Source organism: Triticum urartu, chromosome 5, assembly GCF_003073215.2.
Source record: "Triticum urartu cultivar G1812 chromosome 5, Tu2.1, whole genome shotgun sequence".
Taxonomy (NCBI): Eukaryota; Viridiplantae; Streptophyta; class Magnoliopsida; order Poales; family Poaceae; genus Triticum; species Triticum urartu.
The window spans coordinates 519,771,116-519,915,294 of record NC_053026.1 but is presented as its reverse complement, the minus strand read 5'-3'; positions in this window follow the sequence as shown (position 1 = coordinate 519,915,294).

Genomic DNA, 144,179 nt, shown 5'->3' with positions numbered 1-144,179 from the left:
TTGCTTCTGCTTTTTCAGACTCCTCGCAGTGGCAACAAGCCTTTGATGGGCATTCTGTTGCTCCGGGCGCCTGTCCGGTGTGATATCGTCCGGACTATTATCTTCGACGGAGTCGGGTTGTTCGGTTTGATTCTCCGTGTTGCCCTGGTCCGGTGATGGTTCACCCTGCTCTATCGCTGGGTCTATATGACCATTGTTTCTGGTGAGGCGGGATTTGGAGCGGCGCTTACGTCGTCGCTTTGACTGCTTCTCGAGGGAACAACCCTTTGTTGCGTCCTTCCATTCCTTGTCGTTGTTTTCTTTGGGTGTGTCCACCATGTATACACAATATGATGAGGTGGGCGTCCAATGCCCTGTGGGCGGTGGTTCCTGTTCGTTTCCTGCATCGTCGTCCATACCGTCGATGTCTTTGAAGTCGAGGTCGAGCATGTCGGTCAAATCGTCGACAGTGGCTACTAAGTGGGTGGTGGGTGGGCGGCGAATTTCTTCGTCATCTGTACCCCAATCTTGTCGGACATAGTTCGGCCAAGACTCTCCTGACAAGGAGAGAGACCTTAATGAGTTCAGTATGTTGCCGAAGGGCGAGTGCTGAAAGATATCCGTGGAGGTAAACTCCATGATCGGCGCCCAATCGGATTCGATAGGCACGGGCGCCGGCGGTTCGGAGTCCATGGCCGGGGAAGAATCCGGTAGTTCGGCATCACGGCTCTCGTGAAGGGTAAGGTCAATATTCAGCTCGATCGCCGCTGAGGACATGGCCTCCATGGCGAGGTCTATCCACCCACCCATGGATGGCGCAGCTGGCTCTGAATTGAGGGTCGGAGCGGTTGCCGGCGCGATCTCCTAGACACTGCCCGATGGCAGAGCTAAATCACGCCTGTCGGGTGTCAAAACCGGCGGATCTCGGGTAGGGGGTCCCGAACTGTGCGTCTAAGGCGGATGGTAATAGGAGGCAGGGGACACGATGTTTTTCCCAGGTTCGGGCCCTCTTGATGGAGGTAAAACCCTACATCCTGCTTGATTTATTCTTGATGATATGAGTATAACAAGAGTTGATCTACCACGAGATCGGAGAGGCTAAACCCAAAAAGCAAGCCCATGGTATGATTGTATGTTGTCCTACAGACTAAAACCCTCCGGTTTATATAGACACTGGAAAGGGCTAGGGTTACACAAGGTCAGTTACAAAGGAGGAGATATACATATCCGTATTGCCTAGCTTGCCTTCCACGCCAAGTAGAGTCCCATCTGGACACGAGACGAAGTCTTCAATCTTATATCTTCATAGTCTAACAGTCCGGCCAAAGGATATAGTCCGGCTGTCCAGAGACCCCCTAATCCAGGACTCCCTCAGTAGCCCCTGAACTAGGCTTCAATGACGATGAGTCCGGCGCGCAGTGTTGTCTTCGGCATTGCAAGGCGGGTTCCTCCTCCGAATAAGCCACGGAAGAATTTGAATACAAGGATAGTGTCCAACCCTGCAAAATAAGTTCCACATACCACTGTAGAGAGAATAATATTTCCACAAATCTAATTTGCTGACTTGTTTTGGCAATACGACATTATGCCATGGCCCGGTGATTATTTGAACCGTTTCCGTTAACTAGCCCCGCACATAACGCGAGGCAGTTTTTTGACACATCTTGTCAAAGCAGAGATCGTGTCCCCCTTATTACGGGATTCTCATCAATATGGGCGTGGGTAACCCAACTGCGCCATCGATTACGGCGCTTGGGGGATAAGCGAGTTTTACTAGGCTGGTGGGGACGCATAGTTTCGTCCGCCCATATAAAAGGACAAGGATTCACCTTTTCATCCACGCCTTCTTCCCCCTTTGCTCATCCATTTTCGCACACTCAAGCTCCAGCGCCCAAGTCTGCATTTCCCACCTCAACCTTCTCCAACCATGTCCGGAGCGGGAGGCAGGTGGATGGTCTCCTCCGTCACGGAGGGACACATCAAGAAGCTGAGGAGAGCTAGATACCTGCCCGACGACATCGCGCACCGGCTCCCAGATGAGGGGCAGCTCATCCCCATCCCCAGGCCCCACGAGAGGGTAGTGTTCCTTACCCATTTCCTCTGCGGACAGGGATTCCCTCTCCACCCATTCATCCGGGGGCTCATGTTCTACTACGGCCTGGATTTCCACAATCTGGCCCCGAACTTCATCCTCAACATCTCGGTGTTTATCATCGTGTGCGAGGCCTTCCTCCGCATCAAGCCGCACTTTGGCTTATGGCTGAAGACCTTCAATGTCAAGCCGAAGGTAGTGAGCGGCCGCCAGGCGGAGTGCGGAGGCGCCATGGTGGGCAAGATGCCCAACATCACATGGCTCGAGGGCTCCTTCATGGAGACCATAAAGGGGTGGCAATCAGGGTGGTTCTACATCACCGAGCCTCGTGACCCTGCATGGGCAGTGGCCCCTGAGTTCCGATCTGGCATCCCCACGCGGCTCACCTCCTGGCAAGAGAAGGGCCTATCCTGGGGTAGTTCGGGAGAGCTGACCGGACTCCAAACATGTATCCAAAACATGGTGAGCAAGAAGCTCAAACTCGTCAACGTAGTCCAGGTCATGCTCATCCGCCGGATCCTCCCGTGTCAACAACAGGCTTTCAACTTGTGGGAGTTCGACCCGTCCTAGCACCAAACTCTAAACAGGCTCTTCGACACAACACACGAGGATGCCTGGAAGGTGTTATTCAAGGGCGCCGAGGTTCCCCCTTCCACTACCGAGGATCGCGGATTCTGCGCGAAGCGCCAAGCCAGCGTGGTAAGTTGTTTCACCTCTTACAGGATACTTGTTTTTCATAGTTTGACTCTATGCGGGATCTAAGCTCCCGTACCTTTGACAGGACTGGCAGGAGACGGCCGGACAGATCGACTGTCCGGCTCCTTTGCCCGAAGGCCCAGTAGACGCTCTTCTGACGGAGATGCTGACTCCGACTCCTTACAAGGTGTCGGAGAAGACCAAGAAGGCCAAGGGAACCCGAAAGAGTTCCCGACGCCAGGTGATATCGGACTCATCGTCCGAGGACTCCTCGGCGCACTCCTCCCATGAAGACGAGGAGGAAGATGAAGACGCTCCCCCTCCAGTCGGGGGAGACAAGAAAAGGAAGGCCGCCCCAACTGGGGGGCTGAAGGGTCCAAGAAGGGAAGGACTCTCCTTTCGGACAGTTCCACCACCGCCGCCGAAGGCGAAGACGAGTGGCTGCCCAGGGCCAAGCCCTTGGCGAAGTCGTAAGTATTCGGATACCAGAGTAACTCATAGCATTCCTTTGTCGCACTGCTTCTCCTAATGCCGAATCGTGATTATGCAGACCGTCCCGAGCCCATATCGACGTATCCTCATCGGACGGCTCCCTGGACTCGTCGGATATGGATAGCGATCCACTTCCGACCGACACCTCCCCTTGCCCTACGGACAACGCCGAGGTGTTGTCTCAAGAGGCACCGGGTCGAGGGGAGACAGTCCCGGAGGAGCCTCAAGGCGACCTTCCGGACTCCGGGAGCAGAGGGAACAAGGCCCCCAAGGGCTTCGAGTTCGGCCCTCAGCCGAACACCGTGCCGGAACCTCCAGTGGTTCCGGACTCGGGCAGGCGGCCTCCTTCCAAGAGGGGCAAGACGCCTGTGCCAGTGACCTCTGTCCATCCAGAGGCACCGGACAATCTGCTGGGAGCGCTTCGCAACGCTTCCATCGACGAGGAGCACCGCACTATTATGAGTGCGGTGGTCCAGAAGGTTCAGTCCGCCAAGAGCGGACTGACTGAAGCCTGTGCCAGCCTTCTAATAGGCTTTGAGCTAAGTTTTTGAAATATGGGGAAAAAATTACCGCATAGACAATAGCCCCCGATGCTCTGTTCGGTGTTCACAAAGAAAAGCCGAATAGAGGATCAAACAATATCGCATGAGTCTAATATAAGCATGTCAATATGCGTATGCAGGCTTCGCTGCTGGCATCTGCCACACTGACTACGGAGGTCGCCGCACTGAAGCAGGACCTCAAGGGGTCCAAGAAAGAGCTCGGCCTTGCGAAGAGGCAGCTTGAGGAGAACAAGGGTAAGTAATACCCTGTCTATAGATATGTATATATATAAAAGAAGACGAGATTGCAAAATGACAGGATCATCGTAAATTTGCCAGGGGCCACGACCAAGGTGGCGACCCTGAAGCAAGCGCTATCCGAGGTCGAAGACAGAGCGGCCAAGGAGCGCACCGAGCGGGAAAGTCAGGAGGCACGGGTGGGCGAGGTGCAGCAAGAGCTCCAAGCTCTCGTGTCGAAGCATGAGGCGTTGGAGTGTGACTCAAAGACGCGAGAGTCCGAGCTTGCCGCGACCCTCGAAAGCGTGAAAAATGCCAAGGCTGAAGCCCAAAGAGCCCTCCAGGAGATTGAGGCGGTGAATAAAATAGCGGCGGGTAAGGCATTCCTTATGCAGAGCAAGCATGTGAAAGTAAATTACTTATTACTTACCCTAATCCGGAGCTCTCCAGGAGCGTTTGCAGATTTGCCCCGCAGCGTGTCGGATGCCGCACAGTTTTACCAGGCCGAAGAGGGAAGCTCAACGGAGAAGTTGTTCTGGTCTCAGTATACTGGGGCCGAACACCCGGTGCCCATGAGTGACCAGCTAAAGCAGCTGGTCGAGCTACAGAAGGCGGCCGAACAGGCCATGAAGGGCTTTATAGTCCGGATGTGGCCTGGCGACGCCCTTCCCAATAGCTACTTCGTCCTGGTGAGGCGGCTTGTGGATGCCTGCCCACGGCTGGAAGTCATCAAGTGGTCCGTCTGCATTGAAGGTGCATGCCGGGCTTTCGCCCGTGTGAAGGTGCAATGAGCCAAGCTGGATGCCGTGAAGCTGATTAAGGAAGGGCCGCCGGCGGGCAAGGAGCATCGCCACCCCAAGATGTACTATGAGGCTGTCCTGAAGGGTGACCGTCTCATAGCAGATGAGTGTACAAAAGATGTAATATTTGAGTAAACTCGCTCGTGTAATCATGTATCTATGAAAACTTGTTCATATGCGCTATGCAACGCTTGTTTGAATTTAAAATATTACCTTCTGTTCGGCTGTTTATCAAATCTGAGAGATGGCTAGTCGTCGGCTTCTGCCCCCATGCCACGAGTGCTGGGGTGTTCGGGATAAACCTAAGCACTCTTGTTCCCATTTTTGGGTCCTTCGAGGGAGGTGCTCAGCACAACGAACAAGCCAATCGAACTATAATGCGTTATCACTCTCACTTAGCCATAGAATTCTATAATTTTAAATTTCGGCGAAGCCCCTAGTATTTGGAAGGTCGAATCTGGGGCGCGATACACGCCTTAAGCTGGACAGGGCCGACTCCTCGCTCTAAGCGGCATAAGTCTTTAAGGACTCAAAAACCTCTCAAATAGCGACCAGTCTCTCACCTTATCATGACAGTTAGTTTTAGCTTTCTCTACTGAGGTGCTTAGCCCAGCAAAACCGGGGCACAATCGCAGTAGTTCCCCCAGTTCTACCTTAGCCGATATAGCGGAACGTAAGATACCAAAACATGGGAGCCGGGCAAACCCAACTATTGACCAAAGACATGATTCGAAGCTGATGCATATAATGCTATAAGTTCGGGGTGCCGCACTTGTGAAAGTGTTCGGACTTCTCACACCATATTGTGGGGTACTTAAGCCCCTGGTGTTTTGGCCGTACCAAAGTGTACGGTTGCAAGTTGTCATTAATGAACACACACATATATATATAAAGAAGAATGCAATAAAAGCCTTAATGCAATGCATTGTTTATTAAAAAACGTGCGTTAGAGCAGAATGATACAGGTAGTGCGATAAGAAAAAAGTAGGACTGTGTCCCCTCCAAGGGCAAGCTGAGGAATAATATTAAAGCAAGTATTTCACTCGTTATCGTAATCCACCTAGGAGTTCCGTGGTGTGATGTAGCTTTCTGCCTCCTTGGATGCTGCATCATTTGTTCGGCAATCATGCTGCTAGACAGGGTTTCCAGAGATTAATATCCTGAAAGAGAGAAAAATAACAAAGCGGGAAGCCCCTAGTGCGGTTTAAGCCGCGTCTTGGGGCGTGCCGTAGTCGTGCCCCCTCCCTACCTGTGCCCATGATATTTTTAATGTGTAATTATGTACGCATGGCACGAGTTTCGCCGTTTGGCTTGGGCCGGGGTGGGGGCCGCATTGCTATGCGAGCTCGGAACGTGCCAGGCGGTCCTGTTGCTGATTACTCCGGGCGCGCTTGAAGGTGTTCGGGTCCTTAAACGCCGAACTAGTGGATTGCCTTAAGAGGCTGCTTTGCGCTTCCACTGCGAGGGCCGTGATATGTCTCCAATGTATCTATAATTTTTGACTGCTCCATGCTATATTATCTACTGTTTTGGACTATATTGGGCTTTATTTTCCACTTTTATATTATTTTTGGGACTAACCTATTAACCGAAGGCCCAACCCAGAATTGCTGTTTTTTTGCCTATTTCAATGTTTCGAAGAAACGGAATATCAAACGGAGTCCAAACGGAATGAAACCTTCGGGAATGTGATTTTCTCACCGAACGTGATCCAGGAGACTTGGACCCTACGCCAAGGCATCAAAGAGGCGGTCACGAGGGTGGAGGGCGCGCCCCCTGCCTCGTGGGCTCCTCGATGCTCCACCGACGTACTCCTTCCTCCTATATATACCTATGTACCCCCAAACGAACAGATATGGAGCCAAAAACCTAATTCCACTGCCGCAACTTTCTGTATCCACGAGATCCCATCTTGGGGCCTGTTCCGGAGCTCCGCCGGAGAGGGCCGTCATCATGGAGGGCTTCTACATCATCATAGCCTCTCCGATGAAGTGTGAGTATTTTACCTCAGACCTTCGGGTCCATAGTTAGTAGCTAGATGGCTTCTTCTCTCTTTTTGGATCTCAATACAAAGTTCTCCCCCTTTCTTGAGGAGATCTATTCGATGTAATCTTCTTTTTGTGGTGTGTTTGTTGAGATCCATGAATTGTGGGTTTATGATCAAGTTTATCTATGAATAATATTTGAATCTGCTCTGAATTCTTTTATGTATGATTGGTTATCTTTGCAAGTCTCTTCGAATTATCCGTTTGGTTTGGCCAACTAGATTGGTAGTTCTTGCCATGGGAGAAGTGCTTAGCTTTGGGTTCGATCTTGCGGTGTCCTTTCCCAGTGACAGAAGGGGCAGCAAGGCACATATTGCATCGTTGCCATCGAGGATAAGAAGATGGGGTTTATTTCATATTGCATGAATTTATCTCTCTACATCATGTCATCTTGCTTAAAGCGTTACTCTGTTTTTAACTTAATACTCTAGATGCATGCTGGATAGCGGTCGATGAGTGGAGTAATAGTAGTAGATGTAGAATCGTTTCGGTCTACTTGTCACGGACGTGATTCCTATATACATGATCATGCCTAGATATTCTCATAACTATGCTCAATTCTATCAATTGCCCAACAGTAATTTTTTCACCCACCGTAGAATACTTATGCTCTTGAGAGAAGCCACTAGTGAAACCTATGGCCCCCGGGTCCATTCTCATTATATCAATCTCCATCACTTTAATCTTGTTTTGCTTTTTTACTTTGCCTTTACTTTTTACTTTGCATCTTTATACTAAAAATACCAAAAATATTATATCTATCAGATCTCACTCTCGTAAGTGACTGTGAAGGGATTGACAACCCCTAATCGCGTTGGTTGCGAGTAGCTATCGTTTTGTGCAGGTACGAGGGACTTGAGCGTGGCCTCCTACTGGATTGATACCTTGGTTCTCAAAAACTGAGGGAAATACTTACGCTACTTTGCTGCATCATCCCTTCCTCTTCGGGGAAAACCAACGCAAGCTCAAGAGGTAGCAAGGAGGATTTCTGGCGCCGTTGCCGGGGAGTCTACGCAAAAAGTCAACATACCAAGTACCCATCACAATCCCTATCTCTCGCATTACATTATTTGCCATTTGCCTCTCATTTTCCTCTCCCCCACTTCACCCTTGCCGTTTTATTCACCCTCTCTCTCTCTATCCTCCCTCTCCATTTGCCTCTTTTGCCCGCCTGCCTTTTTGTTTGCTCGTGTGTTAGATTGCTTGTTTGTCGCGATGGCTCAAGATAATACTAAATTGTGTGACTTCACCAATACCAACAACAATGATTTCCTTAGCACTCCGATTGCTCCTCTTACCGATGCTGAATCTTGTGAAATTAATACTGCTTTGTTGAATCTTGTTATGAAAGATCAATTCGCCGGCCTTCCTAGTGAAGATGCCGCTACTCATCTGAATAGCTTCGTTGATTTATGTGATATGCAAAATAAAAAAGATGTCGATAATGATGTCATTAAATTGAAGCTATTTCCTTTTTCGCTTCGAGATCGTGCTAAAGCTTGGTTTTCGTCTTTGCCTAAAAATAGTATTGATTCTTGGAACAAGTGCAAAGATGCTTTTATCTCTAAGTATTTCCCTCCTGCTAAGATCATCTCTCTTAGAAACAATATTATGAACTTTAATAAACTTGATCATGAACATGTTGCACAAGCTTGGGAGAGAATGAAATTAATGATACGTAATTGCCCTACTCATGGTTTGAATTTGTGGATGATTATACAAAATTTTTATGCCGGATTGAATTTTGCTTCTAGAAATCTTTTAGATTCGGCCGCGGGAGGCACTTTTATGGAAATCACTTTAGGAGATGCTACTAAACTCCTAGATAATATTATGGTTAATTACTCTCAATGGCATACTGAAAGATCTTCTAATAAAAAAGTGCATGTGATAGAAGAAATCAATGTTTTGAGTGGAAAGATGGATGAACTTATGAAATTATTTGCTACTAAGAGTATTTCTTCTGATCCTAAAGATATGCCTTTGTCTACTTTGATTGAGAATAACAATGAATCTATGGATGTGAATTTTGTTGGTAGGAATAATTTTGGTAACAACGCTTATAGAGGGAATTTTAACCTTAGGCCATATCCTAGTAATCCTTCTAATAATTATGGGAATTCCTACAAAAACTCTTATGGAAATTATAATAAGTTTCCCTCTGAATTTGAGAATAGTGTTAAAGAGTTTATGAATTCACAAAAGAATTTTAATGCTTTGCTTGAAGAGAAATTGCTTAAAGTTGATGATTTGGCTAGAAACGTTGATAGAGTTTCTCTTGAGATTGATTCTTTAAAGATTAGATCTATTCCTCCTAAGCATGGTATCAATGAGTCTCTCAAAGCCATGAGAGTTTCCATTGATGGGTGCAAGGAAAGAACAGCTAGGATGCGTGCTTCTAAAGATGCCTTTATTAAAGCGTGTTCTTCCAATTCCTATGAAAATCAAGATGAAGATCTAAAATTTATTGATGTGTCCCCTATTAAATCTTTTTTTGCAATATGAATCTTGATGAAACTTAATATGATCTTCCTTTACCTAGAAGGCGTTCTAAAAATTCGGAGTATTTAGATCTTTATGATGAAATTGATGAAAGTGGGATTGAAAGAAATAAAAATCTAGATGTTGCTAAACCCACTATATTGGATTTCAAGGAATTTAATTATGAAAGTTGCTCTTTAATTGATTGGATTTTCTTGTTGCAATCCGTGCTAAATTCTCCACATGCTTATAGTCAACATAAAGCCTTCACCGAACATATTGTTGATGCCTTGATGCAATCTTATGAAGAAAAACTTGAGTTGAAAGTTTCTATCCCTAGAAAACTCTATGATGAGTGGGAACCAACTATTAAAATTAAATTAAAGATCATGAGTTTTATGCTTTGTGTGATTTGGATGCTAGTGTCTCCACTATCCCCAAAACTTTGTGTGATTTACTAGATTTCTGCAATTTTGATGATTGCTCTCTAAACTTGCATCTTGCGGATTCTACTATTAAGAAACCTATGGGAAGGATTAATGATGTTCTTATTGTTGCAAATATAAATTATGTGCCCGTAGATTTCATTGTTCTTGATATAGATTGCAATCCTTCTTGCCCTATTATTCTTGGTAGACCTTTCCTTAGAACGGTTGGTGCGATTATTGATATGAAGGAAGGGAATATTAGATTTCAATTTACATTAAAAAAGGGCATGGAACACTTTCCAAGAAAGAAAATAAAATTACCATATGAAACTATCATGAGAGCCACTTATGGATTGGCTACCAAAGACGGCAATACCTAGATCTATCCTCGCTTTTATGCCTAGCTAGGGCGTTAAACGATAGCGCTTGTTGGGAGGAAACCCAATTTTATTTTTATTCCTTGCTTTTTGCCCCTGATTAGTAATAAATAAATTATTTAGCCTCTGTTTTGGTTGTGTTTTTTGTGTTTAATTAGTGTTTGTGCCAAGTAGAACCGTTGGGAAGACTTGGGGAAAGTCTTGTTGAACTTGCTGTAAAAAACAGAAACTTTAGCGCTCACGAGAACTTCTGTCATTTTTATTTGAAGAGTGATATTTATTTAATTCTTTTTAAGATGATTAATAGATAAATTCCTCACGTCCAGCAATTTATTTTTGAATTTTTGGGGTTCCAGATCTTGCGCTAGCTACAGATTACTACAGACTGTTCTGTTTTTGACAGATTCTGTTTTTTGTGTGTTGTTTGCTTATTATGATGAATCTATGGTTAGTAAAATAGTTTATAATCCATAGAGAAGTTGGAATACAGTAGGTTTAACACCAATATAAATAAAGAATGATTTCATTACAGTACCTTGAAGTGGTCTTTTGTTTTCTTTCGCTAACGGAGCTCACGAGTTTTCTACTTTAAGTTTTGTGTTGTGAAGTTTTCAAGTTTTGGGTGAATTCTTTTGATGGATTATGGAACAAGTAGTGGCAAGAGACTAAGCTTGGGGATGCCCATGGCACCCCCAAAATAATCCAAGGACACCAAAAAGTCAAAGCTTGGGGATGCCCCGGAAGGCATCCTCTCTTTCGTCCACTTCCATCGGTAATTTACTTGGAGCTATATTTTTATTCACCAACATGATATGTGTTTTGCTTGGAGCGTCTTGTATTATTTGTGTCTTTGTGTTTTAGTATGCCACAATCATCCTTGCTGTACACACCTTTTGAGAGAGCCATACATGAATTAAAATTTGATAGAATACTCTATGTGCTTCACTTATATCTTTTGAGCTAAGTAGTTTTGCTCTATGTGCTTCACTTATATCTTTTGAGCTAAGTAGTTTTGCTCTATGTGCTGCATTTAGATCTTTTAGAGCACGGTGGTGGATTTGTTTTAAAGAAACTATTAATCTCTCATGCTTCACTTAAATTATTTTGAGAGTCCCTTAATAGCATGGTAATTTGCTTAATAATAATATGCTTGGTATTCAAGATTTGTGAAACTTTCTTTTGAGTGTGTTGAATACTAAGAAAAGATTGAAGCATGATAATTTTTTTGAGATATGGAGGTGATAATATTAAAGTCATGCTAGTTGAGTAGTTGTGAATTTAAAGAGTACTTGTGTTAAAGTTTGTGATTCACGTAGCATGCACGTATGGTGAACTGTTATGTGATGAAGTCGGAGCATGATTTATTTATTGATTGTCTTCCTTATGAGTGGTGGTCGGGGATGAGCGATGGTCTTTTCCTACCAATCTATCCCCCTAGGAGCATGCGCATAATACTTTGCTTTGATAACTTCTAGATTTTTGCAATAAGTATATGAGTTCTTTATGACTAATGTTGAGTCCATGGATTATACGCACTCTCACCCTTCCAACTTTGCTAGCCTCTCTAATACCACGCACCTTTCGCTGGTATCATACACCTACCATATACCTTCCTCAAAACAGCCACCATACCTAGCTATTGTGGCATTTCCATAGCCATTACGAGATATATTGCCATGCAACTTTCCACCATCTAGTTCATCATGACACATTCATAATTGTCATATTGCTTAGCATGATCATGTAGTTGACATAGTATTTGTGGCAAAGCCACCGTTCAAAATTTCTTCATACTTGTCACTCTTGATTCATTGTATATCCCGGTACACCGCCGGAGGCATCCATATAGAATCATACTTTGTTTTAGAATCGAGTTGTAATCATTGAGTTGTAAATAAATAAAAGTGTGATGATCATCATTCAATAGAGCATTGTCCCAATAAAAAAGAGAGAGAGAAAGGCCAAAGAAAAAAAGAAGTCCCAAAAAAGGGGCAATGCTACTATCCTTTTTCCACACTTGTGCTTCAAAGTAGCACCATGATATAGCAAGTCTCATATATTGTGCTTCAAAGTAGCACCATGTTCTTCATATAGAGAGTCTCATATGTTGTCACTTCCATATACTAGTGGGAATTTTACATTATATAACTTGGTTTGTATATTCCAATGATGGGATTCCTCAAAAAATTGCCCTAGGTCTTCGTGAGCAAGCAAGTTGGATGCACACCCACTAGTTTCTTTTGTTGAGCTTTCATACATTTATAGCTCTAGTGCATCCGTTGCATTGGCAATCCCTACTCACTCACATTGATATCTATTGATGGGCATCTCCATAGCCCGTAGATACGCCTAGTTGATGTGAGACTATCTTCCCCTCCTTTTTGTCTTCTCCACAACCACCATTCTATTCCACCTATAGTGCTATATCCATGGCTCACGCTCATGTATTGCGTGAAGATTGAAAAAGTTTTGAAAAGGTTAGAGTATGAAACAATTGCTTGGCTTGTCATCGGGGTTGTGCATGATTTAAATACTTTGTGTGGTGAAGATGGAGCATAGCCAGACTATATGATTTTGTAGGGAAAACTTTCTTTGGCCATGTTATTTTGAGAAGACATAATTGCTTTGTTAGTATGCTTGAAGTATTATTATTTTTTATATCAATATAAACTTTTTTCTTGAATCTTTCTAATCTGAATATTCATACCACAATTAAGAAGATTTGCATTGAAATTATGCCAAGTAGCACTCCGCATCAAAAATTCTCTTTTTATCATTTACCTACTCGAGGACGAGCAGGAATTAAGCTTGGGGATACATGATACGTCTCCAACGTATCTATAATTTTTGATTGCTCTGTGCTATATTATCTACTGATTTGGACTATATTGGGCTTTATTTTCCACTTTCATATTATTTTGGGACTAACCTATCAACCGGAGGCCCAACCCAGAATTGCTGTTTTTGCCTATTTCAGTGTTTTGAAGAAACGGAATATCAAACGGAATGAAACCTTCGGGAACGTGATTTTCTCACCGAACGTGATCCAGGAGACTTGGACCCTACGCCAAGGCAACAGAGAGGCGGCCACGAGGGTGGGGGGCGCGCACCCCCTAGGGCGTGCCCCTGCCTCGTGGGCCCCTCGATGCTCCACCGACGTACTCCTTCCTCCTATATATACCTACGTACCCCCAAATGAATAGATACGGAGCCAAAAACCTAATTCCACCGCTGTAACTTCCTGTATCCACGAGATCCCATCTTGGGGCCTGTTTCGGAGCTCCGCCGGAGAGGGCCGTCATCATGGAGGGCTTCTACATCATCATAGCCTCTCCGATGAAGTGTGAGTAGTTTACCTCATACCTTCAGGTCCATAGTTAGTAGCTAGAGCTTCTTCTCTCTTTTTGGATCTCAATACAAAGTTCTCCCCCTCTCTTGTGGAGATCTATTCGATGTAATCTTCTTTTTGCGGTGTGTTTGTTGAGACCGATGAATTGTGGGTTTATGATCAAGTCTATCTATGAATAATTATTTGAATCTTCTCTGAATTCTTTTATGTATGATTGGTTATCTTTGCAAGTCTCTTCAAATTATCCGTTTGGTTTGGCCAACTAGATTGGTAGTTCTTGCCATGGGAGAAGTGCTTAGCTTTGGGTTCGATCTTGCGGTGTCCTTTCCCAGTGACAGAAGGGGCAGCAAGGCACGTATTGTATCGTTGCCATCGAGGATAACAAGATGGGGTTTATTTCATATTGCATGAATTTATCTCTCTACATCATGTCATCTTGCTTAAAGCGTTACTCTGTTTTTTACTTAATACTCTAGATGCATGCTGGATAGCGGTCGATGAGTGGAGTAATAGTAGTAATGCAGAATCGTTTCGGTCTACTTGTCACGGACGTGATGCCTATATACATGATCATGCCTAGATATTCTCATAACTATGCTCAATTCTGTCAATTGCTCAACAGTAATTTGTTCACCCACCGTGGAATACTTCTGCTCTTGAGAGAAGCCACTAGTGAAACCTATGGCCCCCGGGTCTATTCTCATCATATCAATCTCCATCACTTTAATCTTGTTTTGCTTTTTTACTTTGCCTTTACTTTTTACTTTGCATCTTTATACTAAAAATACCAAAAATATTATATCTATCAGATCTCACTCTCGTAAGTGACCGTGAAGGGATTGACAACCCCTAATCGCATTGGTTGCGAGTAGCTATCGTTTTGTGCAGGTACGAGGGACTTGAGCGTGGCCTCCTACTGGATTGATACCTTGGTTCTCAAAAACTGAGGGAAATACTTACGCTACTTTGCTGCATCATCACTTCCTCTTCGGGGAAAACCAACGCAAGCTCAAGAGGTAGCAAGCCGTAGTGTGCTCCTCCATTCGGAGAGAGCGCTATGTGTTTCCATTAACTGTAATGACCCCCTGAGGTCCTAGCATCTTGAGCTTGAGGTATGCATAATGCGGTACCGCATTGAATCTCGCAAATGCGGTTCGCCCGAGCAGTGCATGATAACCACTGCGGAACGGGACTATATTGAAGATTAACTCTTCGCTTCGGAAGTTATCCGGGGATCCGAAGACCACTTCCAGTGTGACTGAGCCTGTGCAATGGGCCTCTACACCTGGTATGACGCCTTTAAAGGTCGTTTTTGTGGGTTTGATCCTTGAGGGGTCTATACCCATTTTGCGCACCGTGTCTTGGTAAAGCAGGTTCAGGCTGCTGCCGCCATCCATAAGGACTCGAGTGAGGTGAAATCCGTCAATAATTGGGTCTAAGACCAGTGCGGCGAATCCACCTTGATGGATACTAGTGGGGTGGTCCCTGTGATCGAAGGTGATCGGACAGGAGGACCATGGGTTGAACTTTGGGGCGACTGGCTCCAACGCATATATGTCCCTAAGCGCACGCTTCCGCTCCCTCTTGGGGATGTGGGTTGCGTATATCATGTTCACCGTCCGCACTTGTGAGGGGAACTCCTTCTGTCCTCCGGTATTCGGCTGCCGGGGCTCCTCCTCTTCATCACTATGTGGCCCCTTATCTTTGTTTTCGGCAATTAACTTGCCGGCCTCCTTGAACACCCAACAATCCCTATTGGTGTGGTTGGCTGGCTTGTCGGGGGTGCCGTGTATTTGACACGAGCGATCGAGTATACGGTCCAAATTGGACGGGCCCGGAGTGCTTCTTTTGAATGGCTTTTTCCGCTGACCGGGTTTAGAGCCTTTGAATCCGGCATTGACTGCCGTATCCTCGGTATTGTCGTTGTTAATGCGGTGCTTATGTTTGTTGCGACGTGACCTGCTACTGCCGTCCTTGGTATCCGAAGTACCATGGTTCTTTGATATGTTATTACTGCGAGCCAGCCAGCTGTCTTCTCCCGCACAAAAGCGGGTCATGAGTGTCGTGAGGGCTGCCATAGATTTTGGCTTTTCCTGACCAAGGTTCCGGGCTAGCCACTCGTCGCGGATGTTGTGTTTAAAAGCTGCTAGGGCCTCTGCATCCGGATAGTCGGCGATTTGATTTTTCTTTGTTAGGAACCGTGTCTAGAATTGCCTGGCCAATTCCTTTGGCTGCTGAATTATATGGCTCAGGTCATCGGCGTCCGGTGGTCGCACATAGGTGCCCTGAAAGTTGTCGAGGAATGCGGCTTCCAGATCTTCCCAACAGCCAATGGACTCTGCTGGCAAGTTGTTGAGCCAATGCCGAGCTGGTCCTTTAAGTTTGAGTGAGAGGTATTTGATTGCGTGTAGGTCATCACCGCGGGCCATGTGGATGTGCAGGAGGAAATCCTCGATCCATACCGCAGGATCTGTCGTGCCGTCGTATGATTCTATGTTTACGGGTTTGAAACCCTATTGGATTTGATGATCCATTACTTCATCTATGAAGCATAAGGGGTGTGCGGCACCTTTGTACTGGGCTATATCGCGAGGCAGCTCCAATGAGTCTTGCCCGCTGTGTTCGGCCCGGACGGATTTACTTTTACTGTATCCGGCGTGACGTTTATCATCTCACATAGTGGCGCGCCCTCGTGATCCGTAGATCGATCTTGCATGTTTTTCTTTATCCTCCAATACGTCTCACAGGTCTGGCGTATTTCCCCATGCCTTTTTATTTGAATGGCGTCGGGGTGCAGGCTGAGCTTTTGGCTGGAATGCCTCTCTATCGTGGACACGAGGTGGACGATCAACCGCGTCATACGCTTCTTCCTCCAGTCGGGGTAGCAACCTGCATTTTGGGTAACTCTTGGAGGGGCGTTCAAGTTTATATTCCTCGGCCGCGAGGACTTCAGTCCATCTATCAGCTAGCAGATCTTGATCAGCTTGAAGCTGCTGCTGCTTTTTCTTAAGGCTATTTGCCGTGGCTATAAGCTGGCGCTTGAAGCGCTCTTGTTCGACGGGATCCTCTGGCATGACGAATTCGTCATCATCGAGGCTTGCCTCGTCTTCGGAGGGAGGCATGTAATTATCATCCTCCTCCTTTTCATCTGCCGCTCTCTCAGGAGGGATGGCTTCCCTCTCCTCCTGCCCTAAATCGTGCTGGGGGGATTGTTGCCATCTTCGGCACTATCCGGAGTTCTATTATCTCCTGTGCCGGTATCACCACTTTTGCTTTGACGGGACTTAGAGCGGTGCCGCTAACGTCGGCGCTTGGGTTGCTTCTTGGAGGGGTCATCCTCCTTTGTCTCGTCGCCATTGCCTTCTTTGGGTGTGTCCACCATGTATATATCGTATGATGAGGTGGCTGTCCATTGCCCTCTGGGCAGTGGTTCCTCTACATCTCCCGCATCGTCATCCATACCGTCGATGTCTTCAGAGTCGAAGTCGAGCATGTCGGTTAAGTCGTCGACAGTGGCTACTAAGTGGGTGGTGGGTGGGCAGCGAATTTCTTCGTCATCCGCATCCCAATCCTGCCGGACATAGTTCGGCCAGCATCCTCTTGACAAGGAGAGAGACCTTAATGAGTTCAGTATGTCGCCAAAGGGCGAGTGCTGAAAAAACTCCATGATCGGCGCCCAATTGGATTCGCGAGGAACGGGCGCAGGCGGTTCGGAGTCCGTGGCCGAAGAAGGATCCGACAGTCTGACAACACGGCTCTCGTGCAGGGTAAGGTCGATGTTCGGCTCGATCGCCGCTGAGGGTAAGGCCTCCATGGCGGGGTCCATCCACCCGTCCATGGATGGTGCAACTGGCTCCGAATTGAGGGTCGGAGCGGCTGCCGGTGCGATCTCCTGAACACTGTCTGATGGTAGAGCTAAATCATACTCATCGTGACCGCGTGACGCACAAGGCAGAGGCTCGAATCCGTCGAAGATCAAGTCTCCGCGGATATCGGCCGTGTAGTTTAAGCTTCCAAACCTGACCTGATGGCCAGGGGCGTAGCTTTCAATCTGCTCCAGATGGCCAAGCGAATTGGCTCGCAGTGCAAAGCCGCCGAATACAAAAATCTGTCCGGGGAGAAAAGGCTCGCCCTGGACTGCATCGCTAACGATGATCGTAGGAGCCATCAAGCCTAACGGCAACGACACAGAGGAACTCTCAATGAAAGCACCAATGTCGGTGTCAAAACCGGCGGATCTCGGGTAGGGGGTCCCGAACTGTGCGTCTAAGGCGGATGGTAACAGGAGGCAGGGGACACGATGTTTTACCCAGGTTTGGGCCCTCTTAATGGAGGTAAAACCCTACGTCCTGCTTGATTTATTCTTGATGATATGAGTATTACAAGAGTTGATCTACCACGAGATCGGAGAGCCTAAAGCCTAAAAGCTAGCCTATGGTATGATTGTATGTTGTCCTACGGACTAAAACCCTCCGGTTTATATAGACACCGGAAAGGGCTAGGTTTACACAAGGTCGGTTACAAAGGAGGAGATATACATATCTGTATTGCCTAGCTTGCCTTCCACGCCAAGTAGAGTCCAATCTGGACACGAGATGAAGTTTTCAATCTTGTATCTTCATAGTCTAACAGTCCGGCCAAAGGATATAGTCCGGCTGTCCGGAGACCCCCTAATCCAGGACTCCCTCACCAATGTTATTGAAACCGTAACCCCGGAGGAATACATAAGGGACACTTTCCGGAACGTTTCGGACTCCAAAAAGGAATAGGTATGTGGTACGGTAAGTAAAACGACTCCAAAATAGTTTTTAAGGCAATATTTCTCCGTTTTGGAATATTTAGAAAAATAGAAAAATAAGAAGCAGTCCGGGAAGGACACGAGGCCCCCATGAGGGTGGAGGGCGCGCCCCCTACCTCGTGGGCACCTCGTGCGCTTTCCGGACTCCATTTTCTTACACGTTATGTATTTTGGTCGGTAAATATTCATTATATAATCTCCCGGGGGTTTTGACTCCTGTATCACACAAATATCTCTCATCTTTGTTTCGAGCTGTCCTACTGCAGATTAGAGCAACATGTCGTCCCAGGATTCGGAAGGAGAAATCTATGTGGCTGATTACCTTGCAGATCCTAAGGTCTATGGGGATGTGGAGCATTGTGGTTGGACTACGGAAGAAGAAGAGGACTATGAACCTAAGGGAAAGGAGGAGACGAGCTGGGATGAAGATGAAGTCCCACTACCTCAACTTGGGGACATGTATGTGGAGTTCAAAAAGTGAAGCCTCCTGGATAGAGTAAAAAACCTATGATCGAGTTTATCCCTTTTCGCCTCTTGCAGGAAAACAAGCAGGAACTATGCAAAAAGATACTGAGCCTGGAGCAACAGACCGAGGACCTAAGGGACCAAAATTCTCTCCTCAAGCGCAAATTAAGGAAGAAGCCTACACCATCAACAAAACCATCACCTTCTTCACCAACAAAGGAGACATAATCACACGGGTATGGGCACTCCCCTTGGCAACTGCCAAGCTTGGGGGAGTGCCCCGCTATCGTATCACCATCACTTTTATCTTTACCGCTTTTCTTAGTTCGATCCTTTTGGTAATATCTTGATCTAGTAGAATAAAGTTCTTAGTATGATCTAGTTGTGAGTTTTGCTTTATGATCCTTCTATGAAATCGAGTCCATGAGCTATATAATAAAGATTAGTGTTGAGTCAAGGGCTTGATTATTTTGCCATGATCCTAAGTGAATAAAAGAAAAGAGAAATAAATAAAAGGGGAAACATAGAGATCATATGGATCTTATGGAGATTGATGAGTTTACATAGAAAAAGTATGACGAGTAAAAGTTGTTGGGAGTTGACAAACATAGTTTTGGTCATCATTGCAATTAATAGGAAATGATAAAGAAAGAGAGGTCTTCACATATAAATATACTATCTTGGACATATTTTATGATTGTGAAGCACTTATTAAAATATGACATGCTAAAAAGTTGACGTTGGACAAGGAAGACAACGTAATGGGTTATGTTTTCTTACATCTGAGATAAATTATATTGTCATGGATCATACAACATGGTTGAGCTTGCCTTTCCCCCTCATGCTAGCCAAATTCATCGCACCAAGTAGAGATACTACTTGTGCTTCCAAATACCCTTAAACCAGTTTTGCCATGAGAGTCAACCATACCTACCTATGGATTGAGTAAGATCCTCCAAGTAAGTTGTCATCGGTGCAAGCAATAAAAATTGCTCTCTAAATATGTATGACTTATTAGTGTGGGAGAAAATAAGCTTTATACGATCGTGTGATACGGAAGAAATAAAAGCGACAGACTGCATAATAAAGCTCCATATCACAAGTGGCAATATAAAGTGACATTCTTTCGCATTAAGATTTTGTGCATCTAACCATAAAAGCGCATGACAACCTCTGCTTCCCTCTGCGAAGGGCCTATCTTTTACTTACTTCTTCTACCTTGCATAAGAGTCATGGTGATCTTCACCCTTCCTTTTTACATTTTATCTTTTGGCAAGCACAACATGTTGGAAAGATCCTGGTATATAAGGATAATTGGATTGGAGTCTTCATGAACTATTATTGTTGACATTACCCTTGAGGTAAAATGTTGGGTGGCAAAACTATAAGTCCCTATCTTTCTATGTGTCCGATTAAAACTCCATACCCATAAGTATTGCGTGAGTGTCAGCAATTGTGAAAGACTATATGATAGTTGAGTATGTGGACTTGCTGAAAAGCTCTTATATATTGACTCTTTCCTATGTTATGATAAATTGAAATTGCTCCAATGACCGAGATTATAGTTTGTTAGTTTTCAATGAAGTTTATGATTCAAACTTGAAATTGTGATTGAATTATTACTCTAGCATAAGAAATCATATGACAAGAATTATATAAGTTGTTGTTCTAAGAATGATCATGATGCCCTCATGTCCGTATTTTACTTTTATCAACACCTCTATCTCTAAACATGTGGACATATTTTTTGATTTCGGCTTTCGCTTGAGGACAAGCGAGGTCTAAGCTTGGGGGAGTTGATACGTCCATTTTGCATATGCTTTTATACCGTTATTTATTGCATTATGGGCTGTTATTACATATTATGTCACAATACTTATGCCTATTCTCTCTTATTTTACATGGTTTACATAAAGAGGGAGAATGCCGGCAGCTGGGATTTTGGGCTGGAAAAGGAGCAAATATTAGAGACCTATTCCGCACAGCTCCAAAAGTCCTGAAACTTCACGGAAGACGTTTTCAGAATATATAAAAAATACTGAGCGCAAGAAGTTCACCATGGGGGCTACACCCTGCCCATAAGGGTGGGGGGCGCGCCCCCCTACTTCGTGTGCCCCCTGGTGGCCCTCCGATGGCCATCTTCTGCTATATGAAGTCTTTCGATGAGGAAAAAATCATAAGCCATCTTCTCGGACGAAACTCCGCCGCCACGAGGCGGAACCTTGGCGGAACCAATCTAGGGCTCTGGCGGAGCTGTTTTGCCAGGGAAACTTCCCTTCGGGAGGGGGAAATCATCGCCATCGTCATCACCAACGCTCCTCTCATCGGGAGAGGGAAATCTCCATCAACATATTTACCAGCACCATCTCCTCTCAAAACCCTAGTTCATCTCTTGTATCCAATTCTTGTCTCCAAGTCCGGGATTAGTACTGGTAGGTTGCTAGTAGTGTTAATTACTCCTTGTAGTTGATGCTAGTTGGTTTATTTGGTGGAAGATCATATGTTCAGATCCTATATGCATATTAATACCCTCTGATTATGAACATGACTATGCTTTGTGAGTAGTTACGTTTGTTCCTGAGGACATGGGAGAAGTCTTGCTATTAGTAGTCATGTGAATTTGGTATTCGTTCGATATTTTGATGAGATGTATGTTGTCTATCCTCTAGTGGTGTTATGTGAACGTCGACTACATAACACTTCAGCATTATTTGGGCCTAGAGGAAGGCATTGGGAAGTACTAAGTAGATGATGGGTTTCTAGAGTGGCTGAAGCTTAAACCCTAGTTTATGCATTGCTTCGTAAGGGGCTGATTTGGATCCATATGTTCCATGCTATGGTTAGGTTTACCTTAATACTTTTGTTGTAGTTGCGGATGCTTGCAATAGAGGTTAATCATAAGTGGGATGCTTGTCCAAGTAAGGATAGTACCCAAGCACCGATCCACCCATCACTACAAAAAACACACACATCTGTGACATTTTGGGCCAAACGAAATTTTTTTCTGTCATACATATGACACTTCTATGACGATAATTGTGAAAAAACCAGGTATCATCATAGATGTGGTGGGCTCCTACTTCTATGAAAAGAAATCATGACAAAAAATGGGCTTTTCGTCCTGGGCGGGCCGGAGACGCAACTGCATGACATTCTTTGGGCCGTCCATGATGGAAAAAACCATGGTAGAAGCGAGGGGGAGGAAAATTTCGGGGAGTTCCCGGTTACGGTGGGAGGTCGGGGGCCGAGTGATGCGCGTTTCTCTCGTACACGTATGCGCGCGTGTGTGAGGTGTTGGCTCTAACTGAACCCGAGCGATTGCACTGCAGGCTACGCATTACTGAACCCGAGCGATCGATCGATGGCTGTTAACTGAACCCAATCGAGCGATTCCTTCGCTACTGTTGCTAAATGAAGCCGATCGATGCTGCCTCTAGGATGAACAGTGAGTGTTGCGGGGGTTTTGGATGAACAGTGAGCGGTGGCGTTGCCTCTGGATGAACAGGACCCCGTGGTGTGGAGGGCTGGATGAATAGTAGACGGTGGAGGGGTGCCCGTGGAGGGGTGGTTGAACAGGACCCCGTGGTGTGGAGGGCTGGATGAACAGTAGACGGTGGAGGGGTGGTTGAACAGTAGCCGGTGGAGTAGCGCGCGGTGGAGGCTGGATGAACAGGAGCCAATGGAGGCTGGAGGAGGTCGACGGTAGCCCGTGGAGGCTGGAGGAGGTCGAGGGTGGAGATGAACATTATCCCGTGGAGTCCTGTTTTGCGGTACGCCACACCCCTCCCGATGAACAGGACCCCGTTTCGACCGTAGGAGGTCTGTTTCGTCCGTTTTGCGGTACGGCACCCCCCCCGATCAACAGGACCCCCGTTTCGACCGTAGGAGGTCTGTTTCCTCCGTTTTGCGGTACGCCACACCCCTCCCGATCAACATGACCCCCGTTTCTACCGTAGGAGGTCCGTTTCATCCATTCTGCGGTACGCCAGGCCTCGTTTCCATCACCTGTTCCGTCCAAGCCCTCCCGATGAAAACGACCACGCATTCCGTTCCAACCCAGCCGGCCGCCTCCCGCGCGTTTCGTTCCGTTGCCTCCCGATGAACACGACGCATTCCGTTGCCTCCCCATGAACACGACGCATTCCGTTGCCTCCCCATGAACACGTCGCATTCCGTTGCCTCCCCATGGACATGACGACGACGCTGTTTCTCCGTTCCGACGCAGCCATGTACACGAGCCTTGGCCGTACGTATGCGCGAGTAGGCGTTCGAGACCCTGCCCGTATGTACACATACGTGGCCGTATTTTCTTTCTTGCACCCTGGCCGCTGTACGTACGTGTACATGCTACATGCGCGCCTCTACATCGACCAGTATGTACGTACACGTTCGCGACCAGAATGACAACGCTACATACGCTTCGACCAGGTGGGTCCCGACTGTCAGGCACTTCCTTGCGTGCGAAGATGTAGCTGGTGGGTCCCCGCAGTCAGGGGGGCGAATCGTTTCTTTTTGCCCGGATGCACTTCCTTGCATGCGAAGGTGTAGCTGGTGGGTCCCAGCAGTCAGGGGAAATGTTTTTTTCGCAAAATACGGAGGCCCATCCGGTGGGTCCCCGCTGTCAGGTGGAGGAATAATTATTTTGCACGTAATAAGGAGGCACTTCCTTGCTGCGGCCATGGACCCAACTGTCAGCCTCTCCACATACAGTCCACATCCGATGGAAGCCGTTCCTTGACCACGTTGACCACGCCGCACCGAGAGCACCAGGGCGGTGGACAACGGCGAGGCCTAGGAAGGGGACAACATGGAGCCGGGGAAGACGCGACAGTGGATGCCCACGTGTAGAGGAGTACGAGGGTTCACTGTTTAGCTGCGGTGTGAGGCTGCCGTCGTCGCAGAATAACAGGGGGTGTGGGTGAGTAGAGGGATGTCCTGACGAGCGGTGGGAGTAGTAGGGGGCGGTGAGGCCTCCGCCGCATCGCAGCCGGCCACGGGAGGCAGGAGCACAAGGCACGACCGGCGCTGGTTTGGGCAGCTGGAGCAAGAAGACCAGAGGTTGAAGAAGCACTATGGCCGTTGGATGGACATCGTACGGTCACTGGAGCTAGAATCGTGCATATTGACTAAGTTGATAAAGCCCTCCGTCCCCGTCAACTTAGTAGGCCCGCAAGTCAGCCTGCCAATATACTGGGTCCCAGCTAACAGGGGGAGTATTCATTTTTTTGTGCATAATAATGAGGCACTTCCTTGCGTGCGAAGATATAGCTGGTGGGTCCGAGCTGTCAGCGGTGGTAATGTTTTTTTCGTGAAGTACAGAGGCCCTTTTGGTGGGTCCCTAATGTTAGGTGGAGGAATGATTATTTTGCACGTAAAAAGGAGGCATTTCCTTGCGTGCGGCCGTGGACCCAGCTGTCGGCCTCTCCACGTACAGTCCACTTCAGATGCATGTCGGTCGTTGACCATGTTGACCAGGCCGCGTAGAGAGCACCAGGCGGTGGACGACGGCGAGGCCTAGGAAGGGAACGACACGGAGGCAGGGAAGACTCGGCAGTTGTTTCCCACGCGGAGGGGAGTACGACTGTACGAGGGTTTACTGGTTCGTCTGCCGTCGCCGGAGAATAACAGCAGGTGTGGGTGAGTAGAGGGATGGCTAGGCCAGCGATGGGAGTACGGTGGGCGGTGAGGCCTGCGCGGCAGCAGCCGGCCGCGAGGAGGAGGGAGCAGGCAGTCCCGCCGGTGCTTGTTTGAGCGGCTGGAGCAGGAATAGCAGAGATTGAAGAAGCACGACGGCCGTTGGATGGACATCATACGATCACTGGAGCAAGAATCGTTCATATTGACTAAGTTGACAAAGCCCTCCGTCCCCGTCAACTTAGTAGGCCCACAAGTCAGCCTCCCACCATGGTGGGTCCCAGCTAGCAGGGGGAGTATTTGTTTTCTTTGTGTAATAAGGAGGCACTTCCGATGGGTCCGAGCTGGCAGCGGGGGGAACATTTTTTTTTGCAAAATACGGTTATCCGTCCGGTGGGTCCCAGCAGTCAGGGGCAAACATTTTTTCGCGAAATACAGTGGCCTGTCCGGTGGATCCCAGCAGTCAGGGGGGAAACGTTTTTTCCGCGAAATACTGCTGGCTCGTCCAGTGGGACGTCCCTGCTGTTAGGTGGAGGAATAATTATTTTGCACGTAATAAGGAGGCACTTCCTTGTGGCTGCCATGGACCCAGCTGTTAGCCTCTCCACGTACAGTACTCTTTCGATGGAAGTCGGTCATTGACCACATTGACCACGCCGCACCGAGAAGCACCAGGGCGGTGGACGACGGCGAGGCCTAGGAAGGGGACGACGCGGAGCCGGGGAAGACGCGGCAATGGATGCCCACGCGGAGAGGAGTACGAGGGTTCACTGGTTCGGCTGCGGTGTGAGGCTACCGTCGCTGCAGAATAACATGGGGAGTTGGTGAGTGGAGGGATGGCCTGGCCAGCGGTGGGTGTCGGTGTCAAAACCGGCGGATCTCGGGTAGGGGGTCCCGAACTGTGCATCTAGGCGGATGGTAACAGGAGGCAGGGGACACAATGTTTTACCCAGGTTCGGGCCCTCTTGATGGAGGCAAAACCCTACGTCCTGCTTGATTAATATTGATGATATGGGTAGTACAAGAGTAGATCTACCACGAGATCAAGGAGGCTAAACCCTAGAAGCTAGCCTATGGTATGATTGTTGTTCGTCCTACGGACTAAAACCCTCCGGTTTATATAGACACCGGATAGGGTTAGGGTTACATAGAGTCTGTTACAATGGTAGGAGATCTTGAATATCCGCATCGCCAAGCTTGCCTTCCACGCCAAGGAAAGTCCCTTCGGGACACGGGACGAAGTCTTCAATCTTGTATCTTCATAGTCCAGCAGTCCGGCCGAAGGTATAGTCCGGCTATCCGGACACCCCCTAATCTAGGACTCCCTCAGTAGCCCCTGAACCAGGCTTCAATGACGACGATTCCGGCACGCAGATTGTCTTCGGCATTGCGAGGCGGGTTCCTCCTCCAAGTACTTCATAGAAGATTTTGAACACAAAGGTAGTGTCCGGCTCTACAAAATAAGTTTCCACATATTGCCATAGAGAGAATAATACTTACACAAATCTAATCTGCTGACGTATTCCATAGCGTGACATCACACCACGGCCAAGTCTTTATTCAAATCATTTTACTGTCCCACCTCAGCGCGTTTAGCGAGGCGGTTTCCTTGGCACGTCTTGTCAGAGCAGAGATCGTGTCCCCTTATTCCGGGATTCTCATCAACACGGGCGTGGGTAACCCAACCGCGCCATTGATTACGGCGCTTGGGAGATAAGCGAGTTTTACCAGGCTGGTGGGGACGCATAGTCGTGTCCACCCATATAAGGGGATAAGGATCCACCTTTTCATCCACTCCTTCTTCCTCCTTTTCCTATCCATTTCCACGCACTCGAGCTCCAGCGCCCAAGTCCGCTCACCCCACCTCAACCTTCTCCAGCCATGTCCGGAGCGGGATGCAAGTGGATGGTCTCCTCCGTTACGGAGGGACACATCAAAAAACTGAGGAAGGCCGGATACTTGTCTAACGACATTGCGCAACGGCTTCCCGAAGAGGGGCAGCTCATCCCCACCCCTAGGCCCCATGAGAGGGTGGTGTTCCTCCCCCATTTCCTCCGCGGACTGGGCTTCCCTCTCCACCCATTTGTCCGGGGGCTCATGTTCTACTATGGCCTGGATTTCCACGATCTGGCCCCGAACTTTGTCCTCAACATCTCGGTGTTTATCGTCGTGTGCGAGGCTTTCTTCTGCATCCGCCCCCATTTCGGCCTATGGCTCAAGACTTTTAATGTCAAGCCGAAGGTGGTGCGTGGCACCCAGGCGGAGTGCGGAGGCGTCATGGTGGGCAAGATGCCCAACGTCCTATGGCTTGAGGGCTCCTTCGTGGAGTCCCTAAAGGGGTGGCAATCGGGGTGGTTTTACATCACCGAGCCGCGTGACCCTGAATGGGTCGCAGCCCCCGAGTTCCGATCCGGACCCCCTACGCTGCTCGCCTCCTGGAAAGAGACGGGCCTGTCGTGGGGTAAAAAAGGAGAGCTGACCGGACTCCAAACATGCGTCCAAACCCTGGTGGACAAGAAGCTCAAACTTGTCAACGTAGTCCAGGTTATGCTCATCCGCCGGATCCTCCCGTGTCAACAACGGGCTTTCAACCTGTGGGAGTTCGACCCGGCGCGACACCGAACTCTGAGCAGGCTCTTCGACACGACGTATGAAGATGCCTGGAAGGTGCTTTTCAAGGGAGCCGAGGCCCCCGCATCCACTACCGAGGATCGCGGATTCAGCACGAAGCGTCACGCTCATGCGGTAAGCTGTTTTTACCTTTTACAGGGTATTAGTTTTTCATAGTTTGACTCCATGCGGGATCTAAACTCCCTTACATTTGACAGGATTGGCAGGAGATGTCCGGACAGATCAACTGTCCGGCTCCTTTGCCCGAAGGCCCAGCGGACGCTCGCTTGGCGAAGCTGCTGGTTCCGGCACCCTATGTGGTGCCGGAGAAGAAGGCCAAGAAGAAGGCCACGGGGACTCGAAAGAGTGCCTGATGCCAGGAGGTGTCGGATTCATCATCCGACGACTCCAAGGTGCACTCCTCCCATGAAGACGAGGAGGAGGAAGAAGAGACCTCCCCCCCTCCAGCGGGGGGAAGGAAGAAAAGGAAGGCCGCCCCAACTGGGGAGGCCGAAGGGTCCAAGAAGGGGAAGAACCCTCCTCCGGACTACTCCACCAACGCCGATGACGGCGAAGAGGAGTGGCCGCACAGGGCCAAGCCCCTGGCGAGATCGTAAGTATCTGGATACCAGAGTGATTCATAGTATTCCCCCATTGCACAGCTTTTCCTTACGTCGAACATGTTTATGCAGCCACCCAAAGACCGGCTCGACGTGTCGTCGAGCGGTTCCCTGGATTTGTCGGATGTGAATTCGTTTATGACGGCTACCTCCCTCCAACGGACGACGCCGCGGTGGCGTCCCAACAGGTTCCAAGCCAGGAGGAGGTGGTCCTGGAGGCGCCGCAAGGTGACCTCCCGGACTCTAGGCGTAAAGGGGATAGAACCCCCAAGGGCTCCAAGTCCGGCCTTGAGCCGGACACCGCGCCGGAACCTTCAATGGTTCCCGACTCCCGTAGGCAGCCTCCTACCAAGAGGAGCAAGCCTACTGAGCCGGCGACCTCCGTCCAACTGGAGGCACCGGACAATTTGCTGGAGGTGCTTAACGGCGCCTCCATCGATGAGGAGCACCGCACTATTATGAGTGCGGTGATCCAGAAGGTTCAGTCCGCCAAGAGCTGACTGACTGAAGCATGTGCCAGCCTTCTAACAGGCTTTGAGGTAAGTAAAGAATATGTAAAAATATTACCGCATAGACAGTAGCCCCTGATGCTCTGTTCGGCGTTCGGAAAGAAAAGCCGAATAGAGGATCTAATAACATTCACAGGAGTCGAACATAATCAAGTCAATATGCGTATGCAGGCTTCGCTGCTGGCCTCCGCCGCACTGACTGCGGAGGTGGATACGATGAAGCAAAACCTCGCGCGGTCCGAGAACGAGGTCGGCCATGCCAAGAGGCAACTCGAGGAGAAGGAAGATAAGTAATACCTTGCGCAAGTATATAGAGAAGATGTGGTTGCAAAAAATGATAGGATCAACGTGCTCTTATAGGGGCCACGACCGAGGTGGCAACCCTTAAGAAAGCGCTGTCCGAGGCCAAAAACAGAGCGGCCGCGGAGAGCACAGAGAGAGGGAAGCAGGAGGCGCGGGTGGAGGAGGTGCAGAAAGAGCTCCAGGCTCTCGTGAAAAAACACGAGAGTTTGGAGCTTGACTTGAAGACGCAAGCGTCCGAGCTTGCGGCAGCCCTCGAAAGCGCGAAGTCTGCCAAGGCCGAAGCCCAGAAAGCCCTCCAAGAAATTGGAGATATGAAGAAGATAGCGCCGGGTAAGGCATTCATTATGCAAAGCAAGCACGTGAAAGTGAATTACTTGTTACTTACCCGAGTCCAGAGCTCTCCAGGAGCATTCGCAGATTTTCCCCGTAGTGCGTCTGATGCCGCCGCCTACTACCGAGCCGAGGAGGGGAGCTCGACGAAGAAGGTGTTCTGGTCTCAGTATGCTGAGGTTGGACACCCGGTGCCTTTGAGCGACCAGCTGAAGCAAATGGTCGAGCTCCACAAGGTGGTCGAACAGGCCATAAAGGGCCTCATAGTTCGGCTTTGGCCTGGAGAGGCTCTGCCTGGGAGCTACTTCGGGCTGGTGAGGCGGCTAGTGGATGTCTGTCCACGGCTTGAAGTAAGCAAGCGCTCCGTCTGCATCGAAGGTGCCCGTAGGGCGCTTGCCCGTGCTAAAGTGCACTGGGGAAAGATGGATGCGGAGAAGCTGGTGAAGGACGGGCCACCGCCGGGCAAGGAGCATCGCGTCCCGGAAGCGTATTATGAGGGCGTCCTGAAGGGTGCCCGCCTTATAGCGGATGAATGCTCTAAAGATGTAATATTTGAGTAAACTTGCATTTGTGATCCTGTACGCTGAAAACTTGTTCATATGCGCTAAGCAACGCTTTTGAATTTAAAATATTACCTTATGTGCGGCCGTTTATCAAATTTGAGAAATGGCGAGTTGTCGGCCTTCTGCCCCCATGCCACGAGTGCTGGGGTGTTCGGGATAAACATGAGCGCTCTTTTTCCCATTCTTGGGTCCTTCGAGGGAGGTGCTCAACACAACGAACAAGGCAATCGGACTATAATGCTTGAACACTCTCACTTAGCCATAGAATTCTATAATTTTAAATTTCGGCGAAGCCCCTAGTATTCGAAAGACCGAGTTCGGGGCACTATCCACGCCTAGGCTGGACAAAGGTGACTCCTCGCTCTAAGCGACATAAGTCTTTAGGGACTCGAAAACCTCTCAAACAACGACCAGCTCTCACCTCATCATGATGGTCAGTTTTAGCTTTCTCTACCGAGGTGCTTAGCCCAACTCAACTGGGGCACAATCGCAGTAGTTCTCCTAGTGCTACCTTAGCCGATATAACGGAATGTAAGGTACCAAAACATAGGAGCCGGGCAAACCCAACTATTGACCCAAGACATGATTCGGAGCCGATGCATATAATGCTATAAGTTCGGGGTGCCGCACTTGTGAAAGTGTTCGGACTTCTCACACTGGATTGTGGGGTGCTTAAGCCCCTGGCGTATTGGCCGTACCAAAGTGTACGGGTGCAACATGTCATTAATGAACATATATTCATAAAAAAGAGTAATGCAATAATAAACGGAATCTATGCATTGTTTATTTAAAAAAGCTGCGATCAAAGCATAACGATACAAATACTGCAATAAGCAAAAGATGGGACTATTTAACATGTCCTTTCCAGGGGCAAGCTGCGGAATGTTATGTGAAACAGGTATAATGCTCGTTATAGAGACCACCTTAGAGTTCCATAGTGCGGCGTAGCTTTCTGCTTCCCTGGTTGTATCATTTCTGCGGCAATTGTACTGCCGGACAAGCCTTCCGAAGAATGGAGTCCTGAAAATAAGAGAAAATTAAGAAATCGGCAGCCCCTAGTGCGGTTTAAGCCGCGTTTCGGGCGTGTCGTGATGGTGCCCCTACCCCTGTGCCCATGGAATTTCCAAAGTGTAGTTATGTACGCGCAACACTGGTTTCGCAAGTTCGCGAGGGCTGGGGTTGGGGCCGCATTGCTACGCTTGCTCGGAACGTGCCAGGCGGTCTTGTTGTAGGTTACTCCGGGCGCGCTTGACGGTGTCCAGATGTTCAATGGCCGGACTGGAGAATTGCCTTGAGAGGCTCCTTTGTACTTCCGCTGTGATAGCCGCCGTATGCTCCTCCGTTCGGAGAGAGCGTTCGGTGTTTCCGTTGACCGTGATGACGCCTCGAGGGCCTGGCATCTTGAGCTTGAGGTATGCATAGTGCGGCACCACATTGAACTTGGCAAATGCGGTTCGTCCGAGCAGTGCGTGATAGCCACTGCGGAACAGGACTATGTCTAAGATTAACTCCTCGCTTCGGAAATTATCCGGAGATCCGAAGACCACTTCAAGTGTAACTGAGCCTGTACAGTTGGCCTCTACACCTGGTATGACGCCTTTAAAGGTCGTTTTAGTGGGTTTAATCCTAGAGGGATCGATGCCCATTTTCCGCACTGTATCCTGGTAAAGCAGGTTCAGGCTGCTGCCGCCGTCCATAAGGACTCTAGTGAGGTGAAATCCGTCAATAATTGGGTCTAGAACCAATGCGGCGAATCCACCATGATGGATGCTAGTGGGGTGGTCCCTTCGATCAAAAGTGATCGGGCAGGAAGACCATGGGTTGAACTTTGGGGCGACTGGCTCCATCGCGTATACGTCCCTTAGCACACGCTTCCGTTCCCTCTTGGGGACGTGGGTTGCGTATATCATGTTCACCGTCCGCACTTGTGGGGGAAAACCTTTCTGTCCACTGTTGTTCGGCGGCTGGGGCTCCTCCTCGTCATCGCTATGCAGCCCCTTGTCTCTGCTTTCGGCATTTAACTTGCCTGCCTGCTTGAACACCCAACAATCCCCGTTGGTGTGATTGGCTAGTTTTTCGGGGGTGCCATGTATCTGGCATGAGCGGCCGAGTATTCGGTCCAAACTGGACGGGCCCGGAGTATTTCTTTTGAATGGCTTTTTCCGCTGACCGGGTTTAGAGCCTCTGAATCCGGCATTAACTGTCGTATCCTCAGCATTGTCGCCGTTAATGTGGCGCTTTTGCTTGTTGCGATGCGACCTGCCACTGCTGTCCTTGGTATCCAAATTACCAGGGCTCTTGGTCATGTTATTGCTGCGAGCTAGCCAGCTGTCTTCTCCCATGCAAAAGCGGGTCATAAGTGTCGTGAGGGCTGCCATAGATTTCGGCTTTTCCTGTCCTAGGTGCCGTGCAAGCCACTCGTCGCAGATGTTATGCTTGAAGGCTGCTAGGGCCTCTGCGTCCGGACAGTCGACGATTTGATTTTTCTTGGTTAGGAACCGTGTCCAGAATTGTCTGGCCGATTCCTCTAGCTGCTGAATTATGTGGCTAAGGTCATCGGCGTCTGGTGGTCGCACATAAGTGCCCTGGAAATTGTTGAGGAACGCGGCTTCCAGGTCCTCCCAACAACCAATTGATTCTGCTGGCAAGCTGTTAAGCCAATGCCGAGCTGGTCCTTTAAGCTTGAGTGGGAGGTATTTGATGGCGTGTAGGTCATCACCGCGGGCCATGTGGATATGAAGGAGATAGTCCTCGATCCATACCGCAAGATCTTTTGTGCCATCATATGATTCGATGTTCACGGGTTTGAAACCCTCAGGGATTTGATGATCCATTACTTCATCTATGAAGCATAGTGGGTGTGCGGCGCCTCTGTATTGGGCTATATCACGACGCAGCTCAAACGAGCTTTGTCTACTGTGTTCGGCCCGGCCGGATTGACTGTATTCGGAGTGACGATTACTGTCTCGTGCCGTGGGGCACCCACGCGATCCGTATATCGATCTTGTTTGCCTTGCCTTGTCCTCCAATATATCTCACAGGTCTGGCGCATTTTCCCGTGCCTTGGTATTTTTTGAGCGGCGCTGGGGTGCGGCTTGAGTGGAGGGCCGAGAGGCTTCTCTATCGCGGCCATGAGGTGGCCGATCGGCCGCATCATGAGCTGGTGATGTAGGTTTAGGTGCTTCCTCCTCTACTCGGGGTAGCAACCTGCGCTTTGGGTAGCTCTTGGAGGGGCGTTTGAGTTCATACTCTTCGGTCGCAAGGACTTCAGTCCATCTGTCGGCTAGCAAATCTTGATCAGCTCTAAGCTGTTGCTGTTTTTTCTTGAGGCTGATCGCCGTGGCCATAAGCCTGCGTTTGAAACGCTCTTGTTCGACGGAATCCTCTGGTAAGACAAATTCGTCGTCGTCGAGACTTCCTCGTCTTCGGAGGGAGGCATATAATTATCGTCCTCGATCTCTCTGTCTACCGCTCTCTCATGAGGGATGGCTTCTCCATCCTCCTGTGCTGAATCTTGCTGGAGGTGGTTGTCTTCAGCACTGTCCGGGGTGTTATTATCTCCCGTGCCGGAATCACCATTTTTGCTTTGGCGGGGTTTAGAGTGGCGCCGCTGACGCCGGCTGTCGGTGTCAAAACTGGTGGATCTCGGGTAGTGGGTCCCGAACTGTGCGTCTAGGCCGGATGGTAACAGGAGGCAGGGAACACGATGTTTTACCCAGGTTCGGGCCCTCTTGATGGAGGTAAAACCCTACGTCCTGCTTGATTAATATTGATGATATGGGTAGTACAAGAGTAGATCTACCACGAGATCAAGGAGGCTAAACCCTAGAAGCTAGCCTATGGTATGATTGTTGTATATGGAGTTGATTGCCTACGGACTACAACCCTCCAGTTTATATAGACACCGGATAGGGTTAGGGTTACATAGAGTCGGTTACAATGGTAGGAGATCTTGAATATCCGCATCGCCAAGCTTGCCTTCCACGCTAAGGAAAGTCCCATCCGGACACGGGACGAAGTCTTCAATCTTGTATCTTCATAGTCCAGGAGTCCGGCTGAAGGTATAGTCCGGCTACCCGAACACCCCCTAATCCAGGACTCCCTCAGTAGCCCCTGAACCAGGCTTCAATGACGACGAGTCCGGCGCGCAAATTGTCTTCGGCATTGCAAGGCGGGTTCCTCCTCCAAGTCCTTCATAGAAGATTGTAAACACCAAGAGTAGTGTCCAGCTCTGCAAAATAAGATTCCACATATTGCCATAGAGAGAATAATATTAACACAAATCAAATCTGCTGACGTATTCCGTAGTGCGTCATCACACTACAGCCAAGTCCTTCACTCGAATCGTTTTCACTTTTCCACCTCAGCGTGTTTTGCGAGGCGGTTTCCTTGGCACGTCTTGTCAAAGCAGAGATCGTGTACCCCCCTTTTACGGGATTCTCATCAATACGGACATGGGTAACCCAACCGCGCCACTTATCACGGCGCTTGGGAGGCAAGCGAGTTTTACTAGGCAGGTGGGGACGCACAACCGCATCCGCCCATATAAGGGGACAAGGATCCACCTTTTTACCTACGCCTTCTTCCTCCTTTGCCTATCCATCTCCTGCACACCCGAGCTCCAGCGCCCAAGCCCGCACTTCCCACCAAAACCTTCTCCAGCAATGTCCGGAGCGGGAGGCAAGTGGATGGTATCCTCCGCCACGGAGGGCAAAGTCAAGAAGCTAAGGAAGGCCGGATACCTGTCCAAGGACATCGCGCACCGGCTTCTCGAAGAGGGGCAGCTTCTCCCCACCCCAAGGCCCCATGAGAGGGTAGTATTTCTCCCCCACTTCCTCCGCGGACTGGGTTTTCCACCCCACCCATTTGTCCGGGGGCTCATGTTCTACTACGGCCTGGATTTCCACGATCTGGTTCCGAACTTCATCCTCAACATCTCGGCGTTTATCGTCGTGTGCGAGGCTTTTCTCCGCGTCCGCCCTCATTTCGGCCTCTGGCTCAAGACCTTCAACGTCAAGCCCAAGGTGGTGTGCGGCAGCCAGGCGGAGTGCGGAGGCGCCATGGCGGGATGGCCAACGTCCTATGGTTCGAGGGCTCTTTCGTGGAGACCCTAAAGGGATGGCAATCCGGGTGGTTTTATATCACCGAGCCGCGTGATCCGAAATGGACCGCAGCCCCCGAGTTCCGATCCGGACCCCCCACGCGGCTTATGTCCTGGAAAGAGACGGTCCTGTCGTGGGGTAACGAAAAAGAGGTGACCGAATTGCAAACATGCATCCAGTCCCTGGTGAACAAGCCAGTCCGGCTTGTTAATGTAATCCAGGTTATGCTCGTCCGCCGAATCCTCCCGTGCCAACAACGGGATTTTAATCTGTGGGAGTTCGACCCGGTGCAGCATCAAACCCTCAGTAGGCTCTTTGACACGACGTACGAAGACGCCTGGAAGATGCTATTCAAGGGCGTCGAGGCTCCCGCATCCACTTCCGAGGACCGCGGATACAGCTCGCAGCGTCACGCTAGCGAGGTATGCCATCTACACCTTTTACAGGATGTTAAGATTTTTTCATAGTTTGACTCTATGCGGGATCTAAACTCCCTTACCTTTGACAGGCTTGGCGGGCGATATCCGGACCGATTAACTGTCCGGCTCCACTGCCCGAAGACCCAGCCCCAGCTCTACTAGCGAAGATGCTGGTTCCGGCACCCTATGTGGTGCCGGAGAAGAAGGCCAAGAAGAAGAAGACCGCAATGTGGTGGTGTCGGACTCGTCATCTGACGAGTCCGAGACGCCCTCCTCCCGCGAAAACGAGGAGGAGGAAGAAGAAAACTCTCCCCCCCCCCCAGCGGAGGGAGGAGAGAAGAGGAAGGCCGCCCCAACGGGGGAGGCCGAGGGGTCTAGGAAAAGGAAGACCCCTCCGCCGGACTACGCCCCCAACGCCGAAGAGGGCAAAGAGGAGTGGCCAAACAGGGCCAAGCGTCCGGCGAAACCGTAAGTTCAGATATCAGAGTAACTCATGATGTTCCTTTGTTGCACAGCTTTCCCTAATGTCGAATGTAATTATGCAGTCCGCCCCGGGCCGAATTCGACGAATCGTCGGGTGGCTCCCTGGACTCATCGGACATGAACTCAGTTCCGCCCGCTGTCTCCCCCCGCACTGCAGACGACGCCGAAGTGGCGTCGCGACAAGCTCTGGGGAAGGAGGAGGTGGTCCCGGAGGAGCCGCAAGGCAACCTCCCGGACTCCAGGAGTGAAGGGGATAAGGCTCCCCGGGGCTCTCAGTCCGGCTTTGTGCCGGACACCGCGCCGGAATCTTCCACAGTTCCGGACCGCGGTAGGCGAACTCCTTCCAAGAGGAGCAAGCCTTCTGAGCAGGCAGCCTCCGTCCAACTGGAGGTGCCGGACAATCTGCTGGAGGTGCTTGACGATGCCTCCATCGACGAGGGGCACCGTACTATTATGAGTACGGTGATCCAGAAGGTTCAGTCCGCCAAGAGCGGACTGACTGAAGCTTGCGCTAGCCTTCTAACAGGCTTCGAGGTAAGTAAAAATATGTAAAAATATTACCGCATAGATAGTAGCCCCTGATGCTCTCTTTGGCGTTCGGAAAGAAAAGCCGAATAGAGGATCTATTAAATATCGCAGGAGTCTAACAAAAAAGAGTCAATATGCGTATGCAGGCTTCGCTGCTATCCACCGCCGCACTGACTGCGGAGGTGGGTGTCCTGAAGAAGGACCTCGAGCGTACCAAGCAAGAGCTCGGCCTTGCCAAGCGGCGGCTCAAGGAGGAAGAAGGTAAGAAATACCTTACAAAAAAAGTGCCTATAAAAAGGCTTGATTGCAAAAAGAGTAACAAGATTGTACTGCTTATTGTAGGGGCCACGACTGAGGTGGCGACCCTTAAGCAGGCGCTGTCTGAGGCCGAAAAGAAAACGGCCGCAGAGCGCACTGAGCGAGACAGACTTGGGGCTCAGGTCGGCGAGGTGCAGCAAGAGCTTCATGCTCTCATGAAAAAAACATGAGAGTTTGGAGCTGGAGTCGAAGGCGCAAGCATTCGAGTTTGCAACGGCCCTAGAGGCTGCCATGTCTGCCAAGGCCGAAGCCCAAAAGGCCCTCCAAGAGTTGGAGGAGATGAGGAAGATAGCAGCAGGTAAGGCATTCTTTATGCAAAGCAGAAATATAAAAGTGAACTACCTGTTACTTACCCGAATCCGGAGCTCTCCAGGGGCATTCGCAGATCTTCCCCGCAGCGTATCCGATGCCGCCGCATTCTATCGAGCTGAAGAGGGTAGCTCGATGGAGAAGGTGTTCTGGTCTCAGTATTCTGAGGCCAGACACCCTGTGCCCTTGAGCGACCAGCTGAAACAGCTGGTCGAGCTCCACAAGGCGGCCGAGCAGGCCATGAAGTGCTTCATAGTTCGGCTGTGGTCCGGAGAGGCCCTGCCTGGGAGCTATTTCGGGCTAGTGCGGCGGCTGGTGGAGGCCTGTCCGAGGCTTGAGGTCATCAAGCGCTCCATCTGCATCGAAGGTGCCCGTCGGGCCCTTGCCCGTGCAAAGTTGCACTGGGTAAGCTGGACGGTGAGAAGCTTATGAAGGATGGGCCGCCGCCGGGGAAGGAGCATCGCAAGCCCGAGAACTACTACAAGGATGTTCTTGCAGGTGCCCGCCTTGTGGCGGATGAATGTACCAAGGATGTGATATTTGAATGAACTCGCTCGTGTTTATCCTGTGCGCTGAAAACTTGTTCATATGCGCTAAGCAATGCTTATTGAATTTAAAATATTACTTTCTGTGCGGCCGTTTATCAAAAATTGAGAGATGGCCAGTCGTCGGCTTCTGCCCCCGTGCCACTAGTGCTGGGGTGTTCGGGATAAACCTAAGCGCTCTTTTTCCCATAGTTGGGTCCTTCGAGGGAGGCGCTCAGCACGACGAACCAGGCAATCGGACTATAATGCTTGAACACTCTCACTTAGCCATAGAACTCTATAATTTTAAATTTTGGCGAAGCCCCTAGTTCGGAAGACCGACTTCGGTGCACTATCCATGCCTTGGCCGGACAAAGCCAGCTCCTCGCTCGAAGCGGCATAAGCCTTTAGGGACTCGAAAACCTCTCGAACAACGACCGGTCTCTCGCCACATCATGACAGTCAGTTTTAGCTTTCTCCACTGAGGTGCTTAACCCAGCTGAACCGGGGCACAATCGCAGTGGTTCTCCTAGTGCTACCTTAGCCGATAGAGCGGAACGTAAGGCACCAAAACATAGGAGCCAGGCAAACCCAACTATTGACCCAAATCATGATTCGGAGCCGATGCATATAGAACTATAAGTTCGGGGTGCCGCACTTGTGAAAGTGTACTGACTTCTCACACCATATTAAAGGGTACTGAAGCCCCTGGCGTACTTGCCGTACCACAGTGTACGGGTGCAACATGTCATTAATGAACATATAAAAAAAAGATTATAATGCAAAAAATAGACAAAAAGCTATGCATTGTTTATAGAGAGGCTATTTATCAAAGCTGAATGATACAAATAGTGCGGTAAGCAAAAGATATTGGACTATTCAGTATGTCCTGACCAGGGGCAGGCCGCGGAATTGTATTTAAAACAGGTATACCGCTCGTAACAGAGACCACCTGGGAGTTCCATAATGCAACATGGCTTGTCTGCCTCCCTGGATCTTGCATCGTTTGTGCGGCAGTCGAATTGCCGAACAGGTTGTCCGAAGTATGGAGTCCTGAAAGTAAGAAAAAATTAAAAAAAGTATCCGGCAGCCCCTAGTACGTTTTAAGCCGTATTTTGGGCCTACCGTTATTGTGCCCCTTCCCCTGTGCCCATGGAATTTTCAAGGGCGTAGTTATGTACGCAAGGTACTGGTTTCGCTATGTCGCGAAAGCTGGGGTTGGGGCCACATTGCTATGCTTGCTCAGAGTGTGCCAGGCGGTCCTACTGTGGGTTACTCCGAGCGCGCTTGGCAGTGTCTGGCTTTTTAATGGCCGGACTGGAGAATTGCCTGAGAAGGCTACTTTGTACCTCCGCTGCGAGAGCCGCCGTATGCTCCTTCGTACGGAGGGAGCGTTCGGTGTTTCCGTTGACCGTAATTACTCCTCGAGGGCCTGGCATCTTGAGCTTGAGATATGCATAGTGCGGCACCGCATTGAACTTTGCGAATGCGGTTCGTCCGAGCAGGGCGTGATAGCCACTGCGAAACGGGACTATATCGAAGATTAACTCTTCGCTTCGGAAATTGTCCGGGGATCCGAAGACCACGTCAAGTGTTACTGAGCCTGTACAATTGGCTTCTACACCTGGTATAACGCCTTTAAAGGTCGTTCTTGTGGGCTTAATCCTTGAGGGATCTATGCCCATTTTCCGCACTGTATCCTGATAAAGCAGGTTCAGGCTACTGCCGCCGTCCATGAGGACTCTTGTGAGATGAAATCCGTCGATGATTGGGTCGAGAACCAATGCGGCGAAGCCGCCATGACGGATGCTAGTGGGATGGTCCCTTCGATCAAAAGTGATCGGGCAGGAGGACCATGGGTTGAACTTTGGGGCGACTGGCTCCATCGCGTATACGTCCCGTAGCGCACGCTTCCGCTCCCGCTTGGGAATGTGGGTTGCGTATATCATGTTCACCGTCCGCACTTGTGGGGGAAAGCCCTTCTGTCCATTGTTGCTCGGCGGCTTGGGCTCCTCGTCGTCATTGTGCAGCCCTTTGTCTCTGTTTTCAGCCCTTAACTTGCCTGCCTGCTTGAACACCCAACAATCCCTGTTAGTGTGATTGGCTGGCCTTTCGGGGGTGCCATGTATCTGGCACAAGCGATCGAGTATTCGGTCCAAACTGGACGGGCCCTGAGTATTCTTTTTAATGGCTTTTTCCGCTGACCGGATTTATAGCCTTTGAATCCGGCATTGACTGCCGTGTCTTCATTGCTGTCGCTGCTAACGCGGTGTTTTTGCTTATTCCGATGTGTCCTGCCACTTTTGTCCTTGGTATCCGAATTACCAGGGTTCTTTGATAAGTTGTTACTGCGAGCTAGCTAGCTGTCTTCTCCCGCGCAAAAGCAGGTCATGAGTGTCGTGAGGGCTGCCATGGATTTCGGTTTTTCCTGTCCCAGGTGCCGGGCAAGCCACTCGTCGCGGATGTTATGCTTGAAGGCTGCTAGGGCCTCTGCGTCCGAACAGTCGACTATCTGGTTTTTCTTTGTTAGGAACCATGTCCAGAATTGTCTGGCCGATTCCTCTGGCTGCTGAATTATGTGGCTTAAGTCGTCGGCATCCGGTGGTCGCACGTAAGTGCCCTGGAAGTTGTCGAGGCATGCGGCTTCCAGGTCCTCCCAAGAACTGATTGAGTCTGCTGGCAAGCTGTTAAGCCAATGCCGGGCCGGTCCTTTAAGTTTGAGCGGGAGGTATTTGATGGCGTGTAGATCATCGCCGCGTGCCATGTGGATGTGAAGGAGATAATCCTCGATCCATACCGTCGGATCTGTTGTGCCATCGTATGATTCGATGTTTACAGGTTTGAAACCCTCTGGGATTTTATGATACATTACTTCATTCGTGAAGCATAGCGGGTGTGCGGCGCCTCTGTACTGGGCTATATCACGACGCAGCTCGGAAGAGCTATGTCTGTTGTGTTCGGCCCGACCGGATTTGTTGTATCCGGAGTGAAGATCATTGTCACATGCCATAGGGCGCCTGCGCGATCCGTAGATCGATCTTGTTCGTCTTGCCTTATCCTCCAGTATGTCTCGCAGGTCGGGCGCATTTTCCCGTGCCTTAGTTGAGCGGCATCGGGGCATGGCTTGGGTGGAGAGCCGAGAGGCCTCTCTGTCGCGGCCGCGAGGTGGCCGGTCTGCCATGTCATGCGCTGGTGATGTAGGTGCTTCCTCCTCTGATCGGGGTAGCGGCCTGCGCTTCGGGTAGCTCTTGGAGGGCCGTTCGAGTTCATACTCTTCGGCCGCAAGGACTTCAGTCCATCTATCAGCTAGCAAATCTTGGGCAGCTCTAAGTTGTTGCTACTTTTTCTTGAGGCTGCTTGCCGTGGCTAAAAGCCTGCGTTTAAAACGCTCTTGTTCGGCGGGGTCTGATGGTATGACGAATTCGTCGTCATCGAGGCTTGCCTCGTCTTCGGAGGGAGGCGTATAGTTATCATCCTCGACCTCTCGGTCTGCCGCTCTCTCATGAGGGCTGGCTTCTCCATCTTCATGTGCCGAATCTTGCTGAGGTGGGTGTTCTTCGGCGCTATCCGGGGTAGTATTATTTCCCGTGCCGGAATCACCACTTTTGCTTTGGCGGGATTTAGAGCGGCGCCGCTGACGCCGGCGCTTTGGCTGTTTCTTGGGGGCATCATCCCCCACTGTTCCATCGCCATCTCCATCTTTTGGAGTATCCACCATATATATGTCATATGACGAGGTGGCCTTCCAGCGCCCTACAGGTGCTGGTTCCTGTTCGTCTCCTACATCGTCGTCCATGCCATCGATGTCTTCGGAGCTGAAGTCAAGCATGTCGGTTAGATCGTCGACAGTGGCTACAAAGTGGGTGGTGGGTGGGCTTTGAATTTCCTCATCGCCCGTATCCCACCCTCGCTGACCGTAGTCCAGCCAGGGCTCTCCTGATAAAGAGAGAGACTTAAGAGAATTCAGGATGTCGCCAAAAGGCGAATGCTGAAAGATGTCTGCGGCGGTGAACTCCATTATCAGCGCCCAACCGGATTCGATTGGCAGGGGCGCGGGGGGTTCGGAGTCCGGGGAGGAGTCCGGATCCTCGAAGTCACGGGTCGTGCAGAGTGCGGGGCTAGCGTTCGGCTCGATCGCTTTCAGGATCGCAGCCCCCGAGGTGACGTCCAAACGCTCATCCTCGATTGGCGCAATAGGCTCCGAGTTAGGGCTCAGAACCGATGCGTGTGCGGCCTCCAGGACACTGTCCGGGGGCAGAGCTAGATCATGCCCCTCGAGATAGTGCGGCGCGCTTGGCCGTGGCTCGAGCCTGTCGAAGATCAAGTCTCCGCGGATGTCAGCCGTGTAGTTTAAGCTTCTAAACCTGACTTGATGGCCAGGGGCGTAGCTTTCGATCTGCTCCAGGTGGCTGAGCAAATTGGCCCGCAGAGCAAAGCCGCCGAAGACGAAGATTTGTCCGGGGAGCAAAGTCTCACCCTGGACCGCATCGTTGTTGATGATCAAAGGAGCCATCGGGCCTAAAGGCGACGACACAGAGGAACTCTCAATGAAAGCACCAATGTCGGTGTCAAAACCGGCGGATCTCGGGTAGTGGGTCCCGAACTGTGCGTCTAGGCCGGATGGTAACAGGAGGCAGGGAACACGATGTTTTACCCAGGTTCGGGCCCTCTTGATGGAGGTAAAACCCTACGTCCTGCTTGATTAATATTGATGATATGGGTAGTACAAGAGTAGATCTACCACGAGATCAAGGAGGCTAAACCCTAGAAGCTAGCCTATGGTATGATTGTTGTATATGGAGTTGATTGCCTACGGACTACAACCCTCCGGTTTATATAGACACCAGATAGGGTTAGGGTTACATAGAGTCGGTTACAATGGTAGGAGATCTTGAATATCCGCATCGCCAAGCTTGCCTTCCATGCCAAGGAAAGTCCCATCCGGACACGGGATGAAGTCTTCAATCTTGTATCTTCATAGTCTAGGAGTCCGGCTGAAGGTATAGTCCGGCTACCCGAACACCCCCTAATCCAGGACTCCCTCACCGGCGCTTAGGCTGCTTCTTGGAGGGGTCATCCTCCGCTGTTCCATCGCCATTGTCTTCTTTTGGGGTGTCCACCATGTATATATCATACGATGAGGTGGCTTTCCAGTGCCCTATAGGCGTTGGTTCTTGATCGTCTCCTGCATCGGCGTCCATACCGTCGATGTCTTCGGAGTCGAAGTCGAGCATGTCGGTTAAATCATCGACAGTGGCTACGAAGTGGGTGGTGGGTGGGCTTTGAATTTCTTCATCATCCGCATCCCAACCTTGCTGACCATTGTCCGGCCAGGGCTCTCCTGATAAAGAGAGAGGCTTTAGTGAATTCAGCATATCGCCAAAGGGCGAGTGCTGAAAGATGTCTGCGGCGGTGAACTCCATGATCGGCACCCAATCGGGTTCGATCGGTAGGGGCGCGGAGGGCTCGGAGTCTGGAGAGGAGTCCGTCTTCTGGGAGTCAGGGGCTTCGCAGAGAATAGGGCTGGTGTTTGGCTCGATCGCCGTAGAGATTGCAGCTCCCGAGGCAGTGTCCAACCACCCATCCTCGATTGGCGCAGTTGGCTCCGAATTAAGGGTCGGAGATGATGCGGGTGCCGCCTCCAGGGCACTGTTCGGCGGCAGAACTAGATCATGCCCATCGTGACAGTGCGGCGCGCTCGGCTGCGGCTTGAACCCGTTGAAGATCAAGTCTCCGCGGAGGTCGACCGTGTAGTTCAAACTTCCAAATCTGACCCGATGGCCAGGGGCGTAGCTTTCGATCTGCTCCAGATGGCCAAGCGAATTGGCCCGCAGTGCAAAGCCGCCAAATACGAAGATCTGTCCGGGGAGAAAAGTCTCACCCTGGATCGCATCGTCATTAATGATCGGAGGAGCCATCGGGCCTAAAGGTGACGACACAGAGGAACTCTTAATGAAAGCACCAATGTCGGTGTCAAAACCAGCGGATCTCGGGTAGGGGGTCCCGAACTGTGCGTCTAGGCGGATGGTAACAGGAGGCATGGGACACAATGTTTTACCCAGGTTCGGGCCCTCTTGATGGAGGTAAAACCCTACGTCTTGCTTGATTAATATTGATGATATGGGTAGTACAAGAGTAGATCTACCACGAGATCAAGGAGGCTAAACCCTAGAAGCTAGCCTATGGTATGATTGTTGTTTGTCCTACAGACTAAAACCCTCCGGTTTATATAGACACCAGAGAGGACTAGGGTTACACAGAGTCAGTTACAATGGTAGGAGATCTACATATCCGTATAGCCAAGCTTGCCTTCCACGCCAAGGAAAGTCCCTTCCGGACACGGGACGAAGTCTTCAATCTTGTATCTTCATAGTCCAGGAGTCCGGCCGAAGGTATAGTCCGGCTATCCGGACACCCCCTAATCCAGGACTCCCTCAGTGGGAGTAGTATGGGGACGGTGAGGCCTCCTAGGCAGTACAGCTGGCCACGGGAGGCATGAGCATGCGGCACGACTGGCACTGCTTTGGGCGGCTGGGGCAAGAAGACCAGAGGTTGAAGAAGCACTACGGCCATTGGATGGACAGCGTTGACCATGCTGCGCCGAGAGCACCAGGGCGGTGGACGACGGCGAGGCCTACGAAGGGAACGACATGGAGCCGGGGAAGCACGGCAGTGGCTGCCCACGCGATGGAGAGTACGAGGGTTGACTGGTTCGGCTGCCTCGCCGGAAAATAAGAGGAGGTGTGGGTGAGTAGAGGGATAGACATGCCAGGGATGCGAGTATGATGGGGCCGTGAGGCCTGCCCGGCAGCACTGCCGGCCACGGGAGGCGGGAGCAGGCGGTTCCGACGGCGCTGGTTTGGGCGGCTGGGGCAGGAAGATCAGAGACTGAAGAAGCACGATTGCCGTTAGATTGACATCTAACGGTCTGACGCTGGTAGGTTCGATTGTTGACTTAGTTTATTTTTTGAGAGACCTTGTGTACGCATGAACTTAGTAGGCCCACAAGTCAACCTCCAAATCTGTGGTAGATAACATAAAGCCCATTTGCTATTTTTTATAATTTGCAGCCCATTTGCTAATTCTTAAGTAATTTATTACAGCCCATTTTCTGCCCAGGACCACGGTCAAAATGTTCAACCTTATTTTGCATATTTCGGTGGACTCCGAACTGTTGTAATCCTGAAATGATAAACATTTTTTTAAGAACTTGTTGATTTGCCAAAAAAATCGTTTTGTTTGTGTAAGCAAATAAGACGTGGGACAATTGAGTTGGTTTAAGGGAAAACCAATGGTAAAAAATCAGCGCTGGGTGGGAAAAACAACAAAAATAAGGATGTAAATATGAAAAGGGAATTTTATGTGTTCTCAATATAATGATACGTGTATATGAACTAGTAAAACTATAGGTAGAGATTAGAAAACGGATGTAGGACATGCGTTTCAAGAGGATAATAGAATTGGGCTCTGTGTTTGATGCAGTAAAAAAACTGCCTGCGGATGTTGTAAGACAAAATATAACTAACGCTGGCGGGCCAGAGGCGAGTAGATACCTGCTGGATCTTTGTGCCCCGTTGTCGTCATGGGCTGATCCTGTTAAAAACAAAACCAACCCTGGGCAGTCTACAGCCCAGTTGAAACTTGCTCGACCTAAAAAAACAATATATGTGCTCAATAAACGAGAGAATTCTGCAAGTACAGACTGATAACTGGGATGCAGCACGGATATTGTTTTTATCATGATAATAAGTGCATGCACTTGTTTCGAAAAAATTGGAGAACTGGGAATTCGAACGGCGGGTGCTTATGCTACCCATCAAATAAAAATCAGGTGCCTGAAAATTCGTTTCAAAACAAATGATTCAGCTTTATATCCACGTCGACCCTCGGCATGATGGTTGGAAGCAAATGCAAGTTCATACCAAAAGATCGTTAACAACAATACCAACTTGCGGACGACAAGGTAGTACAACTACCAATACCAAACTAACTTATAATCTTTTTACTCCTGGCCCTAGTGTTCGTCTGGTAGAAAATCTTGCAGAGGACCAGCTCCCGCTCCTTCTCTTGCTCCAGGTCCCCGAGGTGGTACTGGTGCATCACCCAGTTGGTCCTCTGTTGGTCGAAGTTCTTGTTCGTGTGCAGCACCAGAACCTTTTTTGCTGCCCGTCTGCCGGCCGTTGACCATCACCGGCAAGGTATTGCCGGTCTTGTGCCACATCGCGTGCATGCCGCACTCCGACTGTATCTTGCGATGCGTCCACGTGCCCCTTTTGAACGCCCTGGAATTGCGCTGGAAGAAATGCTTCCTTAGGCCACTCAGTGTGATACCTGCAGTATTGTGGAATACAGGTTTTAGTGTACCTAGTTGGCATTTTCATAACATCTTTGGCATGTTGCAGTCACTTGTTTCACTTTTTATTAACTGTCAAATTGTAATTGCTTCACCAGGTCTGCGTCTAAAAAGAAAAATAGAGCTATAAACAAAGGAATATGTTTGTGCAAGTAGACGACTGATCGGTGTCTTACCTGGAAGTTTCTCAGGTTGGGTGTAGCACATGACGTGCTCGCTGTCGATGGTTGGTATGAACAAATCAATGAGAGACTGAAATTTCGCGCTGTCAGCACTCACTTTGGCCTCAAGGTGCTCGATCAGCTCCTGATCCATGGGATCGAACTTGACGCCAGCCGGCAGCATCGGCCAATCCTTCTTCGACTTGCATCGGTAATTCCAGTTATATGGTACTCAATGTATGATCAATCGACTGTTTTAAGTGAATGATGAAAGATTTCGACAGATAAGTGGTACTCCAAATCTGAAGTCCAGAATACCCGAACACGCCGCCGGGATTCTTGTGTCACCTCACCCGCAGCGTGTTGTCACGTCAATTCAATGTGTGTACATGATGAATAATTTGACCGACGTATACTAGTACTGTTACTGTACTACTTACTAGTCGTATTTAGTGTCACAATTTATACATAGGTTTAACTAACAAGTACGCACTTGAAAACTAACTGATATATATATGGCTTTTGCACAACATCTCCATCATCATTATCAGTACATCCTACGCAGGTGAGTTAGGATGCACTTGATCCCAGGAAGGTATCTATCCTTCAAACCAGAGGAGTGCTTCAAACTAACAACAGTACATAATATCCAACAAAAGAGGGTCGTGCTATAGCAGCAGAATACATGGCTCAGTCTAGATATCAGCACGAGTCAAGTTGTGCATATTTGCTGTTGGCATGAACCACATCGCCGCATGTCGGGTTTGTAAAAGCCATCCATCGCATGGAAGCTTGATGCCTTTCACACACTGAAGATTATCTGGCAACAAGCTGTGTCGACGAATCTCTGGATATGGTGATTCATGAAACCCATGGTATGATGTGTAAACACAGCCCCCCCTCGCGAATGGAAGTTGCATAGCACAGTAATCATCGCCGGTGATATGATTGATGATTGGTTGGATGATCGGATAATTGAGCCCGAGGAACAAGGAGTGGTTGCCGAGGCTGTAAACCCGCCTCCAGTTGAATACGCCTGGCCCAACGGAGCTGGGATCTTTCTCGAACATGAAGCAACCATAGCCATCAATGTCATGAACGCCCCACGCATTGTACTGCATGTGGTTTGATGTAATGGTTTGGTCAATTTGGTATGTGCGAATGAGCATCAAATGACCGCCGTCAGCTGAACGAACGATAAACCACCACCCATCGGCTGGTATGATTCCAGGTCCAGGAATCATGAAGGCCAGCGCATTTGCATCTGGTGCAACAATTCAAATTGGAGACCAAAAGGACAAAAATAAACAATCATGTTCAGAGTATGTGTGGAATTAAGATTATTATAACAGTGACACATATCATAGATAGAGAATTGCAATGCCATGGTCATAATCATACCCCAAGTTAAAAAAATTAAGCCAATGGCTTTCATATTCTAGCAATATGTCATGGTTCAAACATCATGTAACAATGAGAGGAAAACAACTATGACAGCGCCTACTCATATTCTACCATAGCACTTACTACTACTGTTCTCATATCAACTCTAAGCAATAACATGCGTTGTTATAAAAATCTTGTAAACGAGAGTAACATAGAGCAATCATGATGTTATGCTCATAATATGTATTCTAACAATCATTAGATGCCAATTGTTCTCATATCAACTCTAACAATAACATGTGTGATCATAAAAATCTAGGAAATGAGAGGAACATATAGCAATGATGTGGTTATAGACATGCTATGCATTCTAAATTTGTAACAAATGAACATGCAGTCATATTCATAAGGTAAAATGAGATGAGATAGAACAATTACACGACAATAGATTCCTCCAGTATAGGCAGCCAATCTGTGTGTCGACCGCGTAAATGATGCCATCGTGCACTATAGCATCAGATAGAAATGTTGCCTCAACAGGATTGATGATGAGCCATAACCATGTATGGCGACCAGATTCCAGATAGACTAATCCCATGTTGAATAAGGCAATGAGCTTGTAATCCATGTAGTCTTCTGATGGTGTGGGAACTTCACAGATTACAACTTTCTGCAAACAGAGGTCAAGCCAAAAGCTTGACGCGTCTCGTGCGTAGTAGGCAGGAGTGTCCGGCGGGCCGCGAGGCTCGATGGCGGCGGTATCCAACGATGGAAGGGTGATCTCTCGCTGGGTGTAGATATCCACGAGACACCACGGACTACCGGTGTGGTGGATGAGGACGATCCAGTTGGCCTTCATGCCCGCCCAGTAGTGGCCGTGCATGAAGGACAGGTGGACGGGTAGTGGTAGCATCTCGAGGGGAACCACGGCAACCTTCGTAGGATCGTCAAGTCGGTGTCTGGGCACCTGCGAGGATCGGGCATCAGCAAGCATGGTGTCTTGAAAAGAGTCAGCCGGTTGCAGACGAGTAGACGGTACAAAGACACCGAGCATGCGGCCAGACGAACGGTGCTAAGTAGGTCCATACGACTACAGATCTGCTCCAAGAGAACATCGGGGAGGGAATTCCAATCGCGGCTCTGCGTGTCAGTCGGTTCTGCCATTGGGGTTTTCGGTGCTTGCGAGCCAGCGGGGAAGTGGATTCGGGCGGGTGAGCGAAGAAGCTTCTCCTCGTGTGGCCGAGCAGTGAGCGGGGGCATATGGTACGCGTGAGCTACCAAGGAAGATGGTGCGTGCGGGCGAGCAGTGAGCGGGGGTAAATGGTGTGCGGCCGAAGATGGGGAAGAGAGGAGGAAGAAGAAGAGATGGCAGTACTGGGTAAGGCTGATTTAGTAACACCAACACACTGGTTCAGTTTATTAATTACGTGTCCCATCTGCTGCAGCGTGTATTGTCACTTCACTCCAAAGACTAGTTGAATAGTTCTCTCTGACCGAGATGGGGAATAATGGATCGCGAGGACTTCCTTTCTACAGTATCCCTATGCCTCTACGCTCACTTCACTCATTTTGCTCCGTACCTAGTCACTTCTTGAAATTTGTAGGAAGACAAATACTCTGTATTTGGGAACAGAGGGAGGCTTTTACTCTGTACTATTTGGGAACAAAGGGAGTATCACCATATGGAGGGAATAGAGGAAGCTTGAAATTGAACATGTCAATGGAGGGAGTAAGCCCCATGCATGCATGCATGCATGCAACATGCAACACTCACACGTACACATGGATGCACGCAACACTCACGCACCCATGCGGCACACATGTGACGCCCCGAGATCGTTGCACCAGGTGTCTTCCAGTTATTCGTTGTTGTTGCCTTGTCATTTGATTGCGTGTTGCATTTCATCATGTCATCATGTGCATTGCATCATCATGTTTTCAAAACTTGCATCCGTCCCGGTCTCCTCGTTCTCTCCGTTGTCCGTTCTGAGCCCAACCACACTCGCACGCGCCCGTGGCATGTCCGAAATAGTATTTTATAAGTGGCCGGAAAATGTTCTCGGAATGGGATGAAAGTTAACGTGTGGTCTTATTATAGTGTAGATAGACCGCCTGTCAAGTTTCATCGCATTTGGAGTCTGTTTGATGCCCCAACGGATAACTATAGCGGCATTATAGTCGGTCTATCGTCGGACGTTTTCGGTCTTCAAAAACTGTTGCCGGGATTTCCCTCTCTTCCCTCCCTAGTCTGTCTACACAATCCACTACTTACCGCCAGGCCCAATCTAACCTCTCTCGTCAGCCCGCGGCCCTCCTCGCGCACGTGTCTGAAGCTTCCCCGAACCCGACCCGGGCAGTTGTCACCGTTGGGTCCGGATCATCCCCAAACATCTAGAAAATGTCTCCGTTTTCTTAATTGGACTTCCTAACCTATTTTTTCTCAGCCGTCCGTTTTAGATCAAAGGGCTTCTATTAGTCTGCTTTTAGATCCACTTGCTATTTAAACAGACCAACCCTAGAATCTAGGGAGATGTCCCGTCGATCCCTCTCGGCCGCCGCCACTATCTTCCTCGGGATCCAGATCCACCACTCTCCCTCGATTTCCCCAGCGAGCCAACCACCACATCGCAGCCGCAGCCTCCTCCTTCCTGATCCACCAGCCAACTGCCCTGGTCTCCCTTGCCCTTCATGCCCGTTCAAACCAGCAGGCCCCACGCCTCCCTCCGCGCCGTCCAGGTGATCCCCGAGCCAGAGCTCGTCCATGAGCAGAGCCGCCATTGCCCGTCCGGCGCATCCTGGCTACCTGCCGGACCAGGGCCCTGTCGCCTTGCTCCTCCTCGTCTCCCTACATCTCCTTTTCTGTTCGGCCTCTGTTTGCTCATCTTCGTCGTTTACTTCTCAGGAACAGCTCTCGCCCGCCTCCATGCTCATTTTGGTTCGGGAGAGGAGCTCCTGACCGTGCCTCCCACGTTACCGCTTGCTCGCCGGACGACCAGCGCCGCTGCCGGCGACCACCACCAGGAACAGCGCCGCCCCGCCTTCCTTCCATTCTTCTCCTTTTCCTTCGTCGCTCATCTCGTTTCTGACCTCGCAGAGACCTCCCAGGGAGCCCGCTTTGGCGTCCAGGGGGCTTTAAGCACCAGCAGCCGCCGGTTCGGATCCATCCTCCTCGACCCTGCCGTCGCCTTCCTTCGCCGCCCTGGCCCGTTCCTGGCCGGTTCCCGCCGGCGACGCCCCACCCTGGACCCGCTCGTCTCTGCCGCCGCTGCAGCTCTGAACCTCGCGCCCCGCTGCAGTGATTTTTCTTCAGAGACGAGAGCAGAGCCGCCTCATCCCGTTCGCGTTGACCGAGCCTCGACCCTCTGCTTCGCTCGCCGGAATCCTCAGTGCCGCCGTGCCTGCTGCTTGCTTCATCGACCCGGCCACCAAGTCCCATGCCGTCGCTGCTCTTCTTCCTGTCGAGAGGAGGAGGATGACGCCCCTGCCTCCGTTCGCTCGATTCGTTCGTGTTGACCGCAGCCCGATCCAGACTCGCCCGCTTGGGGCTCGTCCCAACACCCTTGCACTTCATGCATATCCTAACTAATTAACCGTGCATAGGATTAAAACAAACTTTATATGTAAAATGTCTAGAATTTTGTCTAGTTTAATAATATTCAACTTTCATCTATGTTTAAATTGTTTAAAATGTTGTTTGTGTAATTTTGTCCATATAGCATGCTAAAATGATTTAATTCATAACTAAATAACCGTAGCTCCAAACTTAATAAACTTTATATGTAAATGGGGTAGAAAAATGCCTAGTTTAACATGGTGCACTCTTCTTGCATGTTTAACAACTCTAAAATTGTGTTTAGGGCAGAACAGTACCATAACCAAAATTATGCACATGAGGATTTTTCTGGACTTGTTGTTTGTTGTTCCGGCCTCATTTAAACTTGCCTAGATAGGTAGTTATCATTTGCTTCACCTCTTGCCATGTTAATAAACATTTAATATTGTTGGGTACATAAACGAGATCGAACTAAATAACTTGTCGTGGTGTTTCATCAATATGCAATGGAGTTGCATATTGAGCTTCACTTAATTTGTTGGATTGCTTGTGCATTTTTGCCAAGCCATGCTTCATTAAAATGGACATGCATCATACTTGATTGTGCATCGTGCCATGTTTATGTGATGGTTGTTTAGTATGTTGTTTGCTTCTTTCCGGTGTTACTTCTTCGGGTTAGTTCCGATAACGTCATGTTTGTGAGGATCCGTTCGACTATGTCCGTTTGTCTTTTTCATGGACTCGTTCTTCTTCCTTGCGGGATCTCAGGCAAGATGACCATACCCTTGAAATCACTTCTATCTTTGCTTGATAGTTGCTCGCTCTATTGCTATGCCGCGATACCTACCACTTGCTATATCATGCCTCCCATATTGCCATGTCAAGCCTCTAACCCACCTTTCCTAGCAAACCATTGTTTGGCTATGTTACCGCTTTGCTCAGCCCCTCTTATAGTGTTGCTAGTTGCAGGTGAAGATGGAGTTTGTTCCTTGTTGGAACATGATTATTGTTGGGATATCACAATATCTCTTATTTAATTAATGCATCTATACACTTGGTAAAGGGTGGAGGCTCGGCCTTATGCCTGGTGTTTTGTTCCACTCTTGCCGCCCTAGTTTCCGTCATACCGGTGTTATGTTCCTTGATTTGGCGTTCCTTACGCGGTTGGGTTATAATGGGAACCCCTTGACAGTTCGCCTTGAATAAAACTCCTCTAGCAAGGCCCAACCTTGGTTTTACCATTTGCCACCTAAGCCTTTTTCCCTTGGGTTCTGCAGACTCAAGGGTCATCTTTATTTTAAACCCCCCGGGCCAGTGCTCCTCTGAGTGTTGGTCCAACTTGTCAGCCGCCGGTGGCCACCAGGGGCAACTCTGGATTGGCCTACCGGAAGTTTGGACAATCTGGTGTGCCCTGAGAACGAGATATGTGCAGATCCTATCGGGATTTGTCGGCACATTCGGGTGGCTTTGCTTGTCTTGTTTTACCATTGTCGAGATGTCTTGTAACCGGGATTTCGAGTCTGATCGGGTCTTCCTGGGAGAAGGAATATCCTTCGTTGACCGTGAGAGCTTGTGATGGGCTAAGTTGGGACATCGCTGCAGGGTTTTGAACTTTCGAAAGCCGTGCCCGCGGTTATGGCTAGATGGGAATTTGTTAATATCCGGTTGTAGAAAACTTGACACTTAACTTAATTAAAATGCATCAACCGCGTGTGTAGCCGTGATGGTCTCTTCTCGGCGGAGTCCGGGAAGTGAACACGGTTCTTGTGTTATGCTTGAATGTAAGTAGTTTCAGGATCACTTCTTGATCACTTATAGTTCACGACCGTGCTTTGCTTCTCTTCTCACTCTCATTTGCGTATGTTAGCCACCATATATGCTACTGCTTGCTGCAGCTCCACCTCATTACCCCTTTCCTACCCATGAGCTTAAATAGTCTTGATCGCGAGGGTGTGAGATTGCTGAGTCCCCGTGACTCACAGATTACTTCCAAAACCAGTTGTAGGTGCCGATGATACCAGTGCAGATGACGCAACCAATCTCAAGTGGGAGCTCGATGAAGATCGTGTTCGTTGTGTTGTTTCGTTTCCAGTTGATCACTAGTGGAGCCCAGTTGGGGTAATCGGGGACCTATGCATCTGGGGTTGTCTTTATTTTGGTTGCGTAGTCGGACCTTGATTGTATCTGGATGATGTAATGCTATATTTATGTATTGTGTGAAGTGGCGATTGTAAGCCAACTCTGTATCCCTTTCTTATTCAGTACATGGGATGTGTAAAGATTACCCCTCTTGCGACATGCCTACAATGCGGTTATGCCTCTAAGTCATGCTCCGACACGTGGGAGATATAGCCGCATCGTGGGTGTTACAACACATCACACGACGCAACACACACGCTCACGCTCAAGTGCTCAACCTACTCCCTACGTCCGTGAAAGACTGTACATTTAGAGATTTACACATTGACCAGGGCATAATTAACGCCCAAAAGTAGCAGACTTATGTGTGCATGCGACCATTGAGATAAGAAGATTAAATGAAGGCCGTTGCATGCTGTAATTAAGGATAGACATGTAGGCTATACCTACAGCACAAGTTGGTGCATTAGTCAATCAATATCAATTTAGATTAAAGGCTAAATGCATTGGAAGTGTAGATGTACATCATGTACTACACTCTTTGTTTTATAGCCGATGTACACTCTTTGTTGGAAGACCGAGGGAGGACACATGCATGCACTCACATACACAACCAGGGCGGTTCGCGCGCAAGGGTTGGACTCGTGTCGCGCCTGCGTAAAGTTTTGTTTAACTGATTTCTTTGCTCTGCCAACTGACAGGTGGGACCCAAAAACCAGGTGCAATTTAACCAGTCAACAAAGTGCCACGTCGACTATGTGGCCGGTCAGTAGGGTGCAATACGGTGCTCTACGATGAGCTAGTGATCGTATAATCGCCGCAAAACTATATATAGTGACCGTAAAGAGAGTATTGTTACATATGTTGACCGCCAGTGTGTTTTCTCGTTTAAAATTAAGCCATATTAATCGGAAAGGATGCAGTATGGACTACTACTACTAGTACTAGTACTGCTTTGATGTGTCCCGTCAACTCGCCGAACGAGGAGAAGCTTGCTTAATACGCCTCTCCCTCACCCACGCGCGCGGTGGTTCGCAGGACGAGGAGAGGGTTTTGACTACAGCGCCCTCTCCCTCTCCCTCTCCCTCCCCCTCTCCCTCGCCCTTGTCCTCACCCTCACGGTGGACGTGCAGCAGTTCAATCGATGTCAGATTGCCAGAAGCATATTGTACTGTACTATCATCATTGTTGGACCTTCCGAAGAGGCAAAGAGCCAAGTGCAAGGTTTACACGAGTACGAACTGTTGAACCTCCCGAAGAGGCAAAGAGCCAAGCGCAAGGTTTTATAGGAGTTGTCGTCCTACTAGGAGTGTACTACAACTATAGCGAACGATGCTACTGTATGATGCCGCCATGTCACGTATATCCAAAGCTATGCCACCTTTTTTTCTCAAAGAGCATGTTGGAGCCCGTGCAACAACCACACAAGTTGCATGTACACATAGCACATTTACTAGTAATAAATTCTAAAGGACAAATGCCAGTATGCCACATAAGTTCATCTCCAATACATGTGATAAATTTGTGCATGACTAGTCTACATATATTCACAGCGCTACCGTTCACAATTACCGTACTCCACTTACATGTTATAGATGGGCTACATGTCCTCCTCCAGCTTCTAGTCCCAGGTGTTCTTCATGGATGGCACGATGCATAGCGGTGGGCAACGAGAATCATTGTCGCAGCCTTCTAGTCCGGTTCCACATGATGGAGACTCATCCAAGCTGAAGCGGCATAAATCAGGGATAGCGTGTCCCAGCATGTCATTCATCCGGTGGTGCGCACTGAAGACACAACCATGCTTCATGAACGGCAGGCCTTCCGTGTCGTGCACAGAAGGTGGCATCCGCTTCACAATGGGGTAGCTGTCCTCGATGAAAGTGAGTACTCTCCAAGAGTGTTCCTCGGCACCCACGTAGCATCACGGGGGTCGAACTTGGCGCTGTTCATCTGGTACACATGGCATCCCAGATCTGGACACATGGTGACATACATAGTCAAGGTCCATGCATAATAATGTTGTGCTCAAATATGGCAGTCAGTAATACTATGCAGCAAATAGTACTACTCCGTTATAGAGGAAATAAAATAACTGGCTTATTATCTATAGCCACTCTTGGCTACATGGATGAGATAGTAAGACATGGAAAAACAAAAATGGTGGCAACTAGTGGGTTCAAGTCTTCAAGGGCCTAGATAGCTATACGCGTCCTCCAAGGTAAAAAGTACTCCTACTAGTACTACAAAGTATACTACTAGTACAACAATGAAAGAGAAGGCGAGAGGGTTAAAAAATGGAATACCTGGGTAGATGGTGACGGCCTGATCGAGGTAGATTGTGTGACCATGTTGCACATCAGTGGTACCATGGGTAACGACTGCTAAGATAGTTGATCCCAATATGCCAAAGTCAGCTACAAGGTTCCAGGTTAGACCGAATCGCGGATGCAAATGCACATCCAGGATCGGCGATCTTATTTTGATCGGGGGATGACTGGTCCCTGCAAAATAATGGAGTACCATTAGGTATGCAAATGATGGTTTGTGCATTCCGTTTGTAATCTCCCGTACCGTAGGATGGCAACCAGATGAAACAAGTCCCCTGGCTTGTCACCGCGAAGATGCGGCCTACATGGCGCACAGCGTCTTCGAACATGTAGGGGTACAAATCTGCCGCCGCCAACATGCGCCAGCCTCTGCCGTTACTGCCTCTTGCATTGATGGCAATCCTTATGTCGAACACCGCGATGAGATAGTAATCGTCGTAGCCGCATCTCTTTGTCGGCGGGTCCGCAATTGCTATCTTCTTCAATCTCATGTAGGCATCATCATACGTATTCAAGCCCAGCCAGTCCGGAAGGCCGATCCCAATGGTGGAGAAGGGGTCTACCGGAACGGCCGCACTGCTGTGGATGTTGTGCAAAATGAAGGTGGTATCCAGCCGGAGGTATGCAAGCCAATCTTCGTTGGCACCGACCCAGACCTATATATAAGACGGTGGGTAGCGGAGAAATTACGGGATGGAAATGGAATAACTAAGTACTACATGATCAAACTCCATTACTGACCTTCCCATCGAACAAAATCCGACTACCTCTCAACGTCGGCAACTCTAGCGGAGTCAACGTGCAACCATGGCCAGGGAGCGGTGGACTGTTCGAAGGATTGTCCCATAGAAGAACCTTCTCCTCGAGGACGCATGGAAGACCAACAAGCATGGCCTGTTTAAGCAGCATCTTGAAAAAGTTGGTGCAGGAAGCATCGAGTCTTGCGGCGGTGAGGACGTCAGAGCGGCGTGTGATTTCTCCCACAGGATCGTCGTCCAAGGTCTCCCAGGACCGACGAGGAGGAGAACCGCCTGGCGAATCCATGGGAGCAGCGACGAACTGCCTTCTCTTCGAGGGGAGGGGAACTGGCGAGGAGGAGATAAGAGCGTAGTAACCGCAGGGCCTCGTCCCTTCCAACTGTAGATCGTTCCTCAGCGAAGGGGTGAGGCTATTATTTACTACTAGTACTCCCTCTGTCCAGGTGCATAGGGCACCTAAGAAAATGGCACCGTGAACTAGGCATATGTTGATTGGACGCTCATCATGTTTTTCTTTCCCTCTAGTTAATCCCGCATTAAGTGTAATGATGGTAGGACTAACCATGCATAGGCTAACGGATTGTTTCACACAATTCTTTAGGCCCAGCTTGAATGCATGCAAAGAAAAAGTAAATGGTAGAGGCGGCAGATTGGTTTACATATGGAAGAGAGATAAATGTGAAGCTGAAAACGCTAAGTGCATTGGGGTAGGCATACGAGTCATTAGTGCTAACTAATGAAGGGCAACTAATATACTTGAAAATCCTAAATTCTCTTAGGTGCCTTATGCACCTGGACAGAGGGAGTACTAGCATTATGGAACGTTATGGGATTGCATTATACTGTAAATAATAGCACCAGTAAGAAATTTTTGGCACTAGGTAGTAGTTTTTGGCGTGGATTAAGAAATTTTGGGTATGTTTTTGCCTTTTTTTACACGCCAACTAGTGTCAAAAAACGTCTTACATTATGTGACGGAGGAGTACGTACTCGTACTGTAGCAGTACTAGTACTACTTTTCTCAACTAGTAGTGCGATGTACAGTATTTCTAGTCTAGTCTAGTATAGTGCACCAGTTTTGAACTCTTGAACCTCAGGGCCAAGGAGCTATAGTTGGAAGTGGAGGGTACTAGTGTTCTCTAGAACCATCGATGTACTATCAATGCAGGGGAAGTACACCTGCATAGTGGCCTAGTGGGTACTCTCGGTGCTCTATTCAGCCGCTCCTCTCACGTAGCTAGCCTACTCAGCCGCTCCTCTCACGCACACACTAGCAGCCTAATTATCAGCGATGGTTACTGGGGGGGGGCAGAATATTTGAGTTATTTGATATAGCGAGACTAGGCTTTTCGCTTCCATTTGTGGAGATGTAATGGATCTCGTCGAACTTTGATAGTAGTTCCTTCTTTATGAATGAGATGAAGCAAAGCTTTTGCCTCCGTTTCAAAAAAAACACGTCAAGAGGAATTTCTTTTATAGTAGAGTCGATAATGGAGTGAAGTCCATGCATGCAATGCCACAAGCTATAGAGTAGTACTAGAGTAGTTTACGTAAAGAGCCATATTGCATAGTTCCCAATGCCCCGCCAGGCTTTTCCGGCTCCTCGGGGTTTAAATATGCTACTAGCTGATGAGGAAGCTGCAAGCGAGGTGCGGCTAGGGTGAGCACGCGAGCCACAGGATGCTGGGAAGGAAAACCTATTCACGTGGCTAGGCTGTCCAGTGCACCCAGATTGTAGGGCCGCATGTCCGTTTGACTTCAAAACTCAAACTACCCGTGTAAAATATTGGCTCGCAGCGAAGTGTAGTAGTACTATTTAAAAAAAGGCCGTCGTGCATTCGGCCGGGATCGAACCCACAAAACGTGGTATACACTCCCGCGACCACTAGTAGTACTCGTTGGAGTACAACACAACCTAGAATCGCCTTTTGTCGCTAGTAGTACGTACATTGTTCCTTACAAGAAACCCCTAAGAGCATGGTTAATAGTATAGCCAGCTGCTGGCTATAAGCCAGTGCCATGTCATCTATAGCCCATCTTATAGCCAACATGTACAATAATAGATCAAAAGAGTGTACCACTTTTTTATTATGTGGCTCACTTCTCATTCTCACAAAGTGCCTAGGAGCACGTGCTAGAGCTGGCTCTTCACGAAGAGCCCGCTTACCTTCTCTCTCCTCTTCTCTTTCCTCCAACTAAGCAGAAACATACTAGTTTATTTCTTATAGCCTGCTGACTTAGCTCTATTGTACTTGCTCTAATAATGCAAGAAACCACTAAAATGCCAAGAAACTACTACCACTTGCATAGGTGGCAGACTTAAGATAAGACTACCTTATCAATCATTGTACATGCTCTTACCAACAAAAATCCTCGAGTGACCTCCTACCTCCGGCCCGTCCACCTAGTCATCCTCGGCCATGGGACGCAGCTACCGCCGCCGGCAGAAGGCGAGGTCAAAACCGCCGGCGGTGCGGAGCCCATGTTGCGGCAGCCCGGATGCCAGCTCCATCCGGCGCTCGCGGCCGCTAGCTAGCCAAGATAGCTCCGTCCAGCTGCTTGTCTGCAAGGTTTGCTAGCTAGATTGGCATGGCAGCGCGGCGGCTTGCTCGCGCGCGCCGCGCTAAGGCCAGCCATCTGGCTCGAGCGAAAGCCAGCGCGGCGGCTTGCTCGCTCGTGAGTCATGCTCGGGCCAGCATGCCAACCCGTGCGGAGGCCAGCGCAGCGTCCGGCCCGTCCAGTGGAGCGGCAGCCAACTCGCTCATCACCGGCGCCACTGACGAACACGCATCAGTACTGTTTGAAGTAATGTTCAGGAAAAATAATGATTTGAGGGGGAATAACATGATAGAAGGTCAGATGTGGGTCCCTCGTGTCAACGGTCAAACAAAATGTGTTGGTTTAAGCTGCCTCGTCAGCACGGATGTGTGGGCCAACCCTGTCATAAATGGGTTTAAACGAACCTAATCGGTAGGAGTACTAGGTAGTTTTTGGCGTGGATTAAGAAATTTTGGGTATGTTTTTGCTATTTTTTGTACAATAGATTCTTCCTAGGGCTAGTTGAAAGTGGTAGTTTTTTGTTAAATACTCTACATATTGTAAGTAGGAGTGAAAGTTAAGCTTTGGAAGCCAATAAGCAAGGCTAGTTACATAGTGCATATGTGTACATGATTGAAAGTAAATATCAACCATGAGTGACTAATATCTTGATGGAAAACTCGAAACTATGGAATACTAGGAAAGAAATGCATGGTTGGAAATACTAGCAATGTTCATGTCCGTTGCAACGAATCATAATTAGAATAATACATATTCACAAACTTGGTACAAAACACTCTAATATTGATATACATATGTCACTAGAGATATATTATGTTTCAATTAGAATATATTCCTTGGGCTGTTTTGGTGAGGTCAGGGAGGGATGTGGTTGGTTTTCAGATACTAATTATGGGTTTTTCTGAAAATTGGTAGACAAGTGGGATGTTGGTGAGAAAAGGCAACAACTAACCTCACAATCGTTAGATGTAGATCTAATGGTCAGAAACGACGGATGGCAGACACACCTGCATCACCAACTTACTCTTGTGTAGGAGTACTAGCAAGATCCGTGCATTGCACGGAACATCAAGATGCATTTTTTTATAAAACACTTGCTGTGATTAACCCTTGCGGGAGTAATCCCATGTGTAAAAACTAATGATATCTCGAGAAATATGAGATAAGGTGAAGAGGAGTGGGGTGTGGTGGTGGTTGGTGGTCGGACTGAGCGGAGGCATGGGGATTGACGATGCCGGCAGCGGCCACCAGGCCAGTTTGTTCCAGAGGCTTCCTTTCTTAATTGCTCAATAATGAGGTTTGTTGGAGATAAGGATGAACGAGGGAAGGCCTTGTCTGCAAATGTGGAGAGGGGTGCGGGTATCTTTTAGTTTAATTTCCATCCGTCGGATATAGATCGGACGGTCTATATTGCAAGATGGCACACGTACCGTCATCACCAACTTGGTTTTTATAAGAGAAGAAATATAAGTATGGAGATACAAACGTATTATCGATACTTGCTTCCGTAAACTAGCATCTACATTCTATTCAATGCCTCGGCATGTGGGGCCTTAGCACAATGACTTCTCGACTGTGTAAAACAAAGATTTTCCAGTCGCCGACAAGGAGGGGGTGACGGCGGCGCGCTTTTTGGCTTGCTCTAGTCCTAGTAGTCATACTAGGTGGTCTAAGCACGTGTAGATTTATTCTTTTTCACATCTCGTGTTCGCCGTACTGCCACGACTGTTGATGAATAGACGGTAAGTTATTCACGGGGAAACCCTTGTTGAGCATGTTTGCGAGAGAGAGAGTGTGTGTGTGTGTGCGTGTGTGTGATATGTTAGAGACTGAGGCAATGATAACAGATTCTTTGTGTCTATGTGTGTGGAGGATAGAGAGAGACATGTACATGGGGCTTTGTTTTGTGTAACGTGGAGACACATATACATAATTACAGAGTGAGTGTGTGAGATACACATGTGGACATTAGGAGAGATGAGGATCCAGATAAATGGGTGTTTGTATGTGTCTGTGTGTTTGTGCCCACGTTTGTGTGTGAGAGGGAGAGAGTGTGTGTGGAGTAGAGAGACCACTGATGATGTAAACCTAGTATAAGGGAAGGGGGAATGGTGTGACATGTGTAGTAGCGAGATAGCACGGGTGCGGGCGGGGGAGAAGACTATTTGGAAGAGACATCGAGTGTGTGTGGGGGGGAGGGGTGTGAGAGCGAGAGAAAGAGAGAGCTAGCGATGGAGAGAGAGAGAGAGAGAGGGAGGGAGGAAGAGAGGGGGCGAGAGGGGTCATTTGTGTCCATAAATGGCGTATAGATAGGGAGACAATGTTGATGTTGTCCGAAATTGGCCTATGAACGGAGACGCAAGGGAAGCGAGTCATTGTGTGTGTGTGATAGGAACTTCATGAGAGATCTAGAATAGATGGTGTAAAGAACAATGTGCGAAATCGAGAACGATTGTACATTAGGGAGCTATGCAAAGAGTCACGACATATATGTATACGGGGAAGGAGCTGGGGCGGGTCCGCATGTGGGAGAGATAGAAAGAGGACAGTGGTGCATAAGGAGACAAAGTGTGCTTGTTTGCAGTGGGGGTGGTGTGTGAGGTGAGTGCGCGAGAACCACATAACTAGGGAGATAGACGTTTGGGGCGACGTTTTGTGTGTATGGGAAATATACACTCTACATAGTGCGTGTGCTTGGGTAAGAGAGATAGCGGGAGACCTAGAGAGTGAGGGAAGAGATGTGTGCATGCCCGAGAGACAAAGTGATAGAGACCTATGTTGGGGTCCGGACTTTACAAGAGAGAGGGGTGTTAATGTGCTCGTGTGTTGGTGTTTGGGGGAGAGAAGGACTTCTCTATGTCTGTGTGTGTGGTGGTGGTGGGGGGTTGACTTCAGATAAAGAGTGAGGTGTCTATATTTGAGGGACTTTAGCGTAATTGAGATATTGTGCACTCATGGTTGATCAATTTGTTTCACACTTTGTACTATGAGATAATGATACTTTTGAACATGCGTGATATACCTTGATGTACCAGAATTACAAACCTAAGATTGGAATTTTGGAATTCGACTCCATCATTAGCTTTTGTAATTCATTTAAACGGAGGTACATTTTTTAAGCCGGGATTTCATGATTTCAAATTCATATATCAAACCTAGAGATATACACATACGGGCATGTTCAAACTTTAAAATCATCCACTTTATTCATACACATACACATTTTTTCTTTTGTCATCATATTTAGGATAAACACATTTGGAATTTCATTTGAATTGGACCATATGATGGTATTTGCTTGTAGTAGCTCAATGATCCATATTTGAATTGAATGGACAATCTAAGTTTCGAGTTGGAGACATTGATTTTCAAAACTTGCACTTTTTTTTGCGTGCAAAACAAACAAATTGTCGGCCATGATATCATAGTCGGCCGTACGAGAGTAGAATACTTATAATTTTAGGCGCCAAAAGCTTTCAAACTTCCCGCTCACATCGAAATATCACGCGCCCGAAAGTTTAGCCCTGCGATATTCCTGTTTTACCCCTGCCACATGAATGGAAAAGGGCTGCTTTGGTAACTCCATTGTTTTCCCCTCTTTGCCCCCAACATTCTTCCCCAGAGCCCCTCCTCTTCCCCTCCCCGACCCCCCAACCACGGCAAGCCGCCGAATCTAGTCCTCCGCCGCAGCGGTGGACCTCACACCCCGCCGGATCTACCTTCCGCACCTTGGAACCCCCAACTGCCAACTCACCACTTCATCGGAGCCGCTTCAGCGACTGGCTTGTCCACCGCTCCAGATCTCCTTGACCGCCATCATGGTCCACCGCACCGGATCTGCTTAATCGGCGCCCACGTCCACCATAGCGTAGGCCCTTCACTGACTCCCTCGTCCGCCCCTTCGCTGGCCCTTCATACAAGCACTCGTCCGTCGCAACAAATCCGCCTCACCGAAAGCACTGTACAACGCGCCCGCCGAAGCCTTCGTCCACTTCATCGGACCCGCTCCACGGACGCCATATTCAACTCCACCGGCCCTGCTTTACCGACGCCGCAGCCTCGTCAGGTTATTTTGATTTGTACTCCTTCGGTTTTTCTCTTTATCGTGCAACTGTTCACTTACCACAGATGAGCTTTCTTGTATGTAGACAGGCGCCACAACCGTAGCACCGGAGCCGCTTCAGCGACGGCGACAGCCGGCCCAAACTCAACCGCAACATGAGCACCATTGACGATCCTTAGCTATCAAGTATGACAACGATACCCATACGCCGCCGAGAATCAGGTACTATTATCCAACGGTCGGCGCCTACATTTACTTTCCTAGCATAAGCACCGCACCTTTGAATTTCTTCAGGGCATCATTCAGTTTTTCATGAGACGCGTTATTCTGCTTGCACCTGTAGGGCCATACTTCTGGCAGTGAACATGTTACATGTGCTAAATTACATACCAGTGCACATATAGTTAATATGCTTTAGTTTTGTTCTGATGCCACATGTTGGTTCCATCAGACTGCTTAATGATCTCTATGCTTAATTACACATCAGCAAACTAGCATGTGGTTCCGCTGCTTTTTGTTTGTTTTACCCTACATTTTCTGATGCTAGCTATTACATCACTGCTCCGAGCCTCTGTTCATTACTTGTGTTGTGTGTTCTTGATCTTCCCAAGTTGCATGACTAATTTGATGCTTCTATTAATTATGGAGCTGCCAACCCCATCAAGCAAAATATTTGTTCTTTTGGGGCTGGCACATCGAACAAGCATAAAAATAGAGGGAAGCAGATATATTGTCGTGTATGCACACACCCTTCTTTCATTAATTTAGATGAACCATTGATGATCAATACGGACCAGTGCATGCGATTAAAATTAAGTTTACCTAAATAGATGGTGCAGAATAAACTACAACAACTAGATTTGCAACCACGGGATGCTGACGATATCTTCAAAGAACATTGCAACAACAGCTAGGCTTCACAGCAACATATGGTAAGCCAGTGTGTTTTAGTACATGTGAAATGTAATGCGAGTGGGCTGCTTTCTTGGCTTGTGCCCTCAACATGTAATCCTACCGAATTACAAATAGTTCAGTTGTCTGCTTTGTTGTATTGCTTGATTCGAATGCTTATTTGTTGTTACGCTATACCTGAGTTGGCCAATATGTCAGCAGTGCCTGCAGTACTATCGTAAAGAAATGCATGCCTATTTCATTTGAGTCCTTAACTTTTCCTCTCAACTTCATCAGAAGACTGTCTTCGTAGTTTATATGAGGCTACACTGTTAAGTTCTTTCTCATATTATTTCAACTACTTAGATGCCTTGGCAACTTAAATATAGTGGTTGTACACTCCATTTCAACTAGGGATGTCAACTGGGTCCCGTTTAATCCCGATTAAAGTCCACTAGTGGTATGATAGTTCAAAAGAGTTTTTGTTTTTTGAGGAAACTGAACTAGGGAGGTAGCAAAAACTAACTAGATGGGACTGGCGGATGTCGTTTATTTGCCACTTACATCCCTAGTTCCATCTTACCATTTTAATTTCTTTTCGGCTGATGCTGCTTCGAACCATTTAAATATAGTTTGCCATGCTCGACAATAATTCGTCCGTCGTTTACCATGTAAGCTTACTGCCTGGATCATACGATAACTATCTCTTACTGATGTCCAGCGGAAACCTTTCAGGATGCCGTTCACACTAGGACACAATGTACAACCCCAGAATCTATTTGTGGAAGCAGTGCGCCATCCATGTTACTAGATGGTAGCAGTTCAGAGGCAACACCGGAGAGCAGTCCGAGCACAGATATTAAGTGCTTGAGGCTCTAATAGAGGTAGAAAGAGATGGTGTGGCTGGCATGAATGAGGTAATCTTTATCTTGAGGCTGGAAATTACGGAATTAGCGGCACGCATTATGAAAGCAACCCAAGAATTCGAGGAAGTAAGAATGTTGTATTTGAAGATGGAGGAGGTCCTGCTGTTTCTGCTATCTGAAGCCCAAGGTAATCCCAGTTTTTGTTTAGATACCAGTTGAAATTGTCATTAGATTATTGTACTTGCATGTTGTGTCATGTCTCTGAATGGACTATGTTGCAAGACCCCCTATGTTGTCCATGTTTTGTAATGATCCGAATTTTTTAGGCGAGGTAATCCTTAGTACTTGTATGATTGACATAAGGTGAACTATTTTTTGTGTGAGCATATTGTATTGGATGAAATAACTGTTTGACTCAGAGTGTATCCAACCTACTGAATTCGAAGATCACGGCATTTCTGAATCATAATCATATATAAAGGTGGAATAAATCTTTGTTGTGGTTTTGAAGAAATAAATAACAAAACGTATAATTATCTATGGATATTCGTAATCGAATACAAATTGGATTTGAATTTAGTTTGCCAGGTCCCAGGGCAAATGTGAATGCTAATTATCCCAAGTTTTGAACGAAGCGGCTAAACACCCACTATAATTTGTGGGCTGCCCGAAGCAAGTGTTTGAGAGATGGAAATTACTGTCTACCCCTGACACTTGACATCCTTATCGACCAGATTTACACTGCTGTTGATAGGGGTAGACTAGTAACTTCAATCAGACGTGACACGACGGCCTCTAAGCCCATTCAGACACGGTGGGCGCCAAACGTGGGCGGCAAAACACATTCGATTCAAGCTCATCCGAAAAACATGTGTCTCTTCCTCCATTTCCCCATTCATACACGGTGGGTGGCAAAACAAACTCTCCTCGTCCGAAATCGATGTAGCTAATATTTTAAATAGGGGCAGATGTGTAACTTCCATCAGACGTGACACAACCGCCCTACCTGTCAGCCCCGTTCATACACGGTGGGCGCCAACCTTGGGCGGCAAAACACCCTCTCCTCGCCCAAAATAGTTACCGGCAAATATTTGGGAGATGCGAGATTACCGTCCTATCCCCAACCGACGCGATGTCTGAAATTTTAAATGGGGGATAAGTTCGTAACTTTCCCCCATTTCAGAGAAGCGCGTCCCAAAGTTTGAGATCCCCCCTCCCCCCCCCATTTCCCCATTCATACACCGTCGGCGGCACGACAACCTCCGCACTGCGGCCAGCCTCCTCCGTCCGCCACCCCATCCTCCACCTTGCCGGAGCCGCTACCCCTACCCCATTGTCCACTGCAAGAGATGGACGTCTCTCATCCACGGCGCTGGACCAGGATCCTTTCATCGCCTCCTCTCGCTTCATCGGCGCCGTCGTCCACCTTGCTGTTGTCGCTCCTACGACTGCCTCATCCACGGCAACAGGATATATCCCCCGACCCGGCCGTGTGTCGTCTAAAGTCTTCTTCCCCTCCGCCGATAGCCATCGCACCCACAGCACCCTCAACGTATCAGCATAGGCCTACACGACGTCACAAGAGAGGTGGTACTCTTCCATATGTGCTTAAGTTATTGATCTCACCTGGAAAATGGATCGTAATTTGTTTACTGTACTTTTCTTGTCCATACCAAATCGTAGTGGCTAGTTGAAAGCAAACATTGGTTGCGAAGTAGCTTTGTCCAGTTTGCACCTTCAGATCCGCCATGGCACGGGCACTATACTCGTAAAGCTTATGGTTTCCCCCCTTTATATTCACTACCATCATCGTAGGTGCTTCGTGTCGTGCTAGCATTGCTCCTCAAGACCTCAACCCAAAGCTTACGTGTTGAAATACGAATCTGATATGATGTTCATATCACTAAAACAGAGAATGTTTAATTGGTCACCTAATGTTCCTATACTCATTTCAAAAAGCATGTGCGCCACCCACTGGTCCAGCTAGTTCCACTTTCCTGATTTTTCTCTTGATGCTTAGGGTTTTTCCCTTTTATCTACTCTACTATGATCTGCGTAGGTGCTTTCTGTCGTACTAGCATTACTCCACCCTTCAAGCTAAACAACACAGCACTCATAATTCGAAAGCTTAGTTGTTCAAATATGATTGTGATATGATACTGATATTAGTTAACCAACACATTTAATTGGTTAGCTAAAGGTCCCACTTGAGTTTCCAAATGCATGTCGCGACATATAGAGAGACATCATAATTGCATTTCTTTGTCACTTGTTGACCGTACTTTCTTGTCCATACCAAATCTTAGTTGTTATTTCAAAGCAAACATCGGTTGCTAACTACCCTTTGCGCGGTTTGCAGCTTCAGATCTGCCATCCCACTGCCACGGTCAACACTGTACTCATCATGCTTATGTTTTCCCCATTTTATGATGACCACAATCAGCCTACGTGGTTCGTGTCATAATAGCACTGCTCCACCCATCGAGCTAAACAAGCTTAGTTGTACAAATTCATATCTGATATTATTGCTGATATTAGTAAAACTGAGAGATGTGTAATTGGTTAGCTAAATGTTCCTACTTTAGTTTCGAAATGCATGTGAGCCACATATGGAGAGACCGGAAAGAATAGTATTTCTCTGTGCGCTCTGGTTCATCATGGGTGGCTAACCGACATTGTATTGAAAGACTTGTAATATCTTCAATCTGCTTGCTCTTCTGCTCTTCTTTAAGATGATACTCTTCTCTTGCGGTCGACTGGTCAGGTCGAGTTGTTCTCCCTTAGTATATTTTGAATCTGTCAGGTCAAGTCGACTTGTTCTTCTTTACTATATGTTGAAGCTATCATCTGCGAAGTGTCATCACTTCTGGAGCTCTCTTATTTTGAGTAGTAGGCCACATTATATTAATGCACACAACAAATTATAGCATGCATGGCATCTTTTAAAAGAATTGCAGAGATATCACAAAGGGGTTTACAGGGAGGCAGTATTGGATTAGAATCACTTCTGCATTACAAAGAAAATCTCACTTGTTTTTATGTTTTCATGCATGTCAAATATTGAACATTATCAAAATGAATATGAGAATGGGCGCACGAGAGGAATATTGCGGAACGATCCACTGGCTAACAAACTTGGCATGGTGGAGGATGGCCTATCTTATTCACCCATCAAGGTGCTTGCTCTAACTTTGCAAAGTTGTATTGGTCGCACATATTTTGCATCTGACCTCTTGCATTACTTCTACTTTGTTACACCGTCTGCTTGGTTTAAGCATCTTATATGAGTATATGCCATACCTATCCATTTTCTGTACCTATTCCATGTGTCGTCACACTATGTTTTTCCAGTCAAATGTTGTTCTTTCGTAATAGATGTCCAAAAGGAAGAGGGTGAGTGCAGATCCTCAAGGAGTACGAACTAGGTATTTGGAAAAGGTAGTGATACCTGTTAAATCAGATAGATCAACAGCCACAGAAAACACAGGCCCAATTGTACCACACTTTACCCCTACTCAAGTGGCCAAACCCCTATTAGAACTGCTGGGAGCCCAGTGTCAGGTACTCTCTATGATATCAATTCAAAATTTGAACTCCTAAATTTCTGCTTGTGCCTTACCTTCTCTCTTGTATGAAAACTAATTTCAGATGAATCTCCTTGCTCAAAGGATCATACGATCTCAAAACAATAATGGGCTCTGCATTGCTCTTGTAAGTACCTCTCTCCCTTTTGCCTTGTAATGCTGTACTTAATTAATTGCTATTTGATTATGTATCATCAGTCTGCACCTGAGCTTCATTATCCTCTGTTTCTTCCAATATTATTTGATCTATATTTACTCTTTGCAAAATGTAGAATAATGGCAACGCTTATAAAGAATTTTCTTTGGGTAATTTATTGAATTATCCTTCCATCAACATGGAGAAGGGCTTTGTCCAGCCCGTGTTAACATGTAATGTAAGTTCATCCTTCTCAAGCCTTCAAACTTTGTTCTAGTATAGATTTGGATAGGCATCATTTCCTCCAATGCTGTTTGCAACTACTACCAATTTCAAATCATCATGCCTTAAATCTAGTGTTGATGCATCTATCGTTGACACAACTGAGGTCTACTCAGCTTCTTCAGCTGTTTGGGGGGCCCGACCTGGCTAGGCCTAGTGCCTTCTGAAGTGCTCTCAGTTTTGTATATTCTTTTGTCGGCGCATTTATTTGCACTGGTGGCGAACTTTGATGCCCAGTGGGTGTAATATGTGTGATAGCCGTGATAGCCTAGCGTAAGTTGCTTGCTTATTTATTTCCTTGTTGTCTTGTTTATTTGTTTGCTTGTAGTCATTGCAGTTCTTTTTCCGCGGTTTGCTAGTGGCTGCAATAACCTATTTTTTAAAACTAGGCCACAATAACCATGGGCTAATATTTACTGTAGTGACACTGGGCCACCTATGGGCCGTAGAAACAGTGGGCCTTCTACGGGCCATAGAAACAGTGGGCATTCTACGGGCCGTAGAAACAATGGGCCTTCTACGGGCCGTATCATCAATGGGCCTTATACGGGCAGTATGATCGATTGGCCAAACATGGGCCAATAACAGGCCACATTATGGCCGTAAACAGGCTAGAGTTGGAATCGTCCGTTCATGGGCCGACCATAACGGGCCATCGTTAATAGGCCGTATTTGATGACGCTATGAAAACGGCCAACGTATTAATGGACCACAAACGGGCCGACTGTAACCACGGGCTGAATTTGGCCCACAAGAAGAAAATGACAGTAACGGGCCGTAAATAAACGAATGCTGGAAATGAGCCCAAGAATAAATGGGCTCTGAGAAGGCCGGAAGATAACATGGGTTGGAAACGGCCCAACGGAATAACGGGCTGTTAATGGGTATAAAGTGATACACTGTTCATTACGGGCCATTTTCACCACGGGCCATTAATGGGTGTAAAGTGATACACTGTTCATTACGGGCCAGTTTCACCACAGACCGTTAATAGGCCAAGAGTTACACAGGGCCTCATATGGGCCGAAAGACGTCATGGCCCATACATGGGCCAGAAGTGAAAACGGGTTGGAATCATATTGGGTGGCCCAGATGATGCTACTGGGCCTAATTCGGATAGGGCGTAACGGGCCTTGGGTTAGCGGGATGTAAATGGGCTATATGCAAACAGGCCGTTAACAGGCTTTACATGGGCCGGCCTGCCACCTTTGGACCAAGTCAAACGGGCCGGCCTTTTCATAGGAATGGGCCTCTGTTGGGTCGTGCCACGTGTCGACGTATCATAGGCGCCTTCTGTCCAATGAGTGGATGACATCTGTCCCAACGATGAGCCGACACGTGTTTCCTCCAGCCAATGATGATTTTACACGTGGGAAATCCCCATTGGTCGGGGCTGTTAACGGGTTATCGGATCCAAAACATGACCCGATAGCTTAACAGCGTTCCGTTACGGTGGATGCCATGTGTTGGTCACCCTTGACGAAAGCACTTCTGTGACGCGCGATTTATCGTCATGGAAGTGGACACTTCCGTGATGATAATTTGGTAATGTCATGGAACACTTCTACGACAGCACAGGTATGACTATCTTGATTCTGTCATAAAATCGTCATGGATGTACATGCATGACAGAAAATGCGACCTGCTATGACAAACACGTATCATCACGGAAGTGTATTTTTTTGTACTGCACATACCAGATTATCAAAGTACCGAACGCGAATCATATGAACGTGATGAAACCTAGCTTGATGATATTCCCATGTGTCCTCAGGAGCGCTTTTCTCTATATAAGAGTTTGTCCAGGCTTCTCCTTTGCTACAAAAAGGATTGGGCCACCTTGCCGCACTTTATTTACTTTTGTTTCTTGTTGCTTGTTACAAATTATCCTATCACAAAACTATCTGTTACCACTTATTTCAGTACTTGCAGAGAATACCTTGCTGGAAACCGCTTATCATTTCCTTCTGCTCCTCGTTGGGTTCGACACTCTTACTTATCGAAAGGACTACGATAGATCCCCTATACTTGTGGGTCATCAGGCAGCATAGAACAGATAGGCCCAGTAGGCCTGCTTTGGAGAGGAGCTCGAGGGAGCTGCCGCACTGGGGCTTATAAACCAGTGCGGACGCCCCTCGACTAGCGAGGTGGGACTAAACTTGCCGCACCGCACCTGCGCCAGCGCACCCCCTTTAGTACCGGGTCATGGCACCAACCGGTACTAAAGGCGGAGTCTTTAGTACCGGTTGTAGCTACCACCCGGTACTAAAGGGGGTGCGCTTCCCGCCACTTCGCCTGGCCAAAAGAGAACTTTAGTACCGGTTGGTGGCTCCAACCGGTACTAAAGGTGGGTTCTTTATAAGAAAACACATCAAAAAATCAGTTTCTCATCTCTCCCTCTGTTTCTTCTCCTCTGCCCTGTCGCCGCCCCCGTCACCGTCCGTCGCCGTCCCCGTCGCCGTCCGTCGCCGTCGCCGCCCCGGCCGTCCCCGTCCCCGTCGTCCCCGTCGCCGCACCCCGACACGTCGTCCCCGCCCGTCCCCGTCCCCAGCCCCGCCCGTCCCCGTCCCCGCCGTCATCCCCGTCGCTGCGCCCTGCCCCGCCGCCCCCCGTCACCTCGCCTCGCAAGTGAGCTCCTGCCCCGGCCGCTATACATGTCCACACACACACATTGTTTTTTAGTTATATAAATTTTCTGTTTTTTAGTTATAGAAATGTAAGAAATTTTTCTGTTTTTTGGTTATAGAAATATTAGAAATGTTAGTTATCTAGAAATGTTATATAAATGTTAGTTATATAGAAATTTTAGAATTAGTTTTAGCTAGATGAATTAGATTAATGTCAAATTGTTAGACGATGATCGATGTTTTTTTAGTTTCTTATAATTTTAGTTATAGAAAAATTTAGAATTTGCATATAGAATTTTAGTTATCACAATTCAATCATTTAAAAAATGTTACTTTTTGCGGGCATATAGTATTTGTTCTCGACGATGCCCGGCCCGCATCCTCGCCGTCGACCCGTTCGCGACGACGTCCGGCTGACCCATGTCCGGGACTAGGCTCCGTCGAGCTGGCACTGGGAGGTGCTACCTGTAGGGGCGTGTCGCTTGGTGAGGAACCCGGCCTCGGGTCCCGTCATCGACCATGTTCTTCTTTGGTGGCATTCGCGTGGGCCACATTCGGTGCAGAGGGAGCCGGCCCCACCGGAGGTGGTGCGTCGCCATGTCAGGGAGGAGGACGAGCACGTCCATCGCTACATGGCTGCTATGGACGTCAGGTTCTCCAACACCTGGCAGGTTCTTTGGGCAGATGACCGAAGATATGATCCCGTGATGGTTCCTTCTCTTTGGGTGTCCATCGCCCGCGCACCAGGAACCGCGAGTGGCCTAGATTCTTCTATAGTATTTGATCTTTATTAGCTACCTAGCAAGTGATTATTCGAGACAATGTATTCAAGATTATATATTATTCAAGATGATGTATTCGAGATTATATATTATTCGAGACGACGTATTCGAGATTATATATTATTCAAGACGATGCATATGATGTACTATATGATTCACTTTTTCCTTATTGATTGCATCCATGCATTGTAATTTGAATACTAAATTGGTTTTTATTTCTTCTGGATGAGTTAAATAAAAGCTATGGCAGACAATACCAGCAGAGAGGGAGAAGAGGCCCTGTTCGAGATCATACGCAGCCAGATGATCTGAATGAAGCAGATGACGGCTCCCAATATCTGAACAATACCGGGGAGGGTGATGATAAGATATTCGATCAGGATGACCGAGCTGATGAAGTCAGGAACTATGATTATGATGATGCAGACAATGTTGATCTTCAAATAACAAAGACTACCGGCGAGGTATATTTATATAAGCAGGCATTTGGTGATCATCACATGTTTTTTTATTTGAAGATATATTAACGAATCGATCTTTCTTCTTTCAGCCCTCCATATCGAGCAAATCTGCTTCTACAGACAGCAGGACAAAGCAAGGCCCAAGCAAAAAGTTGAAGGAGGGTGTAAAGTACAACATCGATTCCATCAAAGCTAGTGGCGAACCCCTCACACCTAAGAACATTGCGAACAAGTTCGTTCGTCAGTGCGGAGTTCTTGTGAAGGACCAACTCCCGATCTCCATTCAAGAATGGAAAGAGCCAAAAACTAAACATCCAGATGTTACTTGGGTCGACGACAGAGCAAAAGAAAAGCTTTGGGAATCTCTGATGGAACATTTCACCCTACCAGATTATTTCACTGATGCAGATTTTCAAAAAGTCAAGGACGCTGCTCTTAAGAAGATGGCAATTGCATTCAACACCCACAAGAAAACTATATGGGCCAACTACTTTGCTGCAGAAAGGAAGACTCCTGAATTCACAGGAACACTGGAGAAGCAAAGAGAACACTGGCCCGCTTTCGTGAAATTTAAGCAATCAGAATTATCTAAGGAACGGTCGAGAAAAAACAAGGCCAATGCCGCAAAAAAGACGCAGTTCCATAGGCTGGGGCCAGGTGGCTACGCGGTGGCAATGCCTAAGTGGGATAAGTCTGAGCAAGAGATGGAGGATGCAGAGGTCACTCCGGTTACTAGGAGCTGCCCCCCCCCCCCAGGTGCAGAACTTGGTTCTATGCGCATGGGGGCGTTGGACCCGGATACAGGCATGGTTTCGAAGAAGGCAAGTCTAAAAGGAGCCGAACAAAAGTTACTTGACGCAATAGAAGATGCTCGAAAGGGGGTGTTCACGCCCAACAGAGAGAACGACGAGCTTACGCGCGCCCTGGGAAATCCTGAACACCCGGGAAGAACACGAGGCAAGGGCGTTATTCCCTGGTATGAGGGCTTTTCAGAATGGAACGACGACTACAGGTGTCGTGCAAGAAAGAAGATGGAGGAGGAGAAGAAGAGGAAGCTGGAGGAGGAGCAGAGGAAGCAGGAAGCAGAACGCCTTCAAGGCCTAGAAGAAAGGCACGCGGACTTGGCACTCAAATTCCAACGGCAGCAGCAGCAGATCGACTCACTTAGCCAAGAAAGGGGGTCTCAACAGCGGCAGCAGCAAGCGGATGATCCAGCATTGGATAGCACCGTCCCATCCATCCCGAGAAGCAGCGTTGGTTCCGCCCCGGGCAACGCACTGCTGGATACATACCCTGTGGATGACATCATAGAGAACACTAACTATGAGCTACACTTCAAAATGAAGAACATATCCATGAAGGTGGCGGACGTCGTTGCTTTTACAAATACCCCCGAAGCAACCTTCCATTGCACCCCGATTCCAGCGGGCTATGCTCGTGTCTTGGTTGATGAGGTGGTGGACCAATATTCGGGGCTAGAGCTTGACATTCCTGGAGGTGACGATGATCACACACTGGGAGAGGCCATACATCGTATCATCCTATGGAGAAAGGATTGCATCATCTTTCGAAGGCCACCGACACCGCGTCAGCCGACTCCTCCTCGAAGTGCGCCACCGAGTCAGCAGACTCCTCCTCCAAGTCCACCACTGAGTCAGTAGACTCCCGCTCCTCCAAGTCCACGAACGCGTGAGCCGACTCCTCCTTGAAGTCCGCCACCGTGTCAGCAGACTCCCGTTCCTTCAAGTCCACGAACGCGTGAGCTGACTCCTCCTCGAAGTCCGCCACTGTGTCAGCAGACTGTCGCTCCTCCAAGTCCACCAATGCGTGAGCAGACTCCTGCTCCAACCCAGCCACGTCAGCTGTCTCCGCCGCCTCAGCAATCGCAGAAGAGACACGCTGCAACTATGGTACATAGCGGTACAAGTCGAGGTAGTACAGGAGGTATAGACGAAGGCAAGCGATATAAATATGGTCCAAGCCTCGCTCCTCTTCCTCAGAGGCCTTACGACATGACCGAGGAGCAAAACAAAGCCATAGTTAAGGCCCAAGTGGACGCCCATTTTGGACCGAAACCGGCACCGCCGCCAAGGGAGAAAGTGCCTGAGGAAAAGATTGACCACTTCATTCGTATGGCTAGACCACCAGCTCCCAAGCCTGTTGACTCAGACTATGAGAGCCAAATCAGGAAGGCACATCGAGCACGACTATAGAAGGAAGCGAGCTCGAGCTCGAGACAACAAGCAGCTGGCAAAAAATACGGGAAAACCGTTGCCCAGCTGGGAGAACAGGCGGCGCAATCGACCCCCCCCCCCCCCCCCCCCGCTTGTTGTGCCAAACATCACATGAGAGTATGCGCGCCCTATATTATTATGGGAAAACCGTTCCCCAGCTGAACAATCTGGTAATAACCGAGGAGCATATAAGGCAGGCTAAAATTCTCGATATCAGTGTTGGACAACTGCTCGAGATCGAGTCCATGTCTCCTCTTAGAGAGGAGGGAATAAAATGGAAATATGTCTGGGGCCAACCTTTGGTCAAGCCCGAGGAGGTCAAGAACCTCCCAACGAGAATGTATGAATTGCATCAGTGGTACATGAACATTACCAAGATTTCCAATTGAGAGTCCCTCATGGTGAATGTCAAGGGGGAGCATTACTTCCATGAGAAAGCTCTGTCCGTTGAGTATTCAGAACTATTTCAGTTATACAATCACGACACACTCGTATAACATCCCAAATTTTCAATTTGGAATGTTATACACTAGATCATCATGCATATCATATTTTCTTGCATTTTGGTTGATCCTAGAAATTTCACGCAACTCAAGGACCTTCGGAGAGAGTTGGAGATTTCGTTATTTTCATATTTGAGAGTCTTCTTGAATTTGAAAAGAGGATCATTTGATTTATTTATTTCATCTTCAATTATTTTTCCGATATCAAAAAAATGAGAGAGGGAATAATATGACTTTCCCAAAATTGAGGAAATATGAAGGTTTAATAAATAGATCAAGTTTTGGTTTTCCAGAGTTTTATTCGCATTTTATTTGGATAGGGAAAATGCGCGTTTTCAAAAATTGCATTTTAGGCCTGGAGAAAAGTTCATTTTGTTCGACTTATTTTTAGGAGTCGGGGAAAATTTACTTTAGAAATTTTGGAGCCCGTTTAGATTTTCTTTTCTGTGTTTTTCTGCGCGCGAAACCGTTTAAAAAAAATCCAGCAGGCCAGCCGGGCCAAGGCCCAGCCAGCCACCCCCCAGCCTCCCGTGCGCCAGGCGCCAGGCGCAGGAGCGCCAGGCCGCCGCCTCCCCTCGCTCAAGCCGAGTCCTAAAAGGACTCTGGCCGGTTAGCCCCTCCCCTTTCCTTTGTTTCATTTTCCTATTCCTACTCTATTTCTTGTCCCCTACCCCAAGTTTTCTCCTCCCCTCCCCAATATAAATACCCCAACACCCCCCCCCCCTCTAAAATCATCAAATCAAACCCCAAGCCCCCAAGCCCCAAGCCCTCCACCGCACCCCACACCCGCGCCGCGCCCCAAGTCGCCGCCGCCGCCGCCCTTGTGCCCTAGCGCCGCCGCCGCACCTTGCCCGCGCCGCCGCCCTACGCCACGCCGCCGGAGCCCCTCGCCGGAGACCTCGCCGGAGGTTGCCCCGCGTCTCTTTTCCTCGGATCGTTTTCTTCTAATCGTTCCGATTCTTTTCTTCTCTTCCGATTCGTTTTCTTTCCGGTTCTTTTCTAAACCGTTCCTGTTTTCTAGATCGGTTTTTCGTTTCTTTTTCGGTTTCTTTTCCGAAAACCCTAGATCGGTTTTCGTTCTTCTTTAGGACTGTTCGTCTCAACGAACGTGATCACCGGATTCCTCTAGGTTAACGAACGTCCGTTCGTTTAACCGTTCTTCTTTTTCTTCTCGTCGGATTTATTTCGCGATCGCGATCTCAGATCCGATCTTCTTTCTAGTCTTTCTTCTCGCTCGTTTATCAGAATCAGGTGATTCAAGCGCCTGGAGTTTCGTTTCGAAACCGCCGTTCCGTCTAATCAACTTAAAACAAGCTTTTGCTTCAATAAAATTTGACCTAGTTTCAACTAGCTAGAACCGAGTTGTTTTCTTCCGCCGTTTGTTTTCCGTCATTCGTTCGGTTCGTTCTTTCTTTGTAACCGGAGTTCTTAAATTGAACTTTTTGGTTCGTTCTCTTGTTCGAGTTTTACCTGTGCATTAGATGAGTACTTATTGTGTGCTTGTTGTTTGTCTGCGATAGATCACCCGGATTGCGCCGCTTGTTACTTCGAAACCCTAGGTCTCGCGGATCATCAGCAAGGAAAGTAACACTTTGATCATACCTTTCTACAACCCATGTTTTATTGCATTAGATCAATCCTCACACATTGCATGATTAGGATCTAATTAAATTGTGGGTTGGGAAGTAGATGAGGTAGTACCTATCACCTGTTTTCTTTATGAAACCTTTGGGAGTTACTTCTACGTTTGCTTATTATGCCATGCTATGCTAGTAGACGTGGATTGGGTGAGTGATATCCATGACAGATGTGAGTTGATACTTTTAATGGTTTATCTAAGGTGGCAACTTAAACACACATCTGGGTGGATTGAGGCACCTGATGTCTATCAGGACTTGCCTGTTTTTTTGGACCGCCACCCAGGCTCAAAGGGATCATAAGATCATTCATACTAGTAACTTCCGGGTGCAGCCACAAGCCATTATGGGCTCTGGCATAGTTGATTAAGTTGTGCGAACTCTTACAGTGGTAGACTAGCAGATGTAGGGGATGTAGGTGTACCGGTCTACCCGATCGTAAGGTGCTAGCGCCTCTGAAAGACTATGTCTCGGTCATCCGTTTCTCAAACACCATGCAGTGCGAGAAACCAAACGGAGGCGATCGAGTCTTGTGGGAAAAGTGCGCAAACCTCTGCAGAGTGTACAAACTAATCATGATTAGCCGTGTCCCCGGTTATGGACAACTTGAGTATCTAGTACTTGAATATCATGTGAATCTCAACATGTTACTTCTAATTAATGCTGTTGGGTTTTAATTGTTCACTTAATTGGGATCGGAATGCTGTCAACCATTCTCGATGTTTCACAACCACCATGATAGTTAAATAAATTTATTCCTTTGCAGTAGGGAAAAACTGGCTTTACGCAAAACTGTAACCATAGAGCTTTCCACCAGCCATATATGCATATAGTATAGCTGTTTCATTCCATTACTCTCTATGTGTTACATTGCCAGCATATTCCATGTGCTGACCCGTTTTCGGGCTGCAACTTTCATGTTGCAGACTTTTCAGACGACGAGTAAGGTGCTTTAGGTCGTGGTCCTATACTCAGTGATGCCGTTGGAGTTGATGGACCCATTTATCTTCCGAGTCTTCCGCTGTTATCGTTATTAGAAGGCCTTAAGCCATATTTATTGTAATAATTTCTCTTTGAGACAACGATGTAATAAGTGTGTGATTGCCACTCTGCTATAAATCCTTCGATGTACTGTGTGGTGTCAGCATTACTGATCCAGGGATGACACCTGAGCACAGAGCACTTGATCCATTCGGGTCGGGTCGCTACAACTCGACAAATCTCTCGTCAGTTGCTATTATCTGTAAGTGATTTCTTTCTGTAATTTAAGTCTCAAGCTAGCTGTAGTGATCATTTTGATCAATCATTACCTGTAATTATCCTCAGTATATTTTTTTCTGTGGTATTATGCAGGATGAAGATGTATGAAATGAAAAAATCTGGACGCTATGGCATTGGGTTCATTGACCCAAATACCGTTAATGAATACACATGGCAAATTGCAAGTTTTCGAGCAAGTTTAGAGAAAAGCATGCTAGAGTTCTTCAAGCGCCTCAATAGCAATGAAGATATACTACTTCCTTACAACTTCCTGTGAGTCACACTGTCTTGTACTACAAATTCTGTTTTTGCTTACTAGCTAGCTAGATGTTAATAATTAAGTGTATAGGGTTTAGGCTAGATGATTAGTGTTGTGCACATGCCCGCTTAATTAAGACATGCAAACGTGTGCGCATGCAGTTACCACTGGATCTTGTTAGTCATTAAAGTTGATAAAGGAACAGTTGAAGTACTGGACTCACTACTTAAGGAAGAAAGTGACTTTGCCATCGTGAAGGGGATAGTCGGCAGGTAATTTCAATCATTATTAACTATATCTCGGCCTATTTAATTAGTTCGTCATTTCCTGATATCAACTATATAATAACCCATTTATTCATTTTCTTTGCTGGCGGGCAGGGCTTGGGAAAAGTTCATCAAGGTGACTCCAGGCAAATGGCGACAAAAGCTGTTTTGGTTTCGACCCAAGGTAAGTAATTAAGTAGTACTAGCTAGCTTACCATCTCTTTAATTCTTGTTTCAATACCATTAATTAGTTATCATGCTTGATTAATTATTATCTGATTAAATCCCATTCTCGTAAAGGCCCTGAAGCAGGCTCCGGGGACTGATCTGTGTGCATACTACGTTTGCGGGAACATTCGCATGATGGCGTCCGAAAGAAGCAAATCTGACAGACAGGAATGGGTACGTTTGCCAGAACACTATTCACAATATTTACATCATTATCGATATCTAGTCACACAACTAATAGACATGCATATTGATCTTCTTCTCAACAGTTCAAAGAGGTGCGGGAGAAGCTCCTACCAACGGAGCACAAACTAGCACTTCAAGAGGAAATAGCAGGATTTTTGCTCGACCAGGTCATAGATCCCAAAGGAGAATACTATTACCCGCTACCCGCCCCCATGAACCACTTGTCATCGTGCTCCGAAGGCACCAAGGCAACATGTAGAAGAAATTGTATGTATATATATATATGTGTGTGTGTGTGTGTGAATACAATTTCGATGATACATGTGTGAATAATTAATGGTGGTGGTGATTATATATATATAATCGGTTTTACGAGAAAATCTATTTACATATATGCATAATGTGTACAATACGTAGTATCGTAAAGTACCAGCAAACAAAAAAGAATTAAATGGAAAACACAAAATTAATGAAAAAATAAAAAATAAAACCAAACAGCCCCCTCAAACATTTAGTACCGGTTGGTGTTACCAACCGGTACTAATGGTCTACCAGCACCCGGGCCTGGCTTGTGCTGCGTGGTGGCACTTTAGCCCCGGTTCGTGCCGAACCGGTAGTAAAGGGGGGTGGCTTTAGTCTCCACTCTTTAGTGCCGGTTGTAGAACCAACACTAAAGGCCCTTACGAACCGGCGCTAAAGCCCGGTTCTGCACTAGTGACATCATAAGAAGCTTGCAAGCAATGTGACTAATGAGTTAGCCACGAGATCTTGTATTACGGAACGAGTAAAGAGACTTGCTGGTAACGAGATTGAACTAGGTATGGAGATACCGATGATCGAATCTCGGGCAAGTAACATACCGATACACAAAGGGAACTGCATACAGGATTAGCTGAATCCTTGACATCGAGGTTCGACCGATAAGATCTTCGTAGAATATGTAGGAACCTATATGGGAATCCAGGTCCAGCTATTGGTTATTGACCGTAGAGGTGTCTCGGTTATGTCTGCATAGTTTTCGAACCCGCACGGTCTACACACTTAACGTTTGGTGATGATATACGTATAGTTCAGTTGTTATGGTGGTTACTGAAGGTTGTTCGGAGTCCCGGATGAGATCCCAGACATGACGAGGAACTCCAGAAGGGTCTGGAGGTGAAGATTGATATATTGGACGAAGGGTATTGGAGTCCAGAATTGTTCCGGGGATATCGGGTGATGACTAGCATCACCGAAAGGGGTTTCGGGGGGCCCGGCAAGTGTTGGGGGCCCCATGGGCCAATGGGAGGGGGCAAACCAGCCCACTAAGGGCCTGAGCGCCCCCTCACCCCATCTCACATAACCAGGAGGGTTGGGGCGCCCCTCTAGGGTTCCCTCCACCCGGCTTGGGGGGAAAGTCACCCTAGGGGAGATCCCATCTGCCCTGGCAGCCGTCCCCCTAGGGGAAATCCTAGGGGTGCCACCCCCTCCTCCCTTCCCCTATATATAGAGAGGTAGAGAGAGGGCAGCCGCATCCTTGAGCACATCACTACGCCACGGCGCTGCCTCTCCTCTCCCTCGCATCCCTCTTCCTCTCCGTAGTGCTTAGCGAAGCTTTGCTGAGATTCCGCTGCCACCACGCCGTCGTGCTGCCGGAGGACTCGAGCTACTACTTCACCATCGCTCGCTGGATCGAGGAGGTGAAGGCGTCATCATGCCGTACGTGTGTTGAACGCGGAGGTGTCGTCCGTTCGGCACTTGGATCGGGAGTTCGCGGGATAGATCATGATTGGATCGCAAAGACGTTCGCGGGACGGGTCGTGATTGGATCACGAAGACGTTCGACTACATCAACCGCGTTTCTTAACGCTTCCGCTTAGCACTCTACAAGGGTATGTAGATCCAATCTCTCCTCTCGTAGATGGTCATCTCCTAGATTGGATCTTGGGTGGGGCTGCACCAGCCCCCTTGTGGCCTGGTCTGTCCCCTCCTTTGGCCCATAATGCCCATAACTTGCCGGGGGGTGCCAGCTGGAACCGCTTCCGGTGACCCGATTCCTTCCCGGTATGCCCCGAAACACTTCCGGTGTCTAAATACCATCGTCCTATATATCAATCTTTACCTCTCGACCATTTCAAGACTCCTCGTCATGTCCGTGATCTCATCTCGGACTCCGCACAACATTCAGTCACCAAGACATATAACTCATATAACACTATATCGTCAATGAACGTTAAGCGTGCGGACCCTAAGGGTTCGAGAACTATGTAGACATGACAGAGACACCTCACTAGTCAATAACCAATAGCGGAACTTGGATGCTCATATTGGCTCCTACATATTCTACGAAGATCATTATCAGTCGAACCGTTATGACAATATGCGTAATCCCCTTTATCCACCGGTATGTTACTTGCCCGAGATTCGATCGTCGGTATCTTCATATCTAGTTCAATCTCGTTACTGGCAAGTCTCTTTACTCGTTCCGTAATACATCACCTTGTGACTAACTCGTTAGTCATTTGCTTGCAAGCTTATAATGTATATTATCGAGAAGACCTAGAGATACCTCTCCGATACTCGAAGTGACAAATCCTAATCTCGATCTATGCCAACTCAACAAACACCCTCGGAGATACCTGTAGAGCATCTTTATGATCACCCAGTTACGTTGTGATGTTTGATAGCACACAAGGTATTTCTCCGATGTCTGGGAGTTGCACAATCCCATAGTCTAAGGAATAAGTATTTGACATGAAGAAAGCAATAGCAATAAACTGAACGATCATTATGCTAAGCTAACGGATGGGTTCTGTTCATCACATCATTCTTCTAATGATGTGATCCCGTTATCAAATGACAACACATGTCTATGGTTAGGAAACCTTAACCATCTTTGATCAACGAGCTAGTCTAGTAGAGACTTACTAGGGACACGGTATTTGTTTACGTATTCACACATGTATTTAAGTGTCCGATCAATATAATTCTAGCATGAATAATAAACCTTTATCATGAATAAGAAAATATAATATAAAATAACAACTTTATTATTGTCTCTATGTCATATTTCCTTCAGTAGAGTGTACGTGTGTGCTTTCATTATGGTGAATATATGTACGTGTATATAAGTGTTTGTGTCTGTATTATATTAAAAGAAAACGTACAACTTTTTTTTAAGAAACAACGTACGACCTTGAGAGGGTAGAACGTACGCCCAAACTAGTTAGACACCTTCCGTAAAAAAAACAAGTCAATTCTCAAATAATAATAAACAAGTTAGCCACCTAGCCACTCTCATCTCGTTCACTGAACTCGGCTGGCCACTCTCATCTCGCTCAATGTCAACATGGCCTAGTGCCTCCACAAAAAAAAAATCGCCCAGTGTGAAGTCCTAGGCTGCAGGAAAAGAAAACCCTTTTTAACGCATTCTGCCTGAAAATATTAGGGCCACGAACATGCAATTGAACCAATCAACAGACACGCGCCGGGAACCAACCTGTAATTGGATGGTTAGAGGAACTGTGTTATTTTCAGCCCACCATGTTCAAATTCTGATGCTCGCATTTATTTTTGGATTTATTTCAGAATTTTCTGCGACGCGCATTCAATGGAAGGAGACGTTCCCGTCGACGACGAGGTGCCTACGATGACTTTGTAAATTTCGAAATGATATGCCGGCTCAGTTTTTCGAAGGTGCTCATAAGGGGTGAGTGTATGCGCGTGTATATGAGTGCTTGTGTCTGTACTGATGTTAAAAAAAATAGACACGGGCCGGCCCATCTCCAGCGAGTTGTGCTTTCATACATCCCGGTTTTAAACGAAATCACTAGTTGAGGAGTACTTGTTACAAAGATCATTCCCACCTTCTTAGGTTGCGACAAGTGACGTTGCATGTGCGCCACTTGTCGCAACCTGTGAGTTTTTCTTTTTTACGTAGATCCATTTATTCAAAACATTTTATCTATTAAACCGTGCGTCCAAATATCGAACCATTTTTACCGTTGGATTCCTCGCGTCGAGGTCTTCAAAATTAGATCCCATGTTGATACGTTTTGATGAATTTTTTTTATTAAAAAACCGAATGAAAACAATGAACCAGGAGCACGGGCTATTTCCCTTTCCGAAAGTGGCACGTCCGTGCCTCTCGCAGAAGCACAACTGTGCCTTTCAAGGAAGCAAAACCGTGCCTCTTGCGGAAGAAAAAACAAAAAAAATAAGTTTTTTCCGATTCCGAGAGGCACGGTCGCTAAAACACAACCGTGTCTTTCACGGAAGCAAAACCATGCCTCTTGCGAAAGAAAAATAAAATAAAAGACACTATTTTTTTTCTTTTCGAAAGGCACGGCCGTGACTTTCACGAAAGCACAACCGTACCTCTCACGGAAGCAAAATCGTGCCTCTTGCGGAAGGAAAAATACAGAAAACACATTTTTTTTTTCTGTTTCTGAGAGGCACGGCCGTGACTCTCGCGAAAGCACAACCGTGCTTCTCACGAAAGCAAAACCATGCATCTCGCGGAAGGAAAAAAATAATAGAAAACGTGTTTTTTTCGTTTTCGAAAGGCACGGCCGTGACTCTCGCGAAAGCACAACCTTGCCTCTCGCGGAAGCAAAACCGTGCCTCTCGTGAAAGAAAGAAAACAAAAAATGCATTTTTCTCCGTTTCCGAAAGACACGGCCGTGACTCTCGTGAAAGCACAACAACCGTCCCTCTCGCGCAAGGAAAAAAAGTAGAGAACACGTTTTTTCCGTTTCCAAAAGGCATGGCCGTGACTCTCGTGCAAGCACAACCGTGCCTTCCACGGAAGCAAAATCATGACTCTCATGAAAGGGAAAAAAGAAAAGGCGTTTTTTTCACGCGGACCCAAAAGCTAAGGAAGACCGATGGAAAACTGAAACGTATAAAAAACTAAAAAAGAAACAGTTTAAAAAGCTGAACGTGTGCGAAAAAAACAAAATCCGAGGGTACCGCGAGAGGGTGACACATGGTGGGCGGCTGAGAGCGCGTCAAGTGGCGCTGATCGTTACGAGGCTCCTGAAGGAGCGCTCGTTAACTTGTTGCTCTCGGTTTTAAAGACCTTCTGAAAGGTTACATTTCGTTTGTCAGTTCTGGGAACCTTTGGAAGGTTAATTGAACGGGTTAGTTTCGTTTTTATTTTATCTTTTCTTTTTTGTTTCTTATTTTTTATTTTCTCCCATTTTTTCTTTTTTTCTTTTGTTTCTCTTTTTCACTTGATTTCTTTTCTTTTTAATAATATAATTACGATTTTGATTTTTCAATAAATATCCAGGATTGTAAAAAATCACAGGTTCCAAATTTTATTCATTATTTGAAAAATGTCCGCGGTTGATATTTTTTCCAGAAATTCCAAAAAACTTTAGAATTTTATGTCATTTTCTCATCATTTAGAAAAAATAGAAAATTCAAAATAAATAAGATTTTCAGATTTCAATAATGTTCCTACTTTAAATTTGTTCGCAAATTAAAATATTGTTCGTATTTTAATTTTGTGCAAAAATGTAGAAAATGTTTGGGTATTTCAGAAAACATTCCTTCTTTCAATTTTTGGTCAGAAATTCAGAAATTTTAATGTTTTGCAAGTTTGTTCGCAATTTCGGAAAATGTGCGCATTTTTAGTTTTTGTTAAGAAATTCAAATAATGTTTCCGCTTTCCAAATTATTAGGAAAGTCATTTTTTGGGAATTTCTAGAAATGTTCAAGCTTTCCAAATTTGTTCACTATTTCAAAACATATTCATATTTTAAAATTTTGTTCGCAAATTAAAAAATGTTCGTGCAACTTCAAACAAATGTTCACATTTATTTAGAAAAATAACTAATTAAATAAAAATTGTGAATTTAAAAAACGTTCCCGTTTTCCAGATTTATTCACATCATCAAAATGTCATGTTTTTTAAAAGTTGACCCCGAGTTCAAAGAGTTTTTGGGGGAATTCAAAAAATGTTCACCTCCTTAAAAAATTCTTCGTAATTTCAAAAATTATTCACGCTTTAAATTTTCTTCTTATTTTTGGAAAACGTCTTGCTTTAAAAAATCTTTATCATTTCGAAAAATGTTCTCATTTCCATTTTTTCCCTTTTTAAAAAATATGTGAGACTCCAAAAAATGATTTGAACTTTAATGTTTTTTCTATGAAATACGATAATTTTTGTGTTTCAAAAAATATTAGAAATTTTCAAAAAGAAAATCACATACAAAATTTCAAAAAATAGCCAAAATCTATTTTGGCTTATGTTCATATAAGGCGGACTGCAACTTTATGTATGAAATCCCTTGAATTCTGTTGGCTATTGGCATTCCTCACTTGTAGGAGGTCATCCGTTCGATCCCTCACACATTTTATTGTGAACTGTTGCTTAAGTTTTGCCGCTGCTATATGTTTCTTTATGTATATGGCGCTGCAGTTCGAAGATGAGAAGGTGTCAGTTGCAGCGGCTACCACAGTGCGCCACAGAAGTCGCAGGTATGAGTCACAGCTCATGCGCACTCGTTTTCTTTTTGTTGCGTTTTTTCATCTCGCTGTCGTGCCACCGCAAACGGCCGGCCCAGGTTAGTCGCCCCTGTGCGATATGACGGCACTTTGCCGCCACGAGCGACATACAGGACGTCCCGCATGCTTCGGGCAGCCGACAGATACAATAGAAAAAACTGAAGGCCTGGCCCAACGATGACACAAATCACAATCTACAGCCCATAACGAAAGAATGAGGACAACCCACAACAAAAATAGTAATGGAAAATAATTAGATGAACATTTTTATAAATGTGTGAAGAAGTTTTAAAGTTACATACACATTTTTAAAAATACATGGTTTTTTTAATTACATGAACATTTTTCTAAAAACAGTGAATGCTTTGTAAAATTACATGGACAATTTTAATAGTAGCATGAATAATTTTTGAAAGTATAGGCCCAGTTTCATAAATGTGTACATGAACAAATACACAAACAATTTTTTAAATACATGAAGATTGCTCAATGAGTCTACATTTTTAGGTACATAAACCATTTTTACATATTAGTGCAAATAGTTTTTGATACACATGTTTTTTTTAACTTTTAGATTAGTTTTATCATAGTAGATATTCATAAAATTACAAGTATGGAGCACTGCGACACTGCAAAAATAAAAAATGATCGTCGTGTTGTCAGAGTCCGAAACAAGGTTTACCCGGTTTCAGTAAGGGAGGGGCGATGACGGTGGCACGCCTTCGGCTCGCTCCAGTACTTGTAATCGTTGCTAGGTGGTTCACGGATATGGTTTTAATTTTTATTATCTCTGTTATTCTTTGTACTACCTTATTTGAAAATGAATAGATTGAAATTTTCTCGCAAAAAAGAGAGTCCGAAATTGCTGGTAGAAGAGTCATATCCTGCTGAAATAGTAGTGTACAGACCATGACGCGCCGAGGGACTTGGTTGCATTCTAAAATAAAGGGACTTGGTTTTTTTTAACACAGTACATACGCAAACGCTCATATACACACGCATACACTCATCCCTATGAACGCACACACGCACATCCTACCCCTATGAGCAGCTTTGAGAGACTGACAGCGAGCACCAGGATTTGAACCTTGGTGGGCTGAGGATACCACAGTTCCTCTAACTATCCAACCACAGGTTGATTCGCAAAAAAAAAAGAGAAACTTGGTTGCATATGCAGAGCCGGACAACAACTGTCAACAGATTTACAACTTATCCAGTACAGGGTGGTATGAAGCCCAATGATGAGACAACCCTATAGCTCAGGCTACAGGGTCCGAGAAAATTGTTTAGTACTAATTATCAGTTATTAGGCTGAAGTCTTCATGATGGAGCAACAAGATTCTTATTAGCTAAATAGCAATTTATTTTTTATTTTTTCATCTAGATTATAGTCATCACTTGATTCGATTTCTGCCCGATATCCCTTTTCTGTGTTGTTAAATATTTTGAAAAGTTGCAACAATTATATGTATGAAATTTTGGCCAGTAGATTAACACTTGGGGCATTAGCTATTGTTTTAGCTTCTTTTTTTTTTGCGGGGTGAAAGGGAATTTCTTTGCTCAGCCTGGAGGAAGATCTTCCATACACAAGTCCGGTACATTAGCAGGTCCAGATTTTAACCAAACGGCAGTCCAAGCTTCTACTCGACCAAACATAGCTTGTCTATGCCCAACACAATTTTGGCTCCTACTAATATGAACACTCGAGCTTCCCCTTTCACCAAGAAATCGCTTAACCTCATTAATCATCATCGCATGTTTCGATTTGTCGTATGTCGTCGACCGGATAGCCTGGACGGCGACCAGGCAATCCATCTCCACGTCCACCAGCAATGGTGACCATTGCATGGCAAACTTGAGGCCCTCCAGACAAGCCGCCAGCTCTGCTTGCAAAGGATCTGCACAAGAAAGTAGGTTTCTGCATGCCGAAAAAATGATCATTCCATTGCTATCTCTCAAGATCATGCCTGCCCTCGCGCCACCAGAAGCGGGACGGTAGGACCCATCGACGTTCAGTTTAACTCGCCTAGGTGCCGGGGCTTGCCACTTGCTGTCCGGTGATGGCGGGGTGTCCTGATGCATTGCCGGTGCCGCCCTCGCAGCGGGCACAAGCACCATCTTGCCCTTCACGTGGTCCCCGTCCAGGTGGCGCTAGATGGCAGCCAGGGATGCTTCATAGCTGAGCAGGAACCGGCATGAGATCTCCATTGGGGGTGGCCTCTTTTCATGGACGATTTCGTTACGGATATGCCAGGCGCGCCACAACACCAAAAGGACCCGCATGCGATCATCAGCCTGCATGGGGTACAACACGTCGAACAACCACTCGACACCGGTGGGTCTGAGAGAGTTCAGGTCCGGTAGGCACCAATGCTTCGACATGGCGCGCCACACTTCCACATCTCGGGGCACCTGCAGAAGACATGGAACATATCCTCTCGTTCCATCGCACACAGCGGACATGTATCAGTAACCTCCAGTGTTCTCGATTTTTTGTTTGCCCAAGTGGCTAGACAATTGGATGCAAGCTTCCAGGCGAAGATGCGAACCTTCGGGGGAGCAGGGCACCTCTAAATAAGTGCCCAAACGACACATCACCCATTCGGTGCCCTGCTCGCAGCGACTGAATACGACAACGTCCGCTCATTGAGAGCTAGATGATACGCACTTTGCATAGAAAAGACGCCCGAGCTCTCAGCCGCCCAGGCAATGAAGTCATCCGTGTGATGAGGTGAGGCTTTAATATTCATGATCTCCATGACATCCACAGGGAGGAAATTTTGTTGTAGTAAGTTCACCTTCCAGTTCCCATGTACGTCTAGCAACTGGCTTACCCGCCTGAGCCGGCAGCGACCTTGGGGGGAGATAGGTCCTCTCACCACTAGGTGAGGATCCATTGGTCTCGCCATATGTGCACCGATGCTCCGTTCCCAATACGCCAAATGATGCCCTTCTTGAGTAGTTCGAGGCCGTGGACAATGGCCTGCCATGTGGACGAAGCGTTTCCACAAAACACCGTGTCCTCCAGATGAGGGTAGTAGTGGGCTTTTAAGACCTGCGCGCATAAACTGTCCGGGTTAGATAAAAGTCGCCACGCTTGCTGGGCTAGCAGGGCCTGGTTGAAGAGGCGAAAGTCCTGGAAGCCAAGCCCGCCCTTATCCTTCAATTTTATCAAAGTGTCCCAAGCTCGCCAATGCGTCTTCTCCTTCCCTTCCTTCGCCCCCACCAGAAGTTTCTGACCATGCGGGCGAGGTTGTCACAAACACTTCGCGGTAACCGGAAGACCCCCAGTATGTATGTTCGTAGATATTGGGCCATGACCTTGATCAGAATCTCTTTCCCACCTTGGGATGCATCTTCTCCCCAAGCTAGTATCCTCTTTGTAAGCTGCTCCTGTAGGCTTTGGAAACGTCCTTTTGATATACGTCCAATTGGTGTGGGCAGCCCCAAGTACCTCTCCTCAAAATTCAAACTCTGGACTTGAAGCGCATGGCAAGAGTAGTTTGGCCCTCCAGCCGGCACTTGGTACCGAGCAGGATGGAGCACTTTAAGGGGTTAACAATCTGCCCCGTACACCTAGCGTACTTGCTAAAGGCGTCCTTGATTTCCGTGGCCTCCGCTGCATTAGCCCGAAAGAACAGCAATGTGTCGTCCACGAACAGGAGGTGAGAAATACCAGGAGCCCGTGGGCACACTCGCACCGGGCTGCTGAGGCCTTGCTGTATCTTTTGTCTCAAAATAGCGCTCAGGCCATTCACCACAAACAGGAAGAGGAACGGTGATAAGGGATCTCCTTGCCGTAGTCCACGGAACGGTGCAAACGAATCCGAGCTAGCTCCATTAGGTTTGATGTTGTATGTCACCGAGGTCACGCACGTCATGATCCAGTGCACCCACCGGTGATCGAAGCCTAGCCTTTGCATCATTTGCCATAGGAATTCTCAGTCCACTGTGTCGTAAGCCTTGGAGAGGTCGAGCTTTGTACGCACATGTGCTTCTGTTCGGATCCTTTTCCTGTTTGATGGCATGAATGCACTCAAAAGCAATGAACGCATTATCAGTGATTAGTCTACCTGGCACAAATGCACTCTGTTCCGGGGCAATGATCTCATCCGGTAGTGGTCGCAACCGGTTCACCAGGCATTTGGAGATCACTTTGTAAATTACATTACACAAACAGATAGGTCGGAACTCTGTGAGACTAGTTGGATCGTTTACCTTTGGGATCAGGACTATGGATGTAGCATTAACACCAGCCAGCATGATACCCGACTCAAAGAACTACCGCACTGCTGGAATAACGTCTTCCTTCAAAGTGCCAGTGCCTTTGGAAGAATCTAGCAGGGAAACCGTCGAGCCTGAGTGCTTTTAAAGGCCCTATTTGGAATAACCTTTTCGTTCAAAGTTCCCCATGCCCTAGCTTCTAATTAGGTACACTTCATTGCCTTCACAATTTTTGATGTCTCATTTGAAATTTTATTTGTTGAATGCAGATAATATGGATAAGTTTCTTTGTTGTGGGGAAAGTGATGAAACACACTATGTGAGTGATGGTGTTGGGGGAAAGTAATGAAGTATATCTCACACAATGGGGTGCATCGACACCGTGAATCCCCACTCGATCAGGAAGATGATGGGAACCCACCCATGGTCGTTTGGCCGGGGCACCAACTCTGTCTTCGCGTTTGGGAGTGGCCACTCATTGATATATGGGTAGGGGAGTAGCCCCTCGACGATGAATGCCATCAATTTCCATGGCTTGACCACAGACAACGACTATAGAGCCAGCCTTGGTGGAATTAAGCTCCCAGATTTTGCTGGCCAAAACGTCTGGGTTGGTGGAGAAAACCTACATGAGATGAGCTCAGAGCGCTCTGGTTGGAAATGGTAGCCACAACAGCCAAGGCGAGGGAAGAAGGAGAATGCACTCGCACCAGGGGGTGTAGGGGAACGTTGCATGGGAAACAAAAAATTTCCTACGCTCACCAAGATCAATCTTGGAGATGAACATCTACGAGAGGAGATATTTCATCTGCATACCCTTGTAGATTGCTAAGAGGAAGCATTAAGAAATGCATTTGATGTAGTTGAACGTCTTCGCGATCCAATCACGATCCGTCCACGAACTCCCGATGAAGTGCTGAGCGGACAACACCTCCGCGTTCAACACATGTACGACTTGATGACGCCTTCACCTCCTCGATTCAGCGAGCGATATGGTGAAGTAGTATCTCGAGTCCTCCGGCAGCACGATGGCGTGGCGGCGATGGTGGTGGAGGAATCTCAGCAGAGCTTCGCTAAGAAATGCAGAGAGAGAGAGGAACTACAAGGGAGAGGAAGGGCAGCGTCGTGGCATAGATGGGTTCGGCTACCCTGCGTGTGTACCTCTATATATAAGGGGAAGGGAGGAGGAGGGGGGCGCCCCCTAGGTAAACCCTAGGGTGGCTTGGGCCCCAAGCCACAAGGTGGCCGACCCCTAGGTGGGCTCCCCAACCCCTTTGGCCGAGTGAGCTAGGGTTTGGGTGGCGCCCAGTCCTTTTGTGGGCTGGTGTGCCCCCTTCCCTTGGCCCATAAGGCCCCCCAACACTTGTCGCCCCCCCCCCAAAACCCTTTTCGGTTCTCCAGCGATAACCCGGTACACCCCGGAACACTTTCGAACTCCGATACCCTTCATCCTATATATCAGTATTCATGTCTGGACCACTCTGGAGTTACTCGTCATGTCCGGGATCTCATCCAGGACTCCAAACAACCTTCAATCACTACCATAATAACTCAACTATACTTATATCGTCACCAAACGTTAAGTGTGTAGATCTTGCGGGTTCGAGAACTATGCAGACATGACCGAGACACCTCTACGGTCAATAACCAGTAGCGGGACCTAGATGTCCATATTGGTTCCTACATATTCTACGAAGATCTTTATCGGTTGAACCTCGATGCCAAGGATTCAGCTAATCCCGTATGCAGTTTCATTTGTCCATCGGTATGTTACTTGAGATTCGATTGTCGGTATCTCCATACTTAGTTCAATACTGTTACCAGCAAGTCTCTTTACTTGTTCCATAATACAAGATCCCATGGCTAACGCTTTAGTAACATTGCTTGCAAGCTCATTGTGATGCTGTATTACCGACTGGGCCCTGAGATACCTCTCCGTCATATGGAGTGACAGATCCCAGTCTTGATCCATGCCAACTCGACAGACACCCTCGGAGATACCTATAGAGCACCTTTATAGTCACCCACTTACGTTGCGATGTTTGATACACACAAGGTATTCCTCCGGTGTCAGTGAGTTGCATGATCTCATGGTCATAGGAATAGATACTTGACATGAAGAAAACGATAGCAATAAACTTGATATGGTCATATGCTATACTTGTAGTTTGGGTCTCGTTCATCACATCATTCTCCTAATGATGTGATCCCGTTTATCAAATGACAACTCATGTCCATGACTAGGAAACCGTATCCATCTTTGATCAACGAGCGAGTCCAATAGAGGCTCACTAGGGACATGTTGTTGTCTATGTATCCACACATGTATTTGAGTTTCCAGTCAATACAATTATAGCACGGATAATAAACGATTATCATGAACAAGGAAATATAATAATAACCACTTTATTATTGCCTCTAGGGCATATTTCCAATAGTCTCCCACTTGCACTAGAGTCAATAATATAGTATTACATGGCAATGAATCTAACACCCATAGAGTCCTGGTGCCGATCATGTTTTGCCCGTGGAAGAGGTTTAGTCAATGGATCTGCAACATTCAGATTCATATGTACTTTGCAAATGTTTATGTCCTCCTTGATCTCATCGCGGATGGAATTGAAGCATCGCTTTATGTGTCTGGTCCTCTTGTGAAACCTTGGTTCCTTGGCCAGAGCAATGGCACCAGTGTTATCACAAAACAGAGTCATTGGGTCTAGTACACTGGGCACAACTCCAAGATCTGTCATGTACTCCACTTTGCATGTAGAATCTGCTACCACTCTTTGCTTGGAACTGCACCAGCTTACCGCTCCTCCATTTAGAATATACACGTAGATGGTTTGAGACTTAGAGTCATCCGGATCAATGTCAAAGGTTGCATAGACGTAACCCTTTACGACGAGCTCTTGGTCATCTCCATAAACATGAAACATTTCCTTAGTCCTTTTCAGGTACTTAAGGATATTCTTGACTGTTGTCTAGTGTTCCTTTCTTGGATTACTTTCAAACCTTCCGGCCATACTTATGGCAAAGCTGACATCTGGTCTTGTGCACAACATCGCATACATGATAGACCCTATGGCAAAAGCATAGTGGATGACACTAATCTTTTCTCTATCCTCTGTAGTCGCTGGGAATTGAGTCTTACTCAACTTCATACCTTGCAAAACAGGCAAGAACCACTTCTTGGACATATCCATTTTTAACTTCTTCAAAATCCTATCAAGGTATGTGCTTTGTGAAAGTCCTATTAAGCATCTCGGTCTATCTCTATAGATCTTGATGCCTAATATTAAAAGCAGCTTCTCCTAGGTCCTTCATTGAAAAACCCTTGTTCAAATATTCCTTCACGTTTTCCAAAAGTTCTATATTGTTTCCAATCAGCAAAATGCCATCCACATATAATATTAGAGACACTATAGAGCTCCCACTCACTTTCTTGTAAATACAAGATTCTACGAAACTTGTATAAACCGAAACGCTTTGATCACCTCATCAAAGCGAAGATTCTAACTCTGAGATGCTTGTGTTGGAAATATGCCCTAGAGGCAATAATAAATTGGTTATTTTTATATTTCCTTGTTCATGATAATCGTTTATTATCCATGCTAGAATTGTATTGATAGGAAACTCAGATACATGTGTGGATACATAGACAACACCATGTCCCTAGTAAGCCTCCAGTTGACTAGCTCGTTGATCAATAGATGGTTACGGTTTCCTTACCATGGACATTGGATGTCATTGATAACGGGATCACATCATTAGGAGAATGATGTGATGGACAAGACCCAATCCTAAGCCTAGCACAAAGATCGTGTAGTTCGTATGCTAAAGCTTTTCTAATGTCAAGTATCATTTCCTTAGACCATGAGATTGTGCAACTCCCGGATACCGTAGGAATGCTTTGGGTGTGCCAAACGTCACAACGTAACTGGGTGGCTATAAAGGTACAGTACAGGTATCTCCGAAAGTGTCTGTTGGGTTGGCATGAATCGAGACTGGGATTTGTCACTCCGTGTAAACGGAGAGGTATCTCTGGGCCCACTCGGTAGGACATCATCATAATGTGTACAATGTGATCAAGGAGTTGATCACGGGATGATGTGTTATGGAACGAGTAAAGAGAATTGCCGGTAACGAGATTGAATAAGGTATCGGGATACCGACGATCGAATCTCGGGCAAGTATACTTACCGAAGATGGACAAAGGGAATTGAATACGGGATTGATTGAATCCTCGACATCGTGGTTCATCCGATGAGATCATCGTGGAACATGTGGGAGACAACATGGGTATCTAGATCCCGATGTTGGTTATTGACCGGAGAGTCATCTCGGTCATGTCTGCATGTCTCCCGAACCCGTAGGGTCTACACACTTAAGGTTCGATGACGCTAGGGTTATAGGGAAAGTATGTACGCGGTTACTGAATGTTGTTCGGTGTCCCGGATGAGACCCCGGACGTCACTAGGAGCTCCGGATGGTCCGGAGGTAAATATTGATATATAGGAAGTATGGTTTTGGCCACCGGAAGTGTTCCGGGCATCACCGGTAGTGTACCGGGACCACCGGAGGGGTCCGGGGGTCCACCAGGTGGGGCCACCAGCCCTGGAGGCCTACATGGGCCAATAGTGGGAAGGGACCAGCCCCTAGGTGGGCTGGGGCGCCTTCCCACCAAGGCCCAAGGCGCCTCCTAAAGGGAAAGGGGGCAAACCCGAGGGCAGATGGGCCCTAAGGCCCACCCCAGGTGCGCCTCCCCCTCTCCCCCTTGTGGCCGCCTCCCAGATGGGATCTGGGGGCTGTCACCACCCCTAGGGAGGGAACCCTAGGTGGGGCCACTCCCCTCCCCCTATATATACTTTGAGGTTTGGGGCTGCCCAACACATGTGTTTTGCTCTCCCTGTTGGCGCAGCCCTACCCCTCTCCCTCCTCGTCTCTCGTAGTGCTTGGCGAAGCCCTGCTGGAGTCCCGTGCTCCTCCATCACCACCACGCCGTCGTGCTTCTGCTGGATGGAGTCTTCCCCAACCTCTCCTTCTCCCCTTGCTGGATCAAGGCATAGGAGACGTCGCCGGGCTGTACGTGTGTTGAACACAGAGGTGCCGTCCGTTCGGCACTAGGATCATCGGTGATTTGGATCACGACGAGTACGACTCCATCAACCCCATTCACTTGAACGCTTCCGCTTAGCGATCTACAAGGGTATGTAGATGCACTCTCCTTCCCCTCGTTGCTAGATTACTCCATAGATTGATCTTGGTGATGCGTAGAAAATTTTGAATTTCTGCTACGTTCCCCAACAGTGGCATCATGAGCTAGGTCTATGCATAGTTTCTATGCACGAGTAGAACACAAAGCAGTTGTGGGCGTCGATATTGTCAATTTACTTGCCGTTACTAGTCTTATCTTGATTCGGCGGCATCGTGGGATGAAGCGGCCCGGACCGACCTTACACGTACTCTTACGTGAGACTGGTTCCACCGACTGACATGCACTAGTTGCATAAGGTGGCTAGAGGGTATCTGTCTCCCCCACTTTAGTCAAATCGGATTCGATGAAAAGGGTCCTTATGAAGGGTAAATAGAAATTGGCATATCACGTTGTGGTTTTTATGTAGGTAAGAAATGTTCTTGCTAGAAACCTATAGCAGCCACGTAAAAACTTGCAACAACAATTAGAGGACGTCTAACTTGTTTTTGCAGCATATGCCGTGTGATGTGATATGGCCAAAAGGATGTGATGAATGATATATGTGATGTATGAGATTGATCATGTTCTTGTAATAGGAATCGCGACTTGCATGTTGATGAGTATGACAACCGGCAGGAGCCATAGGAGTTGTCTTTATTTATTTATGACCTGCGTGTCAACATAAACGTCATGTGATTACTTTACTTTATTGCTCAAGCGTTAGCCATAGTAGTAGAAGTAATAGATGACGAGACAACTTCAAGAAGACACGATGATGGAGATCATGATGATGGAGATCATGGTGTCATGCCGGTGACAACGATGATCATGGAGCCCCGAAGATGGAGATCAAAAGGAGCAAAATGATATTGACCATATCATGTCACTATTTGATTGCATGTGATGTTTATCATGTTTTACATCTTATTTTCTTAGAACGACGGTAGCTTAAATAAGATGATCCCTCACTAAAATTTCAAGAAAAGTGTTCCCCCTAACTGTGCACCATTGCGAAGGTTCGTTGTTTCGAAGCACCACGTGATGATCGGGTGTGATAGATTCTAACGTTCGAATACAATGGGTGTTGACAAGCCTAGCATGTACAGACATGGCCTCGGGACACATGCGAAACACTTAGGTTGACTTGACGAGCCTAGCATGTACAAACATGGCCTCGGAACACAGAAGACCGAAAGGTCGAACATGAGTCGTATAGAAGATACGATCAACATGAGATGTTCACCGATGTTGACTAGTCCGTCTCACGTGATGATCGGACATGGCCTAGTTGACTCGGATCATGTTTCACTTAGATGACTAGAGGGATGTCTATCTGAGTGGGAGTTCATTAGATGAATCAATTATCATGAACATAGTCTAAATTGTCTTTGCAAATATGTTGTAGATAAATAGCTCACGTTGTAGCTCCCTGTTTCAATACGTTCCTAGAGAAAGACCAAGTTGAAAGATATTGTAAGCAATGATGCGGACTAGGTCCGTAGTCCGAGGAGTGTCCTCACTGCTACACAGAAGGCTTACGTCTTTGATGCACCGCTCGATGTGCAAACCCCTACAACGTCGTCTGTGGATGTTGTGAACACCTGACAGACACATCCTGATGACTACTTGATAGTTTAGTGCACCATACTTTACGGCTTAGAATCGGGATTCCAATGATTGAACGCCATAAGACATATGAGATGTTCCAAGAGCTGAAATTGGGATTTCAGGCTCATGCCCGTGTTGAGAGGTATGAGACCTCTGACAAGTTCTTTTGCCAACAAGATGGAGGAGAATAGCTAGCTAGTGAGCATGTGCTCAGAATGTCTGGGTGCTACAATCACTTAAATCAAGTGGGAGTTAAACTTCCAGATAAGATAGTGATTGATAGAGTTCTCTAGCCACTATCACTAAGCTACTAGATCTTCGTGATGAACTATGACATGCAAGGGATGGAGTTGATCCCGGAGCTGTTCGCGGTGCTTAAGACTGCAAAAGGTAGAAATCAAGAAGGAGCATCAAGTGTTGATGGTTTAACAAGACCACTGGTTTCAAGAAGGGCAAGGGCTAGAAGGGAAACTTCATGGATGGCAAACCAGTTGCCGCTCCAGTGAAGGAACCCAAGGTTGAACCCAAACCCGAGACTAAGTGCTTCTATTGTAAGGGGAACGGTCACTGGTAGCGGAATTACCCCAAATGCATGGTAGATAAGAAGGCTGGCAACTTCAACAAAGTATATACGTGTTATTAATGTGTACCTCACTAGTACTCCTGGTAGCACCGGGGTATTGGATACCGGTTCAGTTACTGTTATTGGCAACTTGAAGCAAAAGCTACGGACTAAACGGAGACTAGCTAAGGGCGAGGTGACGATGTGTGTTGGGAGTGTTTCCAAAGTTGATGAGATCACCATAGCACGCTCCATCTGCCTTCGAGATTAGTATTGAACCTAGATAAATGTTATCAGGTGTCTACGTTGAGCATGAATATGATTAGATCATGCTCATTGCAATACGGTCATTCATTTAAGTTAGAGAATAATGGTTATTCTGTTTACATGAATGATACCTTTCATGGTCATGCACCCTATGTGAATGGTTCATTGAATCTCGGTCGTGGTAATACACATGTTCACGCCAAAAGATAGAGTTAATAATGATAGTACCACTTTCTCGTGGCACTGCCGCTTAGGTCATATTGGCATAAGATGCATGAAGAAACTCCATGTCGATGGATGTTTGGAGTCACTTGATTTTGAATCACTTGACACATGCGAGCCATGCCTCATGGGCAGGATGACTAAGACCCCGTTTTCAGGTACAATGAAACGGGCAAGTGACTTGTTGGAAATCATGCATGCTGATGCGTGTGATCCAATGAGAATTGAAGCGTGCGGTGGATATCGCTATTTTCTCATCTTCACTGACGATTTGGGTAGATATAGGTATATCTACTTAATGAAGCACAAGTCTGAAACGTTTGAAAAGTTCAAGCGATTTCAGAGTGAAGTTAAGAATCATCATAACAATAAGATCATGTTCCTACGATCTGATCAAAAGGGGATTTTCTGAGTTATGAGTTTGGCAATCACTTAAGACATTGTGGAATTGTTTCACAGTTGAAGCCACCTGGAACACCACAAGGTAATGGTGTGTCCGGACGTCGTAATCGAACCTTATGAGATATGGTGCGATCTATGATGTCTCTTACCGATCTACCGCTATTAATTTTGAGGTTATGCATTAGAGACAGCTGCATTCACTTTAGATAGGACACCATATAAGTCCGTTGAGACGACGTCGTATGAACATTGGTTTGGCAAGAAACCAAAGTTGTCGTTTCTTAATGTTTGGGGCTGCGATGCTTAAGGCTTTAGCCGGAGAGCTCAAACCCAAAAGCGGACAAACACATCTTCATAGGATACCCAAAGGTGATAGTTGGGTATATCTTCTATCTCAGATCCGAGGGCAAATTGTTTGTCACTAAGAACGGGGCCTTTCTCGAGAAGGAGTTTCTCTCAAAAGAATTGAGTGGGAGGAATATAGAACTTGATGAGGTTGTCGAACCTTTATTTCAACCAGAAAGTGATGCAACACAGAAAGATGTTTTCTGTGGCGCCTACGTCTGTTGAATAGGAAGTTAATGATAGTGATCATGAAGCTTCGGATCAAGTTGCTATCGAACCTCGTAGGTCGACAAGGATATGTACTACTCCTGAGTGGTACGGTAATCCTGTCTTAGATATCATGTTGTTAGACAACAATGAACCTACGAGCTATGGAGAAGCGATGGTGGGCCCGTATTCCGACAAATGGTTAGAAGCCATGAAATCCGAGATAGGATCCATGTATCAGAACAAAGTATGGACTTTGGTGGACTTGCCCGATGATCGGCAAGCCATTGAGATAAATGGATCTTTAAGAAGAAGACGGACGTGGGCGGTAATGTTACCGTCTATGAAGCTCGACTTGTGGGAAAGAGTCTTTTCACAAGTTCAAGGAGTTGACTACGATGAGAATTTCTCACCCGTAGCGATGCTTAAGTCCGTCGGAATCATGTTAGCATTAGCTGTATTTTTCGATTATGAAATCTGACAGATGGATGTCAAAACAAGTTTTCTTACCAGTTTTCGTAAGAAACACCCCAAAGAGAGATCAATCAAAGTTTCGTCGATCCTAAGGATGCTAAAAGGTATGCTGGCTCCAGCGATCCTTCTATGGACTAGAGCAAGCATCTCGGAGTCAGAATATATGCTTTGATGGAGTGATCAAATCTTTTAGGTTTATACAATGTTTGCTAGAAACTTGTATTTACAAGAAAGTGAGTGGGAGCACTACAACATTTCTGATAAGTATATGTGGATGACATATTGTTGATCCGAAATAATGTAGAATTTCTGGAAAGCATAAACGGTTGTTTGAAGAGTGTTTTTTCAAAGGAAGACCTGGATAAAGCTGCTTACATATTGGGCATCAAGATCTATAGAGATGGATCAAGACGCCTGATGGTACTTTCAAAGAACGCACACCTTGACATGTTTTTGAAGGAGTTCAAAATAGATCAGTCAAAGAAGGGGTTCTTACCTGAGTTGTAAGGTGTGAAGTTGAGTAAGACTCAAAGATTGACCACGGCAGAAGAAAGAGAAAGGACGAAGGTCGTCCCCTATGCTTTTGTCATAGGCTCTATACGGTATGCCATGCTGAAGTACCGCACCTGATGTGTGCCTTGCCACATGTCTGGCAAGAGGGTACAAAGGTGATCTAGGAGTAAATCACCAGATAGCGGTCAAAATTATCCTTAGAGGAATAAGGAAATGTTTCTCGGTTATGGAGGTGATAAAGAGTTCGACGTAAAGAGTTACGTCGATGCAAGCTTAACACCTATCTAGATAGCTCTGAGTAGAGATACCGGATACGTATAATGAAGCAATAATTTGGAATAGCTCCAAGTGGAACGTGGTAGCAGCATCTACGATATAAAGTTTTGCGAAATACATAGGGATCTGAATATGGCAAGACCCGTTGACTACAACCTCTCTCACAAGCATAACATGATCAAACCCAGAACACTTTGAGTGTTTATCACATAGTGATGTGAACTAGATCATTGAGTCTAGTAGACTCTTGGATGTTGGTCACATGGCGATGTGACCTGTGAGTGTTAATCACATGGCAATGTGAACTAGATTATTGACTCTAGTGCAAGTGGGAGACTGTTGGAAATATGCCCTAGAGGCAATAATAAATTGATTATTATTATATTTCCTTGATCATGATAATCATTTATTATCCATGCTAGAATTGTATTGATAGGAAACTCAGATACATGTGTGGATACATAGACAACACCATGTCCCTAGTAAGCCTCTAGTTGACTAGCTCGTTGATTAATAGATGGTTACGGTTTCCTTACCATGGACATTGGATGTCATTGATAACGGGATCACATCATTAGGAGAATGATGTGATGGACAAGACCCAATCCTAAGCCTAGCACAAAGATTGTGTAGTTCGTATGCTAAAGCTTTTCTAATGTCAAGTATCATTTCCTTAGACCATGAGATTGTGCAACTCCCGGATACCGTAGGAATGCTTTGGGTGTGCCAAACGTCACAACGTAACTGGGTGGCTATAAAGGTACACTACAGGTATCTTCGAAAGTGTCTGTTGGGTTGGCACGAATCGAGACTGGGATTTGTCACTCCGTGTAAACGGAGAGGTATCTCTGGGCCCACTCGGTAGGACATCATCATAATGTGCACAATGTGATCAAGGAGTTGATCACGGGATGATGTGTTACGGAACGAGTAAAGAGACTTGCCGGTAACGAGATTGAATAAGGTATCAGGATACCGACGATCGAATCTTGGGCAAGTATCGTACCGATGGACAAAGGGAATTGAATACGGGATTGATTGAATCCTCGACATCGTGGTTCATCCGATGAGATCATCGTGGAACATGTGGGAGCCAACATGGGTATCCAGATCCCGCTGTTGGTTATTTACCGGAGATTCATCTCGGTCATGTCTGCATGTCTCCCGAACCCGTAGGGTCTACACACTTAAGGTTCGATGACGCTAGGGTTATAGGGAAAGTATGTACGCGGTTACCTAATGTTGTTCGGAGTCCCGGATGAGATCCTGGACGTCACGAGGAGCTCCGGAATTGTCCGGAGGTAAAGATTGATATATAGGAAGTATGGTTTTGGCCACCGGAAGTGTTCCGGGCATCACCGGTAGTGTACCGGGACCACCGGAGGGGTCCGGGGGTCCACCAGGTGGGGCCACCAGCCCCGGAGGCCTACATGGGCCAATAGTGGGAAGGGACCAGCCCCTAGGTGGGCTGGGGCGCCTCCCACCAAGGCCCAAGGCGCCTCCTAGAGGGAAAGGGGGCAAACCCTAGGGCAGATGGGCCCTAAGGCCCACCCCAGGTGCGCCTCCCCCTCTCCCCCTTGTGGCCGCCTCCTAGATGGTATCTGGGGGCTGCCGCCACCCCTAGGGAGGGAACCCTAGGTGGGGGCGCAGCCCCTCCCCTCCCCCTATATATACTTGAGGTTTGGGGCTGCCCAACACATGTGTTTTGCTCTCCCTGTTGGCGCAGCCCTACCCCTCTCCCTCCTCGTCTCTCGTAGTGCTTGACGAAGCCCTGCTGGAGTCCCGCGCTCCTCCACCACCACCACGCCATCGTGCTGCTGGATGGAGTCTTCCCCAACCTCTCCTTCTCCCCTTGCTGGATCAAGGTGTAGGAGACGTCGCCGGGCTATACGTGTGTTGAACAAGGTGCCGTCTGTTCGGCACTAGGATTATCGGTGATTTGGATCACGACGATATGACTCCATCAACCCCGTTCACTTGAACGCTTCCGCTTAGGCGATCTACAAGGGTATGTAGATGCACTCTCCTTCCCTTCGTTGCTAGATTACTCCATAGATTGATCTTGGTGATGCATAGAAAATTTTGAATTTCTACTACGTTCCGCAACAGCTTGCACCAGTCTATAAATGGATCGCTGGAGTTTGCACAATTTGCCAGCATTCTTTGGATCGATAAAACCTTTTGGTTGCATCATATATGACTCTTCCTTAAGGAAACCGTTAAGGAACTCTGTTTTGACATCCATCTGCCAGATTTCATAATCGAATAATGCAGCTATTGCCAACATGATTTTGACGGACGTAAGCATCACTACAGGTGAGGAAGTCTCATTGTGGCCAACTCCTTGAACTTGTGAAAACCCTTTGCCACAAGTCGAGCTTTATAGACAGTGACATACCGCCCGCGTCCGTCTTCTTCTTGAAGATCCATTTATTCTGAAAGGCCTTTCGCCCTTCAGGTAAGTCCATACTTTGTTTTCATACATGGATCCCATCTCGGATTTCATGGCCTCTAACCATTTGTCGGAATCCAGGCACACCATCGCTCTTCCATATCTCGTAGGTTCATCATTATCCAACAACATGACCTCTAAGACAGGGTTACCATACCACTCAGGAGCAATACGTATCCTTGTCAACCTATGAGGTTGGATAGTAACTTGATCCGAAGCTTCATGATCACCATCATTAGCTTCCTCTTCAACTGACGTAGGTGCCACAGAAACATCTTTCTATGATGTGCTACTCTCTGGTTGAAGTAAAGGTTCAACAACCTCATCAAGTTCTATCTTCCTCCCACTCAATTCTTTCGAGAGTAACTCTTTCTCGAGAAAGGGCCCGTTCTTAGCGACAAACACTTTGCCTTCGGATCTAAGATAGAAGGTATACCCAACCGTCTCTTTTGGTTATCCTATGAAGACGCATTTGTCTACTTTAGGTTTGAGCTTATCCGAGGGAAGTCTTTTGACATAAGCATCGCAACCCCAAACCTTAAGAAACGACAACTTAGTTTTCTTGCCAAACCATAGTTCATACGGTATTGTCTCAACGGACTTAGATAGTGCCCTATTTAAAGTGAATGCAGCTGTATCTAATGCATCACCCCAAAATGATAGTGGCAGATCGGCAAGAGACATCATAGAACGCACCATATCCAATAAGGTAAGTGTCGGTGTACAAAAGTAGGGGCTCTCCTTTTGACCCCTTTACTTGTGTGCGGGCGGTCAGAGCCACGCGCTGCGACCACACTTAGCAAGGCAGAGGAGGGAAGCCGGAGAGAAGCCGAAGCACCAAGGCAAACAAGACAAGACCAAGGCCGAGAGCAGAAGAGCAGAGGGACGAAACAGGTTCCCCCAGCAAGACTCTTGCCGGGGCAGCCTCAGCAGCCCCGACAAGACCCTTGCCGGGGCAGCTCACCCAACGCCAGCGGAGCGCACCACCCTTGAGCCCATGATTTCCATAACCACCAAACCACGTTGGGCCAGGGCTCGAGAGGCACCTCCAGGGTGGCATGCAGGATCTTGTGAAGACAGAGAAACACCTTAGGATCAGATGAGGACCAGAAGACGGCGACCCTCGGCGGGATCCTAGCCGAGGAAGTCCTCAAGGCCCCGGCAAGACCCATGCCGGGGATGACAGCAAGGCCCCCGGCAAGACCCTTGCTGGGATGATGGCAACGCCATGGCAAGACCCTTGCCGGGCCCCCGGCAAGGCCTTTGCCGAGGGCATCAGTAGGGCCACTGCCAGACCCGTACCAGCCAAGACTACCACCGCCATTCGCATGCAGCTGCTAGCCCAACCAGCTGGATAGGCACCTGCGTGGCCACATGCAGCTTCCAGGCCAAATCAGCAGGCACCTGCGTGGCGGCGTGCGGACCTTCATGAAGGCCCTATCACCGTGCCACCTCAGCTGCCTGCCTGTCTACATGGCACTTGGCATGCATCGCTAGCCTGGGCGCATGTCGAAGCGAGGAGGAGCGGCGACAGACGGGACGGGCCTCGTTCCCATCCCCGATAAAGCTAAGGGACACCTAAGCATGCATTAAATGCGTCTTGTCCTCTAATACGGGCGATAAGCTCGCAGTACTGTAGGCCTTTCCACATCCTGTGTGCCACTGTGGCAGCCCCTTTCGACTATAAAAGGAGGCCTATGCCGTACTGGAGGGGGATTCGGCTCTTTTGAACTACACAGCCACCGTAGCTAGTGTTGGGGAACGTAGTAATTTAAAAAATTTTCCTACGCACACGCAAGATCATGGTGATGCATAGCAACGAGAGGGGAGAGTGTTTGTCTACGTACCCTCGTAGACCGAAAGCGGAAGCGTTAGCACAACGCGGTTGATGTAGTCGTATGTCTTCACGATCCGACCGATCCAAGTACCAAACACACGGCACCTCCAAGTTCAGCACACGTTCAGCTCGATGACGTCCCGCGAACTCCAATCCAGTAGAGCTTCACGGGAGAGTTCCGTCAGCACGATGGCGTGGTGACGATGATGATATTCTATCGTCGCAGGGCTTCGCCTAAGCATCGCTACGATATGATCGAGGTGGATTATGGTGGAAGGGGGCACCGCACACGGCTAAGAGATCTAGAGATCAATTGTTGTGTCTATGGGGTGCCCCCTGGCCACGTATATAAAGGAGTGGAGGAGGAGGGGGCCGACCAAGAGGAGGAGGCGCGCCCAAGGGGGGCAATCCTAGTCCAAGTAGGTTTTGCCCCCCTTTCCTATTCCAACTAGGAGAAGGGGGGAGGAGGAGGTGGAGAGAAGGAAGGAGAAGGGGGGCCGCGCCCCCTTCCCTTTCCCAATTTGGATTGGGGCAAGGGGGGCTGCACGCCACCTCCTGCCGCCTCTCATCTTCCACTACTTTGGGCCCATGAGGCCCAATAAACCCCGATGGGGTTCCGGTAACCTCCCCGTACTCCGGTATATATCCGATAACCCCCGGAACCATTCCGGTGTCCGAATATAGTCGTCCAATATAGCAATCTTAATGTCTCAACCATTTCGAGACTCCTCGTCATGTCCGTGATCACATCCGGGACTCCGAACAACCTTCGGTACATCAAAACTTATAAACTCATAATATAACCGGCATCGAAACGTTAAGCGTGCGGTCCCTACGGGTTCGAGAACTATTGGTAATAGAGAGTTTGCAAGCCCATCTCGGTGAGACCGAGATCCCATCGGTGAGACCGAACTGATTAGGGTTTCTGGCAGTGGCTATGACAGGTGAAACTCGGTGGCGCCGGATAGGATAATCGGTAGGTCCGAGTTTGGCTTTGGGTTTAGGTCATATGTGGAAGTGGGAAAGTAGCTGAGGATTTTGGAGCATATCATTAAGCACATGAAGCAAGAGGCTCATTAAGCAACACCTCATCCCTCCTTGATAGTATTGGCTTTTCCTATGGACTCAATGTGATCTTGGATCACTAAAATGTAAAATGAAGAGTCTTGAGCTTGAAGCTTTAGCCAATCCTTTGTCCTTAGCATCTTGAAGGAGTTCCCACAACCTTTAGTCCATGCCACTCCATTGTTGAACTTATCTGAAACATGCTAGATAGAAATGTTAGTCCAACAAGAGATATGTTGTCATCAATTATCAAAACCACCTAGGGAGCACTTGTGCTTTCAATCTCCCCCTTTTTGGTAATTGATGGCAACATACATCAAAGCTTTAGATAAAGATATAAAGAACAGCAAGTAAAGCTTTGGAAGGACATGTAACAAGCATAGGCTCCCCCTACATGTATGCACTCATGTAAATATGAAATATAGAGGCATGTGAGAGCATAACCATGACAGAGTAGGCAATGTGTTACATGTATCTTGGCCATATGCATCAGAGCAAAAGATTATCAAGGAAAATACCTTCATGCTCATGAGTCCTTCTTGCAAACAGTATGTACATAAGCAAGAACTCCTCATACTCATGATTTTGATGCATATACTTACCTTGTGGTCTTGAGTTGGCTTAGGATGGAATGAACCTGCACAAACAAAGTTAGATAACACAGGTACATCCACTAGCCAGAGCAAACAAAAGAAACCACAAGAATACCAAGACTGGGATGACATGTAGAGAGTGAGTACAAGGTACCACATTGGATTCAACATGTCCCCAAGAATAAAGATATGCAATGAATTTGACTGATTTCTTTCCCTTAGGTGTCTTGCTCCCCCAGAATCTTACATGGGATATTGGGAGAAGATAAGGAACAGCAAATCAGAGCTGAAAGATACAAATGAACATGTCTTTCCCCCTAAAAAGACATGTGACATCTCTCCTCTTGAACATCAAGCATCAAGCATCTGGGATCCTTGAGTATTCTCTCCCCCTGGAAGTCTCTCTCTCCCCCTTAATACTTTCTCTCTTGTAGGTTTGGTCCTTGAGACTTTTTCTCTCCCTTGATGTGATCTCTCTCTCCTACAAGCTTTGATGTGATCTCTCTCTCCCCCTTTGACATCAATTTCCAAGAAGGGCTTTCTGGAATCCGTCGTATAGGTTTGGTCCTTGAGACTCAGCACAAAGCAATGGATAAAACTGTGATGCTTGTAGAGGACAAGATTCATTGAGTAGAGCTGGATCAGAAGAAATATAGAACAAGTGGCAAACTGTTTTTCCTGTTGCGAAGTCGGTGGCACCGAGTGGTATGTTTCGGTGGTACCGAAAGATTCGGTTGGACCGAAAATTACAAGTCGGTGAAACCGAGTTTACACAGAGAAAAAACATTTGTCACCTCAGCTCACTAGACATGTAGGATCTCACAAAGATTTGCAATGAATTACCTGAAGGATTTGCAAGGAATTGAATGCAGAAAATGCAGAACAAAAACAAAGAGAAAAGAGAAGAAACTGAAAGATCTAGATGAAGTTTTTTTTTGAAAAAGAGAAAGAAAATAAACATGCATGAGACAAATGCAATAACACAGAAAAGAACACAAGAGAACTTCATCTAGAGTTGGGCGGTGACATAGTCACCTATGTTAGAGTATATTGACTTAGGAGTCAAGTGAGAACACTTGATCATAGGTCATACTCATCGTTTAAGCTCAAAATGGGGTTACCATTTTTCGTTTAAGCATCTTGATGTATTCACATCTTGTTGAGTTGCTTTGACTCATGTCTTGGAGTAAAGCTTCTCTAAGATGGAATAACATACCTTGGGTGGTGGTGTGGTTCTTGCTCATGTAGTTGAACTTGTGTGGGTGCTCAAGGTTGATGTAGCTCATCAAGAGTTGGGAGCACCACTTGGAGTTTGAGTTCATCTACCTACATGGGTTAGTTCTTGCAAGGAAGAGCACTTGTGTATCCAAAAATGACAATCATGAAGCTCAACATAGAATTTGTCAAAGGATATGTTTGAATGGTTTTGTGCTTCCTTGTCTTCAACCACCATTGTGTAGAGTCTTGGTGATGTAGAGATTGCTCAAGATGTGAGTGAGTCGCAATCTCATGGAATTAGATTCAACCAAGCACCTACATGGGTTAGACAACATGCAAGGTGCAAATATATCCAAGACATAAGATAGTTATCATAAGAGATATATCATGGATTAGTCATAAGCTCATGTCTTGCATGTATCCAATGGAGTTTCTACTCCAAGTTCGAAGCATCAATGATGTTCAATTCTCCTCTCAACCTGCAAAACACTTTCTCATCAAGAGGTTTAGTAAATATATCCGCTAATTGCTTATCGGTGCGAACATGCTTAAGATCAATGTCACCCTTAGCAACATGATCTCGAATGAAATGATGACGAACTTCAATATGCTTAGTTCGAGAATGTTGTACAGGATTATGACCAATTTTGATAGCACTTTCATTGTCACAAAGTAGTGGAACATGTTTCACATAGATCCCATAATCTTTAAGAGTTTGGGTCATCCAAAGTAATTGAGCACAACATGAACCAGCGGCAATGTATTCCGCTTCGGCGGTGGATAAGGATACCGAGTTTTGTTTCTTGGAAGACCAAGACACAAGAGATCTACCAAGAAATTGACAAGTACCCGAAGTGGACTTTCTATCAACCTTGTCTCCGGCATAATCCGAGTCGGAATAGCCAACAAGATCAAAAGAAGACCTCTTAGGATACCAAATGCCAAAATTTGGTGTATGGATTAAATATCTCACTATCCTTTTCACAGCCTTAAGATGACATTCTTTAGGAGCAGCTTGATATCGTGCACACATGCACACACTTAGCATAATATCGGGACGTGAAGCACATAGGTATAACAATGAACCAATCATAGAGCGATAAACCTTTTGATCAACCGGTTCACCATCTTTGGTCAAATCATTATGTCCACTAGTAGGCATGGGTGTAGACATACCTTTGCATTCTTGCATATTGAACTTCTTGAATAAGTCCTTGGTGTACTTTGTTTGAGAGACAAATGTACCTTCCTTAGTTTGCTTGATTTGCAACCCGAGAAAGAATTTGAGTTCACTCATCATAGACATCTCAAACTTCTCTGACATTAGCTTTCCAAACTTTTCACTAAAGAGAGGGTTAGTTGAACCAAATATGATATCATCCGACATAAATTTGGCATACAAATAGTTCTCCATTAACCCTTTTAGTAAAAAGAGTAGAATCAATTTTACCAATTTCAAAACCACTTGTAATAAGGAACTTGGTCAAGCATTTATACCATGCTCTAGGAGCTTGTTTAAGACCATAAAGAGCTTTGTGAAGTTTGTAAACATGATTTGGTTTCTTAGGATTGATAAAGCCGGGAGGTTGTTTGACATAAACTTCCTCCTCTATTTCACCATTTAGAAAAGCACTTTTAATGTCCATTTGGTACAAGGTGATATTATGGTGATTAGCATAGGCAAGTAAGATGCGAATGGACTCAAGTCTAGCAACGGGAGCATATGTCTCACCATAGTCCATACCTTCGACTTGTGTGTACCCTTGGGCGACGAGACGTGCTTTGTTGCGAACCACTTGTCCATCTTCATCTTGCTTGTTGCGAAACACCCATTTGGTACCAATGATGTTGTGGTTGTTGTCGGGCTTCTCAACCAATGTCCAAACTTGGTTTCTCTCAAAATTGTGTAGCTCTTCATGCATAGCGTTTATCCAATCCGGATCTTCCAATGCTTCTTCAACCTTCATAGGTTCAATGCTAGAGATGAATGAATAGTTTTCACAAAAGTTAGCTAAACGAGTTTTTGAGCGAGTGATTCTCCCGGTTTGTATATCATTTAAGATTTGCTCGACGGGATGATCTTTGGCAATTCTTGCTCGAACTCGTGAGAGCTTTTGCTTGGGTCTTCGTTGAACATCTTCTTCATCTTGTTCTTCTTCTTGGCCTTCTTCATTGTTGACGTTGTCGTTCTCTTGTCGTGGTGGAGAAGGAGGTTGTTGATGTTCGTCTTGATGTATTTCCTCGTTTTCTTCATCTTGGTGTGTCCCACTTGTGGATGCTTCCGTGTCAATTCTTGGTTCACCTTTGTCGTGAAGTAGAAGCTTCCACTTGGACGGATGAAGTACTCTCCTTCACCTCCGTTGGACGAATTTTGCCAATGGACAAGTCTTGGATTGCTTCTGAAGGGTCTTTGTCTCCTACATCAATTGGCAATTGCTCTACTTGCGAGCCATTAGATTCATCAAACTTCACATCTACCGTCTCTTCAACCTTTCGGGTGAAATTGTTGTAGACACGGTAAGTGTGAGAGTTTGAGCCATAACCAAGTAGGAAACCTTCATGAGATTTAGGAGCAAACTTTGAACGACGATGCTTATCAAGAATGTAGCACTTTGAGCCGAATACTCGAAAGTATCCAACTTGGGGTTTGTTACCGGTGAGAAGCTCGTATGCCGTCTTGCCGAGTAGCTTGTGAAGATATAAGCGATTTGTTGCGTGACAAGCTGTCTCAACCGCTTCTGCCCAAAAGTGCTTCGGCGTCTTGTATTCATCAAGCATCGTTCTTGCCATTTCGATGAGCGTCCGGTTCTTCCTCTCAACAACTCCATTTTGTTGAGGTGTGTACGTAGCCGAGAACTCGTGTGAAATCCCTTCTTCGTCAAGAAAGGTGTCCACATTTGCGTTCTTGAACTCCGTTCCGTTGTCACTCCGAACCTTCTTGATCTTCACGTCAAACTGATTTTGGGCCTTCCTAGCGAAGTTTCTGAAGATCTTCTGGACCTGCGACTTGTCATTAAGAAAGAACACCCACGTAAATCTTGAAAAATCATCAACTATAACTAGACCAAAAGAATTTCCACCGAGACTCTTGTAGGCGTTGGGACCAAAAAGATCCATATGAAGTAGCTCGAGTGGCCTCCTTGTGGTCATGATGTTCTTCACGGGATGCCTTCCTCCAACCTGTTTACCTGCTTGACAAGCACTGCAAAGTCTATCCTTATCAAATATGACATCGTTAACTCCAAGGATATGATTTCCTTTAATAAGCTTGTCAAGGTTTCTCATGCCAACGTGACCTAGTCGTCTATGCCACAACCAACCTTTTGAGGATTTAGCAACAAAGCAAGTTTTAGGTTGTGCCTTTTTAGAGAAATCGACAATGTAAAGATCACCTCTACGCATCCCGTAAAGAGATTTTATGATTGTCTCGACGAAATACTTGGCAATCTACCTCAGTAAATTGAACATTCAAACCGAAATCAGCAAGTCTAGATACTGAAAGTAAGTTGTAGCCGAGAGATTCAACGAGCATGACATTTTGAATGGAACTATCATGTGAGATGGCCACCTTACCAAGGCCAACCACTTTACCCTTTGAATTATCACCAAAGGTGACATATTTTCGAGGACAGTCATTTTCAGCAAGCTCACGGAACATCTCTTCATCTCCAGTCATATGATCAGTACATCCACTATCAAGAACCCATTCCTTTCCTCCCGACTCATATCCCCGAAGATTTGCCATAAGACCAAAATGTCTCATTGCATCATCAAGATCGAAGTCACTATCATCATCATCATCATCATAGTATCCATGTTCATCATGATCTTGTGACTCATCATTTCCTAGAGAGGGTAATTCATTAGATAAATGATCATCAAAGTGGTCACTTTTATGAATTCTTATAGCTTCGAATATGATATCACTAATGATTCCAACATCTCCTTTAGCATGCTTAAGATTGGTAAGTTCAAATAGACAATTACCAAAACTAGGATCACTAGAGTTCATCTTACTCAAGGCAATAGATTTATGGAGAATTTCATCCAAAGTTTTCAAGGAATGATCGGGAAATCGTTCCTCAAGAAATTTCCATATAGTATAGGCACAATTAAGAGTAGGCAAAACTAGCAATCAAATTTTTGGGCAATCCTCTAATGATGAGCTCAATAGTTCTAAGATTGCGAATCATGTCAATATCTTCATCTAGGGTAGGATGCAAAGGATCAATATGAGGTGCACAAGGACTAGCAACATACTTGTTCAAATGATATTGATTGAAGATTACAAGCATCTCATTTTTCCACTCATGAAAATACTCTCCATCAAGAATAGGCACTCTATGTCTAAGACTCCCTAAGTAGACACATCCATCTTCCTCCAATGGTGATTAAACCAAGGCAATGGAGACCAGCTCTGATACCACTTGTAGGATCTAGAAGTAGATGTGTCTAGAGGGGGGTGATTAGACACTTAGTGCTAAAGTTGCAATTTTTAGGCCTTTTTGGTTTGAGTGGAGTTTTAGGCACAATTTCAACATACACAATACATATCAAGCAAGCATGCAAAGAGTATATTGAGCAGCGGAATGTAAAGCATGCAACTTGCAAGAATGTAAGGGGAAGGGTTTGGAGAATTCAAACGCAATTGGAGACACGGATGTTTTTCCTGTGGTTCGGATAGGTGGTGCTATCCTACATCCACGTTGATGGAGACTTCAACCCACGAAGGGTAACGGTTGCGCGAGTCCACGGAGGGCTCCACCCACAGGGTAAGGTTGCGCGAGTCCACAGGGCTCCACCCACGAAGGGTCCACGAAGAAGCAATCCACCCACAAAGGGGTCCACGAAAGCAACTGTCTATCCCACCATGGCCATCGCCCACGAAAGGACTTGCCCCTCACTAGCGGTAGATCTTCACGAAAGTAGGCGAATCTCCTTGCCCTTACAACTCTTGGTTCAACTCCACAATCTTGTCGGAGGCTCCCAAAGTAACACCTAGCCAATCTAGGAGACCACTCTCCAAGAAGTAACAAAATGGTGTGTAGGTATGAACTCCTTGTGCTCTTTGTGCTTTCAAATGATAGTCCTCCCCAACACTCAACTCTCTCTCATAGGATTTGATTTGGTGGAAAAGAAGATTGAGTGGAAAGCCAACTTGGGAAGGCTAGAGATCAGATTCATATGGTAGGATGGATATCTTGGCCTCAACACATGAGTAGGTAGTTCTCTCTCAGAAATAGGATGCTGGAAGTGTAGGCTTAGTCTGATGGCTCTCTCCACGAATGAAGAGGAGGTGGAGGGGTATATATAGCCTCCACACAAAATCCAACCGTTACACAGTTTTCCAATCTCGGTGGGACCGAATCAACAAACTCGGTCGGACCGAAAAGGTAAACCTAGTGACCGTTAGAGATTTCGGTGGGACCGACTGGATCAACTCGGTGGGACCGATGTGCTAGGGTTAGGGTAAATCCAAAACTTGGTTTGACCGATTACTCAACCTCGGTGGGACCGATTTGGGTAATAAGTGAAACGGAGAGTTGGCCAAGCAAACTCGGTGGGACCGATTGCATAATCTCGGTTGGGACCGAAATATTGCAATAGGTAACAGAGAGTTTGCAAGCCCATCTCGGTGAGTTCCGAGATCCCCATCGGTGAGATCGAACTGATTAGGGTTTCTGGCAGTGGCTATGAACAGGTGAAACTCGTGGCGGCCGGATAGGAATAAATCGGTAGGTCCGAGTTTGGCTTTGGGTTAGTTATATGTGGAAGTGGGAATGTAGCTGAGGATTTGGAAGCATATCATTAAGCACATGAAGCAAGAGGCTCATTAAGCAACACCTCATCCCTCCTTGATAGTATTGGCTTTTCCTATGGACTCAATGTGATCTTGGATCACTAAAATGTAAAATGAAGAGTCTTGAGCTTGAAGCTTTAGCCAATCTTTGTCCTTAGCAATCTTGAAGGAGTTCCACAACCTTTAGTCCATGCCAACTCCATTGTTGAACTTATCTGAAACATGCTAGATAGAAATGTTAGTTCCAACAAGAGATATGTTGTCATCAATTATCAAAACCACCTAGGGAGCACTTGTGCTTTCAAAATGACAACTCATGTCTATGGTTAGGAAACATAACCATCTTCGATCAACGAGCTAGTCAAGTAGAGGCATACTAGTGACACTCTGTTTGTCTATGTATTCACACATGTATTATGTTGCCGGTTAATACAATTCTAGCATGAATAATAAACATTTATCATGATATAAGGAAATAAATAATAACTTTCTTATTGCCTCTAGGGCATATTTCCTTCAGTCTCCCACTTGCACTAGAGTCAATAATCTAGATTACACTGTTATGATCCTAACACCCATGGAGCCTTGGTGCTGATCATGTTTTGCTCGTGGAAGAGGCTTAGTCAACGGGTCTGCAACATTTAGATCCGTATGTATCTTGCAAATTTCTATGTCTCCCACCTGGACTAAATCCTGGATGGAATTGAAGCGTCTCTTGATGTGCTTGGTTCTCTTGTGAAATCTAGGATTCCTTCCCTAAGGCAATTGCTCTAGTATTGTCACAAAAGATTTTCATTGGACCCGATGCACTAGGTATGACACCTAGATCGGATATGAACTCCTTCATCCAGACTCCTTCATTTGCTGCTTCTGAAGCAGCTATGTACTCCGCTTCACATGTAGATCCTGCCATGATGCTTTGTTTAGAACTGCACCAACTGACAGCTCCACCGTTCAATAAAAACACGTATCCGGTTTGCGATTAAGAGAGAGATGCGGATCAGTGTCAAAGCTTGCATCAACGTAACCATTTACGATGAGCTCTTTGTCACCTCCATATACGAGAAACATATCCTTAGTCCTTTTCAGGTATTTCAGGATGTTCTTGACCGCTGTCCAGTGATCCACTCCTGGATTACTTTGGTACCTCCCTGCTAGACTTATAGCAAGGCACACATCAGGTCTGGTACACAGCATTGCATACATGATAGAGCCTATGGCTAAAGCATAGGGAACATCTTTCATTTTCTCTCTATCTTCTGCAGTGGTCGGACATTGAGTCTTACTTAATTTCACACCTTGTAACACAGGCAAGAACCCTTTCTTTGCTTGATCCATTTTGAACTTCTTCAAAACTTTGTCAAGGTATGTGCTTTGTGAAAGTCCAATTAAGCGTCTTGATCTATATCTATAGATCTTAATGCCCAATATGTAAGCAGCTTCACCGAGGTCTTTCATTGAAAAACGCTTATTCAAGTATCCCTTTATGCTATCCAGAAATTCTATATCATTTCCAATCAATAATATGTCATCCACATATAATATCAGAAATGCTACCGAGCTCCCACTCACTTTCTTGTAAATACAGGCTTCTCCAAAAGTCTGTATAAAACCAAATGCTTTGATCACACTGTCAAAGCGTTTATTCCAACTCCGAGAGGCTTGCACCAGTCCATAAATGGATCGCTGGAGCTTGCACACTTTGTTAGCTCCCTTTGGATCGACAAAACCTTCCGGTTGCATCATATACAACTCTTCTTCTAGAAATCCATTCAGGAATGCAGTTTTGACATCCATCTGCCAAGTTTCATAATCATAAAATGCGGCAATCACTAACATGATTCGAACAGACTTAAGCATCGCTACGGGTGAGAAAGTCTCATCGTAGTCAATCCATTGAACTTGTCGAAAACCCTTTCGCAACAAGTCGAGCTTTGTAGACAGTAACATTACCGTCAGCGTCAGTCTTCTTCTTGAAGATCCATTTATTCTCAATTGCTTGCCGATCAATGGGCAAGTCAACCAAAGTCCACACTTTGTTCTCATACATGGATCCCATCTCAGATTTCATGGCTTCAAGCCATTTTGTAGAATCTGGGCTCACCATCGCTTCTTCATAGTTCATAGGTTCATCATGATCCAGTAGCATGACTTCCAGAACAGGATTACCGTACCACTCTGGCGCGGATCTTACTCTGGTTGATCTACGAGGTTCAGTAATAACTTGATCTGAAGTTTCATGATCATCATCATTAACTTCCTCACTAATTGGTATAGTTGTCACAGGAACCAGTTTCTGTGATGAGCTACTTTCCTATAAGGGAGCAGGTACGGTTACCTCATCAAGTTCTACTTTCCTCCCACTCACTTCTTTCGAGAGAAACTCCTTCTCTAGAAAGGATCCATTCTTAGCAACAAATGTCTTGCCTTCGGATCTGTGATAGAAGGTGTACCCAACAGTCTCCTTTGGGTATCCTATGAAGACACATTTCTCCGATTTGGGTTCGAGCTTATCAGGTTGAAGCTTTTTCACATAAGCATCACAGCCCCAAACTTTAAGAAACGACAACTTTGGTTTCTTGCCAAACCATAGTTCATAAGGCGTCATCTCAACGGACTTCGATGGTGCCCTATTTAACGTGAATGTGGCCGTCTCTAAAGCATAACCCCAAAACGATAGCGGTAAATCAGTAAGAGACATCATAGATCGCACCATATCTAGTGAAGTACAATTATGACGTTCGGACACACCATTACGCTGTGGTGTTCCGGGTGGGGTGAGTTGGGAAACTATTCTGCTTTGTTTCAAATGTAGACTGCTACGTCTTGAGCTTGCGTTGGTTTTCCCCGAAGAGGAAGGGATGATGCAGCAAAGTAGCGTAAGTATTTCCCTCAGTTTTTGAGAACCAAGGTATCAATCCAGTAGGAGGCCACGCTCAAGTCCCTCGTACCTGCACAAAACGATAGCTACTCGCAACCAACGCGATTAGGGGTTGTCAATCCCTTCAGGGTCACTTACGAGAGTGAGATCTGATAGATATAATATTTTTTGGTATTTTTGGTATAAAGATGAAAAGTAAAAAAGTAAAGGCAAAGTATAAAGCAAAACAAGATTAAAGTGATGGAGATTGATATGATGAGAATAGACCCGTGGGCCATAGGTTTCACTAGTGGCTTCTCTCAAGAGCATAAGTATTCTATGGTGGGTGAACAGATTACTGTTGAGCAATTGACAGAATTGAGCATAGTTATGAGAATATCTAGGCATGATCATGTATATAGGCATCACGTCCGTGACAAGTAGACCGAAACGATTCTGCATCTATTACTATTACTCCACTCATCGACCGCTATCCAGCATGCATCTAGAGTATTAAGTTAAAAACAGAGTAACGCCTTAAGCAAGATGACATGATGTAGAGAGATAAATTCATGCAATATGAAGTAAACCCCATCTTGTTATCCTCGATGGCAACGATGCAATACGTGCCCTGCTGCCCCTTCTGTCACTGGGAAAGGACACCGCAAGATCGAACCCAAAGCTAAGCACTTCTCCCATGGCAAGAACTACCACTAGTTGGCCAAACCAAACGGATAATTCGAAGAGACTTGCAAAGATAACCAATCATACATAAAAGAATTCAGAGAAGATTCAAATATTATTCATAGATAGACTTGATCATAAACCCACAATTCATCGGTCTCAACAAACACACCACAAAAAGAAGATTACATCGAATAGATCTCCACAAGGGGGAGAACTTTGTATTGAGATCCAAAAAGAGAGAAGAAGCCATCTAGCTACTAACTATGGACCCGAAGGTCTGAGGTAAACTACTCACACTTCATCGGAGGGGCTAGGATGATGTAGAAGCCCTCCGTGATGACGGCCCTCTTCCGGCGGAGCTCCGGAACAGGCCCCAAGATGGGATCTCGTGGATACAGAAAGTTGCGGCGGTGGAATTAGGTTTTTGGCTCCCGTTCTGATTGTTTGGACGTACGTGTGTATATATAGGAGGAAGGAGTACATCGGTGGAGCACCGAGGGGCCCACGAGGCAGGGGGCGCACCCTAGGGGGGGAGCCCCCACCCTCGTGACCGCCTCTTTGACTCCTTGGAGTAGGGTCCAAGTCTCCTGGATCACGTTCGATGAGAAAATCACGTTCCCGAAGATTTCATTCCGTTTGGACTCCGTTTGATATTCTGTTTCTCCGAAACACTTAAATAGGCAAAAAACAGCAATTCTGGGCTGGGCCTCCGGTTAATAGGTTAGTTCCAAAAATAATATAAAAGTGGAAAATAAAGCCCAATATAGTCCAAAATAGTAGATAATATAGCATGGAGAAATCAAAAATTATAGATACGTTGGAGACGTATCAGGCATCCCCAAGCTTAATTCCTGCTCGTCCTCGAGTAGGTAAATGATAAAAAGAGAATTTTGGATGCGGAGTGCTACTTGGCATAATTTCAATGCAAATCTTCTTAATTGTGATATGAATATTCATATTCGAAAGATTCAAGACAAAAGTTTATATTGACATAAAAATAATAATACTTCAAGCATACTAACAAAGCAATTATGTCTTCTCAAAATAACATGGCCAAAGAAAGTTATCCCTACAAAATCATATAGTCTGGCTATGCTCTATATTCACCACACAAAGTATTTAAATCATGCATAATCCCGATGACAAGCCAAGCAATTGTTTCATACTCTAACTTTTTCAAAAAATTCAATCTTCACGCAATACATGAGCGTGAGCCATGGATATAGCACTATAGGTGGAATAGAATGGTGGTTGTGGAGAAAAAAAAGGAGAAGATAGTCTCACATCAACTAGGCATATCAACGGGCTATGGAGATGCCCATCAATAGATATCAATGTGAGTGAGTAGGTATTGTCATGCAACGGATGCACTAGAGCTATAAGTATATGAAAGCTCAAAAAGAAACTAAGTGGGTGTGCATCCAACTTGCTTGCTCATGAAGACCTAGGGCAATTTGAGGAAGCCCATCATTGGAATATACAAGCCAAGTTCTATAATGTAAAATTCCCACTAGTATATGAAAGTGATAACATGAGAGACTCTCTACTATGAATATCATGGTGCTACTTTGAAGCACAAGTGTGGTAAAAGGATAGTAACATTGTCCCTTCTCTCTTTTTCTCTCATCATTATATATATATATTTTTTATTTGGGACTTTTCTATTTTTTTATTTTTATGGCCTCTTTTCTTTCTTTTTTATTTGGGCTTCTTTGGCCTCTTTTATTTATTTTTCGTCCGGAGTCTCATCCCGACTTATGGGGGAATCATAGTCTCCATCATCCTTTCCTCACTGGGACAATGCTCTAATAATGATGATCATCACACTTTTATTTTTCTTACAACTCAACAATTACAACTCAATACTTAGAACAAAATATGACTCTATATGAATGCCTCCGGCGGTGTACTGTGATATGCAATATGACAATGATGGAGTGTGTCATAATAAACGGAACGGTGGAAAGTTGCATGGCAATATATCTCGGAATGGCTATGGAAATGCCATGATAGGTAGGTATGGTGGCTGTTTTGAGGAAGGTATATGGTAGGTGTATGATACCGGCGAAAGGTGCGCGGTATTAGAGAGGCTAGCAAAGGTGGAAGGGTGAGAGTGCGTATAATCCATGGACTCAACATTAGTCATATAGAACTCATATACTTATTGCAAAAATATAGAAGTTATCAAAGCAAAGTATTACGCGCATGCTCCTAGGGGGATAGATTGGTAGGAAAAGACCATCGCTCGTCCCCGACCGCCACTCATAAGGAAGACAATCAATAAATAAATCATGCTCCGACTTCATCACATAACGGTTCACCATACGTGCATGCTACGGGAATCACAAACTTTAACACAAGTATTCTTTAAATTCACAACTACTCAACTAGCATGACTTTAATATTATCACCTCCATATCTCAAAACAATTATCATGCTTCAATCTTTTCTTAGTATTCAACACACTTAAAATAAAGTTTCACAAATCTTGAACACCAAGCATATTATTATTAAGCAAATTACCATGCTATTAAGAGACTCCCAAATTAACTTAAGTGAAGCATGAGAGATAAATAGTTTCTTTAAAACAAATCCACCACCGTGCTCTAAAAGATCTAAGTGAAGCACATAGAGCAAAATTATAACGCTCAAAAGATATAAGTGAAGCACATAGAGCAAAACTACTTAGCTCAAAAGATATAAGTGAAGCACATAGAGTGTTCTATCAAATTTTAATTCATGTATGGCTCTCTCAAAAGGTGTGTACAGCAAGGATGATTGTGGCATACTAAGACACAAAGATACAAATAATACAAGACACTCCAAGCAAAACACATATCATGTTGGTGAATAAAAATATAGCTCCAAGTAAATTACCGATGGAAGTGGACGAAAGAGGGGATGCCTCCCGGGGCATCCCCAAGCTTTGACTTCTTGGTGTCCTTGGATTATCTTGGGGGTGCTATGGGCATCCCCAAGCTTAGGCTCTTTCCACTCCTTGTTCCATAGTCCATCAAAAGAATTCACCCAAAACTTGAAAACTTCACAACACAAAACTCAAAATAGGAAACTCGTGAGCTCAGTTAGCGAAAGAAAACAAAATACCACTTCAAGGTACTGTTATGAACTCATTATTTATTTATATTGGTGTTAAACCTACTGTATTCCAACTTCTCTATGGATTATAAACTATTTTACTAGCCATAGATTCATCAAAATAAGCAAACAACACAAGAAAAACAGAATCTGTCAAAAACAGAACAGTCTGTAGTAATCTGTAGCTAGAGCAAGATCTGGAACCCCAAAAATTCTAAAATAAATTTCTGGACGTGAGGAATTTATCTATTAATCATCTTAAAAAATAATTAACTAAATATCACTCCTAAATAAAAATGACAGAAGTTCTCGTGAGCGCTAAAGTTTCTGTTTTTTACAGAAAGTTCAACAAGACTTTCCCCAAGTCTTCCCAACGGTTCTACTTGGCACAAATACTAATTAAACACAAAAAACACAACCAAAACAGAGGCTAAATAATTTATTTATTACTAATCAGGAGCACAAATCAAGGAATAAAAATAAAATTGGGTTGCCTCCCAACAAGCGCTATCGTTTAACGCCCCTAGCTAGGCATAAAAGCGAGGATAGATCTAGGTATTGCCATCTTTGGTTTTAGAGAGAAAGAGAGCAAACTTGTTATCTATGGAATTAATTTTTCTATTTTGACAAAGTACATGTCCATTAATGGTATAAGAAAGATTATGAATGTTGCGGAAATTGGCATCTAGGCTAGCTTTTATCTCTTTAATAGATTCGTTTTGGTAAGAAAGCAAGAGAGATGTGATTTCAGCTTTCTCATTAATGGGGTGCCCAAATATAGTTTTCATCTTCTCATAGGTATCTATGGGGTCCCCTTCAAGGAAACCCCCTTCGAAAATAGAATCTAAAACTTGTTTGAACGAAACAGGTAGCCCAACATAAAAGCTTTTTAAATAAACCTCAATTTGATATTGGGGTACATAGCTAGCCCGGATCCTTAACAGCCTATCCCAAGCATCTTTCAAAGATTCATCAAGTAAATAACGAAAAATTCCAGAATCATCTTCATCAAAATTACTAAGGTTCTCATTGATAACTCCGGCAAGTTGTTCTATGGCATTCCGATTTATGAGTTTAGATAAGATAGCAGGATTGTCTAAAGCACTAGAACTTGGGAGAGAACCCCCAACTCTTTTTGGTTCTGACATGGCAAGGGAAAAGAGGCAAATAGAGAGGGAGGATAGAGAGAGAGGACGAATAAAACGACAAGGGTGAAGTGGGGGAGAGGAAAACGAGAGGCAAATGGCAAATAATGTTATGTGAGAGATAGGGATTGTGATGGGTACTTGGTATGTTGACTTTTTGCGTAGACTCCCCGGCAACGGCGCCAAAAATCCTTCTTGCTACGTCTTGAGCTTGCGTTGGTTTTCCCCGAAGAGGAAGGGATGATGCAGCAAAGTAGCGTAAGTATTTCCCTCAGTTTTTGAGAACCAAGTTATCAATCCAGTAGGAGGCCACGCTCAAGTCCCTCGTACCTGAGAAGATTGATAGCTACTCGCAACCAACGCGATTAGGGGTTGTCAATCCCTTCATGGTCACTTACGAGAGTGATATCTGATAGATATAATATTTTTGGTATAAAGATGCAAAGTAAAAAGTAAAGGCAAAGTAAAAAAGCAAAAAGATTAAAGTGATGGAGATTGATATGATGAGAATAGACCCGGGGGCCATAGGTTTCACTAGTGGCTTCTCTCAAGAGCATAAGTATTCTACGGTGGGTGAACAAATTACTGTTGAGCAATTGACAGAATTGAGCATAGTTATGAGAATATCTAGGCATGATCATGTATATAGGCATCACGTCCGTGACAAGTAGACCGAAACGATTCTGCATCTACTACTATTACTCCACTCATCGACCGCTATCCAGCATGCATCTAGAGTATTAAGTAAAAAACAGAGTAACGCCTTAAGCAAGATGACATGATGTAGAGGGATAAACTCATGCAATATGACATAAAGCCCATCTTGTTATCCTCGATGGCAACGATACAATACGTGCCTTGCTGCCCCTTCTGTCACTGGGAAAGGACACCGCAAGATCGAACCCAAAGCTAAGCACTTCTCCCATGGCAAGAACTACCAATCTAGTTGGCCAAACCAAACGGATAATTCGAAGAGACTTGCAAAGATAACTTAATCATACATAAAAGAATTCAAAGAAGAATCAAATATTTTCCATAGATAATCTGGATCATAAACCCACAATTCATCGTTCTCAACAAACACACCGCAAAAAGAAGATTACATCGAATAGATCGCCACAAGAGAGGGGGAGAACTTTGTATTGAGATCCAAAAAGAGAGAAGAAGCCATCTAGCTACTAACTATGGACCCGAAGGTCTGAGGTAAACTACTCACACTTCATCGGGGCTATGATGATGTAGAAGCCCTCCGTGATGACGGCCCTCTCCGGCGGAGCTCCGGAACAGGCCCCAAGATGGGATCTCGTGGATACAGAAAGTTGCGGCGGTGGAATTAGGTTTTTGGCTCCGTTCTGATTGTTTGGGGGTACGTGTGTATATATAGGAGGAAGGAGTACGTCGGTGGAGCACAGGGGCCCACGAGGCAGGGGGCGCGCCCTAGGGGGGGGCGCCCCCACCCTCGTGACCTCCTCTTTGACTCCTTGGAGTAGGGCCGAAGTCTCCTGGATCACGTTCGGTGAGAAAATCACGTTCCCGAAGATTTTATTCCGTTTGGACTCCATTTGATATTCTGTTTCTCCGAAACACTAAAATAGGCAAAAAACAATTCTGGGCTGGGCCTCCGGTTAATAGGTTAGTCCCAAAAATAATATAAAAGTGGAAAATAAAGCCCAATATAGTCCAAAACAGTAGATAATATAGCATGGAGCAATCAAAAATTATAGATACGTTGGAGACGTATCATAGACCAAACTCGTAACTCAAATATTCTCCTCCACGACCAGATCGTAGAAACTTTATTTTCTTGTTACGATGATTTTCAACTTCACTGTGAAATTCTTTGAACTTTTTAAATGTTTCAGATTTATATTTCATTAAGTAGATATACCCATATCTGCTTAAATCATCTGTGAAAGTGAGAAAATAACGATATCCGCCACGAGCCTCAACATTCATCGGACCACATACATCTATATGTATGATTTCCAACAAATTTGTTGCTCTCTCCATAGTATCGGAGAACGGTGTTTTAGTCATCTTATCCATAAGGCACGGTTCGCAAGTACCAAGTGATTTATAATCAAGTGGTTCCAAAAGTCCATCAGTATGGAGTTTCTTCATGCGCTTTACACCGATATGACCTAAACGGCAGTGCCACAAATAAGTTGCACTATCATTATCAACTCTGCATCTTTTGGCTTCAACATTATGAATATGTGTATCACTACTATCGAGATTCATCAAAAATAGACCACTCTTCAAGGGTGCATGACCATAAAAGATATTACTCATATAAATATAACAACCATTATTCTCTGATTTAAATGAATAACCGTCTCGCATCAAACAAGATCCAGATATAATGTTCATGCTCAACGCTGGCACCAAATAACAATTATTTAGGTATAAAACTAATCCCGAAGGTAGATGTAGAGGTAGCGTGCCGACTGCGATCACATCGACTTTAGAACCATTTCCCACGCGCATTGTCACCTCGTCCTTGGCTAGTGTTCGCTTAATCCGTAGTCCCTATTTCGAGTTGCAAATATTAGCAACGGAACCAGTATCAAATACCCAGGTGCTACTTCAAGCTCTAGTAAGGTACACATCAATAACATGTATATCACATATACCTTTGTTCACCTTGCCATCCTTCTTATCCGCCAAATACTTGGGGCAGTTCCACTTCAAGTGACCAGTCTGCTTGCAGTAGAAGCACTCAGTTTCAGGCTTAGGTCCAGACTTGGGTTTCTTCTCCTGAGCAGCAACTTGTTTGCTGTTCTTCTTGAAGTTCCCCTTCTTCCTCCCTTTGCCCTTTTTCTTGAAAATGGCGGTCTTATTAACCATCAACACTTGATGCTCCTTCTTGATTTCTACCTCCGCAGCCTTTAGCATTGCGAAGAGCTCGGGAATCGTCTTATCCATCCCTTGCATGTTATAGTTCATCACGAAGCTCTTCTAGCTTGGTGGCAGTGATTGAAGAACTCTGTCAATGACACTATCAACAGGAAGATTAACTCCCAGTTGAGTCAAGTGATTATGATACCCAGACATTTTGAGTATATGTTCACTGACAGAACTATTCTCCTCCATCTTGCAGCTATAGAACTTATTGGAGACTTCATATATCTCAATCCGGGCATTTCCTTGAAATATTAACTTCAACTCCTGGAACATCTCATATGCTCCATGACGTTCAAAACGTCGTTGAAGTCCCGATTCTAAGCCGTAAAGCATGGCACGCTAAACTATTGAGTAGTCATTAGCTTTGCTCTACCAGATGTTCATAACATCTGGTGTTGCTCCTGCAGCAGGCCTGGCACCCAGCGGTGCTTCCAGGACGTAATTCTTCTGTGCAGCAATGAGGATAATCCTCAAGTTACGGACCCAGTTCGTGTAATTGCTACCATCATCGTTCAACTTTGCTTTCTCAAGGAACGCATTAAAATTCAACGGAACAACAGTACGGGCCATCTATCTACAGTCAAACATAGACAAGCAAAATACTATCAGGTACTAAGTTCATGATAAATTTAAGTTCAATTAATCATATTACTTAAGAACTCCCACTTAGAAAGACATCCCTCTAATCTTCTAAGTGATCACGTGATCCAAATCAACTAAACCATAACAGATCATCACGTGAAATGGAGTAGCTTTCAATGGCGAACATCAATATGTTGATCATATCTACTATATGATTCACGCTCGACCTTTCGGTCTCAGTGTTTCGAGGCCATATCTGCATATGCTAGGCTCGTCAAGTTTAACCTGAGTATTCTGCGTGCGCAAAAACTGGCTTGCACCCGTTGTAGATGGACGTAGAGCTTATCACACCCGATCATCACGTGGTGTCTGGGCACGATGAACTTTGGCAACGGTGCATACTCAAGGAGAAAACTTTTTATCTTGAAATTTAGTGAGAGATCATCTTATAATGCTACCGTCAATCAAAGCAAGATAAGATGCATAAAAGATAAACATCACATGCAATCAATATAAGTGATATGATATGACCATCATCATCTTGTGCTTGTGATCTCCATCTCTGAAGCACCTTCATGATCACCATCGTCACCGGCATGACACCTTGATCTCCATCGTAGCATCGTTGTCGTCTCGCCAATCTTATGCTTCCACGACTATCGCTACCACTTAGTGATAAAGTAAAGCATTACGGGGCGATTGCATTGCATACAATAAAGCGACAACCATATGGCTCCTGCCAGTTGCCGATAACTTGGTTACAAAACATGATCATCTCATACAATAAAATTTAGCATCATGTCTTGACCATATCACATCACAACATGCTCTGCAAAAACAAGTTAGACGTCCTCTACTTTGTTGTTGCAAGTTTTACGTGGCTGCTACGGGCTTAGCAAGAACCGTTCTTACCTACGCATCAAAACCACAACAATAGTTTGTCAAGTTGATGATGTTTTAACCTTCGCAAAGATAGGGCATAGCCACACTTGGTTCAACTAAAGTTGGAGAAACTGACACCCGCCAGCCACCTATGTGCAAAGCAGGTCGGTAGAACCAGTCTCGCGTAAGTGTACGCGTAATGTCGGTCCGGGCCGCTTCATCCAACAATACCGCCGAACCAAAGTATGACATGCTGGTAAGCAGTATGACTTATATCGCCCACAACTCACTTGTGTTCTACTCGTGCATATAACATCAACGCATAAAACCTGGCTCTGATGCCACTGTTGGGGAACGTAGTAATTTCAAAAAAATTCCAACGCACACGCAAGATCATGGTGATGCATAGCAACGAGAGGGGAGAGTGTTGTCCATGTACCCTCATAGACCGAAAGCGGAAGCGTTAGCATAACGCGGTTGATGTAGTCGTACGTCTTCATGATCCGACCGATCCAAGTACCAAATGCACGGCACCTCCGAGTTTAGCACACGTTCAACTCGATGACGTCCCGCGAACTTCAATCCAGCAAAGCTTCACGGGAGAGTTCCATCAGCACGACGGCGTGGTGATGATGATGATGTTCTACCGTTGCAGGGCTTCGCCTAAGCATCGCTACGATATGATCGAGGTGGATTATGGTGGAAGGGGGCACCGCACACGGCTAAGAGATCTAGAGATCAATTGTTGTGTCTATGGGGTGCCCCCTGGCCACGTATATAAAGGAGTGGAGGAGGAGGGGGCGGCCAAGAGGAGGAGGCGCGCCCAAGGGGGGCAATCCTAGTCCAAGTAGGTTTTGCCCCCCTTTCTATTCCAACTATGAGAAAAGGGGGAGGAAGGAGGTGAGAGAAGGAAGGAAGAAGGGGGGGCCGCGCCCCTTCCTTTCCCAATTCGTATTGGGGCAAGGGGGGGCTGCGCGCCACCTCCTGCTACCTCTCCTCTTCCACTACTTTGGGCCCATGAGGCCCAATAACCCCCGGGGGGTTCCGGTAACCTCCGGGTACTCCGGTATATATCCGATAACCCCCGGAACCATTCCGGTGTACGAATATAGTCGTCCAATATATCAATCTTCATGTCTCGACCATTTCGAGACTCCTTGTCATGTCCGTGATCACATCCGGGACTCCGAACAACCTTCGGTACATCAAAACTCATAAACTCATAATATAACCGGCATCGAAACGTTAAGCGTGCGGACCCTACGGGTTCGAGAACTATGTAGACATGACCGAGACATGTCTCCGGTCAATAACCAATAGCGGAACCTGGATGCTCATATTGGCTCCCACATATTCTACGAAGATCTTTATCGGTCAGACCTCATAACAACATACGTTGTTCCCTTTGTCATCGGTATGTTACTTGCCCGAGATTCGATCGTCCGTATCTCAATACCTAGTTCAATCTCGTTACCGGCAAGTCTCTTTACTCGTTCCGTAATACATCATTCTGCAACTAACTCATTTAGTTGCAATGCTTGTAAGGCTTAAGTGATGTGTATTACCGAGAGGGCCCAGAGATACCTCTTCGACAATCGGAGTGACAAATCCTAATCTCGAAATACGCCAACCCAACAAGTACCTTTGGAGACACCTGTATAGCACCTTTATAATCACCCAGTTACGTTGTGACGTTTGGTAGCACACAAAGTGTTCCTCCGGTAAACGGGAGTTGCATAATCTCATAGTCATAGGAACATGTATAAGTTATGAAGCAAGCAATAGCAACAAACAATGGGTCAAGCCAATCATATCATTCTCCTAATGATGTGATCCCCTTAATCAAATGACAACTCATGTCTATGGTTAGGAAACATAACCATCTTTGATCAACGAGCTAGTCAAGTAGAGGCATACTAGTGACACTCTGTTTGTCTATGTATTCACACATGTATTATGTTTCCGGTTAATACAATTCTAGCATGAATAATAAACATTTATCATGATATAAGGAAATAAATAATCACTTTATTATTGCCTCTAGGGCATATTTCCATGAGCTAGTTTGAAAGCCCAAGAACACTAAATACATCCACCAAAGCAGGACTAGGGTTTTACGCATCCTCACGGCCCAAACATGGGCAAACGATCCTCGTGCTGACTGCTAATCCTGCTCTTCTTACGACCCGCACCCCGGCAACCGTAGTAGGGATTCTTGTGATCCCATAGGTGTCGTTTCCCACCGACATCTTTGACACGCCAGGTAGGGGGTCGCAGTTGTGAGAATCTGGTCTAGCAGTTAGCCTAGCAGTTGTTCATCGCCATGGCTCCCAAGAAGAAGGTGGCCATGGCAGTCGGTTCATCGGGAGCCGGACGGCCCGTACTGGTGCGGGCGAGCAGTGGGCCGGTCGTGGACAGAACCCGAGGCGAGATCCGCGAGGACCAACATCGCTCTGGCAGTCAGAGCCTGGCGAGCGACGTCGTTCGTGCGCAAGGAGATAGGCCACATGCCGCGAAATCCAGATACGGAGCTGTCCCCCCCCACCCCGCAGACGGCGAGGGACCCTCCGGGGGCGTCGCCGTACCACCCGCGGGTAGCGCGGCGACCTCCAAGACGCCCACTCCGGCGCCCACAGCGTGCTCTTCCCAGGTTGTGTGTGACGTGCAGCGTCACCACGCTGGTGACCCTGGACACCACTGTGGGAAGAGTCTTGTGCATCATCCGCGGGACGAAGGAGGCCAGCACGCCCGCCGAAGTGCAGGTGAGGACGGCGCACAGCCGCTGGGCCGTGACAGAGCTCCTTCTAACGTGGTTAGAAGTCAAAGCGCGCCACGGTCCATGCAACTTTCGCCACCGCCCACACCAGCAGAAGCCTTGGCGCGCGCGCAGCTACTCCTTGACTCCCCCCCCCCGCCGCGGAGAAGCTCGACGAGTGGAGAGCCACTATCCAGAGCCTCGTCGGCGTCGCCAACAAAGACGAGCCACGGCCGGCGGGGCCCTCGGGCCGGCGCTCCATCAAGCCACTGCATGCTGGCGGTGGAGGGGCCGGAGGCGCCCCGGCCACGGTGCACTCTCCTCCTCCATGCCAGCCACCGCGGATGTTGATCTGTCGTGATGACACTTGTGATGACATTTCCATAGCGTCGTCCGACCCACGGACCCGCCGCGATCAACGCCAGGTTCTTCAGGAACGAGCCCATGAAGATGCTCGAACCACCATTGAGGGCCGACACGATACGCGACACCAGTCAGACAGGCGGGCGGGGCCCGCTATGGACCACCCAACACCGGGAGGCTTCGGCAGCCTACCTTACGAGGTGGGTTGCCCAGCCTTTACCCATGAGCTGCCGCAGTTCCAGTGGCCGTCCCACTGCACGTTCAAGCCCGACGTCGGCGAGAAGTACGACGGCAAGACCCACCCGTCATAGTTCCTCAGCATCTAAACCATCGCGATGCAAGCCGCTGGAGCTCGTGACGACAAGGTGCTTGCCAATTACTTCCCGTTGGCCCTGAAACCCAATGTCATGTCTTGGTTGATGCACTTGCCGCGGATTCCATTTCTTCTTGGTCAGATCTATGCCACGAGTTCGTTGGGAGATACTGAGGTCACCAAGCTCATGGCCAGGCGAGTGATTTGCATATCATTCCCCAAAAGGAAGGTGAAAACCTACGCAAGTACATACAGAGATTCAGCCGAGTGCAATACAACATCCCGGATGTTCATCCTGCCACCGTGATCAGTGCATCCATCAGAATGTGCGTAACCGCAAGATGCATGAAGAGCTGGCGATGAACAAGGTCAAAGACGTGGCCGAACTTTATGTTCTGGCCGATAGATGCGCCCGGGCTGATAAGAGAAGGAAGTACCCCGGCGAAGACGCCGGTGCGGAAACCGACTCTACGACGAAGACACCGCCCGACGAAGAAGGGCCGGCGTCGCAACAGGAAACGCAAGGACAAGACCGTGCTTGCCGTCGAGGGATCCGGTGACACCAGCGCCACCAAGAAGGCCAAGGCAGACACCCAGCAAGGAGATTGCCGGGTGTGCCGCTTGCCGGGCCTTGGCGTCTGCCGACAAGCCAGGAGGCTCCGACAAGCAGTACTGCAAGATCCACCGCACCAAAGGCCACGACCTCCAGAACTGCCGACAAGTTGAGCTGCTTGCTGAAAAGCAAAAGGCCGAATATGGGAGGCGGGACAAGGAGAAGGGTCGGGATGGTGCCGAAGGATCCGGCAATAAGCGTGGCGGCCAAGGGGGTCGCCGCGGCAAGGATAACCAGCAAGAGAGGCCCGCCCGGGGCCGCGACAAGAAGCAGGAAGACGATGATCATGACGAGGACGACGAGTCCGGTGAGCATGAGTTCCAGAAGGCTACGGAGGCCATGTGTGTCGATGGTGGCGCCTCGCTACACACTTCTCACCGCCAGCTCAAGCAGTGGACGCGTGAGATTACAGCCGCAGAGCCATCGTTCGACGCTCAGAAGCCACTGAAGTGGTCCAGCACGCCCCTCATCTTTGACGCCGAGTACCACCCTGACCGCACGACTGCGATCGGGTGTTTTCCGTTGTTGGTCTCACCAATGATACGCAACCTCAAGGTGAATAAGATGCTGGTTGACGGCGGGGCCAGCCTGAACTTGATCTCGCCCGTCGTGATGAAAAGGCTACAAATTCCTGATGGAAACCTTGAGGAAACGGGTATGTTTCAAGGGGTCAGCCTAAGGAGGAGCCAGCCGAAGGGGAAAGTCACATTGCTCGTGACGTTTGGAGGTGAGTTGAACTACAGGACGGAGAGGATCGTCTTCGATGTGGCCGAGATCCCCTTGCCCTACAACAGGATCCTCGGCTGCCCGGCACCAGCCAAGTTCATGGCGGCGTCGCACTACGCCTACAATACACTGAAGATACCTAGGCCGATGACCATCAGCACCGTCCCTTCCGACAAGAAGGATGCGCTGATCTGCGCTGACCAACTCTATCGAGAAGCAGTTGCAGCAGCTGCCGCCAAGGCACCTGCTCCTACCGTTGAGGCCCCGGGAGGGAAGAAGAAGACCGACAAGACCTATCACACCCACTCTGGCAAGCGTGCCTCTTCGGAGTGTTGTGCTACAGTCGAGGACGTGCCCAAGAGCTCTACCGGCAAGAGCAAGAAATCCAGAGCTGCATCACCAGAGACCAAGAGGGTATCCGTCAAGGAGGATGACACGAGAGGGGCTTTCACCATCAGCTCCACCCTCGACGGCAAATAGGAAAGCGTGCTCGTCACTTTCCTGCGGGCGAATGTCGATGTGTTTGCGTGGAAAGCATCCGACATCCCCGGCGTTCCCAGGGAAGTGATTGAGTACCACCTTGCTGTCTGTCCCCATGCGCGACCCGTCAAGCAGAAGGTTAGGAAGCAAACTTTGGAACGATAGGAGTTCATCACAGAGGAGATCAGGAAATTGGAAGCAGCAGTTTTGGTGAGAGGAGTGCTCCACCCGATGTGGTTGGCCAATCCGGTGGTGGTGCGCAAGGCAAATGGGAAGTGGAGGCTGTGCATTGGCTACACGAATGTCAATAAGGCTTGTCCTAAGGATCCCTTCCCGTTGCCGCGCATCGACCAGACTGTTGACTCCACGGCCGGGTGTGATATGTTATTATTCCTTGACGCCTACTCGGGATACCACCAAATCTTCATGGCAAGAGAAGATGAAGAGAAGACAACATTTATCACCCCATGTGGTATGTATTGCTTTTTACGGATGCCTTTCAGGTTGAAGAGTGCTGGTTCAACATTTGCAAGAGCAGTCCAAATTGGTTTTGAACCCTAGATACATAGAAATATGGAAGCCTATATGGATGACATAGTATTCAAAACCAAGGATAGGGCGACTCTTGTGCAAGACTTAGAAGAGATGTTTGCCAACCTACGCAAGATCAACCTCAAGCTGAACCCTGAGAAGTGTGTCTTCGGCATTCCGTCCGGCAAACTTCTTGGGTTCTTTGTGTCGTAGTGCGGGATCAAGGCAAACCCAGACAAGATCAAGGCTATCGAGCGGATTGAGGCTCCCAAGCGGATCAAGGATGTGCGTCGACTCGCTGGCTACGTTGTCGCCATGAGCCGATTCATCTCCAAGTCTGCCGAGCGCGCCCTTCCCTTTTTCAAGATTTTGAAGAAGGCGGACCCAATGGAATGGACCCTAGAAGCCGAGGCGGCATTGCAAGACCTGAAGAGATACCTTTTCTCTACACCGATACTAGTTGCGTCTAGACCACAAGAGCCATTGCTGCTGTATCTGGTGGCGACAAATCAAGTGGTCAGTGCGGCGCTGGTGGCGTAGAGGGAGGTTGACGAAGAGGCAGTGGCTATAGCAGGACCGGCAGACGGCAAGTCAGAGACTCCTCTGGCAGGGCCTGGTGCCGGCAAGGCAAGGCTCCCGACAGAGCCTGACACCATCGGGATAGAGCCCGCGCCGTCAAGTGGGTTGGTGCAGAAGAAGAAGATGATGTAGAACCCGGTTTACTTTGTCAGCTCCCTCTTGCAGGGGCTAGATCAAGATATTTCGGTGTGCAGAAATTGCTCTTCGGCCTCCTTATGGCCTCGAGGAAGCTGCGTCATTACTTCCAAGAACACGAGATCACTGTCGTCACCCACCTCCCATTGCAACGGATACTGCACAACCCAGATGCAACCGGAAGGATTGTGGAGTGGGCCTTGGAGTTATCTAGCTTTGGGTTGAGGTTTGAAAGTACTTCGACAATCCAGAGTAGAGTCCTGGCGGAGTTCATTGCAGAATGGACCTCGACGCCTGATGAAGAGATCCAGGAGACCACTCTCCCCGGCAAGGAAACAGCTTGTGACTGGATTATGTACTTTGACGGAGCTTTCTCGCTGCAAGGCGCCAGTGCTGGTGTGCTGCTCGTCGCACCCACCGGAGAGCACCTCAAGATGTAATCCAGATGCACTTTCCCAGGGAGACATGTCCACCAACAACATTGCTGAGTGATGACCCACAAGTATAGGGGATCTATCGTAGTCCTTTCGATAAGTAAGAGTGTCGAACCCAACGAGGAGCAGAAGGAAATGATAAGTGGTTTTCAGCAAGGTATTCTCTGCAAGTACTGAAATAAGTGGTAACAGATAGTTTTGTGATAAGATAAATTGTAACGAGCAACAAATAACAAAAGTAAATAAAGTGCAGCAGGGTGGCCCAATCCTTGTTGTAGAAAAGGACAAGCCGGAACAAACTCTTATATAAGGAAAAGCGCTCCTGAGGACACATGGGAATATCGTCAAGCTAGTTTTCATGACGTTCATATGATTCGCGTTCGATACTTTGATAATTTGATATGTGGGTGGACCGGTTCTTGGGTGCTGTCCTTACTTGAACAAGCATCCCACTTATGATTAACCTCTATTGCAAGCATCCGCAACTACAAACAAAAGTATTAAGGTAAACCTAACCATAGCATGAAACATATGGATCCAAATCAGCCCCTTACGAAGCAACGCATAAACTAGGGTTTAAGCTTCTGTCACTCTAGCAACCCATCATCTACTTATTACTTCCCAATGCCTTCCTCTAGGCCCAAATAATGGTGAAGTGTTATGTAGTCGACGTTCACATAACACCGCTAGAGGCTAGACAACATACATCTTATCAAAATATCAAACGAATACCAAATTCACATGACTACTCATAGAAAGACTTCTCCCTTGTCCCCAGGAATGAACGTAATTACTCACAAAGCATATTCATGTTCATAATCAGAGGGGTAATAATATGCATATAGGATCTGAACATATGATCTTCCATCAATTAAACCAACTAGCATCAACTACAAAGAGTAATCAACACTACTAGCAACCTACTAGCACCAATCCCAGACTTTTTGACAAGAATTGGATACAAGAGATGAACTAGCGAATATGTTGATGGAGATTTCCCTCTCCCGATGAGAGGAGCATTGGTGATGACGATGGTGATGATTTCCCCCTCCCGGAGGGAAGTATCCCCGGCAGAACAGCTCTGCCGGACCTCTAGATTGGATCCGCCAAGGTTCCGCCTCGTGGCGGCTGAGTCTTGTCCCGAAAAGTTCCTTTCTATTTTTTCTCATCGAAAGACCTCATATAGGAGAAGATGGGCATCGGAGAGCCACCAGGGGGCCCATGAGGTAGGGGGCGCGCCCTAGGGGGGCCACCCTCGTGAGAAGGGTGTGGGCCCCCTGGCCTTCATCTTTGGCGTGGATTTTTCTTTATTTCTTTTAAGGCATTCCGTGGAGTTTGAGGACTTTTGGAGTTGCGCAGAATAGGTCTCTAATATTTGCTCCTTTTCCAGACCAGAATTCCAGCTGCGAGCATTCTCCCTCTTTATGTAAACCTTGTAAAATAAGAGAAAATAGCCATAAGTATTGTGACATAAAGTGAAATAACAGTCCATAATGCGATAAATATCGATATAAAAGTATGATGAAAAATGGACGTATCAACTCCCCCAAGCTTAGACCTTACTTGTCCTCAAGCGAAAAGCCGATAGCAATAAATATGTCCTCATGTTTAGAGGTAGAGGCGTCGATAAAAATAAGATACAGATATGAAGGCATCATGATTATTCTCATAACAGCAACATATATAGATTTTGTCATATGATTACTTATGTTCAAGTGATGATCTATTCACAATGCAAAAGTATAAATCATAAACCTTATTGGGCTCCGACAAACTATAATCTCAGTCATTGAAGCAATTGCAACTTATCATAACATCGGAAAGAGTCTATGTCAGAGCTAAAAAGCAAGTCCACATACTCAACTATCATTTAGTCCTCCATAATTGCTAACACTCACGCGATACTTGTGGTTACAGAGTTTTAATCGGACACAGAGAAAGATAGGGGCTTATAGTTTTTCCGCACAACCTTTTACCTCAAAGGTAATGTCAACAATAATAGTTCATGAAGACTCCAATCCAATTATCCTTATATACCAGGATCTTTCCAACATGTTGTGCTTGCCAAAAGATAAAATGTAAAAAGGAAGGGTGAAGATCACCATGACTCTTGCATAAGGTATAAGATAATAATAAAGTATAGGCCCTTCGCAGAGGGAAGCTGACGTAGACCGAACCTCGATGGCGAGATTCGGTCTGTAATTGCGGCCCAATCTTTCACGACACTTCTCCTTCAGCAGTAGCAACCTCTCGCCCGCGCACGCGATGTACACAAAATAGAGGGTTTGAACCTTGCGGCTCAGCACAAAAAAGCCAATCTCGACGACGGTACTCATGCGCAAAACAATTTCCTCACACAGAAATCGCAACACAGAAGTTTTCTAAAGCTTCCTCCAAAACTTAGGGATTTTTAGACAGCTTCCCCCAAAACTCGATACGGGTATTTACCCTAAAAAGACATCGTGTCTATTCATAAAAATATAACCTGCCTTTACATTGAACACACCATGGCTATTTATAATAGACGGACACAAGTTTGGACTATGGCCGTCACGCACGCACACGCCTATAAAAAATCTAAGCAAACAACCAACTTAAATTGAAAAACAAACGACAACTAGACACCGGCCATAGAAGTTGTTAAATAAAACTTGAACTCTAATCACGCAGGTCTCTCTTGGTGGGCCCCATCCAATTTCCTTTAAAGAAAACAATCTCCACCACTAAATCCTTTTAACATGCGCATGTATCTCCGGTGGCCTTGAACGTGAGAAGTAGTAGCCGAGTAGGATTCTTGGATTAGTCTCAACAAAACATATCTCCTGTACATGCACGAACGAGTGTTTCTTTTCGTGGCTAACCTTGCATGCATGCAGCCAAAACTTCTTTGATTGATCTATAGCTAAGCCATGCAACACATCAACATGCATGCACGTAACTTCAACTAGCTCATGGACCTCTTCATATTTCTGCTGTAGATAGGTTGAAACATATACTTCGCCCACTGTGATTACTAATGGCGTAGCAACAACTTGATTCTGACTATTAACTTGTGCGTCATCATTGTCGTCGGTACACTTAGAACCGGTCGTATCATCCTCCTCCCCTTGAAACAAAAACGTCCTCGGTTTTGAGGTGATCTCTTGAACAATACTTTGATTTGCATATTGAACGACAACCATGACAATTTCAGCAGCTTCGACCCTTTTATTTTCTGCTTCTTTCTGCTTATTTATCTTCTCAAGATGTTCTTTCCTCCAAGCAATAAAATGGTCGTCTCCCATGGGCACGAGGTCGTACTTCTTTCCCTTCTTGAGGGTATATGTGTGTGTTAGACAATCAAACACAACATCATGCTCTGTGTACCATGGCTCGCCCAACAATAAGTGACACGAAATCATCGGTGTCGAAATCATGTCGCACAAAACCTCACAAAAATATTTTCCCAACAAAAAAGGTACCTTGGTCTGGTGCGTGACAGTGAGATCTTCATAACCCCAACAAAAGGAGTATGGTTGTGGATGTGGTATCATTGATAGCTCCAACTTCTCCACCATCTCTATGCTTGCGGCGTTGGTCAAACTCATGTGATCGATCGTCATGGCACACGATCTCTCTCTCACCACCACACGGGTGTGAAAAAGCCCAGCCCAGCGGCCTTCCTCCTCCAACTGAAATCCATAGCTTAACTTACAGAATGATGATGCCCTCACCATGTTCTCCATAGCGCCGTGAACAACCTGTTGCTCTAAATACCACCTGACGTAGACCGAACCTCGATGGCAAGATTCGATCTGTTATTACGGCCCGATCTTTCACGACACTTCTCCTTTAGCAGTAGCAACCTCTCGCCCGCGCATGCGATGTACATGAAATAGAGGGTTTGAACCTTGTGGCTTAGCACGAAAAAACCAATCTCGACGACGGTACTCACGCGCAAAACAATTTCCTCACACAGAAATCGCAACACAGAGGTTTTCTAAAGCTTCCTCCAAAACTTAGGGATTTTTAGACAGCTTCCCCCAAAACTCGATACAGGTATTTACCTTAAAAAGACATCGTGTCTATTCATAAAAATATAACCTGCCTTTACATTGAACACACCATGGCTATTTATAATAGCCGGACACAAGTTTGGACTATGGCCGTCAAGCATGCACATGCCTATAACAAATCTAAGCAAACAACCAACTTGAATTGAAAAACAAACGACAACTAGACACCGGCCGTAGAAGTTGTTAAATAAAACTTGAACTCTAATCACGTAGGTATCTCTTGGTGGGCCCCATCCAATTTCCTTTAAAGAAAACAATCTCCACCACTGAATCCTTTTAACATGCGCATGTATCTCCGGTGGTCTTGAACGTGAGAAGTAGTAGTCGAGTAGGATTCTTGGATTAGTCTCAACAAAACATATCTCCTGTACATGCACGAACGAGTGTTTATTTTCGTGGCTAACCTTGCATGCATGCAGCCAAAACTTCTTTGATTGATCTGTAGCTAAGCCATGCAACACATCAACATGCATGCACGTAACTTCAACTAGCTCAGGACCTCTTCATATTTCTGCCGTAGATAGGTTGAAACATATACTTCGCCCACTGTGATTACTAATGGCGTAGCAACAACTTGATTCTGACTATTAGCTTATGCGTCATCATTGTCGTCGGTACACTTAGAACCGGTCGTATCAGAAGCAGAGGTTGCATGCGCTTTTATGGTTGGATATATAAAATCTCAATGCGAAAGAACGTCACTTTATATTGCCCCTTGTGATATGAACCTTTATTATGCAGTCCGTCGCCTTTTATTACTTCCACATCACAAGATCATATAAATCTTATTTCTCCCACACCAATCAATCATACATATTTAGAGAGCAATTTTTATTGCTTTGCACCGATGACAACTTACTTGAAGGATCTTATTCAATCCATAGGTAGATATGGTGGACTCTCATGGCAAAACTGGTTTAAGGGTATTTGGAAGCACAAGTAGTATCTCTACTTGGTGCAATGAATTTGGCTAGCATGAGGGGGAAAGGCAAGCTCAACAAGTTAGAGGATCCATATAACATACTTTATCTCAGATATAAGAAATACATAACTCATTACGTTGTCTTCCTTGTCCAACATCAACTCTTTAGCATGCCATATTTTAACGAGTGCCCTCAATCATAGAAGATGTCAATGATAATATATCTATATGTGAAAACCTCTCTTTCCTTATTACTTACTATTAATTGCAACAATGACCAAAGCTATGTCTGCCAACTCCCAACAACTTTTAATCATCATACTCTTTCTATGTGAAGTCATTACTCTCAATAAGATCAATATGAACTTTTTGTTTCTTTTTGTTCTTTTCTCTTTTCTTTTATTCACCCAAGATCACGGAAAAATAATCAAGCCCTTGACTCAACACTAATCTTTATTATATATAGCTCATGGACTCGATTACATAGAGAGATCATAAAGCAAAACTCAGAACTAGATCATGCCATAAACTTAATTCTACTAGATCAAGATACTACTAACAGGATTGAACTAAGAAAAACGGTAAAGATAAGAGTTGTGATTGTGATACGATATCGGGGCACCTCCCCCAAGCTTGGCAGTTGCCAAGGGGAGTGCCCATACCCATGTGATTATATCTCCTTCTTTGTTGTTGGTGACGGCGGAGGTGTTTTTGATGATGCGGGCTTGTCATCCATCTTCCAGGGCATAGGTTCACCATCATAGAAAGATGATCGAGTCTCCGGAATCCTCAAATCTGCAGCCAAACTCATTCTTTTGAATCTATATTCATACTCACAGTTTTGGTTTTGAAGGTCATAGACTTGGGCTTGGAGGTGCTCGATCTTCTCATATAGCTTGAAGATGGCTTCCTCGGTGTTCTTGGCATCCGGCTTGTAATTGTTAGTGAACTCCGCGAGCATCGTGTGGCTATCGTTGATTCCATGCTCCACCATCCCCTGGCACTTGAAAACTTGTTGCTCCAATGCTTCGAGCCTCGTCTCTATCCTTCTGGTCCCCTTTGATCCCTCTTCATCGCGGATGTGTAGCAACCCATCACGCAACTCAATGGTTTGAGGGTGTCGCAGCACCTCCGCGAGGTAAGGGTTGATGACCTTCTCGGAGAACTTGTCCTTGGAGGCGCCTGGGGCCGTCATGATAACCTAGATCTGTCAGAAAAACAGCTCGAAACAAAAACAGGAGATTTTTGCGTGATACGGGAGTCAAAACCTCCGGGAGATTATATAATGAATTTTTACCGACCAAAATACGTAACGTGCAAGAAAACGGAGTCCGGAAAGTACACGAGGTGCTCACGAGGTAGGGGGGCGCACCCAGGGGGGTAGGGCACGCCCACCACCCTCGTGGGGCCCTTGTGTCCTTCCCGGACTGCTACTTATTTTTCTATTTTTCTAAATATTCTATAACAGAGAAATATTGCCTTAAAAATTTTTTTGGAGTCGGTTTACTTACCGTACCACATACCTATTCCTTTTCGGAGTCTGAAACATTCCGGAAAGTGTCCCTTATGTATTCCTCCGGGGTTACGGTTTCAATAATATTGGTTTCAACATTTATGGGATTACCTGAGATATAATGTTTAATTCTTTGACCGTTTACCACCTTCGGATTTGTGCCTTCGAAGTTGTTGATCTTTATGGCACCGGAACGATAGACCTCCTCGATAACATAGGGGCCTTCCCATTTAGAGAGGAGTTTTCCTGCAAAAAATCTTAAACGAGAGTTGTATAGCAATACATAATCACCTACATTAAACTCACGCTTGTGTATCCTTTTGTCATGCCATCTTTTAACTTTTTTATTTAAACAACTTGGCATTTTCATAAGCTTGGGTTCTCCATTCATCAAGTGAGCTAATATCAAATAACCTCTTCTCACCGGCAAGTTTAAAATCATAGTTAAGCTCTTTAATAGCCCAATATGCCTTATGTTCTAGTTCGAGAGGTAAGTGACATGCTTTTCCATAAACCATTTTATACGGAGACATACCCATAGGATTTTTGTATGCAGTTCTATAAGCCCATAATGCATCATCAAGTTTCTTAGACCAATTCTTTCTAGACCTATTAACAGTCTTTTGCAAAATTAATTTGAGCTCTCTATTGCTCAACTCTACTTGACCACTAGACTGTGGGTGATAAGGAGATGCAATTCTATGATTAACATCATATTTAGCAAGCATTTTACGGAAAGCACCATGAATAAAGTGTGAACCACCATCAGTCATTAAATATCTAGGGACTCCAAACCTCGGGAAAATAACTTCCTTAAGCATTTTAATAGAAGTGCTATGATCAACACTACTAGTTGGAATAGCTTCTACCCACTTAGTAACGCAATCAACAGCAACTAGAATATGTGTGTATCCATTAGAGGCAGGAAAAGGTCACATATAATCAAAGCCCCAAACATCAAACGGTTCAATAACAAGAGAATAATTCATAGGCATTTCTTGACGTCTACTAATATTACCAGTTCTTTGACATTCATCACAAGACAAGACAAACTTACGGGCATCCTTGAACAGAGTAGGCCAATAAAAACCAGATTGCAATACCTTATGTGCAGTTCTATCTCCAGCGTGGTGTCCTCCATAAGACTCGGAATGACACTTGCGTAGGATCTGTTCATGTTCATGCTCAGGTACACAACGTCTAATAACACCATCTACCCCTTCTTTATAAAGATGTGGGTCATCCCAAAAGTAATGTCTTAAATCATAGAAAAACTTTTTATTTTGTTGGTATGTGAAGCTAGGTGGTATAAACTTAGCAACAATATAATTAGCATAATCAGCATACCATGGAGTACTACGAGAAGTACTTATAACATTTAATTGTTCATCAGGAAAGTTATCATTAATAGGTAGTGGGTCATCAAGAATATTTTCTAACCTAGACAAGTTGTCTGCAACGGGGTTCTCAGCTCCCTTTCTATCAACAATATGCAAATCAAATTCTTGTAGCAAGAGAACCCATCTAATAAGTCTAGGTTTAGCATTATTCTTTTCCATAAGATATTTAATAGCAGCATGATCAGTTTGACTAGTTACTTTTAGAATCAAACAATATAAGATTTGAACTTATCACAAGCAAATACAACTGCTAAGAGTTCTTTTTCAGTAGTAGCATAATTTCTTTGAGATTGTCTAGAGTCTTACTAGCATAATGAATAACATTTAATTTCTTATCAACTCTTTGCCCTAGAACAGCACCTATAGCATAATCACTAGCATCACACATAATTTCAAAGGGTTATTCCAATCAGGTGGCTGAACAACAGGTGCAGAGACTAATGCTTTCTTAAGTATTTCAAATGCTTCTACACAATCATCATCAAAGACAAATGGTATATCTTTTTGCAATAAATTAGTCAGAGGCCGAGAAATTTTTGAGAAGTCCTTAATGAACCTCCTATAAATCCGGCGTGACCAAGGAAACTTCTTATACCTTTGATGTCCTTGGGACATGGCATCTTTTCAATAGCATCAACCTTGGCTTTATCAACTTCAATACCTCTTTCAGAAACTTTGTGCCCCAAGACAATACCTTCATTAACCATAAAGTGGCACTTTTCCCAATTCAAGACAAGATTAGTTTCTTCACATCTCTGCAAAACTCGATCAAGATTGCTCAAGCAATCATCAAAAGAGGAACCATAGACGGAAAAATCGTCCATGAAAACCTCACAAATCTTTTCACAAAAGTCAGAGAATATAGCCATCATGCATCTTTGAAAGGTAGCAGGTGCATTACATAAACCAAAAGGCATACGTCTATAAGCAAAAGTACCAAAAGGGCATGTAAAAGTAGTCTTTGATTGATCTCTAGCCGACACAGGTATTTGAGAGAAACCAGAATAACCATCTAGAAAGCAATAGTGTGTATGTTTGCATAATCTTTCTAGCATTTGATCAATAAAAGGTAAGGGGTAATGATCTTTCTTAGTAGCTTTATTTAATTTGCGAAATCAATTACCATCCTATAACCTATGATAATTCTTTGTGGAATCAATTCATCTTTATCATTAGGAACAACAGTAATACCTCCCTTCTTAGGGACACAATGGACAGGACTTACCCACTCACTATCAGCAACGGGATAGATTATACCTGCCTCCAGAAGCTTTAGTATTTCTTTTCTTACCACTTCTTTCATTTTAGGATTCAGACGTCGTTGAGGATCACGAACTGGTTTGGCATCTGCTTCCAAATTTATTTTATGTTGACATAGAGTGGGACTAATGCCCTTAAGATCATCAAGAGTATATCCAATAGCAGCATGATGCTTCTTCAGAGTTTTCAATAATCTTTCTTCTTCATGCTCTGAAAGGTTAGCACTAATAATAACAGGATATATCTTCTTTTCATCAAGATAAGCATATTTAAGATTATCAGGCAACGGTTTGAGCTCAAACATGGGATCACCCTTGGGTGGAGGGGATCCCCTAAAATTTCAACAGGCAAGTTGTGATGCAGAATAGGTTCCTGTTTAAAGAATACTTCATCTATTTCCCTTCTTTCATTCATGAACATATCATTTTCATGGTCTAGCAAATAATGTTCTAAAGGATCACTAGGAGGTACGGCAATAGAAGCAAGACCAATAATTTCATCCTTACTAGGTAATTCTTCCTCACGATGTTGTTTACTAAATTTAGAGAAATTAAACTCATGAACCATATCATCCAAACCAACAGTAACAATATTCTTAGTGCAGTCTATGGTAGCATTGACAGTATTTAAGAAGGGTCTACCAAATATAATTGGACAAAAGCTATCTTGCGGAGAAGTAAGAACAAGAAAATCAGCAGGATATTTAGTTTTCCCACACAAGACTTCAACATCTCTAACAATTCCAATTGGTGCAATAGTATCTCTATTAGCAAGTTTAATAGTAACATCAATATCTTCTAACTCAACAGGTGCAATTTCATTCTTAATTTCTTCGTATAAGTATGAGCGTATAACACTAGCACTAGCACCCATATCACATAAGCCATGATAACAATGATCTCCTATTTTAACAGAAATAACAGGCACGCCTACCACAGGTCTATGTTTATCTTATCACAAGGTTTAGCAATTCTAGCAGTTTCACCTTCGAACTGAATAACATGCCCATCAATATTATCAGACAAGAGATCTTTAACAATAGCAATATTAGGTTCTACTTTAACTTGCTCAGGAGGTGTATAAGTTCTAATATTGCTTTTATGAACAACAGTTGAAGCTTTAGCATGATCCTTTATTCTAACAGGGAAAGGTGGTTTCTCAATAAAGAAGTAGGAACAATAGGATCATTATAAGTGACAGTCTTTCTTCAACTTTAATAGGTGCAACTACTTTTACTTCTATGGGAGGATGATATTTAAACCACTTCTCCTTAGGGAGATCAACATAAGTAGCAAAAGATTCACAGAAAGAAGCTACTATCTCAGAGTCAAGTCCATATTTAGTGCTAAACTTACGGAAAATATTGGTATCCATAAAAGATTTAACACAATCAAACTTAGGTGTCATCAACGGAGCGGAACATCCGTCGAACCATCCGTCGAACCATCCGTCGAACCATCAACGGAGCGGAACAAGCGGAGGAAATCGGGCCCCGGCAAGTACCTTCCCGCCGAGCCCCCAGGGGCCGCCAACAAGAGTGTTGCCGCAGATTCCGAGCCTGCCAAGGGTCAGCTGGCTCTGGCAGGGCGCCAAGCCCTGGCCGTAGAGACGGTCACCCCCATGGCGGAAGAAATGCCTTTGGTCCTTACCGTCGAGCCCCAGTCTCCGGCATGGGCACAACATATCGTCCGTTTCCTCCAGACAGGGGAACTTCCTGAAGAGCAGGAAGAAGCGGAAAAAGTAGCCCGTCGGTCTGCCTTGTACCAATTCGTCGATGACGTCCTATACAGAAAAAGACCGAACAGTGTGAAATTGAAGTGCATCCCCCGGGAGGAAGAACTGGAGCTATTGGCAGAGATACATGGAGGCATATGTGGCTCCCACATAGGATCGAGGGTCCTTGTTGGCAAAGCATTTCGGCAAGGCTTCTTCTGGCCCACCGCCCTCCAGGATGCAACGGCACTAGTAACCAGTTGTGAAGCGTTCCAGTTCCATTCAAAGAAGCTTCATCAAACAGTTCAAGACCTTCAAACAATCCCTCTCTCCTATACATTCTCGGTCTGGGGGCTCGACATATTGGGCCCTTTCCCCCGTGCTGTCGAGGGCTTTGAGTACTTGTACGCTGCAATCGACAAGTTCAAAAAGTGGCCGGAGGTGGAAGCAGTGAGGAAGGTGACAGCACAGTCAGCCGTCAAGTTCTTCAAGGGACTAGTCTGTCGTTTTGGTGTGCCAAACAGAGTCATCACCGACAACGGCACGCAGTTCACAAGCCACGCCTTCATGCAGTACACCCAAGACCTCGGCAGCAAGGTATGTTTTTCTTTTGTGGCACACCCATGGAGCAAAGGTCAGGCGGAGAGGGCAAATGCTGAAGTACTGCGAGGCCTGAGAACAATGACTTTTGACAAGCTGCACAGAAGTGGAAGGCGCTGGATTGATGAGTTGCCGGCGGTTCTTTGGTCGATCAGGACGACGCCAAATCGAGCCATTGGCCAGACACCTTTTGCCCTGGTATATGGGGCAGAAGCAGTTCTCCCCACGAAACTCATATACGGGTCACCTCGAGTGCTCGCTTATGACGAGCTTGAGCAAGAGCAGTTGCGGCAAGACGACGCGACGCTCCTTGAGGAAGTTCGTCTTCGGGCGGCTGTGAGAGCAGCACTCTACCAGCAAGCCTTGCGCCACTACCATAGCCGCAAGGTTCATGCCCAAATCTTTGAGGAAGGCGACCTTGTTCATCAGCGCATTCAGTCGGCCAAGAATTCCAACAAGTTGACGCCGAAGTGGGAAGGCCCTTATCGGGTAATACGACTCACCAGGCCCGGCGCAGTCCGCCTGGAGACCGAAGATGCCATCCCAGTAAGCAACTCCTAGAACATCGAGCATCTTTGCAAGTTTTACCCATAAGGCGCGGCTTGTCGGGCTCCCCGGCAAGCCACTTTTTGTACAAGCTTTGCCGACAAGGCATGTAACCCTCTGTATAGAGCCAGGCGCAGACACTGAGCATAAATAAATGAAGCGCTGGCACCCTAAGTTATATCATGCATGCTAGGTCAAGTCTTTCCCTCAGATAGGGTTGATAGTGCTTAGCGGCGACTAACCCCTAGCCTAGAGGTCGAGTGTGTGTCTTTATGTTCTCTTTGGTTCACATGGCACTTCTGCTGAGCCTCTTGGGAAAAGGAGAACAAGCCGGTGCCCCGGCCCCGGCAGGGCAAGGCTGTTGGGAGCGGAAGATACGAGGGACAACCAAGGCACAGGCCCGAAGGGTTGCTGGGGGTTGCGGATTCAGATAAGTCTTTCATCCCCTTGTTATGTGTTTCCGTATAGAACTGAGATATGTGAAACCTCGTTTGTGTTCTTGAAACCACCATGCTCCCCCTTTTCTGTACCCGAGAGCTACCTCCTGGGTCGGAATCTGGTAGTAGTTGCGGTGGCAAGGAGATGAACGAGGGGCCTAACCCTACTTCGCCCATGCCTCCGCCAAGAGCACGAGAATGGTCGACTGGAGTAGGGAAACGGCAAGGCCTGTTGCCGGGCGACAATGCTTACCTTAAAAATAACAAGGATTCATCCTTGGCATGGGCCTCGCTCACGCGCAAAGAACCTGACAAGCACCCTTTTCATTATAAACATCCCATACAGGTACAGTTCATACG